We start from the raw sequence: 144179 nt of genomic DNA, 5'->3' as shown, positions 1-144179 counted from the left end.
GTCTGCCCACAGATTGAGAAACTGCTGGTGTGGTTAAATGATAGCTAATGTAGCTAAAACTACAGGGGGGAGTTAGGGGACTGATAATCCTGCTGCACAAAGAGCAGGTAGGGTTATTCCATCCCCTGCACAGGAAGTTAGAGGCCGACAGTCTACTAGAGGCAGAGTTGTAGATGCTAAGTAGAATCAAACCTTTACTAGATTACATGTTTGCTAAAGCACTGTACATCATAAACAAATGCCATGTGTTCACTTAGAAAATGCGCTTTTCGCCTTATTTCATCAGTTGTTTTGCACTTCAGTGCTGATGATCTTCTATGTCCATTTTTTAGCCATGTTCTGTCTCCATGCCCTTGCTATAACGACTTCATGCCGTTGCTCAGGGCAGCTTCCTGATTGAAACAATGATGCATCATGAACTTTGGCATGGCCATTTATAGCCTCCACCCAGTGCTCGTGGGACATGGTTAAACGTAGGAGGGAAATCAGGACACGGGGACTATGCAATGTCACCAAAAAGCAAGGCAGTGACTCAACAAAGACCTCCATGTCAGGATCACCAAAAATATTTTAATGAAAGTTGTAGTTTTAAAAAGATTATATGAGAATTTAGTGACAATGTTTAGATCTTTTTTACCTCTTAGAAGATGGAAGTGGTATAGCTGTAAGAGTACATTTACAAATGCAAATCAAAAGCAGTCATATGGACGATTTAAAATCAGAAGCTTTCTTTACCAAAATCTCTCTCTATATTTGTCTGTATTGACGTTTTGCTTTTAAACTGTCTGCATCAACTCTTTTCACTAAGTACAAAGTCAATAGACAGGTATAAGAGATCAAAAAAGGTAGGGAAGGGGAATAACATTAAGGCACTCACATTGGCCCACATCCGAAATATTGATTCAAAAGAAGAAAAGTTGTACTACACTGGGTAGCGACATGGCGGACTTTAGAGGGCAATCACAGGGACATTTATCGTTATAAAAATAGAGTTTAATTACAAAATTATACATATACAAATAAATTTCATATTAATAAAAATGTTATCAAAAGAGAACATAGATACATATTTGAGCAATAGAACGTCTCGCCGACGCGTTTCGCCTTACGGCTTCTTCTGGACGAGTTGTATGGTTTTATAACACGGAAGTATTGCTACTTGTATGTGTCAATTGGGTTGGTGGTCATCCGCATCCATCACAAATCATTGGAGTAGTACCAAAAATAAGTACGTGAGCCGGGTAGGAGGAGGAAGAAAAGATCTCCTGATGGTATGGGGAGCCACAATAGTAGTAGGTTCTCAAAATTAGTGTAAAAAAGGCAACAACCGGGACCAGCAAGGCAGAAGACAGGTGGGAAGGACCTGGAGGGAAAATAGATTCCGTCGCTAGGTAACCACACTGCACTGTCCACAATAAAGGGCAGATCAAAGGATTTAGAAACCTTGCCACCTAAGAAGTAGTATGTGTCCCGGGGAGGTGGAGCACAGGCTGCTACCTCCCCGGGACACATACTACTTCTTAGGTGGCAAGGTTTCTAAATCCTTTGATCTGCCCTTTATTGTGGACAGTGCAGTGTGGTTACCTAGCGACGGAATCTATTTTCCCTCCAGGTCTTTCCCACCTGTCTTCTGCCTTGCTGGTCCCGGTTGTTGCCTTTTTTACACTAATTTTGAGAACCTACTACTATTGTGGCTCCCCATACCATCAGGAGATCTTTTCTTCCTCCTCCTACCCGGCTCACGTACTTATTTTTGGTACTACTCCAATGATTTGTGATGGATGCGGATGACCACCAACCCAATTGACACATACAAGTAGCAATACTTCCGTGTTATAAAACCATACAACTCGTCCAGAAGAAGCCGTATGGCGAAACGCGTCGGCGAGACGTTCTATTGCTCAAATATGTATCTATGTTCTCTTTTGATAACATTTTTATTAATATGAAATTTATTTGTATATGTATAATTTTGTAATTAAACTCTATTTTTATAACGATAAATGTCCCTGTGATTGCCCTCTAAAGTCCGCCATGTCGCTACCCAGTGTAGTACAACTTTTCTTCTTTTGAACAGGTATAAGAGAATATCCAACAATCAGTGTTGCAATTTGGACTTTTTTCTGATCAATTAGAAAAGAGGAAACAACTTGCTTCTATCTTTCCTTTGTGTTTGTTGAAGAAGAATGCACCCAAAACATCTTCCCTAAGCCCAAGCTTTGTAAAGCAAACCCCTTTTACGTTCCATAGAATAAACCAGTTGCGGAGCATTAAAAGCTACCTATTGATTTGTGCTTGGACTGAAAGCCTTGCTGTGATGTAAATGAAAATGTGTCAAGAGTCAATATTGATTTTTTTTTCAAACATGACTGGCCCATGGGAAATACCGCTGACCATTGTACCAGTGCTTGTCAGTGAATGAAATAAGACTTTTTCCACGAGGCTACACATGTCCAGACATGGACTTTTCCTCCACGATATTTTTCCTTCATCCTCTACTGAGAAAGTATGTAGCATAAGTAATTACTGTCAGAGATGAAGAGACAGTGGCTAACATCTGTCTTTGCAAGCCTTTACATGAGCCTTTATTGTGGGCTAGGTTTCTAAATATTGTTAAGTATGCATGCTGTTTTTATTTTCTTAGACAGTATTTTATTTTAGTTTTTAAGCAGTTAAATACAAATAGGTTTGTGTCCACTTTACTCATCTGGTCTCGGCAAGGGATCGCCTAATCCATTTTAAATTTATACATAGGATATTCTACGCTCCAGCAAAACTAGCTAAAATTTACCCAGGGGTATCGGCAGAGTGCTGGCGCTGTTCCTTCTTTCCGTCCACTTTTGGTCATGTGTTTTGGCATTGCCCGGTGGTTAGGGATTATTGGACCACTATTCTTGAGTGTATAATAGATGTCACCTCTTTACCTGTGCCCATGATGGTAGCGGTCTACCTGCTTGGGTTGGTGGAGGGCCTGGCGCCTACTAGGACACAACGTACATTGCTAAATTTGTTGTTGTATTATGCCCGTAAGGTATTAATCTTATATTGGAAAAAGCCCACCACACCTTCTATCCCCTACTGGAAGGGATTGGTTAATAAAATATTGCCGCTCTATAGAGCTACATATTTGAACAGGGGTTGTTCCAAGAAATTTGGGAAAGTTTGGCAGATTTGGCTAAATAGCCCTACCAACGTTGCTCATAGGGAAATGACAATTAGGATATGACTGCCTGAGTGGGGTGGTGGTTGGTGGGGTGAACTGTGCTAGTTTTATCTCTAACCTGTTGAATAATATCCTTGCTTGATGTCATTCAAACCTTCGGACCTTAGGTCCTCATTAGCTTGGGGTGCTCTCCCCTGGATGGACACGCTGTGATTGCCTATGATTTTATATGGGAACTGCTCTTATGTCTCTGGTTAAACTACTATTATGTAAACATCTTATTCTTTATTCCTGAGGGACACATAGCACTTGATGCTGTGAAAGTACTTCCTGGGATGAGGGTGGAGGGTGGATTTGTGTTTTTCTGGAGAAGGTTTTTGTTTCTGTACTGAGCCCTGCGTGGTGGAAACTTTGTTTTTTTCTTGTTATTCTTGCAAAATAGTAATAAAAAGAAAATTCTTAAAGAAAAAAATACAATCGCTACCACTAAGGGGCACACACAGCCACAAGACTACATCTCACAGTCTCCTCGGAAACAGATAAAAGTACCACAATACATTGATCTGTCTAGCTGAGTTTGTTCAGTTTCTAGGGGCTCTCAAGCTTCAGGAATGGTAACTGCCTACATATCTCACAAGGCAATTAAAAACCTGCCTGTCCACCTTGAAATCACTGCACAGGACCAATGTTGGTCTGTGTTGGCCATTATGACACCAGTGTACACACACTGTAAGGATAATTATCCAATTCTATATAGAAAAAGAGTAAAAATTGCCTATTGGCATGTGTGCAATTACAAGTGTCACTCGTAAGTGCTTGTTATTGCTCTATAATCTCAACACAGCCCAGTAATTACAGTGGGACATTTTTCAACACTTGCTTTTATCAGGCTTTATACAGCAAACTTAAGGCAGATCACCATTAATAAACACGGGATATTGAAGAAACTGAAAGGTTGATGCCTATTTAAATACATTATTTTAAATAATGTAATCAATAATATTCCATTCTATAAACACTTTGGGCCAGATTCACAAAAGAGATACAACGGCGTATCTCCTGATACACCGTCGTATCTCTGAGAGTATCTATGCGGCTGATTCATAGAATCAGTTACGCATAGATAGCCCTAAGATCCGACAGGTGTAATTGACTTACACCGTCGGATCTTAGGATGCAATACTTCGGCCGCCGCTGAGTGGAGTTTGTGTCGTTTTCCAGCGTCGGGTATGCAAATTAGCTTTTACGGTGATCCACGAAGGTACGCGCGTTCATTACGTCGTTGCTAGTCGGTTTTTCCCCTCGCAAAGTTAGGCCTGCTTTTTCATGGCTAAACTTTAGACGAGCCATGTTAAAGTATGGCCGTCGTTCCCGGGTCGAATTTCAATTTTTTTTTTTTTTGCGTAAGACGTCCGGGAATATGAAAGTACATTACGCACGTCGCCATTCAAAACATTACGACGGGCGACATCATTTTGCGCAATGCACGGCGGGAAATTTCAAATCCTAAGATCCGACAGTGTAAAACAATTACACCTTTTGGATCTTAGGGATATCTATGCGTAACTGATTCTATGAATCAGTCGCATAGATAGAAACAGAGATACGACGGCGTATCAGGAGATACGCCGCCGTATCTCTTTTGTGAATCTGGCCCATTCAGTTTAAGAATTAATAAATATATTTTATTAAATATTATAATTGTATCTGGCTAATTACAGTATAAAACAGAGACACACTGCCATCTGTAAGCCTTTTAGCTTCCATATGATCACATGTCTGGGATCCACTCAGATTGATTCTTTATCATTACTGGGATTCAAAATAGAGCTTGACAGCTAGCAGACACACATATTGTTGATATAAAATTGACATATCACCTTGTATATGGCACCTCCCCATCAGGGATACTGACTATAAACAACCATGATAAACACTACCTACTAGATTAAAAAAAAGGTTTACCTTTAGATACATTTTAATCTACAGATTATGGGCAGGGGAGATTCATGTATAAGGCATAAATGATCAAAAACTGTGTATAATGATTTTGAAATGAGCAAGCTGAGTACTCTATCAACCAAATAAGAAAAGTGTGTGGATATATTTTTACACCTTAATACAATTTCTGTTGCTGGCTGTATACTACAAGAATTTCACAGATAAACTTGTGATAGCTGGCATGTGTGTTGAGAAATGAAAGATGATTACAGTTAAGCAGTGACAAAGCACGTAAATTTGCTACTATGCTGGGAAATGCTGCATAAAATTAGCTTTCAGGGAGAGATAAATAGCTGGTCTTGGAACTTGAGATCGCAGGGATGCTGGGTACTGTTTGTAGAAATTTTTGATATATTTGCCATAATTATGTTTTGTCCAAATGCCCCATCTCAGCAAATAAATAATTGCACAGCCAGTGCCAGAATAGAAATGCATTGTATTTAAAGAAAATCTGTATTCTGTTAATCCTTTATAAGAAAGCAATTATAGTGATGTGTATATATAAAATGTAATGTTTTTTCTAATTTTGGGGACAAGGTCTATTTAAGGTTCTTGCACACGATGGAGGCTATATTAAACTTGCAATATAAAGCAGCAGTCCTTCCATCTGCCTTGCCTTAGAGGAAAATGCATTAGGAGACGTCATTAATATTTAAATGTACTTGTACTGTTTCCTAATTGCATTTTCCTGAACAAAATGTCCACATTTACTAAAGAGAATCTTTCAAACAAGCCAGAAAAAGAATGGTCCACATAGAAGAAAAAAATTGACTATGTACTGTAAAATACCAATGCTAGCTGCCATGGACAAATTACATTTACATAAATTCATTTACCTTATTTAAAAAAAAATTGGTCTTTTGAATGTAATTAAGAGAATGGAATGCTGGGCAATGACAGGATTGTACAAGAGCATTGGGAGGCTCAAGCACCTTATAAAATTGTTTACCTAAGTATTAGGAACATGAGAGGCTAGAGTATTAAAAAAAAGTTACATTTTCAAATTTTAAGTAACTTATCTATGTGCACAATCAGGGAAATCAAGATAAATAGTGACATAAGCCTATAAATGAGTGTTGCAAATCTTCAGTACAGAGGGAACCTACTAACTCACAAACATAGGCATGAGCACGGGGTGTCGGATGTGCCACATCCCAGGCCTTTTTTGCTGTCAGAATGTGTGAGAACTCTTTTTTAGCACCTCTGCCAATGGACACTGATAGCTGCTAATGGGACTTTTTATCATTTGGATGATATCGCTCCACCACCTACTGTCAGGGATGATGTAGCATGTGAACTGCAGAGGCAGCATTGGATAATTCCTGACTGCTTACTGCACCATAGGTGGTTGCAGTTTTGATAGGAGTTAGTAGTTACCCACCATCCAATGCTCATGTTGCCAGAAAACAGAGCCTTGGATGTACCCTTATTCATTGCCTAACTCCTCTCTGAGCGGCAGCAGTCGTGTGAAAACTTGCTCTCTCCTTGAGTTCATGTCTGACTTACACATCTCCAGTACAAATGGGCAGAGGAGGAAGAGATCATTACAGTGCAACCTTGATCACTTCTTCCTGTCCAGCACACACCAGTGCTCACCCAAGCCAGAATGAAGATCTGAGATGACAGATGGCTGGCTGACTTTACATGTGAGTATTGACCTTCTTTGCCTATTACACTGTACAATGCTGTTCTGTAAACCTGCCCTACACTTTGCAGGGAAGGTTTACTGAAAGAGAAAGTAACTTTTTTGAATAGGTTAGGAATTACTGGGACTTCTGAGGTGCTACAATATTCCACATTCACATTATAGTTTATAAAATCATATTTGTTTAATAAGATTTAATGTGTATGACTATGTGGAATACATCTATGTAGCACCATAGAAGTCCCAGTAATTCCTAACCTATCAAAAGTCTTAACAAAAAGATGCAAGGAATGTGATTGCATCTCAACTTCAGTAAAGGAAAAAAAGTACATCCTTGAGCAGTGTGTGTGGGGGGGGAGGGGGGGAAGCCTCTTTTAACTGATTCCAATCTCTCTTTCTTCATCCAAACTCTTGACATCATCACATACCATACAGGGATATTAACCCGATATAGTATGATGGGGAGGCTGGAGTGTGGCTGTAGCCAGAAAAAAAGCCTGGTACACACCAGTAGTTATTTTTTTTTTCCGTTCAACCCAGCGGGCTGAACGAAAAAAAACTGGCAGCTGGTACACATCAGTATTTTTTTTTTTCATTCAACCCAGCAGGCTGAACAAAAAAAATAACAGTTTAGGAGGAGGAGCCGCTGTACTAACAATCCGAAAAGAGAGCGATCTCCCCTACTGATCTAATGTGTTCTGACGGAGGGACGGCCCCCTCCCCTAGCCAGAACACTCCGGTCAGCGCTCTCAGCCAGTGGCGCACTAATCGGGAGCCGATCGTCATGCCCCTTCGATAGTTTGTTGCACCGACTCCAGTACACACAGGCCGAATGTCAGCCAGTTTCTATTGAACCAGCCAATGCCCTCCGACATTTGGTCCTTGTGTACTAGACTTAACTTATATAGAACCTGAAGGGGACAAGTCACAGTAGTGGAGGGAGCCTGCTGGAGCAAGAAAAAACATAAAGCTGGGTGCACACAGATTGAGATTTGTCCAGTTCAGGGATCATCTGAATTTCAGTTTGTGTGTACCCCTTCCTGTTAGAGAGAAGTCGATCATTAGATCAGCTTCTCTTGGACAGGACTGCTGGAAACCTTGTTCAATTAGTGTCTTGTAGCCAATTAACTGCAGCACTAATCACAATCAGTGTATTCTGACCATGGAGAATCCCGGCTGTCAGAATACAATGTCCCAGCAGGAGGGATTTCTCTATCCACATCACTTGCTTAGGTGCAAGAACCTGTCAGCTAGCAATCTGAGCAAAATAACCTGTGCACATGAACCAACTTAAAGGATAGTTTCACCTTTTAGAACATGTTACATGTTACACCAGTATACAGGTTGTACATTTTTTTAGTTGCCCCCTCTCTTCCTCTGCACCCCCACACACACAGCTGCCTAATTAATTCATAGGAATCTGTGAATGTATAAACTACAAGTCTAGTCCACCACTGCAGCAAACAGACTTGTAGTTTAAAAGAACAGCAGCACACTGATCAGCACACCTGTAGTTCATTTACACTGCCTACAGGTCTGCAATGACAGCCATACAGAGGCATGGGCACAGAGCTGTAGGCAGTGTCTGCAGGAGCCTGACACTTCACCCACAATCTGCTGATCATGGGTGCAATACTTTGCAGGCTCCTGTTTTAAAAAATAATAAATGCACATTTTTCACAGGCAAAAATATGTGCATTTATTATTTTCTTAATGAAAAGGTGAACCTATCCTTTAGGTATATTAGGTATATGGTTTAGGTTTTATATTTTATCTCTCTCCCCCTAGACTAAATGAGCATTAAACCCATGCAGTATGGGGGCTGATTTTTTTTTTTTAAATATGAACAAGAATGTCAGAGAAGACTCTTGGGTCAGGCAGAAACATAAATGGGCGGTATATATGTGAGTGTTTGTGTGTGTGTATGCCGTATATAGCCCTCGATTTCCACTCGCCTTCTCGCATTTTGCAAATGGAAAATGATGGCTGGCGAGCGTGGGCTGTCTGGGAGTGGGGAGTGAGCACCGCCGACAGGCGGGGTTAAATGGGAGTCGTTCTCTCACCGATCACCGAGGGTAAGAGAGAGGAGAGCAGGCGGCCAGTTCATCAAAGCGGGGAACATTGCTGTAGCAGCTTTCATTTGCATTGTCGTGTGTTCCTGCTGCTCGCCGCCACATACAGCCCCACCTCCTGGCCCGAGTACTTTGATAGACAGATCACTAGTCCAATGCCAAGACGTGTGACGTATATCAAAGTACCCGAGTCAGGAGGCTGGGCTGTATGTGATGGCGGAACACACAGCAATTCAAATGAAAGCTGTTACAACGATGTTCCCCGCTCTGATGATCCAGCCAGCTGCATTGTTGGACACAGGTAGGCTGCATTAATGGGCACAAGTAGGCTGCATTGTTGGACACAGGTAGGCTGCATTGTGGACACAGGTAGGCTATTTTTGGAACTTAAATCTGCATAAAACATATAAGTGTCATTTCATGAGATAATTTATGAGGGTGTGTTTAGGGGCGTGTTTAGGGTCAGAAATAGGGGCAGGGTAGGGTAGGGGTTGGGTGGGGCAACTGGTAGTAAGTAACCCTTAAGGCCTGGCTAGTAGCTTAGGAATTGAAATTTTGAGCTCTGCAATATATATATATATATATATATATATATATATATATATATATATATATATATACACACACATATACAGTGCCTTGAACAAGTATTCATACCCCTTGAAATTTTCCACAGTTTGTCATGTTTCAATAAAAAATGTAAATGCATTTTATTGGGATTTTATGTGATAGACCAACACAAAGTGGCAAATAATTGTGAAGTGGAAGGAAAATTATGAATGGTTTTCAATTTTTTTTACAAATAAATATCTGAAAAGTGTGGCAAGCATTTGTATTTAGCCCCCTTTACTCTGATACCCCTAACTAAAATCAAGTCGAACCAATTGCCTTCAGAAGATCCTAATTAGAACCTAGAGTCCACCTGGGTGTAATTTAATCTCGGTATAAATACAGCTGTTGTGTGAAGCCCTCAGAGGTTTGTTAGAGAACCTTAGTGAACAAAAAGCTTCATGTAGGCCTAGGAACACAACAGACAGGCCAGGAATAAGGCTGCAGAGATGTTTAAAGCAGGGTTAGGTTATAAAAAAATATCCCAAGCTTTGAATATCTCATGGAGCACTGTTCAATCCATAATCCGAAAATGGAAAGCGTATGGCACAACTGAAAACCTACCAAGACATGGCTGTACCCCTAAACTGACAGGCCAGGCAAGGAGAGCATTAATCAGAGAAGCAGCCAAGAGGCCTATGGAAATTCTGGAAGAGCTGCAGAGGTCCACTGCAGGTGGAAAAATATGTCCACAGGACAACAATTAGTTATGCATGCCAAAAATCTGGCCTTTACGAAAGAGTGGCAAAAAGAAAACCATTGTTTAAAGAAAGCCATAAGAAGTCCCATTTGTAGTTTGCGAGAAGCCATGTGAGGACACAGCAAACATGTGGAAGAAGATGCTCTGGTCAGATGAGACCAATATTTTAGGCCTAAAAGCAAAACAGTATGTGTGACAGAAAACTAACACTGCACATCACCCCAAACACACCATCCTCACCGTGAAACATGCTTTTCTTTAGCAGGGACAAGGAAGCTGGTCAGAGTTTATGGGAAGATGGATGGAGCCAAATACAGGGCAATCTTAGAAGAAAACCTGTAATGTCTCGTACACACGATTGGAATTTCCGATAGAAAAAGTCAGACATTTGGTTGGACAAAGGTCCGATCATGTGTACAGGGCATTAGAGTCTGCAAAAGACTTGAGACTAGGACATGGTTCACTTTCCAGCAGGACCACAACCCTAAACATACAGGCAGAGCTACAATGGAATGGTTTGGATCAAAGCATATTCATGTGTTAGAATGGCCCAGTCAAAGTCCAAATCCAATTGAGAATCTGTGGCAAGACTTGAAAATTGCTGTTCACAGACACTCTCCATCCAATCTGAGAGAGCTTGAGATATTTTGCAAAGAAGAATGGGCAAAATATCACTCTATAGATGTGCAAAGCTAGTAGAGACATACCCGAAAAGACTTGCAGCTGTAATTGCAGCGGGAAAAAAAATTAAAACGATTTATCATTTTCCTTTCACTTCACAGTTTTGTGTCACTTTGTGCTGGTCTATCACGTAAATTCCCAATAAAATACATTTACGTTTTTTTGTTCAAGGGATATGTGGCAAATGTTGGAACTGGTGTTCCTACCTCTTGCTGGAGCACCAAATTTATGTTTGTGGTCTAGCTATGAAAAGCAGTTTAGGAATGCAGCAATTGAAGATACACATGTTGTGAAAAATTCCCTAATGGATATTGTCAGGTAGCTCAGTGATCAGATTTAAAGAAGTCATTCATAGCTTAACCACTTTCTTACTGGGCACTTAAACCCCCCTCCTGCACAGACAAATATTCAGCTTTCAGTGCTGTCATACAACACTGTACCCACTGATCACCTCTACGGTTTTTATTCTATAAAAAAAAAAAGACAGAATAAAAAAATAAAAAAAAATAAACGTTTTAGATTCATTGATGTACGCTGATGAGGCTGCACTGGTGGGCACTGATGGGCACCGATGAGCTGCATTGACGGGCACCGATAAGGCGGCACTGATAGGTGGCACTGGTGGGCACTGATAGGTGGCACTGGTGGGCACTGAGAGGTGGCACTGATGGGTGGAACTAAAGGGCATTTATAGGTGGCACTGGTGGGCACTGAGAAGTGTCACTAATAGGTGGCACTGATAGCTGGCACTGATGGGCACTGATAAGTGGCAGTGATAGGCACTGATGGGTGGCAGTAATGGGCACTGATCAGCACTTGTAGGTGATACTGATAGGCAGCGCTGCTAGGTGGCACTGATAAGGCACTGATTGGCACCACTGGTGGGCATTGATAGGTGGCACTCGTGGACATTGATAGGTGGCACTGATTTATGGCACTGTTATGCACTGGTGGGCACTGATTTGTGGCACTGTGGACACTGGCAGGTGGCACTGGTGAGAACAGACGAGATAGCTGTGCATCTTCCTCTTCGGGACCGATGTCCCTTGCACAGAAGCCAGTGATTGTCTTTTTTTCTCCTTGCGCTGTCAGCGCGAGAAAAAAAAAAAGATTACTGATCTTCTGTTTACATTGGCTGTCATTGGCTGATGGCTGATCGCGTGGTAAGGGGCCCCGGCAGAGTAGGTCCGCAATGTAATTTCAATTATTTTAATATTACTACATGTGCAGTTTTTCTCATTTAAATACCTGAGGACTTTGCCATGTAATGTCCAAGGCTCTGTCCCTGTCTACCAACGGTTCCTGCATTGTAACTCTGTCAAACTTCCAGTGAAGACCACAAGTTGCCATTTTAACTCAAATTGCAAGTAAGATGACTGGAGGCAAACATAGAAAGAGTTGAGGGAACAAGAGGTGGGGGGGGGGCGGGGGCCGGCGGTGAACACAGACAGGGGACGGGATGGTCTCAATAGTGCAATACTTATTCTGCCTATGAATGTTTCTAGCTGTGCCAGAACAGTGCTGGTCAGGTCTGTGCACATGTTTGCATCTATACAGTGCTGGTTGAGTTTTTGCACACATTTCTGGTTGCATCAGTAATGTACTCATTATGCAGTGTACCCTTCCTCACCTGACTTTGGGGGCGACTCGGCAAGGCAATCTCAAGACAACTTCAGAGGCGACCTGCAAAATGACTTCTGTATTGAGGTCAATGCAAGTCGCCCCCAAAGTCATACAAGAACGGTTCCATTGAACAGAGCGGAGCGCGGCTTGTCAGATGGCTGAGTTGCCTGACGAGTCGCCCCTGTGTGAAATGGCTCTAGATAAATGAACCCTTAGAATTCAGTGTAAATAAAAAAACACAGAGTTGAAAACATACAGTATATCCAAGCAGTTAACAGTCAAACCAACAATAAAATTAAAACCCCAAAAATTACAAAATGTGAAGTTATCAACTGTATCTACAGTATACATCCAATCAAACATTGATAGTAAAAAAAATCAACACAGTGCTATTCTTCCAATCTTTAAAGTGCTCCCTACGCCATGCACTTACCAAAAGTGCATGCCTATCTTGTGAAAGACTAGCCAAACACAGTTTGTACTGTATAAATCCAAGGTGTTCACATTTGTCCTTTAAATTACTGCCCTTTCAAATTCCACTTCTCCACTCCACAGGTGGACATAAAATACCAAAAAAGACTCTAATAGTGTGCAACTGTTCATATAATTTTATTTAGATATAATAAAATGTACTCACATTAAATTATGTTTTACCAAGCAAGTAAAAAAAACAAGCGACCGCAGCAGAGCACTCTTTCAGCAGCAGGATGGCCATTAGCCGCTCACCCCCTCCACCATTCTTCCCACAGTCACAGCTAAGCAGACACAATTCATTGCAATAGACAACATCAGACTCTGCCCCCTACGTGTTTCATCCACATTGACATTCTCAGGGAGTATAGGGAAAGTCAATGTGGATGAAACATAGGCTCACATTGTCTATTGCACTAGATTGTGTCTGCTTGGCTGTGAGTGCAGAAAGAATGATAGAGGGGTTGTGCGTCTGACAGCCGGCTGATCGCTCCACCCCACTGCCAAAACAGTGCTCTACTGCAGTTTCATACTATTGGAGTCTTTTTTGGTATTTTATGTCTATTGGGGGGGGGGGGGGCGGAGGAAGGAATGTGGAAAGAGCAGTAATTTTAAAGGACAAGTGTAAACACAACACAGGTAGGGTGGTTGTCTTGGAAATGTTAAAATGATAGGTTTGCTTTATGTAGCAAGAACCCATGTGATAATCTTTGTTAATTGACCGTTAAATGGAGAATTCTAATATATGGAAAATGCTTCGCTAAATTGTCTGATTTACTAGGATTGATTTCCTCAAGGCATAAATAGGTAGATTCAGAAAGAGTTAGGCCGGCTTATCAGTAGATAAGCCGACCTAACTCAGAATCTACGCCGTCGTATGTTTAAGCGTATGCTCAAACAGAAATACACTTAAACATATCTAAGATAGGCCGGCTTTCGGCGCCCTATCTTAGATTGTAATTTTTTGGATGGCCGCTAGGTGGCGCTTCCATTGCGGCCGGCGTAGATTATGTAAATGAGCTTGTATGCCGATTCACGAACGTACGCCCGGCCGCCGCAGTCGAATTACGTCGTTACCGTAAGGCCTTAGGCGGCCTAAAGTTATTCCACCTATGAGGTGGAATAACAATGTTAAAGTATGGCCGCCGTTCCCGCCGCGAGGTTCAAATTTTTTACGTTGTTTGCGTAAGTCGTTCGCGAATCGGGAGTTACGTCGTTTACATCCACGTCGAAATCAATAGGCCCTTATGGCATACTTAGCCGCAATGCGCACTGGGAAATGTAGGCGCCCGGCGCATGCGCAGTAGCCAAAAAACGTCAAAAACGTGAGGTCAAGCCTCATTACCGTTAAACACGCCCCCCTCCAACCCATTTGAATTAGGCGCCCTTATGCCCGCCCGCTTTAGGCTACGCAGATTAGCAGGCAAGTATGTTGAGAATCATTACTAGCCTAGCTAATTTACGGCGGTGTAGCCTAAACACACTAAGCTACGCCACCGTAACATTACACCTTCGTACCTGAATCTACCTAATAATGTTTACTTGCTCGATGCAGCTGTGTTTATTTCAAACATACAATCAAGTAAATATATATATATATATATATATATATATATATATATATATATATATATATATATATATATATATATTTTTTTTTTTTTTTATTCTCCTGCACAAGATTGGGTACTTGAAGTGAGTGCATGTATACAGGGCCAAGTAAAGGTTTTGGAAAATCAACCCACAATATCAGCTGTGAACAGCTTTAAAATGGCAAAAAGTTAAACATTTCTGTTTGAGAGAGAGACGTGTCATTTGATGAATGCTTCAAAATCTGCCACATAAGGACCTAAAAATGTTTTCATCTTTATTTTAATCTCAGAATGCCAATTTTATGTTTTCAGAGGTTTAAAACTGGTGAAACGGTATCTGCCATATTATAGTACGTATCAGTCGGTCTCCTGAGTTTGGATGCATACATTTTCAGCTGTGTTTTCAGCACATTTTATTTGTGTGGTTATTGAGCATGAAATTATATATCGGACACACTATTGAATTGGCTGTGTCAGAACGGAAATATAATATATTCACGCAAAAGACTTATTAGTGACAGGAATGATAGAATCAATACTGACATAAAGCCTGAAAAGATGATGAGTGTTTTGTCAAAGAGAAGTGGCATGAACTAGAATCTAGTTTTGCACAATGTAGACTTTTCTTCTTCTGACGCTCTATTACTCTAACTGCAAACATTTTTTCATCATAAATAACACAACGTTGTGTATTTTGTTCACAAGCATTAAAGCCAGGCAGTCAGCTTTAGTCATTGTCTTGTTTTGTTTTTGATTTCCAATTATTGGTTTCATTAGACAAATACATAATTTTAATAAATCCATGAAGGACCTTTACTTACAACAGAATATAGCATAGCTTAATGTTCATTAAAATGTGCTAATATATCAAGAATGTAATTGTGAAAGAACATTTCACGTCTTTTTAATGACCATAATATTTTATATAACACTGCTGTGTTTTACAGTGCAGGGAAACTGTTTTATAAATACTTGTTTTACTATAAGGCAGCACAGCACTACCCTAAGGGTATTGATTTGGACTCATTCAGATTCTGTATATCTTGCACTGCACCTGCGCTATAAAAATATAAAGGCTGTTGTCCCGGGAAGGTCTGTCCCTTAAATATTGAAGCAATAAGTGGAGATCTCAGCAATAGTAGCCTCCATATTTCTATCACACCAGGTTCCATTAAAGTGTACGTAAATCCCAAATTTTATTTTAAAAGAATAAGGAAGGCAATGGTTAACTCCTCTGTTAGCCACTTTTTATGTCTGTGTTTGATCATGGACATGTTTCCTTCATTTCCTGCCTCAGAGACACAGCTGGAAATAAGAAGAGGTCTCTAAAAATTGAGGCGATACCCCCTCTTAAAGTGGTCCTTCACTGAAACATATTTGAAAGTTGTTTTTTTTATGTAAGTTTGGCCCACCCCAACCCGCAACCTCCTGAAACATGTCACACGCCCAAGGAGGCTGCGGGACCAATCTGAAATTGTAGCACAATCTTGCGCATGTGCAATGAGAAGCCGGTTGTGGGCTCCCAAAGCCAAAATGGAAGCACCAGGCAGCTGGCCGGGATGAAGACAGCGCTGGACTACTTGGCTGGTGAGTGTCTGTTTCAGTCAGTAGGTGCAGTATTTGTATAACAACTGAGAAAAAAAGTGGAAAATACTCACCTTTCCATAATCTTCTTTACCTGGTGCATCTTCATGGCAGCATACAATGGAGTTGTGGCTCTGCAGCTCGCAGCATTCTCTGGAACTCTCACCATCTGGGTGGGAATCTGTATGCTGCCATGAAGATGCACCAGGAAAGAAAGATTTTTGGAAAGGTAAGTATACAATTTTAAGTTTCTCTGGCACATCATGGTAGCATACAATGGGTACTAACTAGCCAGATGGGAGGGTACAAGAAAAAAATTGCAGGGCCAAACACAGATTTTAGCTTACCTGAATGAAGAGGTAGCTGCGAAGTAGGCCATCAGAGTTAGATCTGCATCCAGTAGATGTGGTTCTCCTGCTTCACCAAAGAAAGATGGTAAATTGACATCCTGGTTAAAGTGAAAGGAAGAAGACACCTTAGGGATAAAGTGGTCTGAAGGTTTTAGGGCTACTCTTTCAGGGTAAAATGTTAGGTGAGGTTCCTCCAGTACAAAGCCTGCAGCTCTGACACCCTTTTTGCATAGGTTGTGGCAAACAGAAAGATGGTTTTCATAGCTAGATTACAAAGTGTAGCCAATTCTGTAATATAGAAATGAGGCCTTGATAAAGCTTAAAGGACCAAAGGTAGGTCCCACCTAGGGAACAATCAGTTTCCTGTGAGGTCTTAACTTTATGCAAGCCTTTATGAATTGCATCACTAAAGGGTTAACAGCCCATTGAACCCCTGTAAGTGTGGACAAGGCTTAAACTTGAACTTTTAATGTATTAGAACCTAGGCCTTTGTCCAGCCCCAGTTGTATGAACAGCAGAACCTTGGCTGGTTCTGGTGATAAAGGACTCCAGACTTTTTGCTCCATGAGATCTGCAAATTTCACCCATATTCTCTGGTGAGTTCTATAGACCTTTCTAGCTTGAAACAAGGTAGCTACTACCTGTATGGAGCATCTTTGATTTGGTACCCTCCACCTCTTACTGTAAATGACATGTCATCAAATGTAGTCTCTTGGGACTGGATGGCAAAAGTGGCCTTGAGAGAGCAGATCCAATGCCACTGACAAAGGCAATTGTGACTCAATGTTGAACTGTAATACTGCTCAATACTGGAAGTTCCTGTGGCAGTCTATGAAGTCTACCCTTCCACTGGTGGGTATGGTGTTTTCGCTAGGAATCTGCTACAATTCATACTCCAGGGAGTTTTGCTAAATCCATCTGGGGAGATCCCCCCTTTAAAGTTAACTGATTTAACTCCCCAGCTAAGGGACTACTCGTTTGGTAAGAAGGAGTGGCTCAACAAGTTTGTTAACTGATTCTGAGTTGCTGGCATACAGACTGCTTGGTCTTTTCGATGAATCGGAGGTCATTCAATTAACAGTCGCACTTCCAACACCAGGTGTATGTATGTGACTGGCATTTTGTTGTTTAGGCACATCGCAACTCGTTTTTCTCTTCTAAAAGGAGTGAATGCCAGAATGGCCTTGAACGCTGCTGTCAGTTCGAGAGCATTTAATAGTATGCTTTGTAAGCTGAACATCCCATGACCTTGAGCAGCCTTCTCCTTGAAATGTGCCGTTCAAACTTTCTGGTTGGTGCCTGATGTGACAATGTTCTATTCAGAAACAACAATTGGTCGATTAAAAAGACCCAAAGATACTCAGGCACTGATCTGCTGAGAACAGATCTTCCCTTGTGAAAGTTCCACTGAATTTTTCTGTGCATACAAAAATTCCCCCATGAACATTATTCTTTGGGTTTGGCAGATAAAACACTTGACTAGCACCAGACAGTTGACTAGCTACCCAAACTTTTGTAGATTATGTAGCAGAGCATCCCGATGCTGGCTGAACATCTCCTCTCTCACTGGCTAAAAAAAGATGCTGTCCAAGTAGTGGTGTATTCTCATCCCCCTCGCTATGGCAGACAGTAGGACCTTTGTGAATGTCCTGGTTGGAGCTGGACGGACTGAAGGGAAGGCACCAAACCTGGTAGTGGGACTGAAACGCAGAATGGAATGGGATGTGTATGTAGGGGTCTGAAAAACCTACAGACTGACAGTCACTATCAGTCAGTCTGCTAGTCTGGCTGCCACAAACCTTACCAGTCAGTCTGCTACAGTCTGCCTGCTACAGTCACTACCAGACAACCCTGCTGCCAGTAGTCCTGTTATAAAGCCACAAAGAGTCACAGACGGATGCCCAAAGTTAACATGCTGGCCCGGGGACTCAAAGACTGGTGAAGTCAGAAGCTACAGTTTTTACCAAGTGAAGCTTCATATTACAAGGAAATTAGTGCAACAGCCTTTAGTAAATCAACACCACTTATTTTAATACTGGTCAGTGGTCACTGACTCAAAATATGTATCTAGATGAATGAAAAGTCAGCAGCCCTTAAAAACAAAATTTTTATAGGCCAGTGATTGAAAGTAGTAATGTAGGTAGGTCAGCATGACAGCCAGACAAATAGCATTTTTAGGAGAAGAGATTAGCAATGCCAACCTCTATGCTTGTCTCATTACATATTTCCTAGGAAAGTAAAACGTATTTTGTGTTGTTTTTAAATCTTAATTATACTCTAGAACACATTTTATTTCTAAAGCAATATGAAACAGCATGCAAACAATGAGTTGGTATGGCACATCTTTATTATTGACAACAGCCTCAGTTTTTTTTTGTTTTTAACAGTGTGCTTCACCCAGATCCACTGACGTGAAGATCATATTTTTAAAAGATGCTGAAAGCAGCATCCTAGTTCTTTGTCATTATTGTGAAATATGCTGTACAACAGACACATCAAACATGAAGCCTACAGACTGCATGCAGCCTGTGGCAGCCTTCTGTGTAGCCCACTCAAGGTCTCCGCTGAAGGTGATGGACAGGCAAGGCTTAGATTTAGCGTTTCCCATGAAGATGGTTTGTGGGCAGGAAGATGCTAGACTAGCATCTAAACCTAAAAAGCTATTATATGGTAATACTCTTCAATATAATGGATCCCTACCCGCCGACCGTATCTGAGTGATTTTTAGATCTCAATGGGATTATTCTTTTTGAAAAACATACATACTCCCTAAGGAATTCCATTTTTTTGGGTTGTGTTTTGTTTAATGTGATTTTGTTTGTATACCGTAATTTGTCTGTATTTGTCTTAATGTCGTTTGCATATAAATAATAAAAAAATTATCTGATTAAAAAAAAAAAGTTGTGGTGGAAGCTGCAAGGGGAGAAAAAGAGCTGATTGTAAGGAAAAAGAGACTTTGCATATCTTTTTGCCAAAAAGATTTTTTCTCTTTTTCTAAAAATTGTTTTTATATTGTTTGTACTTCCTGCAGTGCAGTGTTCACTCCCTGCCCACTTCCAGCATCTGTACGATAAGCATTCATACATGGCACTTACATCATCAGTGGTTCCCACCAAAAATGAAACGGCAATGGGAAAAGCAACTACAGTATGAACCTTTCAGCACTGGAGGAAATCAGATTAGGTTGTAAATCTGCCATAATGTGCAACTATGCTGTGAGTCTTTATCTGTTTTGGCTAAGTATATTGGGCCAAATCCTCAAAAGAGATACGACGGAGTAACTGCTGTTACTCCGTCGTATCCCTGGTCCTAACTATGGAACTGATCGACAGAATCAGTTTTCCATAGTTAGGGAGAAGATCCAGCATGTGTAATTGAATTACAATGCCGGATCTTAGGATGCAGTACCGCATCCGCCGCTGGGGGCATTTCGTGTCGAAATGCCGCCTCGGGTATGCAAATTAGCACTTACGGAGATCCACAAAGCTTTTCAGCTTCGTTTTTTCTCCGTAAGTTTTAGTTTGCATATGCAAAATTAGGGCTGCTTTTACAAGGTGTAAAGTTAGTACACCATGTAAAAGCAGACCCTTCTGTCTAGCGACGCGTTTTTTTTTCGAATTTGAATTATTTTTTTGCGCCGTATCTTTTTTTTTTCCCGACGCAACTTTATTGACCCGTCGCAATCCACAAAGCCAGGCGTAACATAATTTCGCGCTATGCACGTCGGGAAAATGATGTCACGAGCATGCGCAGTACGGCCGGCGCGGGAGCGCGCCTCATTTAAATGGGAATCGCCCCCATGAAATGAGGAACGCCTTGCGCCGGCGGAATTTAAGTTACACGGCCAGAAATTTCTAGGTAAGTGCTTTGTGGATCGGGCACTTAGGTAGAAATTTTAAGGCAGTGTAACTTAAATTAGAATTTCGCCGTTACGCCGGGTCTTTGTGGATTTGGCCCATAGACATTCACCTGAGGGCAACTACAATGTTGATGTACATTGTACTGTATGGCTGAATTTTTCGTCATAGTCCATTATTGTTATATTGTCGTTGCTATAAACGTAATATCAACTTGTAGCAGACTTGTTTAACAACCTATTGGGTATTAGCAGATTACTTTTTAAATAAGCTGACCTGTAGTACCACATTTCAATTTCCATGTGAGCATGAGGTGCAATTTCAGATTAGTACAGCTAAAGCAACAAGAAGCAATGATACACTTGGCTGTTACTTATAAATAATCAGTAACCATAATAAAATGCCAGCATTCAGTGGGACATACTCGCTATTTTCCTTAAAGGGTCATACCACCAAAAAGTAATATTTTAGTTATAGAGTCTAATGTCCTGAGTCAGTTTCTGGATTCTTGTACATCTTGGATGCTCCAACAGCAAGATGTTCCTGAATTAGCAATAGTCCTGTCAGCCACCACTCCTATAGGCTTAAATGTAATCAATACAAATAAAGCTGCTAGCGTGAAACACCTCTCATAAATTTGTGCCAAATTAAATGAATAAACCAAACGCGGCGCTGACAAACTTAGTAGTGAACACACCACTAAAAAAAGGAGTGCTCCCCCAAGGTAATGGACGCTCACCTCAGAGCGTGCGACCTTGCAGCTAAGCTTGGTCTATGCACGCTTGTGAACCACACCTGGGTTATATTGGGCAATCTTGGGATCCAGGTCTCCTTAGTATATGTTCCAGATCATAGAAGATAGAAAAAAACTTGGATGGTGCAAGTAAGGTTTTTAAAGGTTTATTATATAAAGAAATCCCCTGCAGGGGTACTCACACAGCGTGGGTGCAGAAGTGCACCACTGTAAAACAGGCCTGTAATGATGTACAGAGATCGGGGATATGGTAAAGTCCTCCTTGGCCTCACACAGACTCTCCTGCCGTCCTGTCCCCTCCCCTACGCGTCTCGATACACGGGGTGTTGTATCTTCTTAAGGGGGATGTTCCTGCCTTAGTTCTTGACTCTGTTCCACACGTTTAGTAAATTGTCTTCTTCATACAAACTTCAGAAGAGATGAGTACTCTTATAATGGCCACATCTGCTGTCCAGGTCCAAGACCTAAAGTTAAATATTACTTTATGGTGGACTGAGTTTAAAAGAATGTGTGGGAAAGGGACTCTATTTGTTGTGGGGTCAGAAGCAGGTAGGGTATATTTATGTTACAGATCCTTTTGTGGATCTTCTGGTACATAATGATCTAGGAAACATGTCTTAAGCCTTGTATACACGATCGGATATCTGATGGAATCTAATCCGATTGATTTTTTCGTCGGAAGTCCGATGAAGCTGACTTTCATCAGGCTTGCCTACACACTATCGGTCAAAAATCCGACCGCGTCTAAACGTAAAACACTACGACGTGCTGAGAAAAATGAAGTTCAATGCTTCCAAGCATGCGTCGACTTGATTTTGAGCGTGCGTGGATTTTTGACCGATGGACTATCACACAGACGATCGTTTTTTTCTATCGGTTTTTTATCCATAGGAAAATTTTAAAATGTTCTATTTTTTTTCACCGATGGAAAACAAACCGGTCCGGTCCATTTTCATCAGACAAACCGATCGTGTGTACAGGGCTTTAGATGTTAGCATTTTATCACAAGGGTTGAATGAATGAATGAATGAATGAATAAATAAGATAACGCTGGCATATCTGCATTTGTGTCCTAAATTGATGTCCTAATGGTAACCACAGTGGACAACATTGAAAATTCTACTCATAAGCACTTTTTTTCCCACAATGTGTCATTTTAATAGATCATTGTACATTTCTGTTTTGTGAGGTAATTTTGTTAAATTCCATTTTTAGTTATGTACAGAGATTGCTTGATGATACAAGCACTTTGATTGACTGATATGAGGAAAATATCTACATGTTCATTAGTTAGCCTTTGAACCCTAAAAGCAGATTTCTTTCATTTCCATCAGTTATTTAATACTATAATAATGCAGAAATGACATAAAGAGACACTTTGGAAATATTTTACTGTATGAACAACAAGAGGGGTCTCAGACAGCTATTTGTCATTTCATGTACAGGGTCTGTGAGTACTTTGCCACGCCATCTGCCAAGATTTTTGGCCTAAGTGTATGTGGCCTTCTTTCAGACTGACATAATCTCTTTTCAATTGATCAGAGCTCTAATGCTCAAGTGCATCATTTATCATCTTTCTGTCAGATGTTACCCTCTTGAACAGTTGTTGCACTATGCCTCATCTCCATTAATTCTAAAGTATTTGGAACAGTACTGAGATACTCCCTGAGTGGGAACTGTGACAGTGCTGATTTTAACGGCTCTTGGGCATAGCGTGGCTGAACTTTGTGATATTTTGTGTAGATAAGTGGCAGGCAATGTAAAATGCAGAGATTAAAAGCTGAACTCCAGCCAGTTAAAACAATACAATTTCATGTATTTTATATATTCAATTAAAAATCGTTAAATGTAATTTTACAGAGAGTAAGTACATGATTTTATCCTGATACCAGCCTCTTTTAATCCCATGTACAGACGCGCTCACATTTTTATTGCAGAACTAAACTCATAAAATAAAGCAAAAATACTGGAAGGTAGAGTTTCTGGGTAAAAAAAAAATATATATATATATATATATATCTTTTTCATCTTTTCCCTAGCAGTCCATCGAGTCTGCCCATTTTTTGTTGTTGTTTTTCTTTAGTTTTTTTCATTAACGTTATTGTCTGACCATAGAGCTATGTTTGTCCCAAGCAAGTTTGAAGCCATTTACTGTTGCCTGTCTCACTACCTCTGCTGGAAGTTTATTCCAAGCATCAACTATCCTTTCAGTAAAATAATTGTAGCGCTACCCCCGAAGGAGCCGTTGATTTGTTGTTGGGATCGGCGTATTAAGTTACCTTAGTGCTGTCTAGGGGTGCAGTTGGAGAACTTTGCGGTATCAGGCCTGGATAAGAACCAAGCAATCCTGCTCTCAGTAGTACCAAATTACAGTTCGTCGCCACTCTAGCCAGAGTGGGTGAAGTGCCCCCGGACAGACTCCTGTCAAAAGCCTGGCAGCCGAAGTGTCACTTTAGATTGCTGGGAGGAACAGATCTCTCTCTCACAGACCTGGCTCTAGGGCCTCTGCCACAGGCCTATTACTTCATAGTTGCCAACATTTGAAAACATTTTCCAGGGACACTTTGCAGCACAGCTATTAAGCTCCCGAACCAAGTCGCGAACATGCCGCCGCGCTCGCGACCAATGGCTCCGCATCTTAAAGGGGACATACCTGGACGCCCATGTGCGCAGCCGTGCCATTCTGTCGCCGTACATAGTCTTGTGGCGGTTGGCACAGCATTGCCTGTGCCCAATACAGCCTGGCCTGCCTGTGCCCAATACAGCCTCACCTGTGCAGAGGAAGAGGCAAGCCGGCCGAAGCAGCAGAGAGCGAGATTGCCCGCTGTAATAGCTTTCATTTGAATTTCCCGTCTTCCCGGGGCTCATCGTCACATAGCCCCACCTCTTAGCCCAACGCCTTTGATGATGTCACATGTCCGACACTGGACCGGCGTTCTGTCGATCAATGGTGCCGGACCAAGAGGTGGAGCTATGTGACATGAGCCCCGGGAACACTGGAAGTTCTAATGAAAGCTATTACAGCGGGCAATTCCGCTCTCTGCTGACAGCTGGCCTCTTCCTCTCCTCTCTCTTCCCCTGGCTGGGAGACCATGCCGGCGATGCTCTTATCCTCACCGGGCGGCCCAGGGGCGGACTGACAACTCATGGGGCCCCCGGGCAATAGAAGACCATGGGGCCCCCGGGCAATAGAAGACCATGGGGCACACAGTAGGGCACATCAGGGAGTACACAGCACATCACAGGGCATGGGGCAGAGCACTGGGATCCTCCAGACACAGCACAGTGTCTCTCAGGGCAGCCGTGGGGGGACACGGTGGGTGGAGGACACTGTGGGGGGGTGTAAGGCACAGGGGGACACTGTGGGGGGTGTAAGGCACAGGGGGACACTGTGGGGGGTGTAAGGCATAGGGGGACACTGTGGGGGGTGTAAGGCATAGGGGGACACTGTGGGGGGGTGGAGGACACAGGGGGACACTGTGAGGGGTGTAAGGCACAGGGGGACGGTGTGGGGGGTGTAAGGCACAGGGGGACACTGTGGGGGGTGTAAGGCATAGGGGGACACTGTGGGGGGTGTAAGGCATAGGGGGACACTGTGGGGGGGTGGAGGACACAGGGGGACACTGTGAGGGGTGTAAGGCACAGGGGGACGGTGTGGGGGGTGTAAGGCACAGGGGGACACTGTGGGGGGTGTAAGGCATAGGGGGACACTGTGGGGGGGTGGAGGACACAGGGGGACACTGTGAGGGGTGTAAGGCACAAGGGGACATGGTGGGTGGAGGAGGACATAGGGGGATACTGTGTGGGGGGTGCGAGGCACAGGGGGATACTGTGTGGGGGGTGTAAGGCACAGGGGGACGGTGTGGGGGGTGCGAGGCACAGGGGGACAGTGTGGGGGGTGCGAGGCACAGGGGGACAGTGTGGGGGGTGCGAGGCACAGGGGGACGGTGTGGGGGGTGTAAGGCACAGGGGGACGGTGTGGGGGGTGTAAGGCACAGGGCGACGGTGTGGGGGGTGTAAGGCACAGGGGGACGGTGTGGGGGGTGTAAGGCACAGGGCGACGGTGTGGGGGGTGTAAGGCACAGGGGGACGGTGTGGGGGGTGTAAGGCACAGGGGGATAGTGTGGGGGGTGTAAGGCACAGGGGGACGGTGTGGGGGGTGTAAGGCACAGGGGGATAGTGTGGGGGTGTAAGGCACAGGGGGACGGTGTGGGGGTGTAAGGCACAGGGGGATAGTGTGGGGGTGTAAGGCACAGGGGGACGGTGTGGGGGTGAGAAAGAGAGAGAGAGGGGGTGAGTGAAATTGACCCCCTAGCCTGGCCTGCGGTCCTTCCTGTCCCAGCCCCTGTCTGTAGTGGGTAGGTGTGTGATGCACCTACCTCCCGCCCATCCTCGTCGCCTGGGCACTCGGCCAGACCGTCTTTCTTCTTGATGACAGGCTGTCACAGCTGGGACTGGGAGCCGACGTGGAGGTGGTGTACATGCTCTGGGAGGTGCCGGGGATGCCGCGCTTACTGCTGCTCAGCCTCAGGTCAGGGTGGCGATTCTCCCACTCCCTCTCGTTTCTGTTTCTTCAAGTCAGCCTCACACTTGACTCGGAGCTCAGCTGTGTTGGACCCCAGCCTCCCAGGAGCAGTAGCGCGGAGGAGGAAGTAAAATCCTTCATGTGCCTGGCTTTCAACGCTGATTGGGGGTTGCAGCCGTGACGTCACTGGTTGCTACACGCCAAGCGGCACAGGCGTTAGCAACCAGGGCAGGGGAAGACTAGCCAGCAGCGCAGCTCCACCGACCTCGTCCCACCATCGCGGCTCGGGACTGCAGTCAGATTTTCGGGGGGAACCTTCAGGGGCGGACTGAGCTGACCGCCCCCCCACCGGGCCCCTGATCCTCACTCAGCGCCGCGGACGGATCGTGGACAGCTGCGGCGGCCAATGTTGTTTCGGTCTGCGTTCCTTCCCCACTAGCCGGGACAAGTCCCGGCAGGCTAAATTGGCCGGGACTAGGTCCTATTTGACGGGACTGTCCCTTTAAAAACGGGACAGTTGGCAAGTATGTTACTTGAATGAGCTAAACGGACGAATTGAGCGAATCCTCCCAGTAGGTTTTCTAGCATAGGTCACCGGATGAGAGCAAAGCGTACCTGTCAGCATTCCGGTCACCAGATCCCTGATTGGTTGGTTCAAGCCCTGTTGGACAACCTGCCTCCGGGTTCTCCTCAAGCCTACCCCGCAATTGAACGGAATCCAGCCTGGGATCCTTTCAATAGAACTGGGGACCCAGTAAGTCACTGGGGCCCCTCTCGGCAACATAGAGCTCCGCGTAGCATTTGACCCCAGCCTGGAAGGCCATCGACGGGGTCCGTTGGATGCGCGCACCCTAAAGGTGGATGCCGCACCTGGAACCTGGAACCCGTGGGAAGAACCAATAAAGATGGCGTCTGCCACAGATATACTCTCCCCCAGCATGCCCCGCAAGGGAAAACTCCTCTAATTGGCTGATGGGGAAAATTGCTCCGCCAGAACCCTTCTAGCGCCACCTGTTGCCCAGGGGTGGAAACAACACCCCTGGAGCGCAGGTTGACCTACAGGACATTTCTGGAATGACAGCAGCCCAAATTTGACAAATTGTGAATGGGAGCAAGAATAACTCTGCCATTCCCCACTAACTTTAGCGTAGTGCCCATACTGGAAGTAAGGGGGCGCTACATAATACTTTTTAAGATTATTTTTGAACTTTCCCCTAGTAGTGTAAGGTCATGTGCCTGTGTTCTTGATTTTGGTTTCATATTGAAAAAACTGCCCTCCTGAACCTTATCCCCCCCCCTTGATGTATTTAAAGGTTTCAATTATGTCTCCCCTTTACCTTCTTTCCTCCAGGCCAGTGGTCTCCAAACTGTGGCCCGGGGGCCAGATTTGGCCCTTTGCTTGCCTTTATTCAGCCCTTGGGCCAGTGTTCCTCTCAATGATACAATACACTATTCCTTACACTGATACTAATGATGGTGCATAATTCCTCACACTGATACCAATAATGGGGCATTATTCTTCCTACTGACATAAATTATGGGACACTATCCCTCCCACTGACACCAACAATAGGGTACTATTTTTTCCACTGACACCGATTGGGCATTATTCCACCAACTGACACCAACGTCCGGCCCCCCTAATGTCTGAAGGACAGTAAACTGGCCCTTTGTTTTGAAAGTTTCGAGACCCTTGCTCCAGACTGTACATATTAAGTTCCTGAAGTCGCTCTTGATATGTTTTATCCCCCCAAACCTTTGACCATTTTTGTTACCCATCTCTGGACTCAATATCAATATCTTTTTGTAAGTGAGGTCTACAGAACTGGACACAATATTCTAAATGAGGTCGCACTAAAGATCTATATAGGGGAATCAGAACCTCCTTCCTCCTGCTGGTGACCCCCTAGTCATGCATCCTAGAATTCTATTTGCTTTTCCCACTGCCTGGTCACACTGTTTGCTCATTTTGCATTCATCTAAAATAAGTACCCCCAAATATTTTTCCTCTGTAGTGCTGGCTAACACTTTATCCTCAATGTTGTACTCTCTTGGGGGATTATTTTTCCCTAGGTGAATTATTTTACATTTAAAAACATTAAGCTGCAGTTTCCACTGATTTGACCAATCTTCCAGCAATGCCAAATCATGTTCCATGTTAGACACCTCCAGGGATATCAGCCCTATAACACACCTTTGTATCATCAGCAAAAATACATACCTTGCCCAACAAACCTTTAGTCATATCACTTACATATCAGAGGCATAACTAGAACCTTCAGGGCCCCGGTGCAAGAAACCATAAAGGGCCAGTGGCAGTGGCGGTGAGGAGGGTGGGATCAGTAGTAGTGGTGGGGCCATCCTCACCCACCACCACCTCTGCCTCTTACTTATCCCATCCCCCCACCACCACCGCAGATCTCATCCCTATCCCATGGGGGGGGATAGGGATGAGATCTATAGTGAGGGGTCAGTAAGAGGCAGAGGTTGGGATCAGTTGCACTGACAATTTGTCAGTTAGTTAGTTAGTCAGTCAATTCCTTCCCCTTCATCATTATTCCTGTGCCTCCATGGATGCTCCTGTTTCATGGAGGAATGACACAGAAGCTGGTCAGAGCTGATCAGAGCTCTTGCACACTACTGTCATCAACAGTTTGAACAAAAGGAGAAAGCAAAGTGACTAGCTTTTCAGTGTGTTTTTTTTTTCAGTATCCATTCACAGGCTGGTGGTTTTTGAACCACCTTCCACCCTGCATTGCTTAACGGAGAAGTAGAGCCAAAACGTTTTTGGCTCTACTTCTCTTATGGATCACAGGAGTGCAGTTCGTTCTGCACTCCTGTGACCCATTTTAAACCCCGCTGTTGGCTGACATTACAGTTTAGGCTCTGAAAAGATCCTGACCATATACTGTAGGCTCCACCCAGATGCATGGACTGGCAAATGGCTCAGCCTCTCAGTAAGACGCTGATAGCCAGATACTGCTGCCTTCTCCATAGTACAGCACTCCAGTGAGCGATGGAGGGTCAGAACAGAGAGCCAGTGACTGACAGTTACCAGCTCTCTGCAGCCTAAAGGCCAAGAGCTGAATGTCCAGTGGTATTTGATCACTCAGTTCTTGGTCTTAGAGCCGGCAGGGGAATAATGCTGCATCTATCTGGGTGAGTATAATTTTTTATTTTATGAATCCTGAACTTCATTTTAAAGCAGAATTAAACCCAGCTATAGTTTAAGGTCAAGGAAGCTGCCATCGTGGCCTCTGTTTGATCCTCATTTGCCATAGTGCTGCACATGGGATCAGTTAAGACACTAGCCATTTGATGGCTTGACAATTCAGTTGAAGGCAAAAGCAAATGTGGCATGCCTTGAATTTAACTGTTTTGGGAAACTTAAATTGAAACTTAAATTGATGGATTTACTTCCATTTTAACTGCAGTAGAAAAAAAATATGTTACCAACTGTGTTATCTGGTGCAAGACGGAATAAACACAGTAACGAAGATATTATTTTTTCTTTTTAAGATCAGTTATTTACCCACTTTAAAACCGCACGCCATCATATGACATCCAAAAAGGGGATCTGTTATCCCGGGTGGACGTCATATGACGACCTGTACTTTGTGTGGGGATATCTGAATGATGCCTGCACCTAGAGGCATCATTCAGATATTATTTTCTTCTGGCGGCGATCCTGCGCACCGTAAGAACAATCATAGCGGTGGTTCCACTGCTTGATCGTTCTTATAGGCAGCGGGAGGGGACATCCCCCCTCTCTTTGCCATCCGGTGCTTCTCCAGGCTCTCCTGTCCCATCGGAGGCCCGGAGAGATGATCGCCGTCCGCCGGATGTGCAGCATAGAGATGACTGGTGACCAGATGGTCACCAGTCATCTCTATGACTGTCGGAGGCCCAGGCGTGTGCGTTAGAGCATGTGCAACAATTCTAGCACTAGTCCTCCTCTGTAACTCTAAACTGGTAAACCTGTAAAATTTTTAAAGCGTCGCCTATTGAGATTTTTAAGTAACAACGTTTGGCGCCATTCCATGAGTGTGCGCAATTTTAAAGCATGACATGTTAGGTATCTATTTACTTGGCGTAACATCATCTTTCATATTTTACAAAAAAATTGGGCTAACTTTACTGTTTTGTTATTTTTTAATTCATGAATTTACAAAAAAAAGGCGTTCGAAAAATTATTGCACAAATACCGTGCAAGATAAAAAGTTGCAATGACTGCCATTTTATTCTCTAGGGTGTCTGCTAAAAACATATATATAATGTTTGGGGGTTCTGAGTAATTTTCTAGCAAAAGAATGATGATTTGTACATGTAGGAGAGAAGTGCCAGAATAGTCCCGGTATGGAGGTGGGTTTTAAAGCCCTGTATTGAAGTGGTTAAAGTGTATGTATTAACAGGTTAAAAACAATACATAACAGGAAAGGTTGTGTTATAAAACTGCTGCTATTCCTCCCTTAAATACTTAAACCTAAACCCAGCAGCCAGCTCACAATATTATGTAACAAAGGGGAAAGGTTGTTGCGCTAAAATAAAAAATCTAAACGGTAAAATTGAGGAAAAATTAATTATGGAGCCAGTAACCCAAATCAATGCGTGACTAGAAAGAGGATAAATTCAGTCCTAATGCATCCACAAAAATAAAGTTCATATAGGAGTAGCAAATGTTGAGGAGCAAATGAAAAACACCTTGAACCAGTAAGAATTGGAGGCTTACCGAATGGCAAGCAGTGTGTGCTTGCGGCTGCAAACCCCAGCCAGGGCCTTTAAAATGATCCTCGCAGGGGAAGGTGGAAAAAGAAGAGGATTCCTGAAGTCGTGTGTGGGCTCATTGACGTCACCACCGGAAGAGTCTTCCCTCCCAATATTATGTGGTTCACACATATAAAGATAAAATATACTGTATATATGAATAAGTGCAGCACTACTCCTATGATCATATACAAAGCAAAAAATTACTTTGTTAAGTAGACAAAACAATTAAGCTTTAAACCATACTGTGACTCTTGCATGGATACACTTTTCAACTTTTGGAAAAATCACTTTGCTACCAACAGCCTATTACTTACCATGAAGAAAATGGGAATCAAATCCCATAGTGTATGTGCATCCATTAGCCAGCCAAACTGGGAATAAGATTGCATCTGGTCCTAGCAAATCACTCTTCCTACAAGTTGGCTGTTGGCAACCCTGGTCTTCGGTGAAACATCTGTGAATCTTTATTTTCATTTGTTCCTCAACTGATTTGTTTGCCTGTATAAAAATCATTGTATGTTTAGCTCTGGGTTAGAGCCATGAGGTATTAGATAGCTGTAACAATCCATGAAAGAAAATGATTAGCTATTTATATTATAGTGAAGTTATGGTAGAGCACTGCACTACACTGTACTGCACTGCACTGTATCATCTATGTTAAATCAGAACTTCAGCTAAAATCATAATCTTAATTTCATGTCCAAAATAATTGTCCTACATTAGTCTACATGTACAGAAATGTTCCATGTGTGCAGTTCAACACTCTTCCCACTGTTCCCCTCTGACATTATGGCAATAGTATTCACTTATCTTACGGGTGCCTCAAATAGCTTCAAAGATTCCAAATACTCAATCATTTCTCTTTCACCAGCCTGTGGTTCAACAATGAAGAAATGTCAGCACATTGGTGGCATAATTCCTGTCCTCTGTCCTCCTGCAAGCATGTTTACAGTGTAAGACAGAGTAATGTCAAAGACTTTCGTCCGGTTCAGGAATTCACTTAGTGGATGGCCCCGTCAGCCCCCTCCTGCTCAACATCCCTCGATAGAAAACTTGAAGAAGCCAAGTGGAAAATTGTTAACCAAAAAGCGGCTGTATGTAACCAGATACAGATAAAGCTGCTTTTCCAGTATTCTGACAGCCCCTGGAGCTGACTGTGAGAATACAATAGCACCAGGGGAAGATTCCATAAGCGTGCGCAAGGGGTGTGCCAGGTGTGCCTAATCCTGGGGTTGACAACTTGTCAATGGTGGGCAGGTGATGGGTAAACCACAATCCTCCCTTGCCGACCCTCAGAACCTAGACAAGAGAGGTGGCGGGGGTGGAATTTAGTGGAACCGATCTGTATTTTCCTCCTGGAGCAGCTAAAAGTAGGTTTCTCCTCCTCTCCCTTTTTGTCAACATTCAGCTGCCACAGGAGGAAAATATAGGGGATCGGTACTAATATATGGCACCCCTCCTTTCCATGTACCATTTCCTTCTGTTGCCTGGGTCCCCAATGTGCTACCTTTATCCCCCTTCCCACCATTGTTTTAGAATGGAGAGCGGGGAAGAGGCCGGTAAATATGTGAAATGCATGTGTGTTAGAGGTTTGGGGTGCACACCCTAATGCAATAGGATGCGCACACCTATGGAAGATTAATACATCTGTGATCTATAGCATGGATGGAGAAATCTGTATTTGTGCATGGCTAGCCTTAGACCCTGTACACACGGTCGGACCGAACCGATGAGAATGAACCGAAGTTCAGTTTCATCGGACCAAACCGACCGTGTGTATAGGCCATCGGTCTGTTTTCCTTCAGTCCAAAATTTTAAAACATGCTTCAAAACCGAACCGATGGACCGCTGCCCCATCAGACCAAACCGATGGTTAGTACAGAAAAGCATCGGTTCAAAACCCGCGCATGCTCAGAATCAAGTCGACGCATGCTTGGAAGTATTGAACTTCGTTTTATTCAGCACGTTGTGTGTTTGACGTCACTGCGTTCTGACCCGATCGGATTTTGGACTGACGCTGTGTACACATATCAGGCCGTACGGCCACTTCAGAGGTGAACCGATGAAAACGGTCCGACGGACCATTCACATCGGTTTGGTCCGACCGTGTGTACAAGGCCTTAGGTTAGGACCAGTCTAAATGAAAGGCAAATCAACACAACACAGATTGTTCATTGCTATGTTAGGCATGTTCTAACATGGATTACTGTAAAGCAAAGGTCTGCACAAGCCCTTCATGATTTATAATGTAAACCTAAATTGCTTAACAAGTTCTTTCACAATAGTTACTTGGATTTTAATTTTAGAAAGCCACTGATATCTCTTCGTGGATTTCCAAAAAACCTGACTTGAAAAATGTTTTGTGCTCATTTTATTAATTTTTTCATCTGTACAGTATATGGACCATCTAGGATTTGTGGATGCTTTATATTTTCTGTCAATGTTGATGGCCTTCAATGTTCAATGGCCCTTGCCACGTTCAATGATACCTGTAGTGTGGGGAGACAAAAGGTATCATATGAAGGAAAGAAGTAAAGGACAAGTAGAAAGAATACAATATGCAAGCCATATTAACAACAGGAAAATAAAGGATTCCGGTTACCATGAGATAGCTTTAGACTAAAATAGACCAGTAAACATTCTGCATGGGTCTAGCTGACGCTTAGCTAGGGCTGACTTTTATAAATATTCAAGTTAGGTAGGAAAAACAAAACCTTGTAATCAGCTACTGCAGCTGTAATGGCTCTCATTTCTGTGCAATTTACCACATGCTCGAAATAAATGAAAATTATTCTGCAAATATTGTGCCAGAGGATGCCTGCGACATATGATAAATATTTTATACACAGACTCAAAAGAAGGATGTGCTCTACCACATGGTATTTGGGGAGATTTGCTTGGAGTAAATCTTAGAGCATTCCCTATGCTAATGTAATGAATAAGATTAGCACAGATATATCAATGAGACTGTATTTAAATGTGAATTTTTGGATTCATTGTCTGCATATGGCACACTATCTCTATGAAACACAATCTGTTCTGGCTATGTATGTTTATAGATCAAGTATGTAGCTGATGGCATAATTATAGATATTCATATTTTTTTTTCTAGTATTCCAGACAATAATAACTTGTCACATTCACAGTCCTAAAATGGAATCCAAACCAAACTTTTTTTCATTGTCGATAGATTGGGGAAGGGTTAGGACATTTGACAATATTTTAATCACTGCCTGTGTGTCTGCTGCTTAGATTTCCCTTTACTTATCATCCCTAGAATCACCAATTTTCAGTAAGTGAGGAAAACTGTCTCAAACCAGGACACAGAAACAAACAGGAGGACTAAGATTGGCACAGAGAAAAAGTAATGTGCCAATTTCCATATGCACACCTATTTAGCCTATTTTGTGCCAAATAATAGTCACATGACAATTCGTTAATTTGTTGCATGATAGTGATTTGCTGTTGATCCATACACATCGGAGGGGAATACATTTCTGGTGTAAATTGGCACATTTTCTATGCACCAAATAACAATGTTATAAGACAAGTCATATGGGGGAATAAGCAAAGGGAAATAACTGTGGTGGTGTAAATATTGGCACATTTTCCATTTGCAAAACAATATTAGACAGGTTTTATGTGGTGTTTTAGCAGCTATGCCAAAGCATGTTAAAAGTGCTATGCAACTGTTTCTATGGATGTTGCGCGCCAAAATATTCCAGTACTTGTGCCAGTGTACTCATTTTTTATTATTATTATTATACAGAATTTATACAGCGTCATCATTTTGTTCAGCGCTGGGGGAAGACAGTACAATTACAATAAATTGAAGACATTTCTACAATGGTGGAAATACTCTAGTACACATTACTTCAGTTTTTGCATCAAAAAGTTGGGGTATGATCGCCCCCTAGTGTTAACTCCTTGACATTTATACAGTAATCAATGGCTATTTATAGCACTGATTGCTGTATAAGTGTCAGTGGTCCCAAAAGTGTCCGATCTGTCTGCCGCAATGTCACAGTCCTGATAAAAATATGTAGGAGAATACATATTGGCCTAAACTGAGTAAATAACTTTTTTTTTTTTTAAACAACATAGGGATATTTATTATAGCAACATTTTTTTTCAAAATTGTTACTCTATTTATTTTTGCTTATAGTGCAAAAAATTTAAAACCACATAGGTGATCATATACCCCCCAAAAAAAGCTCTATTTGTGTAAAAATTTTTTATCAAAAGTTCATTTGGGTACAGTGTTGCATGACCGCGTTAAGTTACAGCACTGAAAGCTGAAAATTGGCCTGGGCAGGAAGGGGGTAAAAGTCCCCGGTTTTGAAGTGGTAAAGGAATTGGAAATCTAAGATTTAAGCCTCAACAATGGTGGAGAATTGTGGAATCTTCTTTCTGCTCTTCCTTTCGCTCCTGGCGACCCCCGTAGGGGGGGCACCATCGCTCCTATACAGGCATGATGTTTGGATCCTACTGGGCTACATTACTTTCTGTTTTCTGATTTTACTTCTCCTTTTGCCTCATCTTCCTGAGGAAGCAGATAGCGAAACACGCCAAGAATACAGTCACTGCCTATGTATACCACGTATAGAATGGACTCTTATAAGGAGCACTGTTTACGTTGTGATTAAGTGTGTATAAGCAGAGGTTATAAGTATACCCACATTTAGAAGTGGCGGCTGAGAGGCAAGATTTGTTTTTAAATATATGTAATTCATGTCTTTTTAAATTCTGAACAAATGAAAGTTACAATATACCAGTTTTAAAATATTGCCTTTTTAAAAGATCTTAAAGCGGAGTTCCACCCAAAAATTGAACTTTCGATTTTACGAACCCTCCCCCCCTTCGGTGTCACATTTGGCACCTTTTAGGGGGGAGGGGGTGCAGATACCTGTATAAAACAGGTATTTGCACCACTTCCGGGTATTGACTCCTGTGGGAGTCACACCCCTACGCATCACCCCCACCCGTTGTCTTCTGGGAAACACACTGTTCCCAGGAGAGAGCGGGACCAGTGATGGCGCACCACACTACTCGCAAATGCGCAGTAGGAAACCGGGCAGCGAAGCCGCAATGCTTCACTTCCTGATTCCCTAAACGAGCATGGAGGTGGCAGCATCCGAGAGATGCGCGATTGCTCGTCCTCGTCTGCCGACATCGTAGGCCCGCTGGACAGGTAAGTGTCCATTTTTTAAAAGTCAGCAGCTGCAGTATTTGCTGCTGGCTTTAAAAAAAAAAAAAAATTAGGTGGACCTTCGCTTTAAATAAATGTATGCATTTGTAATAAAGCATACAGTATGTATATATTTTGAATCTATGATTTTTGACACACAATTTTGCACGTTAAAAGTCCCATCCTATTTCAGTGTTTGAGTGTACAAAAATCTAAAATATATATATTAATATATACAGTATATATATTGTATGTATATTTATTTTTATACCGTATATATTCAAAGGAATCTGTAGTATTAGAAATATAGATGTTGACATTGCTGTTCTCCTTCTGAAAATGTTAGTTGCCTGGATGACTTTGTCTTTACCACTTAACCTTTTGGCCTAGAACAAGTCAGCTGACCAGGATAGTCAGTTTGAGGTTAGTGCTCCCAATCCATACTTGTTAAGGGTCAAATAAATCAGCCTGACGGCCAGGAAAATAGCATTTTTAGAAGAAAATATCACAAATGTCAGCTTCAATTCAGACTACAGATGTCATTGAATTTTCGATGGTACAGAAAAGAATTACTTTATATGAAATCCAAATTCTACTTCAGATTTGTTAAGACATTGTCCATGGAATAGATACAAATTTGGATTAAAGTTGTCATTTATGCTTTGGAATGCATTATAAATTGCAATTTTGTCTATTTAATAACAACAAAGGCCTAGTGATTTATGTTTTGTTTTAGTGTCTGGTAAATATGCTAGCCAACCCTTGGGAATCTTTCAGTAAACACTGCTGAATTTAATTAGTAATTCAGTTTTAGGTAATATTTTTTTAAGTTTCATGGAAGTTGGAATTGTGATTAGGAATATCCAAATGTTCTATCGGTAGCTATGTGGGACACTATGGATTTGAAGTGACTGTACATAAAGTAAATACTGTAAAAGTGGTTGACTAGTGACATCTGCTGGTAACTTTTGTAAACTGCTTTTCAATAAACTCTTCTGAAGACATTTTATATACAGTATTGATAAATGCTAAAACTGTCTGTGAATTTTTTTGAGAAATACAGAGGCATTTTAAAGACATTTATGCTATATTTGTTGATGCTGAAAAACATTGATTATTTTACCAGTAACTGAAGGCACTACTGGTGTACAAATATTGGTGCAAATGAAAAACAACTCAATCAACATTGACTATTTTTAATCCTTATGCTGCTAGCATTAGTAAATACCATAGATAGGAAAGTGTATCATACTTACTTGTTTTAAATGTTTTACATTTCTTCAGTTACTTCCTGTTTTTCAGGCCTAGGCAAATAACATCATACATCCCAGAAGTCTGCAGGAGGGGATGAGGGTATTCTTAGCAAAGCACACCCACCTGCCTGCATGCCTTAACTAAGGGCAGATGGATTTTCAGGAAGTGAATACTACATTAATCATTTGCCCTTACTCAAAGCCATGGCCACAAATGCTAGTGGGGAACTTTTCAATGTGATTTCTCAGCCAAATAAAGCATGGAGACATGGATGGGGAGGTGGGGTGGTTGGAGTTTGCATTGCATATAAAAAATTAATGAATGAAATTGGGTTGTGGTGTTCAGATGAAGTGTAGTTCCACTTTAAGGCTGAACTCCATCTTGGCAACCAGTGGACCAAAAAGAGTGGAAGCACATCTGCTGCCATCTTGTTGACTGGCTGGTCTGGATTCAGGGAACCTACTCCTCCCCCACAGCCATGGAGCAGTATCACATAGTGGGGGGAAGGGGGGTGAAAGTTTGGCCACTGCTATCTCTTGTAGACATTTGTTCTCCAACTTATTACTGTGAACATGCATAGGCTTGCATACACATATGCAAATAAAATAAAAAAAATAAACACCTTCAAGATTTAAAGCAGGGGTTCACCCTATGAAAAATTTCTAACACTACATCCAGCCCAGTTCTGCAAATAAAATTACACTGACCTTTTTTTTTTTTTCGTCGTACATAGCGTTTATCCTTAGAATTCACCGCGGCTTCCGGGTAGGGAATCCCGCGGGAGTGGGCATTCCTATTGACATGCCAATTGATTGACATGCTAAACGAGGGCGCACACAGCGCATCACGACTTCCCGAAAGAAGCTCGGGTCGGCTCGGCGCCTGCGCACTGGCGCCGAATAGAGCCGAGCCGACCCGAAAAAAAAAAAAAGGTCAGTGTAATTTTATTTGCAGAACTGGGCTGGATGTAGTGTTAGAAATTTTTTATAGGGTGAACCTCCGCTTTAAGCAATGTAGTGTATACATTTTTTTTAATGTGGACCAGACAGGGACAGCCAAAGGGATAGATGTGGCCGGGGGGGCGTAAAATGCCCAGGTCTGAGTTAAAGTATTTACAGCAATACCTGCACAGTTTAGCAGATATTTACTCAGTACAGCACTATCACGTTTTTCTTATTTATTCTTATGTAACTATTATGAGATACAACATTCCTTTCACTTGCATCACATCTATGTTTCAAGCTAGGCATGTGTACTTAATATCCCGATAATTGTAAGGTTCCTATTGTAAGGAAACAGTGGCTGCCGTGGAAACAACCATGTGAAAAATCATAATAGGCTTGAAAGACATATATACATACTGTACATTTGCACTAATTAAGGATTATTACATTAATTAAACAGTGTGTGACTTTTCTTAAAAAAATACATACAATGAAGAATTGAGAGAAAGGTAGCTAAGTGGTTAGCAGTGATGCCTTGGTATATTTTTCTTAATTGCATTAGGGGAGGCAAACAAACACATGTCAAAATCATAAGTGATAAACAATATCATTTTATTTTTGTATAGATAGAAATCCAGCTGCCTTCTTTCTCTTTCCTTTCATTTTTAAATGTAATATACTATAAGTAAATAATACATGTACAGTATATTCTTGGTTAGAATGCCCATCTGTTTTTTTTTTCTTTTGGGGGGGGGGGGGGGTTATTTTGTTTCATAATATATTGTTAGAATCCTCTTTTAGGCAGCTTTCATCAGAATAAGTTTTCATTCTATTCCTGTTTCAGTGACTATTGTAAGTGCTGGTTCACACTACAGCGACTTTGGATCCGACTTGTCAGACCTCAAGTCTCCCCAAGTCGCTTGACATCAGAAATCCCATGTTAGTCAATGAGAGCCATCTTAGAGTACACTACTGAAGTCGCTCCGACTTCAGAAACGTTTCCTGTACTACTTCAAGGCAACTTGTACCCATAGATTTCAATGGAAGTTGCCTCCAAAGTCGGATCTCCATCTTTACTTAGCCACAGCCAAAGTCGCCTGTCTTGGAGGCAACTTTAAGTCGCGTTGTAAGTTGCTCCAAGTCGAGTTGACGTTGCCTTGCAAAGTCGCGCTGTAAATCGGGTTGCCCCTGTGTGAACTGGCACTAAAGGTTTGTGTTTACCTTAAAATGTTACTAAACCCAGTAATATAAAAATAGATACTCTCTGCCCCACAGTGCCAACAGCTTATAAATCTTATTTTTACATTAAAATATTGCCACTTCATACCTTTTTGGCTGTACAGTTTCTTCAGTGCTTAGAGTTCAGGTAGGAGGAGTTTTCACTGCAGCCTATATACACGCCCACATGTGCGATTTCAATATCATGTAACCTGGCTATCTCTGAGAACAAGTAAATGTTCTCTTCAGCATAAAAGACACAACTGAGCATGTGCAGGAGGGGTGGGATCTGTGTTAGACAGTGCAGGAGGGGTGGGATCTGTGCATACAGGATAAAAAAAACTTTTTACACAATGCAGAGGATTAACCCCTTAACCCCCTTGGCGGTATTCCCGAGTCTGGCTCGGCGTGGAATTTCAGAACCAAAAGCGGTAACCCCGAGCCAGACTCAGGATCGCCTTGCAGCATCCACAGGCAGGGAATTACTTATCTTGTCCCTGGATCCTGCGATGCCTCTCCGCTGTGTGATCGAGCATTGTCCTTGCTCGATTCACACAGTGCCTGTGTGCCGCTGAGCTCCGTTCCCTGCGACGTTATGACACACGGGGGCGGAGATCGGTGCCAAATTCAAAAAAGTAAATAAACACATTACATACAGTATACTGTAATATTATAGATTACAGTACTGTATGTAAAAAATACACACCCCCTTTGTCCCTAGTGGTCTGCCCAGTGTCCTGCATGCACTTTTATATAATAAATACAGTTCTTTCTGCCTGGAAACTGGAGATTGTCCATAGCAACCAAAAAGTGTCCCTTTATGTCAATTATTATATATTATAATTTATGATTTTGTTTTTCAAATTTTATTATACCTGGGATGTCTACTAGACTCTTGTTTGGACAGATTTAAGTGAGTTATTTCTAAAAATTGCAGGCCTACAATGTAAAACGCCAAATTTCCATGCAAAATAATGGTACCACTTTCAGCACCTAAAATCTGAAATAATTATACCACCAGGGAGGTTAAGTTCCACAGTGAGTATAACAATAATGCTATGCTGCATGTACAGACTGATTTTACTGTTGTGGGTTTAGTAACTTTAATTTTCTTTAAAAATGGTTACCAAGACAATAATAGTGGGTGCATTTATCCACCCACTCTATTCAAAACAATAAAAAATGTCTATGAGTGCTTACAGATGTCACAATGTCAAACTTATATTTAAAAATGTTTAAAAAGTAGACATTGTATAGCTATAAAACATTTAAAAAGTGTATTAGGCTCCATTCACACCTAAGCATACTGCAGCGACACCTGTTGCATCGCATTTTTATAGCTACCGTATTTTGTGTGTTTTTATTTCACGTTTTTTGGAGTGGCACCATTCAATTTGAATGGGTTTACCTTTGCTCCAAAAACGCTCCAACGAAAATCATGTACCAAATTTTGCCGCAGAGCCAGGTGCATTTGGCGCTGTGGTTTTTGCTGGGATTTTAGATGCTGGCCTTTTATGGCAAAACGGCACCATGTTTGGGATGCCATTAAGAAATAATAGAATCGGAAACCTGTCCTGTGTATTGCTGCAATTCTGGAATTGCGGGCAGAAACACGCGATTACGCCCGCAATTCCAGTATGCTTAGATATGTATGGAGCCTTATAGCATAGCATGTAATATTATAGTATTTGTTATAGTGTGCAAATATTATTTAATATTTTTCACAATTTATAACTAAAATGACACAACTTAATTATTAAAAGATTTGATTTATTTTTCCAGAAGCATCATGATCGTGTTTGCATTTTTTTTTTCAAGTGGATCTTAATCACTTGTAGCTAAAGATTGATTGACTGCCTGTTAATAAACATTAGCTTGTACATTGCCACTTGCTGATGAGTGGTTTGTGTGTGTTGCTCTCCACAGACAGAAGACGTCCTGAAGATTGATGGAGGGCCATGCTATTCAAACAGCAGGCGTTGCTGAGACAGAAGCTCTTTGTGCTAGGCAGTCTTGCTGTTGGAAGTCTCCTTTATCTAGTTGCCAGAGTTGGGAGTTTGGATAGGTGAGTACCATTTAGCCAGATTCTTATTTAGAATTGGGAAAATCATAGCATTTACAGTATGTTATTTGTCTAACAGGTATGTTCATTGAAAATCATATTAACATCTCTAATGTTTTTACATGGAAAATTAAAATGCTGTATTAGAAACATGTTATATTGAAAATCTTAGCATTTTTTTTTTTTTTTATGGTTCTCTTTCTATAGTTGCATCAATGTGTATTGTGAAATGCAAACCTTTTTCCTGATTCATCAAGAATAACCTAAATGATATGTATGATACAAATTGAATATGTGGAAAGAGTTTCTGTGTTACTACTTTAATTTGTTAAATTGGCCAAGATATATTTTACCTTGTCTACAGATAGTCAGGCTGATATGTTTTCACTTTCTAGGATTTATATTTGTCTATCCATATTATAAATATGATTTATCATACTATTCCCAATCCTGTGTATGAACAATTCATGCTCAGGGCTTCAATCCAAAAACTGTATTACCTAGTTGATAAAATTCTCCAATGGTGGGTTTTAATATGCCATACTAATATGTTATATCCTAAATTTGATTGTTGTTCTCAGTAGTGCTAATCACTAAAACAAGGCTGAGATTATTTACCAAAATTCAAGAAGAGAAAGCAATAACCAAAGTAGAGTTGTTGCACACAATGTCCAATCAGGTGTGATATTGTGTTCCCTCAGAAAATCAACTATGATATTAAATTTGGAGTCATGGACAACAACATGACTTGCTTTTCTGGGAGTTTTTTATTCTACTTTTTTTAAAAGGCTGTGCGCGTTTTTATTTTTCTAAACCAAAGACTATACAGACTATTTTTTTGTACTACCATACTTTAGCATTAATATTTGAACACTAAAACATGCTGAGAACACATTGTGTAGGTGTTTGATTCTGTTATGTCATAAATTCCAAGAGATGGTTTGTAACAAATGTGTTAAAGGCCAACTCAAGTCTCACACATTTTTTATTCTCTTTATAGTCGTGTAAGCTGGTATGTTATAATTTCTGACTGATGTTGGCTAGAAAATCCCGAAAAATACCTGTATTTCTCTCAGTGAAAATTCTGCTTCCTGCTGTCCCCTCCTGGTCTCTCCTGTTCCTGTTAGCAGAGCTGAGTAACAGTAACACCCCTTAGCATAGTACCAAAGAGTCCTTACACAGAATAGTTTCACAGATAAGGGGAGAAGGTGTGTTTCACCAGCTGTGTATGAATGTTTAAGAGCGATGACACAAAGAGACAGAAGGGGGCACACTGATGGGGAAATATGTGAGTGGGGCACGCTGATGGGCATATATTAAGTTAAGGAGGCATGCTGATGGGCACATATTATGTAAAGGGGCACTCTGATGGGAATACCTTATGTGATAGGGACACCTGCTATAAGGGGGAACTCTGATGGGATCACCTGATGTAAGGTGTGCCACCTTACATCAGGTGTTCCCATCAGAGTGTCCCCTGTGGTGGGTACATATTATGTTAAGTGGCACTCTGATGGGAGCACCTGATGTAAGGTGGCACTCTGATGGGGACACTTGATGTAAGTGGTCACCCTGACAGGAATACCTGATGTAAGGGGGTACTCTGATAGTGGCAACTGATTTATGGGGGTAGTCTGATGGGGGCACCCAATGTAATGAATTACTCTGGTAGGGGGAAATGATGTAAGGGGGTACACTATTGAGGACATTTACATTTACAGAGTATTTCCAGAGTTTGTGGAGGAAACAGTAAAAAAAAAAGTGCCAGAAAGTGTGGCTTGCACCAAAAAGGAGAAAAGAAGATGCGTACAATCTTTCATAGCACGGACTTGTGATTTGGACCTCGGCCGGAAACATTTTTTAGTTACTGGACCTCCTTGAATTTTAATTCACTACCCCTGCTCTATACCAAATGTCCCAACTGCCCACCACTGATATAAAATATACACAATTTTAAAGATATATAAATAAACAGTACAGTATATAAATATATTTAAAAAAAAGTATATTTAAAGGACTGATTTTGTCCTATGTGTACCTTAAAATAAATGTTTCTTTCAATTTCTCTGTGTTGGTATTGTAATGTAGATATGACACCCTGTACTACAAGTTCACCTGCACCTGAACCTTATCTGATAAAAATATATAATGTGGGTACTAGTATAGTTTTATGCAATTATCTGCAGAAGGACTGAGGATAATTACAGCACTGACAGAGTAATACAATTCACAAATTAGAGAAATTATGCTTGCCAAGATATCATTAAAATATACACCATTTTTTTGCTTGCTGTTTCTGCCAGTTTGAAATATAATTAGTCCTGCTTATCTTTATTTCATTACAGGCTACCACCGATTTGTCCAATTGAAGGTCGATTCAGTCCACAAAGTCCGGATGCGGATACTCTCCGTGCTATGCAGTATAAAAGAGGACTCTTACATGAATTTCGTAAAGGCAATGCAACTAAAGAACAAATTCTCCTCCACAATTTGGTCCAGCAGGTACCAAAGGCAATTATCATTGGTGTGAGAAAAGGGGGAACTAGAGCCTTACTTGAGATGCTCAATCTCCATCCTTCAGTTGTCAAGGCCTCTCAAGAAATACATTATTTTGATAATGATGAGAACTACGCCAAGGGTATTGAATGGTACAGAAAAAAGATGCCCTTCTCTCACCCACACCAAATTACTATTGAAAAAAGTCCTGCATACTTCATCACAGATGAGGTTCCAGAAAGGATTTATAAGATGAACTCTTCCATTAAGTTACTAATTATTGTTAGGGAACCAACGACAAGAGCCATTTCTGACTACACACAGGTGTTGGAGGGAAAAGAGAGGAAGAACAAGACTTATTATAAGTTTGAAAAAATGGCCATGGATCCCAACACCTGTGAAGTGAACACAAAGTACAAAGCAGTGAGGACCAGTATCTACACAAAGCATTTAGAGAGGTGGTTGAAGTATTTTCCCATTGAACAGTTTCACATTGTTGATGGGGATCGACTGATCACAGAACCGTTGCCAGAACTACAGCTGGTGGAAAAGTTTCTTAATCTTCCACCCAGGATAAGTCAATACAACCTGTATTTTAATGCTACCAGGGGATTTTACTGCTTGCGTTTTAACATTGTCTTTAATAAGTGCCTGGCAGGTAGCAAGGGACGCATACATCCTGAGGTAGACCCCTCAGTTATTACCAAATTGCACAAATTCTTTCATCCTTTCAATCAGAAGTTTTTCCAGATCACTGGTAGGACATTTAACTGGCCCTAATTACTACTGTCTACAACACTATGTGTTGCACAATGCTTTCAGTAAAGTCTATAATAGGACAATTATGCACTTTTCATTGACACGTTTATTAGAATATATGTTGTTTATTTCTTGAATAAATGTAATTTATGTACGTGACCAAATATTTAAAAGGGATCAGTTTCTACTGTGAAGTGATAAAATAAGTACCCTTCCCAAAGTTTTAGCTAAAATCCCTATAACTATTATAAGGGGGAGACATTTCAATATAAAGCTTATTAAAGCAGAACTGTCAGGTTGAAAATAAAAGGATATATTGTTGAAAACAATAAAACTGTTCTACAACATAAAAACAATGTATTTCCAAACTCAGCACTGTCCTCTGTTGGCAGCACACGTTACAATTGCTACTGGCAAATATGACATACTGTAGTATTAGTTCATTACTACCACATGGATGCATCAGCTGACTTGCACACTTTCTGACTTTCTTAGCTGCTTTGCATAAGGCAGTTACTGGCTCTAAATTTATGGTCAGGAGAGGCAGATCCCATCAGGTGACATATTCCTGGATGTCTATGACTGTGATGTCGGGGAAAAAAAGACCAGTCCAGAGCAGGGCTCAAGTCCTGCGGGAACGCGTGGGAACGGAGTTCCTGCACTTTTTTCACAGCAGGAACTCAGTTCCCTTTGCAGGACTAGAGCAGCCGAGAGCAGCCGAGCCGCCCGAGCCAATCCTTCACTAAGCGGCGATGCCCAGCTCGAGTCACTGTCAGGGGCAGGCGAACCTTAGTAATCCTTTATGTTACTGCCCGCTTCCTGTATATGGATTCATCAGGTAGTGTGCGGGTATTCTGTCACTTCCTCGATGCCGCAATGTCTTTTGGGAGCTTTTGTCATTGTTCCCAGGAGACATTGCGGAGGTCTGCCGCGAGTTATCACGGGATTTGAGTGGAGTGGATCTTGGGTGGGAGTTCCTACACTTTTTCCCCCAGGACTTGACCCCTGGTCCAGAGGATATCAAGAAACAGGTTACTTTTTTTTTAGCGGATCAATAAAACTAGGCTATGTTTATAGTTTTCAAACAGTGGTCTTTAAATTGTTGGCGCTCTCTGGTTATCCATCCTATTCAACTAAGGGCAATGATGTCATTGGTAGCACATAATAGCATAGGTTGGAATGTCTCGCTGTTTGCGCAGTTGTCCCCAGTCCCCTAAGACTAAATACAACAGAAGGGAGGATTCTTTCTGCTACTGCAAGGTTGCATTCAGATAAGCTTCATAAGGGACCCTTGAAACATCTTTTCAAAACATTCAAGCAGCCAACCCTTCGCCCTTACTCTAAAAGGGTGTACTCCGTATGCACTTCCACATCTTTTGGGCTTACCTCTCATTCCAAACATAGGCTGTGTTTAAAGATTTTAGATAGTGGTATTTGAATCACTGGTACTCTCTAGTCATATATCCTATTCAGCTGAGGGCAGTGATGTTACTGGTGGCACATGGTAGCATGGACCACGCCTCTACAATTAAATACAACAGTAGGAAGGTTCCATTTTTTATGCACCTCTACATACATTGGGCTTTCCTTTCACACTACACTGACCAAAAAGTTGCATAAACAACAGTAGCCAAGTGAAACATTTAAAATGGGTACTTTTCTGCATACGACTCCCATGTGAACATAAACTAAGTAGCAGCGAGCTCTGTTCACTAATCAAAGAGTGAAGAGTAGATGGTAATGGAGTGATTGTGTGTAAGCATGTGACTTAAAAATGGAACATAGTGGTCTGAAGTGGAATGGAATAGGAGAAATTAACGTAGGTGGGCAGAGTATAAAATAAATCAGATGAACAGAGAGAGTGAAGGACTTTATGGAGTAGAGAAAGCTGTGCAGACAGGATGATGCCACTTTGTAGTGAGAAGAGTTAGAAAAGGGCCGGAAATAGGAAGCTACATCTGGATTTAGGTCCCAATTTTTATAGGGTAAAAGTGAATACTGACATATGTGGTCCAAGGCAACTGTTATTTAATTTAAAGTGGATCTTGGACCATAGTAATTTAAATCAACTGCTTTATGCAAAATAGCTACTCATAACCAATCAAAAATATGCATATAAAGGCTAATTGTTTGGTATTTGTATCAGCATATCTTACAAAACACATTATAGCAAATTTCATGTTGCAGGCCAATTTAGACTAAAGGTTGGTAACCAAAGGCTGTTAGTGTCATTCAATAGGAGCTTTATTAGCTGGACTCCTATATGTAGTCTCCTCAGAACTGCAAATTCCTTTAAAAAAAATAAAAATATTCCAGATATTTTAAAGAAATATTTGTTTCTCTGTAAATTGTGTCTAAAGAACACAACAATCTATTATATTGCAGCTTACCAGTCATCAGATGTAGAGGATGCACTCGTTTTCATTTATTCAGGCTAGGAACATTTTCAGAAAGCACAGAAAATACCTGTTACTCTATAGCGAAATACTGCACCCCAATCAGTTTCTGTGAGTTTAACTCACAGCACAAACATTTTTTTCTTGTGTAAACTACTAGTCCCCTTCGATCCATAAAGGAATGGATATGAACAAATGCAGATATGTTTGAAGTCCAGCCTGTGTGAAAACCATGGCTGCCCTCATACATTAAATAGAGAAAAAAAGCTTAAAGGGGTTGTAAAGGTTTGTTTTTTTTATTTTCTAAATAGGTTCCTTTAAGTTAGTGCATTGTTGGTTCACTTACCTTTTCCTTCGATTTTTTCCTTGTCTGAATTTCTCACTTCCTGTTTCTCCTCAGTAAGCTTGCCCCCATCATCCATGGGGGTTAGTCAGCCAGAACAGCTTACTAAGGAGGAACAGGAAGTGAGAAATTCAGACCAAAAAAAAAAAAACATTTAGAAGGGAAATCGAAAGAAAAGGTAAGTGAACCAACAATCCACTAGCTTAAAGGAACCTATTTAGAAAATAAAAAACAAACCTTTACAACCTCTTTAAACACAAACAGGCAGGAAGTGTGTAATTCACATGATTACCAGGTGAAAATAAGGCCTACAAAAAGCTTGAAGAAAGAAAAGTAATGTAGCCACTACATGTTATGGTCAGGTAAGCCACAATATATATTACATTTTGAGGTATAGATATGCTTAAAAAACAGAGAGAACAGTAATATTGGAGCTGCTATTGTTGATATGTTTTTTAAAGTGCAAGTTCCAAAGTTGACATGTCCTTTCCTGCCCTACCTCTTGAGTTTGATCTGAAAGATGTACTGCAGAATGGAAGTTCAGACATTTCAGACTTCAGTGGCTGCCTGATTGTTTCAGGTCCTTACTCAATAATTAGAGAATCAGGATCAGGATGAAAATTTGCAGTTTTTAGAACAAGTAAGCACGTACAGTTACCATATTTCTATTCTCCTGGGTTCACTTTTAACTATTGTGCATTTTCTGTAAATATACACTTTGAGTTATGACTGTATTATTTAACTGAAAGCAAGTTTTTGACATGGCTCAAATTTTTTATTTGCCTGCTGTTTTTTTGTTTTAATATTTTATTTTATTTACATATTTTAATCTGCTCCATCTAGTGGCCATCTTTATATCAGGGAATGTTGTTAACATCCTGACTATCTTTTACCTAAGAGCAGACGCCATTAAATATCTACTACTGTGTTTATACTTGTATTAGCCATGCAAGCTTCCTATGTGCCCCTCTCTGATTTTACATCACTTTGTTACTGAGACTTGGTTTTCTCTGACTTCATGGCAAGGCAAGCCACCCCCCTTACTGCCTCAGGGCCCAATAAGGGCACCCTCCCTGCACAGTACAAAATTGGTTGTTATTATGGCTAGGCAATGAGGTCATGGAATGTCAGGTTATGCAAAGAGTAGTAATTATGCAACAAGCAGAAAATCATAGCTGCTATAATTTTCAATGTTGTGTGCAGTAACCATACATTTGGTTGGCTGCTATGAATTTCTGCACTCTAAACATAATGATCTTATTAAACACTTGAGCCCCCAGTGCTGTTTTAACTGGGCTAGCAATTAATTGTCATAGCACAATTTGGTACCTGGTCTAGATTGAGCAACCAATGCTAGAAATACCAGACAACAGTGACCTGTAAGGCCCCGTACACACGACCAAACATGTATGCTGAAACTGGTCCGCGGACCAGTTTCAGCATACATGTTCGGTCGTGTGTAGGCGCGAGCGGGCCGAATTCCAGCAAACATTTGCCCGCCGGGCCTTTTCCCAGCAGACAAATATTCCTGGACGTGTTTTAAAACCGTCCGCTGGAATCCTGCCCGCTCGGACATGTACGGTCGTCAGTACAGACCTACCGTACATGTCCGAGCGCCCGCCGTCCCTCGCATGCGTCGAATGACTTCGACGCATGCGTGGAAGCCTTTAAATGGCAGGCCCGCCCACGTCATCGCCGCGTCATTGTCGCGGCGACGACGCGGACACGCCCCGCGTATTGTTTACGCGCGGACTTCTGTACGATGGTTAGTACAACCATCGTACAGAAGCCCTCTGGCAGGCATGTACGTGAAAACGGTCCGACGGACCGGTTTCATCGTACATGTTTGCCCGTGTGTACCGGGCCTTAGAGATTCTCAGTAAGAGTGCTCCATAGCAGCACAGTACAATGCCTTCACATGATCTTTAAATATCAAGTGTTGTGATATCATAGCACTTCAGTCCAGAAATCATCTATACCTAGGGCAGAACTGGATTCAACTTTGCCATGATTCGCCTTGCAGCAACATATCAATGGAATGGTTATTTATTGCTGGTTTATTACAATGAGCACTCGGTCAACATTTAATGGGGGCTGGATCAGCTGTCTCAAAGAAAAAAGTGTAGAAAATGAATTTAAAAAGATAGGAAACTAAATAAATCAATCACAAAAAGAAAAAAGAAAAACATTTATTCTCTTATTTTAATCCCAAGGTCCCAACAGTTAGGCCTCGTACACACGACCGAGGAACTCGACGGGTGAAACACATTGTTTTCATCGTCGAGTTCCATGTTAGGCTGTCGAGGAACTCGACAAGGCAAGTTTCTCCATTCCCGTCGAGGAAAAACAAGGCATGCTCTCTTTTTGGCTCGACGGGATCCTTGACAGTTTTCTCTTAGAAAAATGTACACGCAACCGGTTTCCTCGGCAAAAAAAAAATCCCAGCAAGTTTCTTGCTGGTTTTTGCCGAGAAACTCGGTCGTGTGTACGAGGCCTTACATTGAAGGCTCTGAAAGTAATTTGTGTTTATTACTGGAGCATTAAATGCTCACGTGATTGCAACGTCATTCGGAATTGTGCAAAATTGTGAACATTTGTCTGTTAATTTGCATCTGCACAAACTCGACTTGTTCTTATTTAATGCTATAATAAAGCTGAACTCCAGGTAATCAGCCAAATAAACAATGAAATACATATAAAGGAACTTTTTTATCTGAGAAAAGGATTTTTATTTCTGCATATCCAGTTCCAATATTTACGCATCTCTGCCACACCACACAGTCTTTCTGCCAAGGGAGAAGATATAAGTTTGCTCTGATGTCTGATGCATTTAGTAGTTCTTACCCCTATATATTGTCTCATCTTAGCCACTAACTAAACTTATGTCAGTTCCTAAACCCCTAATGGGTTTCCAAAAAAACAAACACGTAACTCTTATACGCTGCATGCATTCTATCAGCTATCAACCTTTTCACCCAGCAGAATGCTCCTAAAGCAGAGAGAGACAGAAAGGATGAGTGAGCCTTGAGCATCAGTCAGCTCAGACATATAAGACCCTGTGGACAGCTAATTGGTAAGGTCTGTTTACCAGATAAGATGTGGATCTAGGATCTAGGACTAGATGCTTTATCCAACCCAAGGCCCTACAAAGCCTCCAGGCTTTTGGAACCAGATCAGAACTTATTAGCTGAGAAAATAAGCAACAAGTTATAAGGTATGGAACTGCAGTATTTCCAAAATGAAAAAGAAAAACACTCTGGTACTTAAGGGGGGTAAGGGGGAGCAAGGGCTCTGTGACTCAAGTGTTTATACTTCCCTAAATTAATTTCCATCCAAGTGCTCTTCTCTTTCTTAATCATATTATACCTACTAGCTTATTTTGAAGAGCAGTAATAACGTTTATTCTGGTAGAAGATGATTTTTAAAGCCATAAAGACAAGCAATAAAGCACAATTGAATGTTTCTCTTAGGTAATCGAAAGAGTCCCAAAACACTAGGAAGTAGTATGTACCCTAAGTAAACATATGTCCACCACCTCCATATTTACACACTCTCCAGATAAGTCCGCATTTCGACTACCCGTACATGGGTTTTAATTGAATGACTTAACCTTATCTTCATTTGTTCAGAATAAATTACATCCCATCATCTATATTTAGGTGTTTTTTTAAACATTCAGACCAGCATACAATTTTACAAAATTCCTTATATTTCTATGCACCTGCATTTTGCTAGGTATTTTACTGGCTTCTATTCACTGGAGCATAGACCTTCACATGAGTAAGTGGTTTCACAAGTTTATGTAAAGAATCCTTCCCCAGGGTCGCATACTGACCTTTCCTTTACCCACTCACTAATCCATAAAGCTATTGGAAGCAAAGAAAGGCAACCCTGGGTAAATTCTGAGTTTATTTAGTCTGAGTTTACATGGGACTAAAATCTCCTCACGACTGGTCCAGCACCTTCTCATGGAGTGGGTTACTTCAAAATACCTGGAAGTATCAAGTATTTTCTTTTCTCCAAATAGCAGAATGGAAATGTGCAAATGACGGGTGATTTTGTGCTGCTAAGGAAAAGGTATTAGCAGCCCAATAGCCCTTGTGTTAGGCTGGAAACACACCTATTTTGGTGCTCTTTTGCAATGGGTTTTTGTTTAAAATCAATCTAAGTGCATTGAAATGCATGTCAAATTGCACCAATATGCATTGCCCTGTGTTCAAATATACATTGCGATGTAGTTTATAGTGTACATCAGTGCAAGTTGACGTGCATCAGGAGTTACATCTGGTATCAACATTCTTCCTGATGCTTTTCTATTGATTTCAATGGAAAACACATCAGGCAACAATTCAAAGCTATGTTTCCAGGCCTTAGATTTACCAAACTCAAAAGGCAGCAGGTTATTCTTCTTCTGTGGCTGTGCTGATCCAGGTGGAAACAAGGATTGGATATTGTACCCATACATATTAGCCCTTAAAACCAGAATAATAACTAATGTGCATTGCATTCTTATAACTGAAAGATTCCTGTGTATACAAGACAGTGTTTCACATAGTGATCTGGGTTTCTGCCTACAGAACCTACACTAAACGCATAATTGTCCCCTCAAAACACATTATTTCTATTTAAATATACCATGAGATATTAAGCAACTTTGCATATATAACCTCTCAATTCTGCCTTTTTTCCCTTTGCTTTGAGAGCTACCAGTTATCAGAGCCAGGCCAGTGTAAACATTATTGTATTTATACTCAGCTTGTTCGCATCTGCATTATAACTGCAAATAAGAACTGTGAAAAGGGTTTCTGCTCCACATACGATAGAATTTGTATGCTGCGTTTTACTCTTTTAGTTAGGCCCCTTTCACATTGAGGAGTTTTTCAGGCGGTAAAGCGCTAAAAATAGCGCTGCTATCCCGCCTGAAAAACTCCTGCCCAGCTACCTCAATGTGAAAGCCGAAGGGCTTTCACACTGAGGCGATGCGCTGGCGGGAGACAAAAAAATCTCCTGTCAGCAGCATCTTTGGAGCGGTGAGAGGAGCGGCATGTATACCGCTCCTTCACCGCTCCTTCCCATTGAAAACAATGGGAACCGCGGCAATACCGCCCGCAATGCGCCTCTATAGAGGCGCATTGCGGGCGATATTAACTCTTTATCGGCCGCTAGCGGGGGTTAATACCGCACCGCTAGCGGCTGATACCCGCGGCAATTCCGGCGGTATAGCGCCACTATTTTTAGCGGCGTTATACCGCCACCGCAGCTCCCGCCCCAGTCTGAAAGGGGCCTTAATGGAGATCCCAGCCTTCTGCATGAGTTTAGTTATGTTCTGCCTTTTTCATTTGATTCCAGACAGTCAATTATGGAAAATAGAATGCACATCTAGAGGGAGTTCTGATGCCTTCCATGTTCCTAGTCCTAGTCTGGAGATATGTTCTTTACACTGTAGCTAAACTCAACAGTTTGTGATCTCCAGCAATTACATGAGTGCAGGATAGTAATAAACATTCTGGTTTCAAACACTGTGGACATTGATTCAAAGCAGCTTGTGGTCTGGATGTCTTCTTCTGTTGGCACAGACAAACTTAAATGAGATTTACACTTTTTTGAATAAAAAAAAGTAAATGAATAAATGCACCTATTTGGCGGAAAGCAAATGTGCATTTATTATTTTTTTGCATTTGAGCCTGCAAAGCGTTGCACCCACAATCAGTGAATCACAGGTGCAATGTTCTGGCTCCTGAAAAACGATTTCTCCAGCCCTTGCTAGAGAAGGAGTCTTCAGCTAAAGAGCTGGAGGAAGTATCAATGGACATTTCCATACTTGTGCTCCATTAAGAACAACAAGTCTCTCTACTGTGGTGGCAGTATTTTCATTCACACCTTTCAGTAAAAATTTTACAAAATGCTGCAGAAATTAGAACCCCACAAACCTGTAAAGGAAAGGGGGGTTGGGAGACTGTGCATGCTGATCATGGTTCACGTTACACTGTAAATATGGGTGTAAAATGAAACATGGTTAGAATGATGGAGTTATCTTTTATGAAAAACAGGTTGTTATTAAAGCACAGACAGCAAGGTAAATTTTTGTTTTTTGCAAAGTTGGTTGGTATTTCTGGGTATTTTAAAATACAGCAAAACCATAAACTGCTTATACGCCCCGAGATCAGTTAACCTGAGTTTTTCCTTTTGTGGCAATGGGCAGTCTGAAGTCAGGCAGAAGTCCAAGCAAGTGGTGGTCTCTTTTATAGTGCAGGGGTTGTTAGAAAGGTTAAATTAACATATCTAGTAATATAGACCTTTGCAGGAGGTTCTAACTGTTGCCTAGTGCCTACACCACTGGGCAGATATCAGGGGGAGTGCAGTGTGCTGAAGTTGGCCAACCATGATTTGAATGTCCATGTCTTTCAAATGGTCTTGCAAATGTAATGCATACAGCAAATTCTACTCCAACATCATGGGCATTTATCATCTGTATGAATAAAGCCAAACGGAGCCACATGTGCACTGACTGAGCCAACAAACATCTTTATTCCTGAGTTCCCAATATTCAAAGAGATAATTAGTGGATAGAAATGTTGCTGGCAGCTCATCCAAGTTCTGAATTCTAGCAGATAATGTCTAACACGAGCCTTTCCTGCAGATGATCTGCATGCGTTTGGGCACCTTATAATAAAAATCTTAAATATTTCCAGTGAAGAGATAATACTATTTTCATATTAATCAAACAGTGCGTGTGTCTTTTCCTGTTCCAAAGTTCCTGTGGTGAATTTGCACTAGTAGTTCATAGAACAAGTATCTGTCACTCGTAGCATGTTGACTATATCAGAAGACATACTGTATCATTCCCCTCAACACGTGTTTGTCTACTGGAAGAATATGATGTATATATTGTAAATTTTATTGTACATATCGGTTTCACATTAAGTAATTATATTTTGTAAAACTAAGTATGACTCTTTAAATTATTGTGAAAAGTTTTATTGTGGCTATTTAAAATGGAATGAATTAAATCACTACATGTAGATTTCTTTGCATTTGTCTTTCCTTTATGGACACTGCTAAAAAATAAACAAGGGAAAAATACTGTCATCTTTTAATGAGTTGAATGGCCTTTTTTGCATAAGAGTGAAGAAAAATTAACAATAGATAATGAGTGGCAAACAATTGATATGGTTTAGTAAAAGCATACCCAGATACTGGGCACTGCACCAATCCTCTGCCTTCTGGTATTCACAGGCCATTCAGGTGCTGGTTCCTTGCAGCTAGTCTCTGCTACAACAAGGAATATTGAAAAATAAGAGTCACATACTCAGTTCTAAATTCATCTTGGTGCCTTATGCCCCATACACACGATTGAAATTTCCGATGGAAAAAGTCTGATGGACTTCTTCCATCAGATTTTCCAATCGTGTGTCGCCCCATCTGAGTTTTTCATCGGAAATTCAGATGAATTCCATCAGACTTTAGATATAGAACATGTTCTATATTTTTCCGATGGAATTCCGTCGGAATTCCGATGTGATTTGGCTGGGTAAAAGCCCGATCGTGTGTACACTTTTAGGCCGGCTATATACAGAGTGCATTTCCTTCAGGAAAATAAATTTGCACGATTCCCCTACCAACAAAGACAGTGTTGACAGGGGAATCCCTCCCATTGAGCCATAGTGTTATGGTATGGTTTCTCATAGGTGTACCTTGTCTTAAAGCAGAACTAAACCCCCCTATCCTTTACAGATATCTGCTGCCATCTTAGTCTTAGTGCTGTACAGGTGATAATACACCAGTCATTTATTGTCTTGAGAGATTGGTTTTAGAGCTAACATAACCATGGTTAAGTATATTTCACTGTGCATCAACTAAACTATTCCTAGAAGCTTTGCTCACACCAACTGGGTGTAGCACACCCTTCACACACACAAAACACCTACAAATGTGCAGCACTCCCCCTAACTGAAAAAAAAAAAAAAAAAAAAAAAAAATATATATATATATATATATATATATATATATATATATATATATATATATATATATATAATATAAATAATATATATGAGAGAAAAAGTTCAAGAGTTGCTGCACTTAAAATGGTTTTATTTTTCCAAATATTCTCGTAAAGGTTACATACCAAAGAAGTATACAAAATATTCAGACATGGATGTCCGTTTCGGGCTTACATGCTACCGCCCTTCTTCAGATCAAGTCAGAACAGATCTGAAGAAGGGCGGTAGCATGTAAGCCCGAAACGGACATCCATGTCTGAATATTTTGTATACTTCTTTGGTATGTAACCTTTACGAGAATATTTGGAAAAATAAAACCATTTTAAGTGCAGCAACTCTTGAACGTGACAACACGGAAGAAATGACACTTTGCTACAATGTAAAGTAGTGAGTGTACAGCTTGTATAACAGTGTAAATTTGCTGTCCCCTCAAAATAACTTAACACACAGCCATTAATGTCTACAACAAAAGTGAGTACACCCATAAGTGAAAATGTCCAAATTGGGCTCAAAGTGTCAATATTTTGTGTGGCCACCATTATTTTCCAGCACTGCCTTAACCCTCTTGGGCATTGAGTTCACCAGAGCTTCACAGGTTGTCACTGGAGTCCTCTTCCACTCCTCCATGACGACATCACAGAGCTGGTGGATGTTAGAGACCTTGCGCTCCTCCACCTACCGTTCGATGATGCCCCACAGATGCTCAATAGGCTTTAGGTCTGGAGACATGCTTGGCCAGTCCATCACCTTTACCCTCAGCTTCTTTAGCAAGGCAGTGGTCGTCTTGGAGGTGTGGTTTGGGGTTGTTATCATGTTGGAATACTGCCCTGCGGCCCAGTTTCCGTAGGGAGGGGATTATGTTCTGCTTCAGTATGTCACATTACATTTTGGCATTCATGGTTCCCTCAATGAACATGCAGCTCGAGACCATTACACTCCCACCACCACTTGACTGTCCTCAAGACACACTTGTCTTTGTACTCCTCACCTTGCAGCCACACACGCTTGACACCATCTGAACAAAATAAGTTCATCTTGGTCTTATAAGACCAGAGGACATGGTTCCAGTAATCCATGACCTTAGTCAACTTGTTTTTAGCAAAACTGCTTGTGGGCTTTCTTGTGCATAAACATTAGAAGAGGCTTCCTTCTAGGACGACAGCCATGCAGACCAATTTGATGTAGTGTGCGGCGTATGGTCTGAGCACTGACAGGCTGACGCCTTCAACCTCTGCAGCAATGCTGGCAGCACTCATACTCTATTTCCCAAAGACAACCTCTGTATATAACGCTGAGCACATGCAGTCAACTTCTTTGGTCGACCATGGTGGGGCCTGTTCTGAGTGGAACCTGTCCTCTTAAACTGCTGTATGGTCTTGGCCACCATGCTGCAGCTCAGTTTCAGAGTTTTGGCAATCTTATTATAGCCTAGGCCATCTTTATGTAGAGCAACAATTCTTTTTTTCAGATCCTCAGAGAGTTCTTTGCCATGAGGTGCCATATTGAACATCCAGTGACCAGTATGAGAGAGTGAGAGCAATAGCATCAAATGTAACACACCTGCTCCCCATTCACACCTGAGACCTTGTAACACTAACGAGGCACATGACACCGGGGAGGGAAAATGGCTATATGGGCCCAATTTGGACATTTTCACTTATATAGATATATATATATATATATATATATATATATATATATATATATATATATATATATATATATATATATATACACAAACAGAATCTCACAAAATTCTGGACAAAATGCACCGCACCCACAGCGCAGTAGTGTCCTGTAGGATTTAAAAGGAAAAAAATGTTCTTGCATTTGTCTTGCAAAGTAATAAACGCAGGGAAAATGTATCAGTGTGAAAAGGGCATGATAGGGCAATGATAAAATTATAAATAAACTTGTGTCCATGTGCATAAATCAAAATAGTGAATACTCCAGAGGTGACACTCAATTCATTCTCTTCTCAGCAAACCACCATCTTGTTAATCCATCACTTGTACCCGTGTGCTGACAAATTAGATGCTTACCCTCAAAGGTGGACCTCTTAAACTTCAGGAGGTCTTAGGCCTTGTACACACCACTAGGTTTTTTTTTTTTTTTGTTCAACCTGACAGCTCAGGTCGGATCCGCTGTACTAACAGAACACTCTGGTCCACGCTCCCAGCCATTGACTGAAAGCGCTGTTTGGGAGACAGTCGGCAGACCTTTTTCGGTCATGAGCCTTCAACAGAAACCAGCCGTTCAGACCTGCTGCCATACACACAGTCCGAATGTTCAATAGAAACTGACTGATGCTGGCTGACATTCTGCCCGTGTTTACTAGGCTTAAAGTGACAGTAAACGATCACCTTGTGAACAATCTATTCCGTTTAAAATAAAAATTAAAGATCACAGAATATTGCACTACATTAAGCAGGTAGAGTATAGGCATGAAAATAATCAGTGGCAATCACAGTTGTACAGTACTATGCAAAAGTATTTAGGCAGGTGTGAATATAAATGCTGTAAAAAGTAAGAACGCTTTCAAAAATATATATTTTAATTGTTTATTTGCAAAGTGAGCAAACAGAAGAAAAACCCAAAGCAAATCAATATTTGGTGTGACCACCCTTTGGCTTCGAAACAGCATCAATTCTTCCAGATACACACAGTTTTTGAAGGAACTCTGAAGGTAGGTTGTTCCAAACATCATGGAGAACAGATCTTCTGTGGATGTAGGCTGCCTCAAATCCTTCTGTCTCTTCATGTAATCCCAGACATACTCAATGATGTCGAGATCAGGGTTCTGTGGGAGCCAAACCATCACTTGCTCTGGTCTTATGCCACTAGCTCTGCAGAGTGGTGTATGTGCTGGACACCATCAGACAGAAGATCAATCTGCCATTGCTCACTACCCAAGGAACCCCTAGCAACCTATAGAAGAGTCCAGGTTTAGAAAGGCTGTTATATATGCATCCAAATTATTATTATTATTCAGGATTTATATAGTGCCAACCGATTGCGCAGTGCTTTACAATATAGACAGTACGATTACAATACAGTTCAATACAGAAGGAATAGGAGGGCCATGCTCATGGAGCTTACAGTGTAAAGGAAGGAGTTACAAAAGGTAATAGCTGCAAGGGATAATCTGATGGAGGTCAAAGTACAGTTTTAAGCCCTTCGCACCTAAGTGTAAAACAAATCGTAAAATAATAAGTTTATCTTTTATAACGTGTTACATGTTACACCCATATTCAGGGTATAACATGTAACATGTTACAAATCCACCGGCCCCCGCACCTTCCCGTATCACTCATTCATAGAGTTCTGTGAATTGAAAACAACAAGATCTGTCAGCCTTTGCAGCTGTCGACTTGTAGTTCCCAATGAACTACCATGGTGGTGTTGAGCGTTGTTGTAGTCCATTGATGCTTCCTGTTAATGTGTAACTGCTTGGCCATATGATGTACGGCAGCTTACACGCTAGCCTGCAAGAGCCCTGCATAGCACCCACGATTTGCAGATTTACCTGGAAAAAGATGTGCATTTATAAAAATAAAAAAAAGGTGAACTTATCCTTTAAAGCCTAAGCTCAATTTTTGCAACTTTGACATACGTTCGTAAAACCGTACATATTATCACAACTACTTTGTGCATTGAGGTGGATTATCAGGACAAATTGGGCTTTTATTTGGTAGTAAATAGCTATGGGTATCTCCTGATTTTTTTTACTATTATTATCAAAGGAAAACTGGCCCACAATAGTAAAAAAAAAAAAAAAAAAAAACATTTTTTTAAATTTAGCTATATATTTTTTTAACCCACCACCAAAGAACAACCCAAAATACATTTTTCTGCTCTTGGCAATCACAGCAATACCATATATGTGTATGTTAGTTGTTGTTTGTACCCGTAGTACAGCCCAGAAACAAAAGTGCGCATTTTGCTTTTTGTATCCTACCCAAACACACTGACACAAATACTGATCCTGGCCTTGACCCAAACATTGACCCTGGCACTGACCTAGATTAAACCTTGATCTAGTTTTTTTTTATTATTAGGCTTCATTTCCACTGACGTTTTTACAGCCACTTTTCTGAGCGTTTTTTACAGCTTAAAAACGCCTGTCCATGTTATTCTATGGCATCATGCCCACATAGGCGTTTTTGAGCTGCAAATGGCATAGGCGTTTTTGAGCTGTAAAAAAAACGCAGAACCAGGGCGTTCTGAAGCTCCAGAGTAGAGCTGTAAAAATGGCAGACGTTAATTTTTTTTTTTTTTTTTTTTTACAAAATAAACATGGACAGGCGTTTGTAAGCTGTAAAAAAGGCTAACAACAGTGGCTGTAAAAACGCCAGTGGAAATGAAGCCTTATTATTATTTTTTTTTACACACACTTTATTTTTTCTCTCTCTACAAGGACAGAGAAGGATACAATGCATCCCTCTCATCAATTCACAGAGACACAAAACACAGGGGCTGGCTTCACAGTGACTGATCACTGTGATAGCCAATCAGAGGCTATCACAGTGATCAGGTAACCTGAAATCTGACATTCCGGGTCCCAATCATTAGAACGGGACCCGGGGCTCTCGGTGAAACCCCGGTTTCTGTGCTTGGAGCGCGCCGTATGGTGTGCACTACCAGCACCAAAGAAGATATGCACATGTGCAGCCCTTAGGAAAAAAATAGCCCATTCCAGTGGGGCTGCATATTTGTGTTACGTCGGTGCTAAGAGGTTGAGGTAGAGGTGGGGTAGGCTTTCTTGAGCTTTCAAAGACTGCCTATAGGTGGAAAGCGTAGGAGCTGACCAGCTATACTGGTAGGGTTGCAACCTGTTCGGGATTCACCCGGACAGTTCGGGTTTGGACTCATGCGTCCGGGTTTCAGACTGTCTGAGACCCGTACACATTATTCAGACTGGACTAAGTCTCCCCCTTCTCTCTTCTGCCTCTAAGTAAGTATGCTAAGGTAAATCAGGGTTCTCAGAGCACTCATTACATCAGAGCTCCCCTTTACACCAGAGACCACAGTGCTCCACTTACATCAGAGTCCTCGCCATACACCTGCGCATCCCTTACATCAGAGTCCTCAGAGTTCTCCCTTACATCAGAGTCCCCCCTTACAATAAAAGGGAACTCTGCGGACTCAGATGTAAAGGGGGAACTCTGCGGACTCAGATGTAAAGGGGGAACTCTGCGGACTCAGATGTAAAGGGGGAACTCTGCGCACTCAGATGTAAAGGGGGAACTCTGCGCACTCAGATGTAAAGGGGGAACTCTGCGCACTCAGATGTAAAGGAGGAACTCTGCCCACTCAGATGTAAAGGGGGAACTCTGCCCACTCAGATGTAAAGGGGGAACTCTGCGCACTCAGATGTAAAGGAGGAACTCTGCGCACTCAGATGGCTTGTGTGATTAACTCCATATGATTAGAGATTTTATTTAATAGCAACATCTATGCATAGTTTATGCATACTATGAAAAAAAAATGCGACTCTGAAGTGTTCGGGTTTGGCTTGAAGAAAAGGTGGCAACCCTACATACTGGGATAGATATGGAGTTCCTAGGAGAGGTTTTGGAGAAGCCCTGGAGGCGAGCGTGGGAGGAGGTAACAAGGGAGCTAGAGAGCAAGATGTCCTGGAAGGAGTGAGGAGGAGGATTTGGGCGGAATCTGCAGGTGAGGGTGGTGTTGTAGCTGGGGATGGCTTTGTATGTTGTGGTTAGTATATTTGATTTTATACATTGGGCTGGTGGAAGTCAGTGAAGAGATTGGCAGAGAGGGGCAGCAGCCATAGATTGATTAATAAGGTACATAAGTCTAGCAGCAGCATTCCTGATAGACCGAAGGAGGTAAAGCCTGTGGAAAGTTAGTGAGCAGTGAGTTGCAGTAGTCAAGGCAGGAAATAACCAAGGGGTGAATAGATTGTTTTGTGGAGCCATTAGGCAAATTCTGGAAATTTGGGCAAAAAAGCCAGTGAGTGGATGTAGGCTCCAAAGGAGAGGTGAGAGCTAGCACCCCGGGGTGCGTAGAGGGACCATTAATTGTGCTATTGATCTGAAAGGTAAAAACAGACGGGGGGGAGGGCAGGGGCAAAGAAATGCAAAGATTTTCAGTGCCCCTAGTGTATCAATACACAAATTACATGAATGCATGCAATAAAACAATATCAAAAAGATAATCGATCACAGGCCGAGTTCAAAGCCAGCAAGAATTGTTATTTATATCTTCGGCATACAGACACATTGGACACAAACAGCATTGACATATTTTTGAAATGTGCTTATTCATAAGGCTATACAAACTAACCTGCTGCTAATGTCTCTATAATAAAATGCTAAATTAACTCCATCATCAAAGACCGAGATTAAATATTAGGGGTGCAAAAAAACGATTTAAAAACATTGTAAAAAGTAACAGCAAATGTATGTTCTACTTTATCCGTATAGTCCCCATTTGTTATAAAAAACATTAAACCTCTATTAAATATAAAGTTGTTAGAAATGATAATATAGCGGTTTCTACTTCACAAAAGCAATGAAAGACAACGAGGACATCTAGTGGCTTCAAACCATGATTACACATAATGTGGCTGATTTACTAAAGTAGTTGATCATGTTCATACAATTGTGTGAATATTCAACTCAATTATCCAATTATGTGCAGATGAATAGCTAAACAGGGATTTTATTTTCACATGATTGGTTAATTTAGGTGAACTGTCACACAATTGATTATGTGAACATTATAACTTGTTTAGTAAATGTAGTAATGTAATTACAACTCGGCAGGGAGAGAATGCTTAGCCTAAAAATAAGTCATAAAAATGATAGACTTCCCAATTTAAATTTAGGCCATCTAGCTGGCAAGTTTTTAAGATCCAATAAATAGACTTCTCTCCTTGAAGAGTTTCAAAAACACATTGCGATCTCGTGTGGATGAAAAAAACGTTCTCAGTCATCTGTATCGAAAAGGACTCCACTTTGTAGGTGTTATAATCCCTGTTAATTTTCTATTCCCAATGTCCCTTGAATGATTACACATTACCAGTGATAGGGGTTCTTACAATGACCAGCTTTTATTTATTTATGTAAAAACGTTATTATTGAATTTGTTAGTGTATCTAAATCTGCTAGTGCATCTAACCCTCCCCCTAGCCCCAGACTGACAATGCTGCTGTCCAAAGGTGTTCCTGTACTCCTTTACCCTGATGTACCAAAGGTGTTCCTGCACTCTAATACATGAGGTGTGTTACTGGTCAGATCACCAGGGGAAAACAGAGGGGAAAAATAAATTGAATGCAGCCAACCACATTTAAAGGGTTTGTTAACCCATAAGTCTAATCTGTCCCCTTCTAAAATGTAAAAAAATCTCCCTGAACCTGGCACTTCCTGTATCCACTCTCTATACTGACCACGGAAAACAGGGCTGCTCAGCCCTGACCACCGTGGTCAGAGTAAATCCCTACATCATACGCTGCTGCCCCCTTTGCTCTCCCCTCTCCCCCCTCACCCCCTCCTTCCTGCCTGTCATCTCCCTCTCTGTGTCTGTCTCCGGCCCCGCCCCCCCCCCCGCTGATATTCTTGAAAAGAAAAAAGTACAATTGTTACTGCCAGCCCTTCTATTAGAGGCTGGCATAGCACAGTAAGTAGTTTTCAAAAATTAGCATTCTAAATACCAAATTTTAGCTTTCTTGAGGCCAGTCACGTGACTCGCGGCCGCTTTACAGCTGAGACAGAGCTTCTGCGGAGGAGACGAGCTGCCACGTGATCTCAGTGGCTGATGTCAGAGGGAGATCATGGCTCCTCCTGCAGAAGACATCCATCAGAGCTGTAAAGCGGCCCCGAGTCATGTTTAAATTCGGTATTTAGAATGCTCGTTTTCGAAAACTCTTAGATTTTCTGCAGATTTTTGTCTTCAGATTTACCAAAACCATATAATAGGAGGTCAAACCTTAAAGGGGTTGTAAAGGTAAAAATGTTTCCCCTAAATAGCTTCCTTTACCTTAGTGCAGTCCTCCTTCACTTACCTCATCCTTCGATTTTGTTTTTAAATGTCCTTATTTCTTCTGAGAAATGGAAGGATGAGGTAGATGAAGGAGGACTGCACTAAAGTAAATGAAGCTATTTAGGGGATTTTTTTTACCTTTACAACCCCTTTAAGAGTTAAATTTTAATGCAACCAGGCAGCATGCGTGTGGGAGCCACCAGTCACAGCATGACCTCCTTTATAAACGGCACGATCACCGTTTCTTTTTTTTTTTTTTTTTTTTTTCCACTTCAGACTAACCACAGCAAGAGACCTGCTCATGATTTTATTCATAATTCTGTCTCTCTCCCGGTTTTGCATCATTTGTGGTTTCGTACATGTTTTTATAAATGTTATTCTGCTTTTTGTATCTTTATTTCTCTTTTTTTTTTAAGTACCATTATCTTTCCCCATCTACATGGGACTTAGACGTTTAACACAGAGACAGAAATATCCGATAAACTTTTCATCTCTGGAAAAATACAAAGTATAAACTCCCCCCCACCCCCACCTCCCCCCACCCCCCCGACCATCTCACGACTCCACCAAATGCTCCATTCCCCCTAGTCCAACTATTTTCCTGCTCCTAATCCTCTTTCATATTTGTTGCGAAACTCCTAGATTTTTTAAATTCTAACCAAGATGCCCAAATACCATTACCCTCCTGCTTATTTTTATCTGTACCAAATTTTAATTTCTCCCTCCTATGGGTATCCTCGACCATGTCGATCCACTCCCACATTTGGGGACTTTCCGGCTCCCTCCATTTCAGCGGAATCAGGCGTTTCGCTGCATTCAACAAGTGAGGGATCAGTGAAGCTTTATACTCTTTGAGTGGCACCTCCCCCCCATGGAAAAGGACCACCCATGGGTTGTCTTCTACTTCTTTTTTTGTTATGGTTTTTATCAGGGTAAGGATTTTTTTCCAATAGATTTTTATCTTTGGGCAGTTCCACCACAGATGCGCCATTGTTCCCCTATACCCACATCCTCTCCAGCAATCCTCTGACTCTCCTTCTCTAAATTTGCCAGTTTTCTCTGGAGTAGCGTACCAACCCGTCAGGCATTTATAGTTCATTTCCGCGGTTCTTACATCAACCGCCGAGGTATGAGTTAGATTTAGGATTCTTCCTATAGTTGTTTTTCCCCTGGGGACATTTAAGTCTCTTTCCCATTTTTGAATGTAGTTTAACGTATCCGACTCATCCATTTTTTGCAGATATTTATATATTTTAGAAATGTTCCCTTTTGAGCTTTCGATGCTACACAATTGTTCTAATATGGTGTACTCCTCCCGTGACCGTATAGGGTGTATAAGACGCTTAACGAATGATGACAACTGCAAGTACCTCCACTCGTCAAGCGTCCTGAAATCATTTTTGTGTTTAATTTCGTGAAATGTCATAATTTTGCCTTGTAGTATTATGTCTTTTAACTGAATTCTATTTCTTAACCAATTACCACCTACTTCCCTTGTCCCTGGTGCAAAATATTCGTTTTCTTTTAGATCTATAAAGGGTGAGTTGAATTTTGTTTTTAATTGTTTGTGTAGTCTATCCCATATCCTCAAAGCATTATGTGTTATTGCATGTGCTAACGTGTGTGTATAGATCTAAATTGTGGTGGGTTCCAAATCAATCTTCCTAACTGTGCCCGAGCTAGTGAACATTCAATACTTATCCATCTTTTATCCTGTGACTCTTTAGCCCATTCTATAACCCTTGAGAGAACCGAAGCGTTGTAGTACAATCTGACATCTGGTACCGCTAAACCCCCCTTGTCCTTGGCCCGTTTTAAGGTTTGAGCCGAGATCCTATGTTTTTTGTTGTTCCAAATGTAATTCATGATAAGGGAATTGAGTATTTTAACGTATGTTGGGGGGAGATAAATTGGGACCATTTGAAATTTGTATATGATTTTGGGAACTAAGATCATTTTTGCAACACTAATCCTTCCAAACCACGAGATTGGTCTATTATAGATATTTTTTATTTCCTTTTTTATTTCATCCAGCAGTGGGATATAGTTTATTCTATAAATTTTTTTTAGAGTATTCGCCAATTTAATTCCCAAATAATTTATCTCTTTCTGCCAGGAGAAGCTATATTTTTTCCTCAAGTATTGTTCTTCCTCTTTGTTAATATTGATGTTCAGGATCTCCGTCTTTGCTGTATTCATTTTAAAATTAGAGACCTCACCATATTGTCTTAAGGTAGCTATTAAGTTTGGGAGGGAAACTCTCGGGCTGCTTATAAAAAACAGTACATCATCGGCAAAAGCCGACAGTTTATGCTCCTCTTCTCCTACTTCCACTCCATAGATTTCTTGATTTTGTCGGACCATCGCCAATAGTGGTTCTAACGTTAATACAAAGAGAAGGGGGGACAGGGGACATCCCTGCCTAGTCCCATTTCTCATCTCAAAAGGTGCTGATAGGGATCCGTTAATTTTTATCCTAGCCCATGGGCGATGGTAAAGAGCTTTGATCCACCTTATCATCCTTGGGCCTAGTCCTATAGCTTCTAATGTTTGTATAAGGAACCCCCAGTCTACTCTGTCAAATGCTTTCTCCGCATCTACAGACAGGAGCAGACCGGGGGTCCCGCTTTCCCTCAGCTGTTGGATAAGGAGAAGTGCCCTGACCCCGTTATCTTTACCCTCCCTTCCAGGGATAAATCCAACCTGGTCTGGGTGGACCATGTCAGTCATCACTCCCTTCATTCGTGTAGCCAATATTTTCGCATACAATTTAGTATCCGCATTTAGGAGTGAGATAGGTCGAAAACCTGAGCAAATCGTATTGTCCTTCCCCTCTTTTTTTATAACCGTTATCGTTGCTGTTAGCGCCTCTCTGCTCATCTCATATTCTAACCCCAGACCATTGAAGTATTGACACATTCTGGGTACTAGGATATTACTAAACTTTTGTATATATGCAGTCGTAAAGCCGTCTGGCCCCGGACTTTTTCCTTTAGGGGAATTTTTTAGGGCCTCCCTGATCTCCTGCTCAGTTATGCATTCCTCCATTTTTAATCTTTCGTGCTCTTCTATCTTCGGTAAACTAGCTTGCTTTAATACTTCCCGTATATTATCATTTTTTTCCCCCAAGTCCCTGATTTTATGTTGAACACCATATAGATCTCTATAATAACTTCTAAAGGAGTCTGCTATTTTATTTGTCGCATATACAAGATCCCCATTCTCAGCCCTAATTTTTTCGATGAAGTTCCTAGTCTTCTTTTTTTTTACCATTCTGGCCAGGTTTTTGCTAGGTTTATTTCCCCAAACATATCTTGCTCTTGCTGTTCTATCTATGAATTTCTTGGTTTCTTGTTCAACGAGCGCTCTATACTCATCTCTTACTATAATTAACTCTTGAAGTGTTTCCCTCTGCCCCTGTGATTTATGTTCCTGTTCTAGCCTGTGTATTTCCTCCCTTAAAATTTTAAGTTTACTCGTTCTTATTTTGTTTTTCTTTGCCCCTTCTCTAATGAAAGTTCCTCTTATGAAGGCTTTGTGGGCGTCCCAGAGTAAGGCTTTTGAAATATCTTCCTTATCGTTCTCCTGGAAATAGAGTTCCAGCTCTTTTCGCACTTTCTCGGCTACCTCCTCGTCCTCCAACAGGCCTTCATCCAGTCTCCACTCAGGGGGACTGGCTTTTTGTATGGCTATTCTTATTTTCATGGTTAGGGGGGCATGGTCGGAGATCGTCATGATCTCACAACTTGTCTCCACCACACTCTCCAGTAGTCTGTGGCTCACGAGGATGTAGTCGATCCTCGAGTACGTCCCATGTACTGAGGAAAAAAACGTATAATCACGGATTTTGGGGTTGCAAATTCGCCATACATCCACCATTTGATTCTGCATCATTTGTTTTTTAAGTGACGCGAGGTGCTCCCGTTTATCTCCCAGGACATGGGACGTACTATCTAGGCTTGGGTTCATACAGAAATTAAAATCGCCCATCATCACAACCTGTCCTTCTTCAAACTCAAACAATTTTCTAAATATCTTGCTGATATATTTGACTGGGTTAGCGTTAGGGGCGTAGACATTCGCCAAAGTGAAATCTTCCCCTCCCAGTTTTATTTTCAGGAATAGATACCTGCCCTCGGGGTCAGTCTGCCTATCTACAAGAGTAAAACCTATTCCTTCTGCAAAACCTATTGCTACCCCACGGGATCGTGATGACACTGTGTCCCCATAGTACCATACAGGATAGTCAGGTGAGTATAGCTTAATATTTGACTCTAGGGTGATATGAGTCTCTTGGAGATATACTATATCCGCTTTATACTGCTTTAGTTCACCTAGTATTTTGTGTCTCTTGATATACGAATTTAATCCTCTTACATTGTAAGAGAGAAACTTGATTTCCGTCATTTATAGAAATATCTCTCGCCCTCCCTTTTTATTTTTTTATTTTTTCTAAAGAGTTCAGAGAATTTTTCTGTGGAGTCGTTTAGATGGTCCCCCTCCCTTTTTCCCCCCTCCCCCCCCTCCCCCACCCAGTGCCCCAAACCCCCCTCCCGCCCTCCCCAACCCCGGCCCACACTTGGCCTGGGAGCCTCTGATGGGGGATTTCTCGCCCTCATCCTTGACTCCTCAATCATGGTGATGCTCAGGGCACTCCCCTGACTCCCCCAGACCCCCTCCCTACCTCAAACCCTAATCTCGTGTCGTGCAGTGCCCAACTAATCTACCCATTCTGGGAGTTCTGGTATCGTTAAGTCCATTTTGGAGCAAAAATCATACAGTTCCTCCGGGTGCCTTAAACGTGCTGTTTTACCCCCTTTAATGCCTATGAGGCACGCCGGAAATCCCCATTGGTACTTTATGTTTTGTGCCCTCATAAGCTCCAAAAGGGGTTTCAAATGTCTTCTCCTGGCCAACGTTTCTTTAGACAGATCAGAGAAAACTTGTAGCTCAGTGTCTCTATATCTCAAGGGGGGTTTTCCCCTGAGGCTTCCCCAGATTTCTGCTTTATCCGCATAATTTCTAAAACGTACAATCACATCCCTTGGACCGTATCTTCCTATCTGTTGGGGGTTTCCCACCCGATGCACTCTCTCAATCTTAAGTGGCTTAGATTCTACTGATCTTACTAGCAGGGGGTTAAATAGCAAGTTCGTAATGTCTCTGAGATCTTCGTCTTTTTCTTCTACCACCCCTCTAATTCTAAGATTCTGTCGTCTATTACGGTTCTCCTGGTCCTCAATCCTATATGCCGCCAGTCTCTGATTTTCAGTCAGGGCTTTTACTTGCTTTTTCAGGGAGTTGATTTCCTGGTCCTGCTCTTCTATTCTCCTTTCCGTCTCGACCACTCGTTCACGGAGCCCTCCTAGGTCTACTCTTACCTTGTTAATTTCTGTCTTGATGATGTTTTCCATGGCATTTTCCATCCTCAACAGCATTGCATTCATCTCTGCCTTCGTGGGGGGATGTGTATCTTGGGCTAGCTCCCCTACATTATATTGCTCTTGCTCACTTTCAAGTGTCGTTTCACCTCTAGAGCTCTCGGCGCTACCTGTTCCTGCACCCTTTTTTGTATCAATCTTCTTTTTTTCAGATTTTTTTGCGAGACCTGGGCTTTTGCTATCCCCTTCTTGAGTCATGTATTGTTGTATGGAGCTATTCCCTGAGTTGTTCTTAATTGGTTTTGTAGTACCTCCTCTCGTTGATCTATTCATTTTATTGGTGGGTCTGATTCTCTTCCCCAGTTTGAGACAGAAAAAAAAAAAAAAAAAAAAAGGGGCCGCGGGGGGGGGGGGGGGGGTCAACCCGTTGTTCCGAGTGATCCTGTCCTCTTTCCCCTTTCCCTTTCCTCTCCTCTTCCCTCCTCCAGCACTCGGATTAAAGACCCATTTACTTCTTTTGAATTAAGTTGTTCTAGTACAGCCTGGTTGTCTTTTTACTGGGGAGTACCTACAGTGTTTTACCAAGGATATTTCCTGTATTGCGTCGGCCCAGTTTATCATATGTATTCCTGATCACCGTTTCTAAAGTGCGCCTTTATTTACTTAGTAAGAGTTTATTTAGGAGTTTATTTACTAAAGCTGGAGAGTGCAAAATCACTTTTGCATAGAAACCAATCAGCTTCCAGGTTTTATTGGCAAAGCTTAAAGCGGGAGTTCACCCGAAAAAATTTTTTAACATTAGATTTAGGCTAATTATGCGAAGCAGAATCGGGTGTTTATTTTAAAATAAATTCAGTACTTACCGTTTTAGAGATAGATGTTCTCCGTGGCTTCCGGGTATGATCTTCGGGACTGGGCGTTCCTATTTGATTGACAGCCTTCCGACGGTCGCATACAGTGCGTCACCAGTTGCCGAAAGAAGCCGAACGTCGGTGCGGCTCTATACGGCGCCTGCGCACCGACGTTCGGCTACTTTCGGGAGCTCGTGACGCGCTGTATGCAACCGTCAGAAGGCTGTCAATCAAGTAGGAACGCCCAGTGCCGCAGCCCATACCCGGAAGCGGCAGAGAACATCTATCTCTAAAACGGTAAGTACTGCATTGATTTTAAAATAAACACCCGATTCTGCTTTGCATAATTAGCCTCAATCTAATGTTAAAAAAAATTTTTTTGGGTGAACCTCCACTTTAATTGAACAAGTTGAAGTTATAAACTGATTGGTTTCTATGCAGAAGTGAGCCTGATTTTACACTCTCCAGCTTTAACCCCTTGCCACCGAGCGTACGCACATATGCTGCCTCGGCTTTCGGGGGTTATACCGGGATGATGCCCGCAGCTGCAGGCATCATCCTGGTACCGTTGTTTAGAGCGGGCGATTGACTATCCAGGCATAACAACCGATGTGGCTATCCCGCCGCCTCCGCCGCTTTTACTGGGCCTCCCGTCCCACAGGGAGACCCGATCCACGATGCGCCACCTCTGACGGCTAGCCACAGACTGGAACAAAGTCGTAAATGGCTTTATCCCTCCATAAAGAGTACCTGTGACCACCTATTACTGTCACAAGGGATGTTTACATTCCTTGTGACAGCAATAAAAGTGATTAAAATTTGTATTTATTTTTTAAAAACACAATTTAATATTATTAAAATAGTCGCGCCCGCATATGTAAACGGTGTTCAAATCACACATGTGAGGTATCGCGGGGATCATCAGAGCGAGAGCAATAATTCTAGCACTGGACCTCCTCTGTAACTCTAACCTGGTAACCGTAAAAAAAAAAATTAAAGCGTCGCCAATGGAGATTTTTAGGTACCGTCGTTTGTCGCCATTCCATGAGTGCGTGCAATTATAAAGCGTGACATGTTTGGTATCTATTTACTCAGCGTAAAATCATCTTTCACATTATACAAAAAAATTGGGTTAACTTTACTTTTTCATTTTTATTTGATTCACGAAAGTGTATTTTTCCCAAAAAGTTGCGTTTAAAAACACTGCTGCACAAATACAGTGTGACATAAAATATTGCAACAATCGCCATTTTATTCTCTAGATTCTCTGCTAAAATATATATATATATATATATATATATATATATATATATATATATATATATGTGTTTTTTTTTCCATATCCTTATATTATGATTAGATTGTATTTAGTTATTTCTTTGATTCTATCTCCCTTGCAATTTTGATGCTTACCGTGAAAAGGGTTCTATCTAATTATTTAAATTTTTGCCCATACGTTTTCCCATGATTAAAATGGCCGCGGTAGCATGAGAAGACATCCAGTCTTCAAGATGGCCGCGGATCCATTTCCGCTTAGTAGTATATATAAAGAAATATGTTTTAGACTATCAGAAGCCTCTGATGAAGTCACGTGTCGTGACGTAACGCGTAAGGAACGATAGCTAGACGTGACCGGAAGTGACGCGGAACCCCGTCCGACTGGAAGTGTTTGTACTTGCCGTTTTTGATATTTATGCTTGTAAGCATTTTTAGCCTCTAATAAACCCCTTCTCTGTTTGATATACTTCACGATGGAAGTCTCCATTTTTTTGTTTTCTTTTTGTTAACATCCACATTCCATGGCGAGTCTCCATATTTCTGAAGTCCAGGATCCTTAGTACAGCTGACAGGACGTCGCAGTCTCCATTCATTTGGTTTGAGGATTTTTCAGGCGATATTCCCACAAGAGGGAGGTAAGCGCTCTGTGAGCCCATCATTTGTGAAGACACATCTATATTGCCATTTAACCACCTTCATCTGACATCTGTTTTTTGGATGGGACTTTGCATTGGGAGTTTCTTTCAGCTTTACACATTTGTGTGTTTTGTCACATATAGTGGCTTTATTGTTTGACATAGTATTTTAATTGGTGTCAATCTTATTTAGTGTTTTGGAATCAATTCACATTTCTTATTTGATTTTCACATGGATTTATTTATTTTTGTTTGCATAAATTAAATCAGTGTTTAACTGTCATCCACTGTTTAGTGCATTGATTGCGCTCATCATCTTTTACTTATTTTATATATATATATATATATATATATATATATATATATATATATATATATAATTTTGGGGGTTCTAAGTAATTTTCTAGCAAAAAATATGAGTTTTAACTTGTAAACACCAAATGTCAGAAATAGGCTTAGTCATGAAAGGGTTAATAAATAAACCCCATTCGGGAAACGTCAGAGTGAGAGCAATTATGGGAAGATGGATGGAGCCAAATACAGGGCAATCTTAGAAAAAAAACTGTTAGAGTCTGCAAAAGGTTTGAGACTGGGGCAGAGGTTCACCTTCCAGCAGGAAAATGACCCTAAACATACAGCCAGAGCTACAATGGAATGGTTTAGATCAAAGCATATTCATGTGTTAGAATGGCCCAGTCAAAGTCCAGACCTAAACCCAATTGAAAATCTGTGGAAAGACTTGAAAATTGCTGTTCACAGATGTTCTCCATCCAATCTGACAGAGCTTGAGCTATTTTGCAAATAAGAATGGGCAAAAATGTCACTCTCTAGATGTGCAAAGCTGGTAGAGACATCCCCAAAAAGACTTGCAGCTGTAATTGCAGCAAAAGGTGGTTCTACAAAGTATTGACTCGGGGGGGCTGGATACAAATGCACACCACACTTTTCACTTATTTGTAAAAAAAAAAAAATTGAAAACCATTTATCATTTTCCTTCCACTTATGCATCATTTTGTGTTAGTCTATCCCATTAAATCCCAATAAAATACATTTACGTTTTTGGTTGTAACATGACAAAATGTGGAAATTTTCAAGGGGTGTGAATACTTTGTCAAAGCACTGTATACACTTCATGCTATAGCAGCTAGGAGTTCATATAAATACCCATGCTGCTGCTGATGTAAGCCTTCTGTCCATGGCAGTAAATAGCCACTTGCCACACATTGCAGATTGTCACTTGCCACAACGTCACCTGCCACACGTAGCGGATTGTCACTTGCCACGTCACCTGTCACACATTGCGGATTGTCCCTTGCCACAACGTCACCTGCCACACATTGCAGACTGTCACTTGCCGCAACGTCACCTGACAGAAAAGAGGGGGGTCTGACAGAGAGTAGGGGGGTCTGACAGAGAAGAGGGGGGGTCTGACAGACAAGAGAGGGGTCTGACAGAGAAGAGGGGGGTCTGACATAGAGGAGGGGGTCCGACAGAGAGGAGGAGGGTCTGACAGAGAAGAGGGGTGACTGACAGAGAGGAGGGGGGTCTGACAGAGAGGAAGGGGGGGCAGCTGACAGAGCAGATGAGCGAGACGGACCTCAGGCGACAGTGACACACAGCACGAGTTAGGACTCCGGGAGCATGCAGGGCTGGCGCGATTACCCACAGACACAGTCCAACCCTGCATCCACATGTGTCCAGCTCCTCCAGGCGAATCATAGAGCCTCATGTCCGCTGTCCATCCCGCACATGACCTGCTCGGCCACTCACAGGACACCCGCTGCTGCCCATTGCTGAGCTCGGCTCAAACACAGAGCACACCGATGTTTAGACAGCAGTGTGAACATTGATAGCAGGCACAGGATGATTGTCCACCCCTCTAGCCAGAGATCCGGCTTCCACAGGACGGGTATGTGTGCCCAGGTGTGTGTACATAAGCAGTGGAGCGGCCGGGCTGGCTGGCAGGCGGCAATTTGCCGCCCCCCTGAAAGTACGGCCTGGGACCGAGGTACCATCGAGTCCCATGGTAGGGCCAGCCCTGGATACAGGTGATATCATTACCCAAATATTGCAAAGCCTATATTTGGGAAATTACTTATACAGGGGCTGGTGGAACCCGATAGACTCCACAAGGTCTACTTGGCTTTGCACGGCAGTGGGTAGATTCTAAGCCTCTAATGGACTGAATAGTACCCACTGCTATGTACTGTCAATTAAAAGTAAAATAAACTAACTTGGTAAAAACTCCTTGGCCATACACTGGTCAGTGTGAAAAGGCCAGAGGTTAGGGTAGGGGGAAAAGGGTGAGTGCACTAAAGCCTGGTAATAATATTTTTTTTCTCCTTCAACCTAGCGGGCTCTTTGGTAACTATATGATATGCGGCCCTCGGACCTCAGCAGTCTGTACTGGGAACATTGATTAGGGTAATAGCATTGATCTCTACTAGCAGAGATCAGAGAATGTAACAAATTCCCAGTTTTATTTTGTCTTCTATATCAAACCCCAAAATTAAAAACATACGAGGTGTGTCTAAAAAGTTCAGTGAATGGTATCAGAAAACAAACAAAACAGGAGATAAACAAATTACCTTCATTGGCCTTCAAAATAATGTCCATCCTTCACAACACACTTTCATAAACGTTAATAAAGCTTCTGGAAACTGGCAGAAAAGGCCTCTTTAGGAATTGATCGCAGAACCGCTGTCACACATTCTGGGATTGCCCCCATAACGTGCATCTTTAATGACGCTCTTCAGGCAGGGAAACAGAAAGAAGTCCACAGGTGGTCGATCATGTCTGGGGTTTTGCTGGTCGATAGCCGACCCAAACTTAGCTCGACCTCAGTCATTTCCTTCCCATCGCGAAAGCATTTAAACCAGTCGTATACATATTTCTGCTCATGGCTTCCTTCCTATACACTTGCACCATTATTTCATGCGTCTCTGTCACTGTTTTCCCCATTTTGTAGCAGAACTTGATGTTTACTAGTTGCTCCATTGCACTGTTACCCTACCTCTCACACTGACTACATTCCACTGCCCACACCAGGTTTACCCTGAAGGTCACTTGCTGACCAGCCGCCATTGTTATATTGCGGCAAGGTGGCTCGGCTGCGTGAATCAACATACCATTACGGCAGTTTGTGCACTAGCTTCAGTGGGCATGCGCCGACTGGCCAGCGGGGAAGCCAATCAGCGGGTCTAGCGGACTCAATGTTTGCTGGCCGCCCACGATCATTACCCGCAGAGACAAAACGGGGATCTGTCGAAGTAAACAAGGCAGATCTCCATTCTGACAGGGGATTACAGATCCTGGCTTTTTTGCTATACAGCCCATTCCCCATACAGTTAGTAAACACACTGGGGGGGAGGACCCCTCATTTGCCCCCGATAACCCCTTCCCTGCCAGTGTCATTAATACAATGTCAGTTGATATTTTTTGCACTGACCACTGTAATAATGTCACTGGTTCCCAAAGTGTCAAAAAGGTCAGTTAGGTGTCCGATCTGTCCGCCGAAAAGTTGCAGTTCCGCTAAAAATAACCGATCAACGCCATTACTAGTAAAAAAATAAAAATTCCATAAAACTATTTTGTAGATGCTATAACTTTTGCCAAAACCAATCAACATGAGCTTATTGGGGGTTTATTTTACCAAATATATGTTTTGTTTTTTTTGTTTTTCAAAATTGAGGGTCTTTTTTTGATTATAGCGCAAAAAATAAAAAACACTGAGGTGATTTAAATACCATCAAAAGAAAGCTCTATTTATGGGAAAAAAAAGACATCCATTTTATTTGGGTACAACCGCGCAATTTTAAGCTAAAGTAACGCAATGCCGTATCTCAAAAATGGCCTGGTTATTAAGGAGGTAAAACCTTCCGGGGCTGAAGTGGTTAAGATATCGGACCATTCATCAAACTTTTTAGACACACCTCGTAGCATGTCCACACTGTCTGACCCTCATTTTCTCTATTAGGTCTGCAGTTTCTTACAGTCCTCCAACGCATTACATATATAAATCCAGGGATGGACTGGCCATTGGAACTACAGGGAGTTTCCCTGTGGGCCGATGACTTAGTGGGCCGGCTTCAGTGACAGCGGCCTGGGAGTTTCTCACTTCTGCCTAATCTTGTCCCATGGGGGGGGGGCAAACTGATTGTTTGGCCCAGGTGAAATAATGTCTAGCTTCCCCACTGGTTCTGCCTAAAAGAGTACCAGCCGTTCTACTCTAATCTAATAAAGTCGAACGGCTAGTGAAGGTGGAGTGGGGCTTGGGTGACCGGCAGGGAAGAAGAAGAAGAAAAAGAAGAAAAAGAAAGAAGAAGGAAGAAGAAAAAGAAAGAAGAAGGAAGAAGAAAAAGAAAGAAGAAGGAAGAAGAAAAAGAAAGAAGAAGGAAGAAGAAAAAGAAAGAAGAAGGAAGAAGAAAAAGAAAGAAGAAGGAAGAAGAAAAAGAAAGAAGAAGGAAGAAGAAGAAGGAAGAAGAAGAAGAAGAAGAAGAAGAAGAAGGAAGAAGAAGGAAGAAGAAGGAAGAAGAAGAAGAAGAAGAAGAAGGAGGAGGAGGAGGAGGAGGAGGAGGAGGAGAAGAAGAAGAAGGAAGAAGAAGAAGAAGAAGAAGAAGGAGGAGGAGGAGGAGGAGGAGGAGGAGGAGGAGGAGGAGGAGGAGAAGAAGAAGAAGAAGAAGGAAGAAGAAGGAAGAAGAAGAAGGAAGAAGAAGGAGGAGGAGGAGGAGGAGGAGGAGAAGAAGAAGAAGAAGAAGAAGAAGAAGAAGGAAGAAGAAGGAGGAGGAGGAGGAGAAGAAGAAGAAGGAAGAAGAAGGAGGAGGAGGAGGAGGAGGAGGAGGAGAAGAAGAAGAAGGAAGAAGAAGAAGAAGGAAGAAGAAGAAGGAAGAAGAAGAAGGAGGAGGAGGAGGAGGAAGAAGAAGAAGAAGAAGAAGAAGGAGGAAGAAGAAGAAGAAGAAGAAGGAGGAGGAGGAGGAGGAGGAAGAAGAAGAAGAAGAAGGAGAAAGAAGAAGAAGAAGAAGAAGAAGAAGAAGAAAAAGAGGAAGAAGAAGAAGAAGAAGGAAGAAGAAGAAGAAGGAGGAGGAGGAGGAGGAGGAGGAGGAGGAGGAGGAGAAGAAGAAGAAGGAAGAAGAAGAAGGAGGAGGAGGAGGAGGAGGAGGAGGAGGAGGAGAAGAAGAAGAAGAAGAAGAAGGAAGAAGAAGGAAGAAGAAGAAGGAGGAGGAGGAGGAGGAGGAGGAGGAGGAGGAGGAGGAGGAGGAGGAGGAGGAGAAGAAGAAGAAGAAGGAAGAAGAAGAAGGAGGAGGAGGAGGAGGAGGAGGAGGAGAAGAAGAAGGAAGAAGAAGAAGGAAGAAGAAGAAGAAGAAGGAGGAGGAGGAGGAGGAGGAGGAGAAGAAGAAGAAGAAGAAGAAGGAGGAAGAAGAAGGAAGAAGAAGAAAGAAGAAGAAGAAGAAGGAAGAGGAGGAGGAGGAGGAGGAGGAGGAGGAGGAGGAGGAGAAGGAGAAGAAGAAGAAGAAGAAGAAGCTGTCCCAGCTCTTTTCTTCAAGTTTGCATTGCCTGCACCCTTGGTTCGGATTTAAGGAGATTGGCTCTCTAGTTCTTTTGAGCGGTTATTTATTTTCTCTACTGACATAGTGTGCTTGCACTATGCCAGCCTCTAATAGAGGAGCTGGCATGGTCTTGTATATAAGAGTTAACAAACACTTTAAGTTTAGAGTATAACATACAACTATTTTTAAAGTTGAAAAACGATCAGGCGGGTTAACTTTGGGCTCTGGCTCCTGCCTTTCTGGAGGTGCATTTAAACGCAAATACAGTTCCTGGACTTGGCGTGTCAGTTTGCAAATTTCCTCAGCAAATAAGCGTCCCTGTTCACAGAAATGTTATATTTGTTTTATTGTTAAAGGCTTGTGATAATGTCCCGTCTACCCCAACGCAGGTGGTCAGAAACTATAGCTGGCTACAGTTTTTTTCACCTATAGCAGCCCCCTTTCCCATAAGGCAAACAGGCCTACCAGTACTTGGTTGCCCCGAGGACTTATATACAATGCTATAGTACCTGGCCACCACAACAGTGCAGGCTCAAACGAAGCAAAGCAAACAGGTACTTGCGGTACAGGTAGTGTGGTTCTATGACAGTCCAGGTAAAAAGGCAGGCTGAGTTCAGGGAATAGTCCAAAACCCGGTCCAAGATCATACACAGGGAAATCCAATCTAGCAGAGCAGGGGGGGCGGCTTAATCAGGAATAACACACGTATCACTCTCCATCACTAGCATCCAAGTGAGGGTTTAGCTGGTTTATAACAGGTTTGAGTTTCCACCCAGAGACTGACCACATCAATCACCCTACAGGTGGACAAAGACAGGGAGAATGCCATAGCCAAAATCTGGATGGGTCACTATGGCATATGGAAGGCAGGAAGGATCACTATGGCATGTGGAAGGCAGGAAGGATCCCTATGACCCATGGAAGGCAGGAAGGATCCCTATGACCCATGGAAGGCAGGAATGATCATTATGGTATATAGAAGGCAGGAAGGATAACTATGGCACATGGAAGGCAGGAAGCATCACTATGGTACATGGAAGGCAGGAAGGATCACTATGGTACATGGAAGGCAGGAAGGATCACTATGGCACATGGAAGACAGAAAGAATCACCATGGCACATGAAGGGCAGGAAGAATCACTGTGGTATATGGAAGGCAGGAAGGATCACTATGGCACATGGAAGGCAGGAACGATCACTATGACAATCGCACCAGTAGCGTACTTGACAGTTTTGACAGAATACCGGCAGCGTATACACTACAGTACACGATGAGTTGGCTGTTTCACAGAGCACCAGCAGTGTATACACTATGGTACCATAGTTGCCAACATTGTAAAAAAAATTATAGGGACACTTTTTTGCATGTGGGTGGAGCCTTGTTATAATTAGGAGGTGGGTTTGGCTTAAAGGGCATGGTTTTACTGGGATTAGAGTCTGAGATAAACGAGGGAGAGATGGAGGGACATCAGACCCAGAACCTACACAATAGAAATATGTGTATTCCATGAAGTTTAACAAACAGCAGATAAAGATACTCCAAACACCTGGTGTTAGCGCTTCAATCATCCCAGCACCATGGTTGTTATGGTGTCAGGATGATTAAAGTACATTATTTCTATTATTACATTGTAATATAAAATAAAATTGTTCAACTAACCATAATGCAGAATCAGTGGCAGCCCGTTTCCAGCGGAGTCCCTCCTTACATCAGATGTCCCCAGCGGAGTCCGCCCATACATCAGGTGTCCCCAGCGGAGTCCGCCCATACATCAGGTGTCCCCAGGGGAGTCCCTCCTTACATCAGATGTCCCCAGCGGAGTCCGTCCATACATCAGGTGTCCCCAGCAGAGTCCCTCCTTACATCAGATGTCCCCAGCGGAGTCTGTCCATACATCAGGTGTCCCCAGCAGAGTCCCTTCTTACATCAGATGTCCCCAGCGGAGTCCGCCCATACATCAGGTGTCCCCAGCGGAGTCCCTCCTTACATCAGATGTCCCCAGCGGAGTCTGTCCATACTTCAGATGTCCCCAGCGGAGTCCCTCCTTACATCAGATGTCCCCAGCGGAGTCCCTCCTTACATCAGATGTCCCCAGCGGAGTCTGTCCATACTTCAGATGTCCCCAGCGGAGTCCCTCCTTACATCAGATGTCCCCAGCGGAGTCCCTCCTTACATCAGATGTCCCCAGCGGAGTCCGTCCATACATCAGGTGTCCCCAGCGGAGTCAGTCCATACATCAGATGTCCCCAGCAGAGTCCGTCCATACATCAGGTGTCCCCAGCGGAGTCAGTCCATACATCAGATGTCCCCAGCAGAGTCCGTCCATACATCAGGTGCCCCCAGCGGAGTCCGTCCATACATCAGGTGTCCCCAGCGGAGTCCCTCCTTACATCAGATGTCCCCAACGGAGTCCGTCCATACATCAGGTGTCCCCAGCGGAGTCCGTTCATACATCAGGTGTCCCCAGCGGAGTCCCTCCTTACATCAGATGTCCCCAGCGGAGTCCGTCCATACATCAGATGTCCTCAGCGCAGTCCATCCATACATCAGATGTCCCCAGCGGAGTCCCTCCTTACATCAGATGTCCCCAGCGGAGTCCGTCCATACATCAGATGTCCTCAGCGGAGTCCATCCATACATCAGATGTCCCCAGCGGAGTCTGTCCATACATCAGGTGTCACCAGCGGAGTCCCTCCTTACATCAGATGTCCCCAGCGGAGTCCGTCCATACATCAGGTGTCCCCAGCGGAGTCCCTCCTTACATCAGATGTCCCCAGCGGAGTCCGTCCATACATCAGATAAACCCAGCGGAGTCCGTCCATACATCAGATGTCCCCAGCGGAGTCTGTCCATACATCAGGTGTCCCCAGCAGAGTCCCTCCTTACATCAGATGTCCCCAGCGGAGTCCGTCCATACATCAGGTGTCCCCAGCGGAGTCCCTCTATACATCAGATGTCCCCAGCGGAGTCCGTCCATACATCAGGTGTCCCCAGCGGAGTCCCTCCTTACATCAGGTGTCCCCAGCAGAGTCTCTTCATACATCTGGTGTCCCCAGCGGAGTCCCTCCATACATCAGATGTCCCCAGCGGAGTCCGTCCATACATCAGGTGTCCCCAGCCGAGCCCCTCCTTACATCAGGTGTCCTCAGCGGAGCCCCTCCATACAGCAGGTGTGCCCAGCGGAGCCCCTTTTTACATCAGGTGTCCCCAGTGGAGTCCCTCCTTACATCAGGTGTCCCCAGCGGATTCTCTCCATACATCTGGTGTCCCCAATGGAGTCCCTCCTTACACCAGGTGCTCCCAGCGGAGTCCCTCCATACATCAGGTGTCCCCAGCGAAGCCCCTCCTTACATCAGGTGTCCTCAGCGGAGCCCCTCCATACAGCAGGTGTGCCCAGCGGAGCCCCTTTTTACATCAGGTGTCCCCAGCGGAGCACCTCCTTACATCAAGTGTCCCCAGCGGCGCCCCTCCCTACATCAGGTGTCCCCAGCGGAGCACCTCCTTACATCAGGTGTCCCCAGCGGAGCCCCTCCATACATCATGTGTACCCAGCGGAGTCCCTCCTTACATCACGTGTCCCCAGTGGAGCCCCTCCATACATCATGTGTCCCCAGCGGAGTCCCTCCTTACATCAGGTGTCCCCAGCGGAGCCCCTCCTTACATCAGGTGTCCCCAGCGGAGTCCCTTCATACATCAGGTGTCCACAGCGGAGTCCCTCCATACATCAGATGTCCCCAGCGGAGTCCCTCCTTACATCAGGTGTCCACAGCGGAGTCCCTCCATACATCACGTGTACCCAGCGGAGTCCCTCCTTACATCACATGTCCCCAGTGGAGCCCCTCCATACATCATGTGTCCCCAGCGGAGCCCCTCCATACATCATGTGTCCCCAGTGGAGCCCCTCCTTACATCAGGTGTCCCCAGCGGAGTCCCTTCATACATCAGGTGTCCCCAGCGGAGTCCCTTCATACATCAGGTGCCCCCAGGGCAGTCCCTCCATACATCAGGTGTCCCCAGCGGAGTCCCTTCATACATCAGGTGTCCCTCCATACATCAGGTGTCCCCAGCGGAGTCCCTTCATACATCAGGTGTCCCCAGCGGAGTCCCTCCATACATCAGGTGTCCCCAGCGGAGTCCCTCCTTACATCAGGTGTCCTCAGCGCAGTCCCTCCATACATCAGGTGTCCGTAGCGGAGTCACTATGGTACATGACGAGTTGGCTATTTTCACAGAACTCCAGCAGTGTATACACTATGGTACACGATGGGTTGGCTGTTTTGACAGAACACCGGCTAAGAAGTAAAAAAAGTTGATGCCACCTTGGAAGCAGCCATATTGTTGGTAAGTAGCGGGTGGACTAACAATGTCCACTCATTATATTGTGTACTGTAGTGTAGTGTATATGATGCCAGTCTTCTGTGAAAACAGCCAAGTCGTTGAAATCTGCAATCACTGCTGCTGGACAGTCACTGGAAGTAAAGTAATTGGAGATTTTGACGAGTTGGCACTTTTGACAGAACACTGGGACACAAAGGTGGCTCCATGAGGGAGGAGCCACCTAAAAAGCAGGAGTACAGACAAAAGCAAGGATTGCAATGTACAGCAAAGACAGTAAAAGCACACAACATAGTAACGGCTGAGCTCTGCAGTACTGACTGCTTTCTACATTTATAGCTTTAATAAAACTTTCACACAGCTGTAACCTGTAAGCAGTCCAGCCAACTTTTTCTAGGAATATGTATAATGGTGGCACGTCCTCCCTCACACACCACAGCTGAGCTCTCACACTGCACAGCAACACATGACCACAACCTCTCATGTGGGCGGTCCCGGCACCTCAGCAAGCCAATAGGAAGCTCGGGCTGTACCATCCACTCTGTATCTGGGGGGACGTTCATTAGAAATGCCCCAATAGCCAGGCACTTATTGCTCGCTGGCACGGAGCTCTTCCTGACACGCCCCCCGTACCAGGTCCGCTTGGTTTCTCCCAGGCGGCTGCGCGCACATTGCCTGCCCTAATGTGGCTGATGTTTTGAGGCGGGTCTATGTAAAAATTCCCCGCCCTCCCCGTGGCATGTTAGCATTAACCCCGCCTCTTACGGACGGGCAGCTCTGCAGCAAGGCGCTGAACTCCGCCCACTCGATCTTCAGCACCGCCCGCTCAGCCTCACCTGGCCCCTCCCACCTCTGTCTGCACCGTGTCTGTGTATGTCTATGCGCGTCCCCGGCCGAGCGGGAAATTTCCATTGATCACCGAATAACGGGCTGCGGTGGGCGTGCATAGTCGGTGCCGGGGGAATCCGGTGTGTCCCGAGTGCTGCGAGGTCTCTGTGTGAGCGGCATCTCTATGGCGTACAGTCAGGGGGGCGGCAAGAAGAAGGTCTGCTACTACTATGATGGTAAGGGGGGAGCAGAGGAGGGAGGAGGGGGTCCAGGGTCTCTGGTCCGGGCTTTGTCTGCTACAGGTGACAGGGAGGCCAGGCCCCAACTGCAAGGAACATGGCCGGCCCCCCTCCTTCCTCCCAGGCTCCACAATGTGTCTGTCAAAAGTTTTCCTCTGAGGGGGACATCATGGCCTGTGCTGGGGGCGCACTGACAGCTTCCTCCATCATGGCCAGGCCAGGAGGCATGCCCAGCATCACCTATTGTGTACCCAAACATCAGCACCAGGGACATGACTTCAGTCTCAGGTGTCCCTTGTGATGCCCTCTTCTAAGGGGATAATCCAACTCATCAAGAGAAGTAGGTCCACTCAACTATGACTGGAGCCATCCCTCATCCATCCATAGACCCTACAGTGCTTCTATGACCGGAGCCATCCCTCATCCATTCATAGACCTCCCAGTACTTCTATGAATGGAGGGAAAAGAAGATTGTGGCAGCAGATGTTGGTGAAGGGATTCATCCGAAGAGGAAGACAGATGTAAAGTGGTTAAAGCCACTGTGGCATGCCATCAAACGCAGCCACTGTGCCCTTTGTCACCACTGTGCCCAGTATAGTGCCCATTGATGCCACTGTGCCCAGTATAATGCCCATTGATGCCACTGTGCCCAGTATAATGCCCACTGTGCCCAGTATAATGCTTACCTTTCTGCGGGTCAGCCATCCTCCTTCCACGTCCCTCGATGACGCTTCAGCCAATCAGGTTAGCTCGCCGTCTGGCCATCTAAATAGTCGGCGGCAGCGGCCGGCAACAATAACATAGATTCATGCAATGCATGAATCTATGTTATTTCAGTGGCGGTGCGAGAGCTAGAGGGGGTGGCGCTCCAGCGCCCTCTATAGACGCACCGCCACTGATGTAGGTTTAGGAGATATTTCTTGCCCCAACAGGTAAGCCTTAATCTAGGCTTACCTGTAGGTGCAAGTTGTCTGGTTGGGTTTACAACCACTTTAACATGGCTACATATGAGATTATGGAGAACAAACATAGCCCCCCTCCAATAGAAAGTCAGATCACGGAAGCAAAAAACTAATTGGAGCAGCTGCTTACTCACAGGAGAGCCAGAGCTGTGGGGTCATGTGACCGCTGTGGGATCATGTGACCGCGCCAGGTTCAAATTGGGTAAGTATACAGATCTTTGGAAATGCATTACTAACAAGCCCTTATAATGGATCTTGCTGAGAGAAGTGTCAGATGGGGCACAAGTCATATTTCATAGTATCCTAGTAGGTAAGGTTGAATAAAGATACTAGTCCACCCAGTTCAACCTGTGTAGGTGTGTCAATGTCCATAATCGTTTCCCGTATCCCTGTATATTTAAGAGGACTGTAGGAGTACACTTTTTGGAGTTGATTTGTAGTTGGTGTGATATACCAGGACTTCTTAGCTCAATGGTAGTGCCAACACAGTGAGTTTTCCACCCCAGTTACAGTTTTCAGGGCTTTCCTGCCCATTTTTATTTAAAAGAAAGTCAAAATTCATGCAGGAATGCCTTCCTGCGCAGGGGGTGGGGGCCCGGTGCCATCACCATCACTATGAAACAAAACATTCAGCCTCCTGGCTCTCTTTTGAAGCATGAGGGCCACTTAAGTGACTTGGTAACCGCTCACGGGCCACAATCAATGAGCGGGTGGGTGGCAGGTTCATGTCTGCTCTGCATATCTAGAGTGGATACGGACACAGCCCACTATACTCGCTGTACTCTGCATCTGCGGACCAGTTTGAAAGCAGTCCAGTAACCACTTCAGAACAGATATGCCCATATACAGGCATACCCCACTTTTAAGTACACAACGGGACCAGAGCATGTATGTAAAACGAAAATGTACTTAAAGTGAAACATTACCTTTTTCACTTATAGGGTATAGTGGGGGGTCAGGGGGTGTAGTGGGGGTGTTGGGAGCTGTAGTTGAGGTCTCAGGGGCTGTAGTGGGGGTGTCAGGGGCACACTGGAACAGGGCGGGCTATGCTCTCTGAGCTTCAGCTCCTTCTACTGCGGCTGCAAAATGTCTGTACAGTGCTTGTAAGGCACTTTACATACACTCACGGGTATGTCCTTACTCGCGAGTGTATGTAAAGTGAGTGTACTTAAAGCGGGGTATGCCTGTACACATTGGGGGTGATTTACTAAAGCCGGAGCACTCAGAATCTGGCGCAGCTGTGCATGGTAGCCAATCAGCTTCTAACTTTAGCTGGTTCAGTTAGGGTTTGGCAATAAAACCTGGAAGCTGATTGGTTTCTATGCAGAAGTGAGCCTGATTTTGCACTCTCCAGCTTTAGTAAGTAAACCCCATTGTGATTTTAGTAATAAACTTAGCTTTAATAACGCTGGGCCAGATTCTCGTAGTTTTCCTGCGGCCGTAGCGTAAGCCATTTACACTACGCCGCCGCAACTTACTGGAGCAAGTGCCATATTCCTCAAGCACTTGCTCCGTAGTTTCCGGCGGCGTAGTGTAAAAGGCTCGGCGTATCCCCGCGTAATTCAAAGGGGGCGGCTTATATGTAAATTAAGCGCGCCCCCGTGCCGATCAAACTGCGCATGGGCCGGGCTAAAAATAGCCCAGTGCGCATGCTCCAGTTCTCACCGGAAAACGTCAATGACGCCGACGTGTGCGTCATTGACGTAAAGTCGTATTCAAGAACGACATATGAAAACGACGTACCCGACGGGAAAAGACGACGCGGACCCGGACTGGCGTAAGGTTACCCCTCATATAGCAGGGGTAACCTTGCGCTTACGCAAACTACGTAAGCGACGGTTACGCAACACGATTTCGTTCGGGAATCGGCGTATCAGGCTCATTTGCATAAACAAATGAGACCTGAACGTAAACGCCACCTAGCGGCCGGCGGCGAATTACATTTAAGATCCGACAGTGTAAGTGACTTACACCTGTCGGATCTACAGCGTATCTATGCGAAAATGATTCTAGGAATCACTCGCATAGATATGTGGGTCAAAAAACAGAGATACGACAGAGTTTCCTGAGATACACCGTCGTAACTCTTCTGAGAATATGGCCCAGTATTCTATTCCATTCCATCCCAGAGCTGGAGGTCGCGGGCCACATCAGAGGGCTCCGCGGGCCACATGTGGCCACTGGTTGGGCACCCTGCTTTAAAGTCTTCCTGAACATTGGTACCTCTTTTTTGTCCTCCTGACCATGAAACTCAGCCCAGTGTTTAGGCACAGACTCTGAACCTCAGCTCTGTGTCTTCCTTACAGCATCCTAGCTCAGAGTCCCCCCTCATGGACTCTCTCACAGGCTTGGATCTTGGCCTGTCCCAACCTGGACACCATGATGCACAACAGCCCCTCTCGCGTCTCCTTTCACACACTGACCTCCTCAAGCGGTTGGCTCTCTGAGCTCTACCTCTCATATGAAATCAGCACACCTGTGCCCTTATTGTGCTTGCTTTTTTTAGAAAACTTGGCATAAACCACCATTTTGCACAGTGGTACTGGAGCGGTGCGCTTACAGGATGTTGGGAAAAGTCCTGCAAGCAGCAACTTTAGAGTGGTGTGTACACCGCTCTTTCACTGCCCCTGCCCATTAAAATGAATGCACTTTGGCAGCGGCGCATTTGACCCTTTCTTCGGCCACTAGCAGGGGATAAAAGCGACTAAAACTAGCGGGGCATGCTGTGAATGTGAAAGGGGTCTTGGGCAGGCCAAAAAAAGAGATTGAACTGACTCTGAAAAGTAAAAAAATCTAAAGTCTTTCAGAGGGATGCAGCATCTGCTAAGATATTGGGGAGAGATCACAGAACCATCAAATGTTTTGTTGCAAATAGTGAACAGGGTCACAAAAAACGCGTTGCGTACTTGCGTATACAATTCTGGTATCACCCACAAGGCTCTTGGATCAGGGAGGAGGGCTGGTGGGGATGACGGCAGAAGGGCAAGAGCTCAGGCATGCTGGGAGAAGATTAGTAGTTTCGGAGGCTCCCCCCCCCCCCCCCTTCGCAGCCTAGAATTTGGTGCCCATGCACTACACAAGCATGGAGCTCAGGAGAAGACAGGGGCGGCAACACTGGGAGGTGTAAGCGAGCTACCTGACGACGGGTTGCCAGCCCCTGGCCTACAGTTACAACGGTTGCTCCTCATTAAAATACTGCATCAGCCGCTGTATGTATTGGCATCTTCATGCTGTAATTGTTTCATAATGTATTACTTGCTCTATTGCAGTGGATTTGCACAGAGTGGCCCCAGTCCTCCTCTTCTCTGGTCCCTCTTAACTGCTCCTGTCACGCTTTGAATGACAATTGCGCGGTCGTGTGACGTGGCTCCAAAACAAAATTGACGTCCTTTTTTTTCCCACAAATAGAGCTTTCTTTTGGTGGTATTTGATCACCTCTGCGGTTTTCATTTTTTGCGCTATAAACAAAAATAGAGCGACAATTTTGAAAAAAAAAAACAAAACATTTTTTTACTTTTTGCTATAATAAATATCCAATTAAAAAATAATTTTTTTCTCCGTTTTAGTCCGATACGTATTCTTCTACATATTTTTGGTAAAAATAAAAATCCCAATAAGAGTATAGTGATTGGTTTGCGCAAACGTTATAGCGTCTACAAAATAGGGGATAGAATTATGACTTTTTTTTTTTTTTTACTAGTAATGGCGGCGATCTGCGATTTTTGTCAGGACTGCGATATTGTGGCGGACACTTTTGACACATTTTTGGGACCATTCACATTTATACAGCGAACAATGATATAAATATGCACTGATTACTGTATAAATGTGACTGGCAGGGAAGGGGTTAACACTAGGGGGGCGAGGAAGGGGTTAATGTATTCCCTAATTAGTGATTCTTACTGTGGGGGGAGGGGGGTGACTGGGGGAGGTGACCGATTGTTGTCCCTATGTACAAGGGACACACCATTAGTCTCCTATGCCTGACAGGACGTGGAGCTCTGTGTTTACACACAGAGCTCCATGTCCCGGTCTCCGTGAACGCCGATCGAGGGTACCTGGCGGACATCGCGGTCACCAGGCACGTGCATCGGCAACTGACTGACGCGGCGGGCGTGTGCGCCCCCCAGTGGCCTGGAGGCCGTATAAAGACGGCCTCCCGGCAATTGAGAGCCGCATTGAGGTCGTAAAAACCCACCGTGCGGGCAGGAAGTTTTTAAACCACAATTTTACTTGTGGTGCATTTTTCATAGGTCATGTGACTCAAAAACCACATAAATGTAACACCGGTACATTATTGATGCGCCCTTGCTGCGATTTCAATGGGGAGGTTTGGTTTTTTATGCGTTTTTTATTAACGGGCCAAAGATGCAGCAAGCAAGATTTTTAACATCACAATGGAAGCACAAAAGACCAGTGTGAAGACATGCATAGAATTGAAAGGGATTTATTTTCCTTGAGACTTTCTTGCGCTAAAGATGCCGATAATGGCCGACAAATTCATATTCATTTAAGTTCATGATAATTAAAAAGTTGAATATAATGAAATTATATAATAAAAAAGTAAATGTTTTCGATTTCAGCCAAATGCATCCTGAATGAGTTTCAGCACCAAAATTTTCATTCGGTGCACCTCTAATTTTAAAGAGCCAATAGACTGATTTGTAAAGAGAGACTAAAAAAAAACATGCTTGTTACTAGAACTGTGTGCAAAAAAAAAAAAAAATCGTAGCAGGTTGCATTACTTTTGATCCCACTTACTGGCTACAGCATGGGTAGGCAACCTTTGAGAGATGGAGATCTAACTTGAACAACATTGAAGTGATCAAAGATTGCTTCCCCTTCTTTTTTTTTTTTTTTAAGACATTTCCTAGCAAGCCCCACCCAGTTAAAAGTAAAGACCGCATGAAGAAAACCTTGAAAAATTGTCTAAAACTAGTGACCGGGTCTATTTTTCAGACTTGGTGTTTACAAGTTAAAAGAACTTTTTTTTGCTAGAAAATGACTTTTTTTTTTCAAACGCCCTAGAGAATAAAATGGCAGTTCTTGCAATACTTTGCCACACCGTATTTGTGCAGTGGTCTTAAGAGTACAATTTTTTGGGGAAAAAAATACTTTTTTATATATATATATATATATATATATATATATATATATATATATATATATATATATATATATATATATATATATATATATATTATATATTATATATATTATATATTATATATATTGTGAAAGATAATGTTACGCCAAGTAAATTGATACCCAACATGTCACGCTTCAAAATTGCACCCGCTCGTGGAATGGTGACAAACTTTTACCCTTAAAAATCTCTATAGGCGAAGTTTAAACATTTCTACCGGTTACCAGTTTTGAGTTGCAGAGAAGGTCTAGTGCTAGAATTATTGCACTCGCTGTAACGATCGTGGCGATAACGCACGTGTGGTTTGAACACAGTTTTCATATGCGGGCGCGACTTGCGTATACAATTCTGGTATCACCCACAAGGCTCTTGGATCAGGGAGGAGGGCTGGTGGGGATGACGGCAGAAGGGCAAGAGCTCAGGCATGCTGGGAGAAGATTAGTAGTTTCGGAGGCTCCCCCCCCCCCCCCCTTCGCAGCCTAGAATTTGGTGCCCATGCACTACACAAGCATGGAGCTCAGGAGAAGACAGGGGCGGCAACACTGGGAGGTGTAAGCGAGCTACCTGACGACGGGTTGCCAGCCCCTGGCCTACAGTTACAACGGTTGCTCCTCATTAAAATACTGCATCAGCCGCTGTATGTATTGGCATCTTCATGCTGTAATTGTTTCATAATGTATTACTTGCTCTATTGCAGTGGATTTGCACAGAGTGGCCCCAGTCCTCCTCTTCTCTGGTCCCTCTTAACTGCTCCTGGCCCCTCCCTCCTGTTGAGTGCCCCCACAGCAAGCAGCTTGCTATGGGGGCACCTGAGCCGAGCTGCAGCTCTGTGTTTCCATCCAGACACGGAGCTGCGGTTTGGCCCTCATCCCTCTCTCTCCTGATTGGCTCTTGCGGCTGTCAAAGTCAGTTAGCCAATGGCACCACTGCCATGTCTCACCCAATCAGGAAGGAGAGTCTCGGATGGCCGAGGCACTTGTGGACAGAGGGGGCTCGAGTAAGTATTGGGGGTGCTGGGGTGGCTGGTGCACACAGAAGGCTTTTTATCTAAAGATAAAAAACCTTCTGCCTTTAACACTGTGCACTACATATATAGCAGTGGGCTTGAGCTCTTTTATGTAACGTCTTCCATACAGCAACTTCTTCTTATATCGAGGCTTTGCCAGCTGCTATTTGTCCTGTCAAAGCTTTGAACAATTGCACTGAACTGTAGTAATCCTCTCCTGCTGATGCAAGAAACATTGTAGATAAAAACAATGACGGCTCAGTCCCCTTCAAAGTAGGCACCTTGGAACCTCACACTGTTCTCTCAGCATCTCTTCCACCGTTCAAAAGATTCTGCAAAGTCCTTTGTTGGAATCGCTGTCGGCTGCCTTGTCGTATTTTCCTGAATCTCATCAACGGTCTGAAATCTCTTCCCTTCCAAAGGTGATTTTAGCTTTGTAAAAAGACAGAAATCGCTGGGTGCCAAATCTGGGCTGTAGAGAGGCTGAGCCACCTTGGTGATTTGATGTTTCCCTAATAACTCTGCACGAGACGTGTTGCATGGGCAATCGCATTGTTGTGATGAAGCTGCCAATCGCCAGTTGCCCATAACGTCTGTTTTTCATCGTATTGCATCTCTCAACTGTCAAAGAACAATGTGGTAGTACTTTTTATTCTCTTAATTGTTTGGCCTGGAGGAGCGTACGCATGATGGGCAACACCTTCTCAATCAAAAATCAGTTAACATGGGCTTGGTCTTGCTGTGACTTTGCCATACCTTCTTCAGGTGTGGAGACCCAGTCGACTTCCATTGTGGCGACTGAGCCTTTGTTTCTGGATTATAGCCATAGACCCACGATACATCTCCGGTTATGACCTTGAGGAAATCTGGTTCATTGGTAGCGGTTTGAAGCAAGTCATTAGCAACTTGCGCATCATGCTTGTTCTGCTCTGGTCGCAGAAGACGAATTTTGCCACGACACCTTTCATGACAAGACACAGTTTTTGTAATCCCCATATCTGCTTCTAGTTCTCGTCGGCTGCCAATCTTTTTTGTTTTCAGCCCATACACATTTACCATTCTCGGGTGTTCTGCTAGCTACAGGCCTTCCAGAATGTGGATCACTTTCAACAGATTCTCTAGCATCTTTGAAACGTTTGTGCCACAATTTTATTTGTGCCGCACTCATTGCATCGTCCCCGAAAGCCTTCCGAATTATCCAAATAGAGGAATGTTCAAGCTCAACGCAAAATTTGAAGCGGATTAGGTGCTCCGCCATTTTGACTGTGGCAGTCACACAGTACACATGCTCACTTGGAGTCTAGCATCCTCACTGGCTAGTGCAGTGAATTTGTCATTGTTCACACTTGTGCATTACTTTCCTTGGCTGCCAGGTTACATCTGTGTTTCACAAACCGTTTTTGTTATACAGTATTTTCTGGATATAGTGTGTGTTTAATGTATATAATGAAACCAGGCTTTCCTCCTAGCTCCCCCCCCCCCCCCCTTTACTTTCTTTTGAATTTTTATTGTACCCTGCTAGCTTTGAACTTGGAGCAAAATGGACATTTTGTAAATCGCTGTGCTTTAAAGCGAAGTTCCACCCTAAAATGGAACTTCCGCTTTAAGTGTAGGTGACCCCCTGACATGCCACATTTGGCGTGTCATTTTTTTGGGGGAGGAGTGGGCACCCTGTTTTTAGATGCACCCAACTCCCACTAACTCCCTGGTGCCAGTGTGCGCCCGGCTGTGAAGCCACAGCCAGGCGCGCACAGTAACCATGCCGGTGTATTAACGTTCTTGTTCCATCTGGGAAGTTCCACAACTGACTGCGCAGACTCCGGGCATGCGCAGTAACAGGCTACGGAAATAGCCGAACGCAACAGCTGATCATCAGCTGTTAAGAGGAACAAATACCATAGCTGGAACAAGCTCGGCAGATCACCGGCCCCGCGAAAGATGGGGAGAGGAGCGGGGCTCCGTGTGCCTGCATCACTGGACCGTGGGACAGGTGAGCGTCTGATTATTAAGTCAGCAGCTAAACTCTTTGTAGCTGTTGACTTTTAAATGGGTGGAACTCCGCTTTAAGAGTGCTTTCACACTCGCAACACCCGGACGTCGGCTGTAAAGTGCCGCTATTTTTAGCGGCACTTTACCATCGTTTTTGCTGCGCTTTTCGGCCACTAGCGGGGTGATTTTAACCCCCACTAGCGGTCGAAAAAGGGTTAAAACCACCCGCAAAGCGCCGATGCCGCAGCGCTTTGACGGCGCTGCCCATTGATTTCAAGGAGCAGAGTTCACCACTCCTAAAGCGCTGCAAAGAAGCTGCTGCCAGCACTTTTCTTGACACTCTGCCAGCGCAGTGCCCCAGTGTGAAAGCACTCGGGCTTTCACACTGGGATTGCAGATGAGGCTTTTTTCAGGCGCTATTTTTAGCACTAAAGCACCTGAAAAATGGCTCCAGTGTGAAAGGGGTTTTAATAACCATAGGTAATTTTTTTCATGTGAACCAGTAAACACAGCCTCAAGTTTTCACAGGCATATATTAAAGCGGAAGTAAACCCTGCCATTTTTTTTTTTTTTTTAAATCCTGCAAAGTAAAGGCATAATGTGCTAGTATGCATCACATACTATCACGTTATAAAAATACTTACCTTAGCCCGAAGCCCTGCATCGCCACGCTGTGAGCTCTGATGGACGCTTCCATCTTCCTTCCAGGTTTGAGTCCTTCGGCTGTCTGGCCACACTGCAATGACGTCATGGGCTGCAGCATGGAGCTCTGAAGGGATGGTATGGGTATACCATCCCTTCCGATTGCAAGTGCAGGTGACATCACCGGCTGCATAAAGTGTGAATATCTCCTAAATTGTGAAGGTTTAGGAGACATTCATAGTACCTACCTCATCATAGGCTTACCTGTAGGTACAAGCCTACAGAACCTTCAAGCCTGGTACTCACAGGGGGCAGATATGGACAGCAGCATTGGCAGTCAGTTTGGGGGTGTTAGAATTACTAGCAGATTTAAATATAGCAACAAATTAAAATCGACCTGAAGCTAATTTGTAAGCAGTAACTGTAAACAGATTTTTTTTATTTTGGGATAAAGTTTTTACATTAATCCCTGTAACTGCAAGAGGACTTCTGTTAAAAAGCAGACTTACTGGTTGGATCACCAGATGGATATAGAAGAGGGAGCCTAAAGTAAACTAATATAACAATCGCATCTAACATTTTGTATGCTGCAATGTAATGTTTGCTTTTGGGTTTACTACTGCTTTAATTCTGTACTAGCGGCTCATTCAAGATCACTATATATATATATATATATATATATATATTCTCTATTTATTTATAATATCTCTATCTCTATTTATTTATAATATCTCTATCTCTATTTATTTATAATATCTCTCTAGATCTGCAGATCAGAGACTTGGGCTACTTTCACACTGAAGCGCTGGCGCTAAAACACCGCTATTTTTAGCAGCGTTTTACCGTTTTGTCAGCCGCTAGCGGACGAAAAAGGGTTAAAAACGCCTCCTTGCAGAGTTTTGCGGCCGGGTTGGAGGCGCTACCCATTTTTTTGAATGGACAGGGGCGCTTTAGGAGTGGTATTTTTACCGTGCCTCAAAGATGCGTCTGCCAGGACTTTTTTCAGCGTCCTGTCAGTGCAAACGCTCCAGTGTGTAAACCCTCGGGCTTTCATGCTGGATAGAAAGGAGCGTCTCTTTCCGGGCGCATTGCAGGCTCTATTTTTAGCGCAATAGCGCCTGCAAAGCACCTCAGTGTGATGGCAGCCTAAGATGGCCGCTTCCTTGTCTGTAGAGATAGGAAGGTTTAGTTCCACTCTGAGATTTTGCTTCAAATAATCTTAAAATTTGGAAGGGAAAATTGTGTAGGGAGGTAATTGCTGGCTTTTTACAGTCCCTCCTTTTTAAAGCAACGCCGGAAACAATTACCAGTAAAAAAAAAAGCTGAGACCCTATCGACAGAATATTCATTTTAACCACTTTCTTCACATAAGGTTATATGTGCATTATTCAGTTATTTATGTCATTTTACCTGTAAAGACCTCCTTTGTGTAGACATCCAAAAGGCCTGAGACTTGCTAAACGCGTCTGATGTTCACTGTCCCAGCAGTCTCACTGAAGTGACACGCTCTATATAGTATTTTCCTTTTGTTTCTCATTGACTTGCTACATAGGGTGTGTGGGTAAGTGGAGGAGCTGTGCCAGCACTGAAAGTAGTTTAGACAATCTGAGAAGAGAAGGCAATCTCAGAAGTGAGAGGCCTGAGGTTATGCTTAAAGATTTAACTCTTTTTTTGGGGGGGATTAGTCAATTGTTCTAGCAAGTTCAGATTCACATTGAAATTGAATAAAAGCTTATTTATTGAAAAGGAAAAACACTGCAAATAAGCATTTCTGTGCTTTTTCCTTGTTTTATGTTGGTGACTAGGTCTATGTAAAGGCCACTCTGCAATAAAAAGAATAATGCTAACCTGTCAGACCGCCATGCTCTGCCTTCTTTAAGAGGTAAGATTGCTGAAAATGTTCAGCATCTGACACATTTCTGGTAGTAGAATGTCTGATGCCATCTGTGCGCCATGGCTTCTTCTACTGGTCCTTATGTAAAGATGGGGGCTGCTGGGAGATTACACAACGCGCAATGAAGGAATCCCTCTTCAAGGGAGTAAAAATCTGTAGCAATACATTTTATTTATTTTGTGTGTGTGTATGTATGTATGTATGTATGTATGTATGTATGTATGTGTGTGTATATATATATATATATATATATATATATATATATATATATATATATATATATATATATATATATATATATATATATATATATATATATAGTGTGTGTATATATAATATAATTAATATAATATAATTAATATAATATAATATAAAAAAAAAAAAAAATTATATTATGTTTGTTACCCAACGAATGGTGCTTTCAACCTATTACGTGTCCTAGTATGAGCACAGTGCAAGTTCACGTGACATTTCACCAACTTTTAGTGAATTAAAAACCAAGCTGCTTTTAACGACACACTTTTATTGAGGTTAGCAAAGTTCCTTATTGCCATGCTGTCCATGTAGTAAAAGGATGAATAACTTTATTGGAATCTAGTGGCTGTGTCTGTGTGCCAAGTGAAAACTTATTTCTTTGTCTCCTTTCATTTTGTTCTGCTTGTGGGATTGGTGGGGCCCTGAAAGGGTAGGTTTTTAGATTGTACAATGCAAGTGTTGGTCACAGCAGAGGATATCTGTACTTGGATAGTTTTTGTGTGTTTATTTCTATGTGCTGTAATAGCTTTGCTGATATTTTGTCATATATTGTAAATTACAGCTGCACGCAATTGCATAAACTAAACTTGGCGGTCTGGAAACCTTTTTTTGATTTCCAGACTACCAGATATCTGCCAACTGTAAGGAAATATGTACTTGAAGGAATATGTAGGCTGTCATTACTGACCTTTTTGTTTCCTAAAATGTTGGTTGCCTGGCTGTCATACTGATCCAAAGGTGCAAGTCGCCTAAGTATGCAGCTCAGCAGTTCTGGCTCCTTTTACCTTTGTATATTGGGGTTATTGAATGAAAATTCAAGGATGCCTAGTCCAGGGCTCGACAAATCCCAAGCGACTAGACATTTCACCCTGGCGCCTGGGCTTTGGTCAGTGACAGGTGCCTCTGCTACAGAGAGGGTTGCGGGGTCTTGGCCAGCAACGTGATTAGCTGTGGCAGCGGGGATGGAGCAGGAAGAGAGCAGCTGACACGGCGGTAGGAACGAGTGGCCAGCAGAGTAAAGTCGAGTTGGGTATCCTCGGCGGCCTGTCATTCCCACTGCTGCTGTCGCCCTGCCCCAGGGTATTGCAGGAAGCAGGTCAAGTACATCGGGATCCGGAGTCAGTGGTTTCCCAGCACCAGAGCGCCCTGCTCCTCAGGCTGAATGAGAGGGGCTGAGCACAGGAAAAGAGGTTCTCAGTGGCGTTGCCAGGCAGGGGTGCGGGCCGCACCGGGTGACACCCACCAGAGGGGTAACACCTGTGGCAGCGGCACCGCTTGCTAACACTGCACGCCGCACAATCCTCACCCCTACACAGCAGAGCGGACCGAAGCCGCCTCCCTCTCCTCTGTTTACGGAGTCGGAGGGAGTTTGAGGGACACATTGCGCTTTGCCTATCCCGCGCTGTTCTGAGGTCTAAGATTTTTATATGTAATCCAAATAGACATGTGCTTGGGGGGCACTATGGGAGGGATGAGGGGGGTCTGCACTGATGGAGGGGCATGGTCTGCACTGGAGGGGGGTCTACATTGAGGGGGTTTACACTGATGGGGGGGGGGGGGGTGAAATGGCAGGGGGTCTACACTGATAGATGGGGGTCTGTACTTAGTGGGGGGGATCTATACTACGGGAGCGGGGTCTGTACTTGGTTATGGGGGATCTATACTGCGGGAGGGGGGTCTGTATTTAGTGAGAGGGTTCTATACTGCGGGAGCAGGGTCTGTACTTAGGGAGGGGGGTCTATAATGAGAGAGGGGGTCTGTAGCTAGTGGAGGGGGGACTATAGTTGGTGGAGGGGGGTGATACCAACCCTAGTGACGACACTGGGGCTCATCACTGAGTCATACCAAAAAAAAAAAAATGGCACCTAACTTTTAGCTGGCTCCTAGATTCAAAGCAAATTTGTCAAGCCTTGGCCTAGTCACTCAAAATTTCTTTCAGTTGAGGCCCCAATCTCAAGTTTGTGTGTAATGACTCAGTGTAGTCACTGTATGCATATCAAGAACTAAGAAATGTACTTTGTATAGCTTTCTGTAAATCTATACGGTGAACTTGTACAGGACCCCCCCAGTCCCGCTGACCTGGAGCGTAGCGATCTCCCGTTCTCAGCCCTGCTGTAGCCGCATCACAGGTCCGGGGCTTAGAAATCCCCTCGGCTTAATCGCCAAAACTTACCCCGTCAGGAGGTACGTTTGGTCAGCACCGACCAATTAGAATGCTCCTAATCAGAACCTGTGTAGCCCGTTCTGTCAGTAGGGAAGAAGAGTGAAAGCCAAGGGTATTTCTAAGCCCATCAGGTATTCCCATCATACCTGCATATGTCCAGTAGCCTGGCAGGCATGGGCAAGAGATGTGAGAAGGGAGGGTCTGCAGGGGGCGGGCGGGAGCTGGCAGAAGGAACTCAAGCATCAGGGGGCGGGAGCTAATTTTCAAAACTTAAAGCGGTGGTTCCCCCTTAAAAACAACTTTTTTTTATTCCACTGCCCCCCCACATTCCATCACGATTAAGGCTATTATTATTTTTTTCCTGCTGTACATACCTTAGTACAGCATCTTCACCCGTGCATCCGGGTTGCGAGTCCCGCGGGAGTGGGCGTTCCTCGCATGCTGTTGATTGACGTTTTGCCCAAAAACGAGCTCTCCCCCCGTCGCGTAAGCCGCGTCACGATTGGCGAAAGGAGCCGAACGGCGATGCGCAGTATAGCGCCGACTCGCCGTTCGGCTTCTTTCGCCAACCGTGACGCGGCTTACGCGACACGGGGGAGCTCGTTTTTGGGCAAAACGTCAATCGACAGCATGTGAGGAACGCCCACTCCCGCGGGACTCGCAACCCGGATGCACGGGTGAAGATGCTGTATCAAGGTATGTACAGCAGGAAAAAAATAATAAGAGCCTTAATCGTGATGGAATGTGGGGGGGCAGTGGAATAAAAAAAAGTTGTTTTTAAGGGGGAACCACCGCTTTAATGGGGTTGATTTGCTAAAACTGGAGAATGCAAAATCTGGTGCAGCTCTACATGGTAGCCAATCGGCTTGTTCAATTAAGCTTTTGACAAAAAAAAATGATTGGTTTCTATGCAGAGCTGCACCAGATTAAAAATCCAGTTTTAGTCAATCAACCCCAATATTGAATTTCTTTCTTCTAACTTTTTCTCAACAAGTAACCTGGTGAAGTTGCCCACTTTCTCCTTCCTTTATCTTTTGGTGCTGACTTATGAAACCAGACCAAGGCAATGGGTTTTCTTTAATGCCTACTGTACTCATTCACCACCTACAAACCCTAGGACCAAAAAAAAAAAAACTGCAAGACAAAGCCCTAATGAGCTAGTATGCATAGCATACTAGCTCATTATGAATTGCTTACCCAAGATCTAAGCCCCCGCAGCCATCCACGTAAACCGCTCTGGCGGCCGACATCGCTTCCGGAGTTATCGCGGGCTCCGGCACTGCGATTGGCCGGAGCCGCCTAAACCGTTCAGGTTTAGGTGATATCCTGAGTAGCTACAGGTAAGCCTTATTATAGGCTTACCTGTAGCAAAAAGTGTGTAAGGGTTTACAAGCACGTTAACGGACTCTGAGGTAGTCACGTTTAAATGGACTTGCATCTATTTACATCTGCCTGTATTGCGCTTCTGATCAGGTCCACGTGGAAAACAGATAGGCAGACTTGATTCAAACCCTGTGTGAAAGGGGCCATGAACTGTTATAGGGCTGACGACAAATCCCTGAAGTTGTAGCTTATATAATAATATGCTTAATGCATCCTATAATGTCCATCATCTTGTTTTCAAAGATGTCCAATTATATACAATGAATCTAACCAAACTTCTCTTGAGGGCTTGTTTGGGCAAGTTGCAGTAAGGTGCGTTTTTAAATGAAGCAAAAATGCAGTACAAATATGCAGAAAATGTGAATGTATTCCAATGAGTCTAGTTTATGCAATTGTAGCACTTTAATGTGCGTTTAACCACTTGCAGACCGCCTCCTGTGTATATATACATCGGCAGAATGGCACATTTGCGCAAAGCAACGTACAGGTACGTTGCTTTGAATTTGCCGATGTGCAGGAGCATGTGCGCCCCTGCCGCAAGCTCTGTGACTGTGCCCGCGGGACCTGCGGAGTCCCTGTCCGTCCGGTGTCACACGATCGTGTCATGGAGCTGCAGAACGGGAAGCTGCCGGTTCTGCCTTGTGATAGGCAGAACCGGCAGTGACTGATCTGCTTCCTGTCATCGGGATCAGTGTCGTGTCACTGGTAGCCCAGCCCCCACGGAGTTAGAATCGCTCCTTAAAACACACTTAACCCTTTCCTGGCCCCCTAGTGGTTAACCCCTTCTCTGCCAGTGTCATTTACACTAACAGTAATCGGTGCATTTTTCTTTAGCACTGACCGCTGTATAAATGTAGTCCCAAAATAGTGTCAAAAGTGTCTGATGTGTCCGCCATAATGTTGCAGTCACGATTAAAAATTGCTGATTGCCGCCCATTACTAGTTAAAAAAAATTATTAATAAAAATGCCATAAACTATCCTATTTTGTAGACGCTATAACATTTGTGCAAACCAATCAAATGCTTATTGTTTGTTTTTTGTTTTTTTCCCCAAAAATATGTAGAATACAGGGGGGAAAATATATATATATATATATATATATATATATATATATATATATATATATATATATATATATATATATATATATATATATATATATATATATATATATATATATATATATATATATATATATATATATATATATATATATTTTATTTTTTATTTATTTGGGGGGGATATTTATTATAGCAAAAAATAAATAATATTGAGGGGTGTGTTTGCGTTTTTTTATTTTTTGCAAAAAAAAAAGAGGTGATCAAATACCACCAAAAGAAAGCTCTATTTGTGGGGGGGGGGGGGACGACGTGAATTTTGTTTAGGAGCCATGTCGCAATTGTCAGTTAAAGTGACGCAGTGCCGAATCGCAAAAAAGTGAGCCGGTCATTTAGCAGCCAAATCCTTCTGGGCTGAAGTGGTTAAAAGAAGTACAGTAAGTTTAATTTGTATGCACTGGAATACAGTGAAAATGAAGTTTTGATGAATATATCATCAAATATAAATGATTGATGAATATATGCAAACCTAAATGCAAGTTGCTAAAGAAAATAAATCTCAGGTTGCTCGGGGTTCCTCTCAGATAAGTTCCCATTGGTCTTTTTAGCTCTCTATAAGAGGGTAATTCTTCCCAATGATCATTAGTGTAAGGACCATTCTTCCCACTGACCATCACATTACTGTATCCTGAGTTGTCATTTTTAGCAGGGGTTCCCCGAGGTTGGAAAGTTATTTCCGGGGTTCCTCTGTGTTTGAAAATGTTGAGAAAAGCTGATCTACACAATTGTAACCAGAGAATCAGGTTACGTGATAGAATAGATACAGTGTCATTTGGAAAGTATCTCACCTAAAATGAAACTTCAGTTGCAAGGTATGCTGTTTTTCCATGTAGCTGGGTGCATGGAAAGAGAGGCAGTGAGCCAATTACACTGGCAAGAAAAAACATTTCCAGGTGAATTGCCATGTACAGAATATTGCAAGGAAGCAACATTTTAGAGCCCTACTCCAGGATAAAATATGAACCCTTTCTAATCCCATCCTGCATGGTTTTTGTTTTCCTTACCTGGTGAAACAAATTCTACTTGCCGAAAGTCCACCGCTCGGCTCTTTTGCTGATGTCATTTTGGGGGACAGCTAACCTAGCGCTGGGGTTGAGCCCAGGCCGGCCTGCTCCCACCAGTCACTTTTGTGCTGGACCCTGGGAGGGCCCCAACCACTGGACAGTCCAAAAGAAAGTGTCCCTGTCACGTAGGCAATAATGTGAACACATGAAGTACCCCTGAAAGTAAAAATAAAAATAGAGAGCAGACTTGGTACTGGAGTGTCGAATGAATAGGTAAGTAGAGCATGCCAACCAACATTTTAAGGCTGCAAATTAAAGCCAGGCTGAGTGCGGTGCAAAGGTATTTCAATGTAAACAATTATACATAGAATATCCCTTTTTTTTTTTTAAGTTGAGTTTTCTTTAGGTGTACTTAGCCTGGAATAATGAAAAAAGTCCCTAGAGGGGTCTGCCTATTTCCTGCCCTGTGGCTCCCAAAGTTCTCTGTTTCCAGTTAGCTTGCTCTCCTTCCTCCCTTGATCCTCCATTGTTTCAGCACTGTGATAGATGGCTTCCCTGATCAATAATTAGTGGTGCAACGGATCGTCGCCGATCCGTGATCCGAACGGGCGAGGCGATCCGCGGAGCGCTCTGCTGCCTCAGCCATAGGAAAGGCTTCGGCCTAGCTCCGGAGTGGCAGCCATCTTGGTCCACCCGGTGGCGGCGGCCTAAGTGAGCACTGAGCAATAGCATGCAATATATGGTGGCTGTGGTGGGGAGTCTGACGAATGGGGGTGTTGATGGGGGATTCTGATGTGTACATTTATGATAATTTTTTGGATCAGCAAAAAAAAAAAAAAAAAATCGGATTCGAGGATCGATCCGATCCATGAGTTTTCTGATCCGTTGCACCCCTACCAATAAGTCACTGTCTAGTGGTAATCTATAGACCAGGGGTATGCAATTAGCGGACCTCCAGCTGTTGCAGAACTACAAGTCCCATGAGGCATAGCAAGACTCTGACAGCCACAAGCATGACACCCAGAGGCATGATGGGACTTGTAGTTTTGAAACAGCTGGAGGTCCACTAATTGCATATCCCTGCTATAGACCATGATCTTGTAGTAATTTTACTGTCTCAGTTCAGATTCTTCTTAATACCCAACTTCACAAAAAATATTATTTAGAATAGATGGGGGGGATGGTCCTCTCACTTCCTGTTCTATAGAACATCTGACACCTGGTAAGGATGGGACAACGTGAGGGGTTGTTGTAGGCAGTCTGATAAAGTACAAAGGTTATACTGAATCTTTAATCCCATAAGGTTCTTACTATGCTTTTATACACGCATAACAATTGCATATTAATGACTTTTTTAAATGTTAACCAACCTAAATGCTGTGATATCTCTGATTACCATCCGAATGTTTGTCTACCCCATCACTTATGTTATTACATTAAACCAAATAAACTTCTTTTCAGGTGACATTGGGAACTACTACTATGGACAAGGACACCCTATGAAGCCTCATAGGATACGAATGACCCACAACTTACTTTTGAACTATGGACTCTACAGAAAGATGGAAATATATGTGAGTTTTTCTACATTTTATTAAACATGTTTTTTTCTGTTTTCATTATTTGTTGTAAACTCTTCAGCTTCTAGGTTTCCCTCTCCCCTGATCACTTGTACACTGGTAACAGAGATGTCCATGACCTCCATAGGCAGTGTCGGGATGACAAGTGGTGGGAGATCAGCCAACTTCCTCTTGCTGATCTCCCCTCTGCTATAAAATTAAAAAAAAATTAAAAGAATAAAATAAAAAAAGGCCAAACGATGTTTTAAAAGCAGCCCACTCCAACGCATGTGCACATGTGAACTGAAATATGAGGCGTGCTCTCGTACATAAACCATGATTGGGAAACACATTCTGGGTATATCGCTGTACACAAGTAAGGGTTCATTCATGCACACTGGCTCGAAAAAATGCTAGTAATCTTGTCAGAAAAAAAAAAACACTAATTCTGAGTGTTTTTGTACTAGCAATTTCATGCGTGTGTTTTTTTTTTTGTTGTTTTTTTTTTTTTGCAAAAAGAAAGCTCTGAAAAAATGCAAAACGCAATGTGTTTTTTTTTTTTCTTTTCTTTCCTGCCTCTGAACACTGAGCTTAAAAGATGCTTTTAAAATGTCCTAATGTGCATGAACACATAGTGGTTGATTTACTAAAGGCAAATATACTGTGCACTGCAAGTGTGGTTGTGCTAGATCTGAGGGGAAGCTCTGCTAATATCTATCATCCAATCACGTGCAAGCAAAAATTATGATTTTTTTTTTCTTGCATGTTCCCCTCAGATCTATAGCAACTACACTTGCAGCACACAGACTATTTGCCTTTTAGTAAATCAACATCACAATATAACATTGAGTTGCTTCTACAGGCAAAACACTAAACTCTTCTAGAAGCAGCGTTTTTTCAAGCCGGCGTGCATGGAGCCTTAAGCCTTTCACACGGGGTGGATCCGTTCAGTGGACTCCGCTAACTCAGTGGGGGGTCGCTCTGTTCCCCGCTGAGCAGGCCAGTTACAGGTTGGTCTCTACTCACTGTGCAGAGAAGGACCTGTCAGAGTCCCTCTGTTCTCTGAGAAGATTGGGTGAAAATGGACAGCATGTCCATTTATTTTATCCAATTCGACCTACTGGATGGATGGCGAACGTATCGCCATCTGTCTGTTTTCAGCGGATCTTGACCGATAGGATGGCAGTCTGGTGTCAGCGGACACATATCCGCTAAAATCCGTCTGCCCATACAAGTCAATGGGTGGCCGGCTAGGATCCGCCTGAAAAACTCGCAGGTGGATCTTTGCAGGCCGGTCGTGTGAAAGGGGCCTTAGAGTTATAATTCTAGAGCCATCATTTACAGGTGGCTCTAAACTTGTAAACGTTAAAGGCTTTTAAAGCATTGCCTATCGACAATTTGGATATAATACTTTTTACAGGCGAACACAATTTTGAGGCGTGGAATATTTATTCTCTATTTGCTTGACACCATCTCATACATTTAAAAAAAATATCAGTGATTATATTATGTCTGTTTGCACTACAACTGATTTTCTTGTAGATTTTTTTTTTTTTATATTTTTTTTTTTCTGAAAACATATAGGTTTGTTAAACCGTAATGCAAATATGTGACATGGGGAAAAAAATGCGTTCCCCTGCTTTCAGTAAATGTTTAATATTTGGATGTTTAAAGGAGAAGTATAGCCAAAGCTTGTTTGGCTGTACTTCTCCTATGGATTACAGGAGTGCAATCCGTTTTGCACCCCTGTGACCCGTTTTCAGCAGAGTGTGCTGAAGTCCTCTCTCCGCTGACGTCACCAATGTCGGTCCAGGCACCGCATCATCCTGGCCAAGGAGTCTGGATCCACCAGGTGCCTGGACTGACACCCTGCTCAGCCTCTTAGCGAGCCACTAAGAGCGTGAGATGTCCGTCCTCCACAGCTCAGTGCTCTGAGGAGGGGAAGAGCAGAGAGCGGTGACCGACAGTCAGCAGCTCTCTGCTCACGGAGCTCTGAAAGCCCAGCAATCGGCAGTGTTTGAATGCTCGGCTCTCAGTGTAGAGGCGTCAGGACAGATGCAGCATCAGACTGATGTTGCATCCACCTAGGTAAGTATAAAACTGCAAAAATAAATAAATCTCTTAAGTATAATTTCATGAAAGAGCATTTTGGTATATGTGCACAAAATTAAATTGGTTGGGAAAGGGTTAGATAGGTACATTTTCAGCAGTATGCATAGCAGGCACCTCCACGTAACAATTTATATCTACAACTTTCTTTTGAAATGCTATGGTATACAGATGTCTTCATCTCCTGTAATTGAAAGCCTTGCCCTGCCCTCTCCCGCTGCTCTCTATTTATCAGGGAGGCGGAAGGGGCCCATATACCTACGTAAGTTCTTTACAGTTCAGTCTCACTGAATGCAGCTTTTACTTGGGGAGAGCGGGGGCTGATGCATGTTACAAAAGGTGACCTTATCCTTTAAAGCGGAGCTCCGCTGAAAAAAATATATTAAAAGCCAGCAGCTACAAATACTGCAGCTGCTGACTTTTAATATAAGGGCACTTACCTGTCTGTCCAGCGCCGTCCGCAGCAGAGGACAAGCGATTGCTCGTCACTCTGCTGCCCCCCCAGCCATCCTCGGTGAGGGAACCAGGAAGTGAAGCGCCCCGGCTTTACTGCCCGGTTCCCTATGGCGCAAGTCACGCTACACCTGCCGATTGGTTCCCGCTGTGTACTGGGAGCCGAGTGTTCCCAGAACACAACGGGGGGGGGGGGTGACATCGTGCCTGCAGTCTGCCCGAGACTGTGTGGCCGGCAGTGGGTGCAAATACCTGTCTTTAGACAGGTATCTGCACCCCCCTCCCCCCTGAAAGGTGTCAAATGTGACACTGGAGGGGGGGAGGGTTCCAATCAGCGGGACTTCCACTTTAGGGTGGAGAACCGCTTTAAGCAAAACTCTAGCCAAAACCTTTTTGGATAAGGTAGTAAGTGCTGATTTTTTTTGCCGGCTGTGTTCCATTGGGTAGATTTCACCTCACGTCTTGCAGACGCCACAGGAACTGAGAGGAAATCTTCCCCCACATTTGACAATCATCCAGCTGTCCTCCTTTGAAGATTATGCTTTTTTTTTTCTATAGCAGCTCTAAAATCTTCTCATGGCTGTCTTAGAAAAAATGGTACTTTGCTCAGTGGAGGCACAAATTGCAACAACACCCAGATATTTTTACTCTTGTCCATTATATCCAAATCTTTAAAAAAAATAATCCTGGTCTAGGTCAGAATTCAATGAGCCAAAGAAAAAAAAAAAAAAAGTTTTTTATTTTTAATGTTATTTATTATTTTTTTTTTGGGCAAATGTGCAAAGGGGGAGGAGGCCGGAGAGAGTACCTTCCTACAATTCTAAAAGTCCCACTTTAAGTTTATTTTGCTGTGCCTCTGTCAAGTGTGGAGATCAATAAAGTAAATCAACCTGAGAGGTACCCCCCCCCCCCCCCACTACTGTATCCAAAACTTAGCATTTTGGTTGGAGTTCTGGGATAAGCTCTTTTCATGGAAGAATCTAGAGCAATAAATTGCTGATACATTTTTTATTTTACTCCTGAAGTGAAATAATTTATTTTATACAAAGTGTGAATGTTTAATGCGTTTTGTTTATTTTTTCTAAAGCGCCCTCACAAGGCCACAGCAGAAGAGATGACCAAGTATCACAGTGATGAATACATCAAGTTTCTTCGATCGATAAGACCAGACAATATGTCTGAATACAGCAAACAAATGCAAAGATGTGAGTTTACATTTTTTATGATGCAGAGTAAAAAGGCATACTGAAGACCCACTATAGCAAAAAATATTGTGGTTACTGTGCGAGGCTAATACCCTGTAGTATTGGTAGTATTCGACTTGATTACCTTTTCTTCCCACATGCTTTAAAGGGGTTGTAAAGGTTTGTTTTTTATTTTCTAAATTGGTTCCTTTAAGCTAGTGCATTGTTGGGTCACTTACCTTTTCCTTCGATTTCCCTTCTAAATGTTTTTTTTTTCTTTGTCTGAATTTCTCACTTCCTGTTCCTCCTCAGTAAGCTTGCCCCCATCATCCATTTGGGTTAGTCAGCCAGAACAGCTTACTGAGGAGGAACAGGAAGTGAGAAATTCAGACAAAGAAAACAAAGAATACAAACATTTAGAAGGGAAATGGAAGGAAAGGGTAAGTGAACCAACAATGTACTAACTTAAAGCGGTAGTTCACCCTCCTTTCCATCATTAGACCATTAAATTCGGCATCGTAGCGCGAGCTACGGTATGCCGGTCTTAAATTTTTAATCCCCGTACTCACTGTGCTATCGATGATTGAAGAATCCGACTCCCGCGGGGAATGGGCGTGCCTATGGAGAGGGAGGATGATTGACGGCCGGCTCTGGCACGTCACGCTCCCCGAAGACAGCCGGAGTAGGTCTCGGCTATTCACAGCGCCTGCGCACAGGCTATGCGCAGGCGCCGTGAATAGCCAAGCCTATTTCGGCTATTTCCGGAGAAGCGTGACGTGCCAGGGCCGGCCGTCAATCACCTTCTCTCACCATAGGAACGCCCATTCCCCGGAATCTTCAATCATCCATAGCACAGTGAGTACGGGCATAAAAAATGTAAGACCGGCATACCGTAGCTCGCGCTACGATGCCGAATTTAATGGTCTAATAAAAAAAAACTTTTTTTTTTTTTTTTTTTTTAACAGGGTGAACCCCCGCTTTAAAGGAACCTATTTAGAAAATAAAAAACAAACCTTTACAACCCCTTTAAGCCAAAACAATTTTACTCGTTTTGGATAGAGTGGGGGAAAATCAGAGCTACTGTTGGCTGCAAAATCCTATCTGGGGCTCCGTTGGAGAGATTTACCATGACGTCTGTCCTGCTTTTACCAGACAGGAAGTGTGAGAAAATCTGTAATGGGGACACAAACTAAAATCTGGCAGGGGTTAACTTTTAGCCTCCTTCTACTCTTCTGTACCTGTTACACTGTCCTGCTTTTTAAATCATTAGCAGGACAGGAAGACTACTTTTTTTTTTAAATGGAGATCCAGATCGCATTAAAAAAATGTCTGGGGTCCTAATTCTTCCCTACTTTATCCAAAATAAGAAAGGGGGGAAAACATTTTTTTGGGGCTGGACATATGCATTTTTTTGCACATTTTGCATGTTGACTAAGCTGTCAGCATTTAGATACAAGGGTTAAAAAAAAAAAAATTGAATCTCTCGGGGGTTGTTCTAATTGGTCTATTTTATTCACGTTTACATTTTTTATTTATTTTAACTAGAGGGGCCTCCCCCAAAACACTTTCCCCGACTTAGTTGGGGTAGGTGGTACACTTTTGGAGGTGGGTCAGCCATTCCCCCATGACCTTTCACCTCTGGGGGAACCCGCCTTTTGACCTCTGACCTCTGGGAGAGGTCCCTGTTCTAATTCCTGAGTCCTAGCCGTATCCTTCAATGGGAAACCCTAAGCCCTGACCCTAAACCCTGCAGTAACACTTTATTTAAAAACGTGTTGGCTGAAGTTTGGCTTTAATTTTGTCTTTTACTAAAAGTTCATCTAAAACGACTTGTCCACATACGTACATCAAGCCTGTCCACAGAGTGAGAACCCTGTTACAGGAATTGCGATAAACCGATATACTGGGTTGGATCAACAGGTAATACAACTATATTACAGAGGGGACTGCAGCATTTATTTGTCATTTTGCCCATAGTTCCACTTCAAAGTAGAAAAATTATTATTATACATGATTTATATAGGGCGCTTCTAAACTGCCAGTAAAACACTGAGCGTTTTTGAAGAGCTTTTCAGGTGCCCTTTGAAGAGCTTTCCATTCATTTCAAAGAAGAGGGGCATTTTTTTTGACACCCTGCCAGTGTACTGCCCCAGTGGGAAAGCATTCATTGATTTTAAAGTGAAAAGGTTTTTGTGAGCTTTTCAGGCACTTTCTTTAGCATGAAAGTGCCTGAAAAGCGCCTCAGTGTGAAAAGGGTCTTACTAGTGTCCTCGTTGGAAGATTTCCCCTCTTGCTTTTCTGGGGACAACATAAAATTTGGGAATTTTCTTTTACTTTCACTTTTTCAATGCTAATGATAAACGTAAACAAATTGGGTGAATCTCCCTAATAGGTGACAGCCCGTAATAAAAACTGGGGCCCTGTTCTCATACCTCTCCACTTTATACAAAAAAAAAAAATTGCTTTTAGTTAGATTTTAACACACAAAGGTAACTTGTATAAACATGGTGTGACAAACAAAACGCTGCTAATGTAACTAAGGCCCTTTTCACACTGGGGCGGGAGGTGTGGTGGCGGTATAGTGCTGTTATTTTTAGCGGCGCTATACTGTCGGAATTGCAGCGGTATTCGGCCGCTAGCGGTGCGATTTTAACCCCTGCTAGCAGCCAAAAAAGGGTTAATACCACCCATATTGCCCCTCTGCAGAGGCGCATTGCCGGCAGTATAGCCACGGTTTCTCATTGCTTTCAATAAGAATGAGTGGTGGAGGAGCGGTAAACACACTGCTCCTTTCACCGCTCCAAAGATGCTGCTAGCAGGACTTTTGGAATGGTCTTGCCAGCGCACCGCTCTAGTGTGAAAGCCTTCAATCTTTCACACAGGAGAAACAGCAGCTACTATTTAGGGTCGGTTTACAGGCGCTATTTTTAGCGCAATAGCACCTGCATACTGCACCAGTGTGAAAGGGGCCTAAGACTCGGTACACACGACCCGAAAACTGTCAGTTCAGCCACTGTGTACAGATCCCTGCCTGACAGAAGCCAGCCTCATGACGGCTTCTGACAAACCTGGCATGTCCGATCAACACTCTCAGCCAATGGCTGCAAACACTGATTAATGAGTTCTGGGGGAGGGGGGGGGGAGCAGGAGGCAGGCCGCCTGTCAGAACACAATGGCTCAGTGGGGGTGATCACTGTACTAACGTCACTTATGTTAGTACGGCGATCTGTAGTGTTTTTTCATTCAGCCTGGCAAATGTAGATTTTCAGCCCTGATAACGTCATGTCACCCATACTCTTTAGCACACACAGAAGCAAGCTAGTTCTCCAGATGAGGCTTTGCTGTAAACTTCTGTGAAGCTTGGCCACCTGTTTAGGAGGGCAATTGCTGCCAAACATTCCTCCTGCATTACTACAAAAAGGATGCATTAGAGCGATGTCGGATGTGCTCTATAGAGGACTGCTGGTTCCCAAGAAGTTCTGAGCTGTGTTCACAGCAGGTCACCTTTTGTTCATGTCCTGTAATAAATAACCATTTTTTGACTAATAGGCATTCTGTCAAGTGTGAACCCTTGGTTCTGTTATAGTGATGAATTTTCTAGTCCTGGGCAACAGCTTTGTGACAAAGAATAGCGCCTATTGCTGCCAAAAGTAAGAAAATGTAGCACGGTATCTAAATTGCATTTCATAAATAAAGTGATACATGTTTCTCTTGCTTCTGTTTAGTCAACGTTGGTGAGGACTGTCCGGTGTTTGATGGCCTTTTTGAGTTCTGCCAGCTTTCCACTGGAGGCTCTGTGGGTAAGGTTCTTTTGATTTTCTATGAATTACTATTTCTAGGAATTTTAAATATATGTAGATTTTTGAAAATCGCAGAGTGACTGTTAGAAAAACTACAGAAAATAGCTCAAACTTTCATCATATAGTCCATAAAGCTCATTGGTCTCTAAAAGCATCAGTCACAGATCTTGCTGCTCCTCTCATTGATCTGGGCAATCAAGCAGAAGGAAGAGAAGAAACAACTGACAAAGGTGCAGGAAAATGGTTAAAAGTTGAAGAATTTATTACAAACTAAAATAATATGACACTCCCACAAGGTTGGTAGTCTTCGCATAGGTGGACTGATTCTGGAGATTAATAATCTTATGCAGAACACGAAAGAAAATGCCGCTCCAGGTGAGATCAGTATGAATATAATGGCGATGATAAGTCCAGTGCTGCCAGAAAACACAGGATAAAAGAAAAGAGGATGACCGCATTCGAGGGTAGAAACTTTTTATTGCAACTGCATAAAACCATTTTTCAACAAGCAGGGAAGGCGTTAACACATTTCACACAACATGCACATACTCCTAACTCTACATATAATAATACTATAACTCTATAAATCTTATGCAAGTGTGATATTTTAGTTTGTAATAAATTCTTCAAGTTTTGACACATTTCCTGCGCGCCGTAAGTAGTGTACTGCCCAAAGAAAATAAACCCTTCTGCTATGCCACCACTGCTCATGTAAAGGGTGCTGGCCCTGTATGCATCAGAAGATATGTAGTGAAAAAAGACTGACTGGCCACAGTCCAATGAAATCACATTTTATAAAAGTGTTACGAAACCCAGTAATATGAAAACAGTTAATCAGCCCCCCACACACACACACACACACACACACACACACACACACACACACACACACACACACACATATACACACACATATACACACACACACACACACACACACACACACACAGTGCCCACAGCTTATAAATCTTCTTCCTCTTCCGTTCATGGACGGAAACAACAGCAATTGACCTTAGGGGCATTATCCTTCCTTTTTAGGAGATTGACTAAACTGCCACCTTTTGGGCTGATCTCTGCCTGGGTTAGCTGGCCTTCCCAAGATAAACCGTGCAAGAAGGGGAGGATCTGAGCATACAGGATAAAACGGCCTTTTTACACAATGCAGAGGATTAACCCCTTAAGTTCCACAGTGAATATAACAAGCATGCTATGCTGCATATACAGACAGATTTTAGTGTTGTGGGTTTAGTAACACTTTAATCATTATATGTAAATAACAGTCCATACAGCAAAAATGAGGATAAACAAATACAGCACAGCTAACGCATTTCACACCTCTCCTGGTGCTTAATCCATAGCTGAAATGATGAATGAAAACACAGGTGTGTAGATATACATACATATTTCCATGGCTCCAAAGACATGCTGGTAGGTAAATTGGATCTCGTCCAAATTGGCCCAGTATATATGTGTGTATGACTGTGTGTCCCTAGCGTGTCATGATCCTACGGGGTAAAAATGACCGCACCAGCCAAGCAGATACTGGTTGGAAAAAGCGCCCAGAGGCGATTCAGTTCGCATGCGTTGCGCTATACAAGTCATTCATTCATTTAAATAGATAATTAGTGAGAAATTCAGTGCGCTACTGTGAGTAAACGAATGTGATAATATAGCAGTGATAAAAAGATCTGTAAAATAAATCTGAGGCCGCTATATCTAGGAGTGTTCACATAACACAAAATAAAAATAGATGAATAAACAAATGATAAGCGCTTCAAATACGTGATCTAATTCACAGTGGAAGGTAATACCAGTGATGAGTGCACAAACACAATAAGAGGTTAAATGTGATAAATAACCAATAAATATTTTCAAAACAATCACAAATAATGTGAACCTGAGAAGGTGCAAATAGTGCAATGAGATGTCCTTCAATATTGAATGCAAACAACAATTGGTGCAAATAGTGGTTCAAAGAATTGAAAAATATATATAAAAGAAAAAATGAGTGGATGATAATAAGATCAGAGTGAGACAGTCTATATAAGATGGATCAAATGAAATCAATTTCTGAATCTCTTCTCTTCTCTCTCAAGTGGTGAGAAAATATCCTCATAAGTAATGTAGTTCCCTTACCTGCAGGGTACTATATATGAGCATATAGTGTAGACTCCACGACTTGATGGTCCTGCTCCTCCGAGTATGGATGACTCCTCCTGCTCCAGCTGATGGGTCTCTCCAAGCTGCAGGGTACTATATATGAGTATATCGTGTAAACTCCACGGCGTGATGGTCCTGCTCCTTCGAGTGTGGATGACACCTCCTGCTCCAGCTGATGGGTCTCTCCAAGCTCCGTGGTCCGGAGTAAGCAGTGAGATGAGTGAGGAAAGAAAAAAGTGCCTCCAATAGTGCAGTAGGTTTGGACTCAATCCGGTTTATTAGTAAAAAATTAGGAGGAGTCATCCATACTCGGAGGAGCAGGACCATCAAGTCGTGGAGTCTACACTATATGCTCATATATAGTACCCTGCAGGTAAGGGAACTACATTACTTATGAGGATATTTTCTCACCACTTGAGAGAGAAGAGAAGAGATTCAGAAATTGATTTCATTTGATCCATCTTATATAGACTGTCTCACTCTGATCTTATTATCATCCACTCATTTTTTCTTTTATATATATTTTTCAATTCTTTGAACCACTATTTGCACCAATTGTTGTTTGCATTCAATATTGAAGGACATCTCATTGCACTATTTGCACCTTCTCAGGTTCACATTATTTGTGATTGTTTTGAAAATATTTATTGGTTATTTATCACATTTAACCTCTTATTGTGTTTGTGCACTCATCACTGGTATTACCTTCCACTGTGAATTAGATCACGTATTTGAAGCGCTTATCATTTGTTTATTCATTCATTTAAATAGCTCCGATGCATGGGTTACCTTGATTCCAAGATTGAATGTATCCGAGCTATTTAAATATATCTATGTATATACACCTGTGTTTTAGTTCATAATTGTATCTATGATTAAGCACCGGTAGAGGTGTGAAACACGTTGGCTGTGCTGTATTTCTTATCCTCCATTATTGCTGTATGGACTGCCATGTACATATATTGATTAATAAGTGATTTCATTGGAGTGCGGCCATCCAGACTTTTTTCACTACTTTTCCTGTGCCCTTGTCTGTCTCTACTTGTGCTATAGAATGAGTGTGTCTTCAGTAGTTTGCACATAACATCACAAACCAAAATCTTTTTCTGTAATTGTACTAAATGTAACACTTCTATTTTCAGCTGGTGCTGTAAAACTGAACAGACAGCAAACTGACATGGCAGTAAACTGGGCAGGAGGACTTCATCATGCAAAGAAATCTGAAGCATCTGGGTTTTGTTATGTGAATGACATTGTACTTGCCATCCTTGAACTCTTAAAGTAAGTGTCTATGCATATTTGTCCTTAAAAAAAAAAAAAGTCCTGATCTGTTAGCTTGTCCAGTGGCAGTAGCTCTAAGCATCAACTCCAGAGGGTCAGTATGGCAGCTAGGCAACCAGTATTTTCCTTAGGAGAAACAGCATCCTCCAACTTTTTATCAGATCAGTGTACTGTTGCTTCTCCACCCCCAGCTCTTTAAGCCCCTTAGGGCTGATGTACACAGGGCAGCTGAAAACCCTTTCTGAATGCTGGAAACTGATGGTGAAAATCATTCATTTTACAGCTTTTACATACCAAGTTTATGCCAGTTTAGCAGCAGGCATGTCCATTTAATGTTGGAAGCATTTTTTTAAAGGAGACCCTCCCAAATGCCGGCAATGCATGAAAAACAAGTAAATTATTAACTATTTCAGCCGTTCTGTGAGAAGAAAAAGCAGCAGCAGTGTGCTTGTAGATGGGGGGTCTTTTTTTTTTTTTTTTTGTGTGTGTGTGTTTTCACTATGGATCCTAACATAAGCATGTGTGAGAAAATGCTCCTGGTGTTGCTGTGTCTGAGGCTCCAAAGATGTAGAAAATTGCGTGGGAGCACCAGAGTTTGTTGCTACTGGACTCATCCATTGATGCAGGCATCAGAATCTGGTGAAATTTTAGTTTTTTAGTTTTTTTTTTCCAACACTTTTTTATATGTTCAAAAATTATCAGAAAGGTTTTCCCCTTTTAAAAACGCTTATAAATGCCCAACTGCCTCTAAACTACTATAAACGACTGAGTGTACATGGACACATAGAGGAGCATTCGGAGGCTGCTGGGAATTTTTTTTTAGTTTAGCAGCTGTAGTGTACATGAGGAAATGCGCAGCTGAAAATGGAGATTGTGATCACTTATTAAAAAAGAATAAAAACAAGTGTGTGTATGTATATATATATATATGTGTGTGTGTGTGTGTGTGTGTGTGTGTGTGTGTATATATATATATATATATATATATATATATATATATATATATATATATATATATATATATATATATATATATATATATATATACATACACACACTGTATTGTCAAAAGTATTGGGACACCTGCCTTTACACGCACATGAACTTTAATGGCATCCCAGTCTTAGTCCGTAGCAGTCAATATTGCGTTGGCCCACCCTTTGTAGCTATAACAGCTTCAACTCTTCTGGGACGACTGTCCACAAGGTTTAGGAGTGTGTCTATGGGAATGTTTGACCATTCTTCCAGAAGCACATTTGTGAGGTCAGTATAACCCAGCTAGTCTAATATCTGTGTCCCTCAATATACTCCAATAGATGGTTTTTAGAGCAAGTACAAAAATCCTATTAGTACAATGTGTGACAAGTTTTTTTTTTTTTTTTTTTTTTTTTTTTTACCTTCAGTACAAAAATAAATATATGAAGTCTTTGTGTAAAACATTTGTTGTGCCGATGTGAAAAACTTTCACACAATCGGGGGCGAAAATTGCAGATCTTCTCTATTATGTGCATTTCCTATACTGTCATCGTCCACCTGTAGTTGCTATAATGCTTCCTCACAAATGTATTGTGGCCACTAGGTGGCGCTGTTGATTTAGGATTCGCACACAGTAGAGGAAGTACAGCAATTTTCACATTGTCATGTCCACACAGTGAACGCTATATACATAAACCCCTAAGTATTACTGTATTGTATTGGCGTATAACACTTACTTTTTTACCCTGAAAATAGAGGGTAAACTGTGCCTGCATGTTACACGCAGGGGGCTGTGGAAAGTTTTTTTCCTGAAACTTCCCTCTTAAATTTAGGGTGCGTGTTTTACACTGATAAATACGGTAGTCTGAAAATTCCTTGGTATATAATCCTAAAAACAGGGCACAACAAGTAAAAATGTGGAAATTATTTTAGTTAAGTTTTACAATCTGTGCTTATATTTGGTGTCTTGCAAACCACTATTACTGATGTCAAATCTATTTCTGTAGATACCACCAAAGAGTGTTATACATTGACATAGATATTCACCATGGTGATGGTGTTGAAGAGGCTTTCTATACCACAGATCGGGTCATGACCGTTTCATTCCATAAATATGGGGAATATTTCCCTGGCACCGGTGATCTCAGAGTAAGTAGTTTATTTTTTTTTTTTTTTTTGTCTTTTTACATTTCATAAATTAAAATGAGAATATTGTGATTTATGTTTAGTTTGCTATAGGGCAATGAACATTCCTATTGTATTGAATTAGGTCTGGTTACATAAGAGGATAGGCACTTTTCTAATTTCAAGTCATAACAGCTCTAACATAAACTTTTTAAAAGAAATTGGAAGTGCAGCATGATGGATGGAAGGACAAATTCATGCCTATTACAAGTTACCACCTTAGTTTGCTTCTGAAGGCTTCTTAAACAGTCCGTTTTATCCACTTAATAAAATCAAATATCCGATGATAGATTCTGTCTGTCACTTTCCCATGTGGGTGGGAAAGAAACCTCAGCCCTGTATGTAAGTTCCAAGTAATGACCCACACAAGGCTAACTCTTCATTGGCAGCAGACTATTCTGTCAGCATCAAAGGGAAGGTTCACTTTGATTCTGTTTTGCATGTTCATATTTTGTGCATCTTTAAAGGCTTTTCAGAAATGTTTTTCTTACACTTTTCCAGGATATTGGTGCTGGAAAAGGCAAGTATTATGCTGTCAATTTCCCAATGAGGGATGGAATTGATGATGAATCATACGGACAAATATTTAAGCCAGTAAGTATCTTTTAGATTCTGACTCTTCCTTATTTTAAAAACCGCTGCAAGATGCAAAATGATCTAACATATGTAATGCGTGAGGAAGGAGATTTGTGTGCTTTTTAGTAATTGGATCGTTTCAAAACGTTTTGGCCTGCAACAGGAAGGAAGCCTGTCTACGACTTGATACTGCTTCTGTTTCAGAAGTGACCATTTAGTGTAATAACAGTTCAGTGTAGTCTGCTACTGCTTGTTTCTAATGAGGGTATGAGGAACATTAGGGGAAGAATAAATAAATGTAGGTGGACCTTCAGCTTGGGGACTAATGCAGCTCGCAGTGACGGTAAAACAGGTGCAAATAATTTGTGGTTTTTTTTTTGTTCTCCTTTTTATTACCTAGCATGTATGCTTGTTGTTTGCTGTATATAATGAATATGATCCCAGATAATTTTACTTTTCCCTCACAGATCATTTCCAAAGTAATGGAGATGTACCAGCCCAGTGCAGTGGTTTTACAGTGTGGTGCCGATTCATTGTCTGGAGATCGCCTTGGGTGCTTCAATTTAACAGTAAAGGGTAACTAAGATTTTCAGTTGTGACCAAGTAATTTTCAGCATCTACAAGGCTTCTGGCATTGGACTGCTAAAAATTTATTTTCCACATGGTTCATAGATTGTCCAAAATAGATACAGAAAGTATACTTTGCTTTATTTACGTCTTTCTCATACTGCAAGGAGGGGGGGGGGGGGGGGTAACCAGACATCTATCTACATTTTTAAATACCTGGAATGTCTCGGTATAGGAGACAGATAAAAATAGAGAAGTGGGGGCTATAGGTAGAGACATATGCAAAGACTACAATAAAAAATATTAAAATAATTAGAAGGTTTATGCTTGCCTGCTCTGTGCAATGGTATTGCACAGAGCACCCCCCGATCCTTCTCTTCTGGGGACCCTAAATGGTGCTCTAGGCTCCTTCTTATCTCTGAGTCCCACCATAGGAATCCACTGCCTATTGTGGCACATATGCGGGCGTGGTCCCAAGCCCTGCTATGTGCGCCCCTAGACTCAAACAGCTTGGTCCTGCCCTTTGCTCACAGGATCCAGTTGATGGCAGACGCATACATCAGATAAGGGGTCAACTAATGCAGGGAAGGGGTATATCGGCTTAGCACTCTCTGGAAGACATGCACTACATTTAATAGATGGAGAGAGCAAATGGGTTTGGCTTAAACTTTGCAATAGGGACACCCAGTTCCCAACTTCTAGTATAACTAAAGTCAGCTTAGCATTTTTCTGCCTGCAACATGTTTTGCTTTTAATGGTTCTCGGCTGCATAGTTTATAAAGCAAAATGTATAATTAGACATGGATAAGGTTCAACATTTTCAGAAGCGTTTAAGAAGCAAATGTGTTTGAGATGCATTTTACTTTTAAACTTTATACAGTCAACTCTTGTTAATTACTCCACTGAGTGCAATAGGTAGACTCTTTATTCTTGAAATGACTTGTATAACTCCACTAACGCATTCTACTTTCTGCAGGTCATGCTAAGTGTGTTGAAGTTGTAAAAACTTTTAACTTGCCTCTACTCATGCTCGGTGGAGGTGGATATACTATTCGTAATGTTGCTCGCTGCTGGACATATGAGACTGCTGTTGCCCTGGATTGTGAAATCCCAAATGGTAGGTTTAGTTAATGTTATTGGCTTTTATATAAGGTGTTTTTTGTTTATGGTCAAGTTTTTTTTCTTTCCCAATATTTTAAAATGTAAAAATGTTTAAAGAGGTATTTTTAGTTTTTCCCCCAGATTTCAGAGGGGTAAGCAATATGGTATTGGCATGCACGGTAATCTAAATGACTTGGGTCACTACTTGTTTGGGATCCTGCTGCTATATTGATAGCAACCTTGCGGGAGTGCCAATGTTTATGCATGCACTTTGCATATATGGGGATACGGACATACTCTGCTGTGCATTTGTGGGGATGTGATCTTGCTGCCATATTCATAGCAGTATTATGTGCATGTGTAGGAGTCACTTAAAGCGGATGTTCCACCCCAAAAATATATTAAAAGCCAGCAGCTACAAATACGGCAGCTGCTGACTTTTAATATAAGGACACTTACCTGTCCTGGAGTCCAGCGCCGTCCGCAGCAGGGCACGAGCGATCGCTCGTCACCCTGCTGCTCCTCCCTCCATCCACAGTGAGGGAACCAGGAAGTGAAGCGCTGTGGCTTCAGTGCCCGGTTCCCTACGGCGCGAGTCGCGCCGCGCCCGCCGATTGGCTCCCGCTGTGTGCTGGGAGCCGAGTGTTCCCAGCACACAACGGGGGGGGGCGACGGGATGTGACGGAATGCCCGTCTTTTGCCCGTGAATGCCGGGCCGGAAGTGGGTGCAAATACCTGTCTTTAGACAGGTATCTGCACCCCCCTCCCCCCTGAAAGGTGTCAAATGTGACACCGGAGGGGGGGAGGGTTCCGATCAGCGGGACTCCACTTTAGGGTGGAGAACCGCTTTAAATGTCACCCTGTATTTCTAAGCTTATCCTAATGAGCTATGTAGCCCAGATCGTTTTCAGCCTGTAGCGGGAGAGCCCGCCGGATCCCTCTCACAGCTCTGCACATGCTATGTCCAGCACAGTGATACTCTTACCGCTACTTTTACAAGCTGGCAATATCTGTGTATGCAAAGGCACTACACGTTCGTTCGCAAAGTGACTATTGAGAATATATTTTTTTGTGTCCAGAGGTCAGCCTTAAGTATTATGTTGGGTATGTTTTTTGATCTTTTTAAAACTTTTGTCTTCTGTATTTGTCCCTCCTGTTTCTGGTGTCTGGAAGATTATTGTCGTTCAGCAAACAGTCAAGCAATTTATGGACAATTTGTGTTAAGATGAGTTGGGCTTGTGAACCTGCAGTCACATTTCAGCTGCCCATACACTTAGTTTTTCTTTTTTGTTCAGCCTATTGACCGAACGAAAAAAAAAGATTCCTCCATCCACACAAATGAGGGGGGTGGAGGAATTTCTGACAGCGGTACATGGGTGTATATCCCTGAAGCAAATCCACACGGAAATGCTCTTCACCCTGCCTACAGAAAATTTTACATGTAGGCATGTTGAGGCATTATATAAAAGCTATGATGGTGCAATGCAGTGGGCATGTGTCTACATAGCAGAAGTCTCCTTCCTTCCCCAGTGCCCTCTTATTGTGCGATAGTTTTACTTGCTGCTCCCATACTACCTGCCGGATAAACCTGGGTTCCAAATCGTGTTTTACAGCACACAGAAAACTTGATATTCTAGACTACTTTGGTTATGCTGCTACCTTATGGCCAAAAAAGGCAGGAATCTCCCACCAGACATAACCCCTCCCAGATCAGCCAAGCCCCATTTTTTAGCTAGTGACTTTAGGTGATGGATGTGCCTCCAACATTTCTTCTTTAAAGCACATAGTTATGATTTCTTAACTTATGCCTAAAGCCACTGATGAAATAGTTGGGCTTCGCCGTGATCGGTCACTATGGCCGAATTGCTGAGAGGAGGCTGTATATCTACCCCACATACAACAGCCTTTAAGGACTTTTGGTCAGCCATGGATCCTGCTAGTAGCGATCTCAGGTGTACATTGTATCTGGTGACCTCACTTGCCGGGTGCTGTACAGGTCAAAGGCAGTGAATTCCCTGAAGGATTAGGCCTACTGGCCCTGCACCTATGGGTTGGTGAGTGCTTCTTTTCCAGTGGAGAATGTGGAAGTCCCCCTGTCGGTCTTTCCAGTCTTCCCTGTGTGGGGCATTTGGGCATTTTTCCCATGGGAACAACATATGGCAGTGATGAAACCCAAAAAGGGACATCCAGAGTGGCACATGTTTAAGGGGATGTCATACATGTATTGGTGCCATTCCAATCAGTTTCTAGGTGCGCACAGTACAAATGTTTCTGAGGTCCTAGTCCTGCAGTGTCGCTCACACTAGAATCCACAAGTCATGAGGGATACCTGATTTAGTGCTCTTCTGCCTTCAGCCCTGAAAAGCTGCTGTTGGTACCCTTGTCCACATAGGTAAGTATGAATCAAAAAAACATACTTTTGTCTTTTATAGACACCATGGATAAGATGTTGGAAGCTCTTTTTAAGGTGTCTTTCTGATCTTGTCGTCAACAATTCAGCAACAACTTTAACTTAAAGGGGTTGTAAAGGTAAAAAAAAAAAATCCTAAATAGCTTCCTTTACCTTAGTGCAGTCCTCCTTAACTTACCTCATCTTTCCATTTTGCTTTTAAATGTCCTTTCTTCTGAGAAATCATCATTTCCTGTTCTTATGTCTGTAACTCCACACAGTAATGCAAGGCTTTCTCCCTGGTGTGGAGTGTCGTGCTCGCCCCCTCCCTTGGACTGCAGGAAAGTCGGACGCCCACTAACACACAGCTTCTTTATCTGCAACGTAGAGAGCGTCCTGACTCTCCTGCACACCCCCCTCCCCGCTTAAGGGAGGGGGCGAGCACCACACTCCACACCAGGGAGAAAGCCTCGCATTACTGTGTGGAGTTACAGACAGAAGAACTGGAAGTGAGGATTTCTCAGAAGAAATAAGGACATTTAAAATCAAAATCGAAGGGTGAGGTAAGTGAAGGAGGACTGCACTAAGGTAAAGGAAGCTATTTAGGAAAAACATTTTTTACCTTTATAACCCCTTTTAAGGTTTGAGTTTCAAAGCAGGGTTTCCCAGGCATTTGTGGTGGATGCCCTGGTGACTCATTGGGATCATTTGTCCCTAAACTACGCCATCCCTCCACTTCAGCTTCTTGTCTGTTGCGCAGAATAAAGGTGGAGGACATTCCCATAACTTGCACTGGCTTGGCCAAGAAGAACTTGGTATGCGACATAGTAGAACTCTTGGCAGATGAGCAGTAGGCTCTACCAGATCATCCAGATTTTCTGTTGCAGGATTCAATCTCCCATCGTACTATACAGTCGCTGGCTGCTACAGCATGTCCGATGCCCAAATCCAGAGGGATCGAGGTGTTTCTGAATCTACTCTCATAGCTAGAAATTCACCCTTGATGGGGGCGTTTTCTGAATCTACCTTCCTCCATAGCTAGAAATTCAACATCAAGGAGGGTAGATTGTACATGGAAAGCCCCCCCCCCCCCCCCAATGTTTTTTATCAGACAGATGTTCACGCCTCTGTTGATGGAAGTTTTGGACTTAAAGGTCTTATAGGAGATTCTGTCATGGTATTGCATTTTTGGGTATTTGGGCATGTTTGGCCTTCTTGCTGTGTTGCCCACACCTCTTGCGCAGTGCTTTGGAACATCCTAAGTAGATCTTCCCCTCTTTGTGTGTTCCATATTGCTTTTTACAAAACCGAGGCTTGGCTGAGTTGGGAGAGGTAATGCCTGGGTGGAGATTCTGTATTTGGCCAGTGTCTATTTACCTAAAGGTGACAGCAACCCAAATAGTCATGAAGCATGAAATCCTTTGTGTCCTGTGATATATTCCAAGAAAAGGGTTATACAGGTAAACCAAAAATCCCAATGTTTGGTCTAGTTATTCAGAGGGATGTTGTAAGTCAGAGTATTCAGAGTCAGGATGCTGCTCCTGCAGTTATGTCTTTCATTCATGCAGAATAAAGAATCTCACCTAGTGAACAAAAAGGTGCTGCTCAAACTATTACTTGACATCATATTTGCACTTTTACAAATATTCTTTGTTCCCTGCTTGTGTTAATTTTGCGTGTCATTTCTTTTTCTCAGAGCTACCATACAATGATTACTTTGAATATTTTGGGCCAGATTTCAAGCTTCATATTAGCCCTTCCAACATGACCAATCAAAATACACCAGAGTACATGGAGAAAATAAAGTAAGGCGTCAATCCTCACTTTTATATGTTACCATTTCAGTTAATGTTTGCTTTTAAGCTTCTTAGTGCTTGATACTATTGGACAAAAGGGCAGCCTTACTTTATTTGTATTCTTTCCAAGTGGTACTATACCTTTCTGGTTGTAAAATAACATCTGTTCTTATTCTTTAAAAACTCAAACAATTTATTAAATCAAGTAGGTAAGGTGTTTTTTTTACTACTCTTTGTCAATGTTTAGGTGATTTATTTTTTTCTCTTGTTTCTTTTCCGCACATCACTGGAACAGAAAATCTAACACTAATACAATAGTTAGCCACATGGAAAGTAAGTGAGGAAAATTCTGCCCGATCAGTTGACAGACTGCAACAAAAATCTGTCCAGCTTTTTTCACTACTGAAGGCAAAAAAATTTGGTTTGGCTGAATTTGGATATTAAAAGGTTGACATCTATAGGACTTCTGAAAATGTAGGGAGTGGAATGCTGAGACTTGTTCTAAACATAGTAGAAGACCTCTTTTGGGCTGTAATTCAAACAGTTGCAAGGACCTTTCCACTACACCTGCTATGTGAAGTATTCGACTCTGCAGACTGGACCCCACCTGCGAGTGTGTTGGAACTGTTCTCCTATGAGAAGTTCTTTGTTAAACGTTGGTCTGTACACACTGAATTGATTAGTGACCCATCTTAATGGAAAAACTACTAGACAGGTGGAGGGGTGTGCTGATCTTTCAAGGATTCTACTGGCAGGCATTTGGAATCCTCTCCTAAATCCCAGTTCCTCTCTCCAACCTATACTGGTTGTGATCCAAATCTGTCAAACCATGGCACAATGGGTAAGATTCCTTTTTAAAAAAGATCTCTCTACTGCCAAGTTGGACCGTTTCTTAATGGAGCATGTGAAGCCGATATTTGGAGCCCGACGCTTACTCCCGCTATGGTTTCAAGCTTAATCCAGACCACCCCTATTTCCCTCAGGTAGATTCCCTGTCCTTGTGGCATGAAAAGCCCTTAAAGCCCTTTTTTATTTTTTATTTGGATAGAGCAAGAAAAGGTCATAACCTTTTTATCAGAATTTTTTTCGTCATCTTCCCCATTGCAGCGCTTTTTTATTTATTTTTTCCCTTCCGACCCATAGACAAACAGCAAGTGAGAGAAAATCCATCCAAATTAAGGGAATTCTTGGGGACCCCTCAGATCACCAGAGCTAGTGTCCCCATTGGATGATTTTCCCTCTATTACTTTTCTGGGGACATCCCAATTTTGGGTTTTTCTTTTACTCTCAATGAGACTGGTATACAGGACAAATGGAGAGAATGAATCTCCTTGCACAGACAGCAATAAAAACTGATGAGGGTTCTAATCCCTTCTCACTCTATCCAAAACTAAAACTAAAAAAAAAGTTTTGCTTTTATTTATACTTTAATGGTGTATAGTATCTTTGGACACACATCCTCTGCATAGGGATCAGACCCCCTGACCCAATAAGGCAACCAGCTCTGACTGTTCTCTACATGTATAAGTACCTGGATCCTCCATTTCATTTGTGCACACCTGCTACTTCTCAGAACATTGGCAGCGGTGGTTCAGCCGAGTGCTTTTCCTGTCTTGTGGAAAACTCAGGCGACGACCTTCGGAGAGAATCATCTTTGTGGATCCCTGTAGTCAACATCTTCTTTAAAGAGGTATTCAACCCAAAAGCAAACATTTATTATGTTGCAGCTTCTCAATTCTTAGACATGGTGTCTACATTCGTTTTCTTTTTTTAGACTTTCTTTCTTCTATGTTTATCTGGTGATTTGGCCACTGTGCACCTGTTGGTGAGGTTAACCAGCTTGGCTTCTCGCTATGAAGGTCCACAGCCTGTGTACCTTAAGGTATCCTTCTCTTCAGCCTGGGCGTTCCACTCGTTTTTCAGTTTATTAAGTCGGCAGCTACAAAAAATGTAGCTGCTGACTTTTAATTAACAGACACTTACCTGTTCCACTGTCCAGCAATGTGGCCGCCCGAAGCCTCGCTCCTCTCCCTCTCCTCTCCGTGGCGCCTTCATTGCAACTGTGGATACCCGGCTCTGCAGCTTCACAGCCGGGCGTGCACTGCGCATGCACGAGTAGCGCTGCACTCTCCTAGTGGCCAGGCAATCCTCTGGGAACTGTGAAACGTCCTAGAAGATTGCCGAGATGGAGGGTAGGAGGAGTCGCCTAGCCAGCGAGAAGGAGGAAGTAGGAAAGAAAGTACCTGTCAAAACCAGGTACCTGCTCCCCCCCCCCCCCCCCCCCCCCAAAAAAAAGACATGCCAAATGTGGCATGTAGGGGGGGCGAGGAGTACTTTAAGCGCAAGTTCCACTTTTGGGTGGAACTTTGTTTAATTATGCCTTCCTAGCAGGAGCATTTGGCGTTGGGGGACCCTCCTCCTAAGGGTTTTCTCCCTCTCTCCTATTTTTATTTTTATCTCTGCCTGTTTCAGACCCTTTTTAATATGGGTCTAGTTTATGAGCACTTTAAGGCATATAAAATGGTTCTCTTGTGTGCATCCTTCAGCCCCTAGGCCATTGGGGTGGATTCTTCACATATCCAGAGGGCTTTGCTATTTGGAGAACCCACTATCGCTGGGGCTATTGTCACTCTTCATAACGGGCGGTTCCCTTCCACACAGGGGATCATGTCGTAGGCAGGTCTTTTGGTTCAGACGCTGTTGGACACCATCTAGGTCAGGGATATGCAATTAGCGGACCTCCCTCCAGGGATTTGTAGTTCTGCAACAGCTGGAGGTCCGCTAATTGCATATGCCCGATCTAGGTGCTTCCTTGCCTTCATCACTGGGAAGAAGTGGGAGTTTCCTCTGTTAGGTAGTTAGGCCTCATCCCGTTCAGAACTCAGGCTTTGGACCTTGAGGTGGCTCCTGGGCTATAGGCCATTCCTAGTTCTGTGGAACTTGGACCTGTTACTAATTGCTGCTGTGTGGCCCATTTCTCAGTTGGACTGCTTTTGGACATCCCATTAGTATCTGAAATCTTGTGTCTTAATGGAGGAAAAAGAGAAAATGTTTGTGGCTTTTTCTACTTGCAGTAAAATCCCTTTCCTGGAGTCCTTTGAGGAACCCAGATCCTGCCTCATGAACATGCTATTGGTACTGCTTACTACAAGCTGGGGCATGCTGGGTGAAGGAAGGGTTATCCTGGGGCTGATCTGAATTTTGTTTTGTTTGCCAGCATCATCAGTGCACATTAGTGAAAGAGACAACTAATATACTTAGAACATTTTATAACTAAAACTTTTTTTTTTCAAACACAATGCACTGGTGATTAAATCAGTGTTCGACAAATTCCGGGCGCCAGGTCGCCGTTGCGCCTAGAATTTTTGACCTGGCGCCCATGGCAGCAGAGCTGGGGTATCCTGAGAGCGTCGCCGCGCATCCCCCCCACAACCGCGATCGCGTCATGCCGCTAATTGAGGCCGCGGCTTTGCGGCCTATGCATCGGGCGGTATGGATAATGAAGCCGATGATACAAGCAGAGGTTGCGGGCGCTCCGCCTCCGGCCGCCTCTCGCCCCGGGGATTGGGGAATTTCTCAGAAGGGGCGGTGCCACGGCGAGTCAATGTGTATCATGTAGTCGATGATACAAGCAGAGGCTGCTGGCGCTCCGCCTCCGGCCGCCTCTCGTCCCGGGGATTGGGGAATTTTCTCTGAGGGGGCGGTGCCACGGGGAGTCACAGGAACGGAGCTGCCAATGCTGTTCGCGCTCTGTGAGAACAAGGTTAAAGGTAAGAAAAAAAAAAAAAAAGAAGACAATACTTTTAAAAACGGAACAGTTATCAGTGTTGCTAGTGTGAACTCTGTGTTACTAGTGTCAACCATAAGTGCAAAAATCCTATATAGTTATGGCATAACTATATAGGATTTTTGCACTTATGGTTCACACTAGCAAAGTTAGGGCACAGCACAGGCATGTTGATATTGTTCACTTTGCAGCCACTGTGCCCATCAATTGTCACCACTGTGCCATGCCATCAAACGTAGCCACTGTGCCATCAATAGTCACCACTGTGCCATGCCATCAATTGTCACCACTGTGCCATGCCAAACGCAGCCACTGTGCCCATCAATTGTCACCACTGTGCCATGCCATCAAACGCAGCTACTGTGCCATGCCATCAAACGCAGCTACTGTGCCATGCCATCAAACGCAGCCACTGTGCCATGCCATCAAACGCAGCCACTGTGCCATCAATTGTCACCACTGTGCAATGCCATCAAACGCAGCCACTGTGCCATCAATTGTCACCACTGTGCCATGCCATCAAACGCAGCCACTGTGCCATGCCATCAAACGTAGCCACTGTGCCATCAATTGTCACCACTGTGCCATGCCATCAAACGCAGCCACTGTGCCATGCCATCAAACGCAGCCACTGTGCCATGCCATCAAATGCAGCCACTGTGCCATGCCATCAAATGCAGCCACTGTGCCATGCCATCAAACGCAGCCACTGTGCCATGCCAAACGCAGCCACTGTGCCATCAATTGTCACCACTGTGCCATGCCATCAATTGTCACCACTGTTCCATGCCATCAAACGCAGCCACTGTGCCATGCCATCAAACACAGCCACTGTGCCATCAATTGTCGCCACTGTGCCATGCCATCAAACGCAGTCACTGTGTCATGCCATCAAATGCAGCCTCTGTGCCATGCCATCAAACGCAGCCACTGTGCAATCAATTGTCACCACTGTGCCATGCCATCAAACGCAGCCACTGTGCCATGCCATCAAACGCAGCCACTGTGCCATGCCATCAAACGCAGCCACTGTGCCATGCCATCAAACGCAGCCACTGTGCCATGCCATCAAACGCAGCCACTGTGCCATGCCAAACGCAGCCACTGTGCCATCAATTGTCACCACTGTGCCATGCCATCAATTGTCACCACTGTTCCATGCCATCAAACGCAGCCACTGTGCCATGCCATCAAACACAGCCACTGTGCCATCAATTGTCGCCACTGTGCCATGCCATAAATTTTTATATTGAAAATAAAGCTGGCTCCTAACTTTTTTAGCTGGCTCCTAGATTCCAAGCAAATTTGTCAAGCCCTGGATTAAATACCACCAAAAGAAAGCTCTATCTGTCTCAAAATTTAGTTTGGGTGCAGTGTTGTATGACCGTGCAATTGTTTTTCAAAATAGTGCTGCAATCTGAAAATTAGCCTGGTCACGAAGGGGGTGAAATTGCCCCATAGGCAAGTGGTTAAAAAAACTAAAAATAAATTGATTCTGTTTCAATTGCATCATTTGCTCAGATTAATGAACTTTATTTTGCGGCATTATAATTTTTTTTTTTTTTCAATGTTTTGCATTTTAGGCAGCGCTTATTTGAGAATCTGCGTATGCTTCCCCATGCACCGGGTGTACAGATGCAGGCTATACCAGAAGATGCCATTCAGGAGGACAGTGGAGATGAAGAAGCGGAGGACCCAGATAAGCGTATTTCTAGTGAGTAGTACTGCCAATTATAATACATAGAATGACTGTATTATGTATGTATTTGCGTTTTCAGTTGTGTAAAGAGGAACTCCGAAACAAAACATTCTGTAATGGCATATAGCTAGATATCCAAAGAATAACCTGTCATACATTGATTTGTTTTCTCTCCCCATTCTAAACTAAACATCCCTAATAAATGATTGGCTGGCCTTCCTGTAAAGTGAACAAAAATGTTTCTCATGTAACTGTGACTCTTAAATATGGGCATCCTGTGGTGCTCCTCAAATGTGTTGGTCTTAAAATCAGTATATGCGGAGCCCACTTGGATACCAGGTCCACGTCCACGTGCACATGTCATGCCTTTTTGCCGGATTTTAATTTTAACTTTTGAATGCCAGTCTCTGTCAACTGAAGTTCTGACCGCTCTGCTCAGTTTAAAAAGTCAAAGCCTCATTTACAGCCGATGCTGGGATACAAAGTAGTTAGCTTTAACACAGGTAGTAATCTAATAAGGCAAAAGCCATAATTAGCTAGTATGCACCGCATATTAGCTCATTATGAAATACTTACCTCGGAACGAGGTAGGGAACTTACCTGGTCCACGCCGAGCCGAGCGTGTCTTCCAGGGTATCGCCGCTCCAGCGCTATGATTGGCTGGAGCGGCGATGACGTCACTCCCGCGCATGCGCGCGGGAGATTTCAATCAGGCATGGGTCGGCGGGGCCGGCCCTTCAGCCGAGGATCCCCCCTGCGCCGCGGCACATTGCGAGGGGAATATCTCCTAAACCGTACAGGCTTAGGAGATATTCTTTATACCTACAGGTAAGCCTTATAGGCTTGCCTGTAGGCAAAAGTAAAAAAAGTGGGTTTACAACCACTTAAGACCTGGACCATTATGCAGGTTAAGGACCTTGCCCCTTTTTGCGATTCGGCACTGCATCACTTTAACTGACAGTCGTGCGACGTGGCTCCCAAACAAAATTGGCGTCTTTTTTTAGTTTTTTTTAACGAATAGAGCTTTTTTGTGGTATTTGATCGCCTCTGCGGTTTTTATTTTTTGCACTATAAACAAAAATAGAGCGACAATTTTGAAAAAAAAACAATATTTTTTACTTTTTGCTATAATAAATCCCCCCCCCCCCCCCAATATATAAAACAACTTTTTTTCCCTCAGTTTAGGCCGATACGTATTCTACATATTTTTGGTAAAAAAAAGCGACATAAGCGTTTATCGATTTGGTTTGTGCAAAATTTATAGCGTTTACATAATAGGGGATAGTTTTATTGCAATTTTATTAATAATTTTGTCGGCGATCAGCTTTTTTTTTTTTTTTTTTTACGTGACTGCGACATTTATGGCAGACACATCGGACAATTTTGACCCATTTTTGGGACCATTGTCATTTTTCACAGCAAAAAGTGCTATAAAAATGCACAGTTTACTGTGAAAATGACAATTGCAGTTTAGGAGTTAACCCCTACAGTGCCCCCTAGTGGTTAAGTGTGACCTCATATGTGTTTCTAACTGTAGGGGGCGGGGCTGGACGTGTGACGTCATTGATTGTCTTTCCCTATATCGGGGAACAGACGATCAATGACACTGCCACAGTGAAGAACAGGGAAGGTGTGTTTTCACTCACCTCCCCCCATTCTTCAGCTCCTGTGACTGATCGTGGGACACCGGCGGCAATCGGGTCCCGCGGTCATGGAGCTTAGGACCGGGTCGTCACCCCACGGCTGGGCTTAGAGACACGTACAGGTACGTGATTGTGCCCAGCCGTGCCATTCTGCCAACGTATATCGGCGTGGAGGGGTCCTTAAGTGGTTAATGGAGTATATCAAGCAAAATTATTTATATATATATATATATATATATATATATATATATATATATATATATATATATATATATATATATATATATATATATATATATATATATATATATATATATATATATATATTTTTATTATTATTAAAGTGGTTCTAAAAGCTCAAGATAAAAAAAAAACACCTGTGTGCGGCAGCCCCCTCTAATACTTGCCTGAGCTCCATTGCAATCCAGCAATGTCCACGAGAGACTCGGCTCTCTGGGGACTCTCCCTCATTGTTGGCTGAGATGGCTGCGAAAGCCTTTGGCAATCACAGCAAGAGAAGGGGCGGAGCCAAAACACGGCTCTGTGTGTGAATGGGAACGCACACATTGCAAGCTACTTGCTCTGAAGGCAGGAAGGAGGGGCCAGGAGCACCGGAGGGGAATCGAAGAAGAGGAGGCTCTGGGCTGCTTTGTGCAAAACCACTGCACAGAGCAGGTAAGTGTTAACATGTTAGTGATATTAAAGGCTTTTTTTTTTTTTTTAAATGACGAAGTGATACTATAGGATAAATCTGCAATTTTGTTAGAATAATTTAAAAATGCATATACCGCCTCATAGAGGAGTATGAAGAGTAATCCTCAAGCTGACTAAGAGCCTATAATGATCTTGCATCAATGTTCCAAAGAGTTCTTCGTAAGGGCTAAATATACTTTATATTATACTTTATATTTAGCCCTTGCATAGAATGTTTTGGAACATTGTGCACTGAGGCGGGATCATTATAGGCTCCTAGTCTGCTTGAGCATTACACTTAATACGCTTCTATGAGACTGTATATATGTTTTTGAATTATTCTAGCAGAGTTGCTAATTTGGCCTAAAATATTACTTAATATTCATTGTATATGAGGCATTGTGGCATCAGTATGTTAGTGTAAATTATTTTTTTTATGTGCTTTTAGCTTTGAAATGTGTTTCAATAAAATATAGGCAGCCGACTTTAATTTGCTGATTCCGAGGCTCCGATTATGGACTGGGTGTAAGATCTTGGGTCTCTTCTCTGGTATTGGTCAACTGAACTGAAATCAAGCACGGGACATTTTAGGCACCACAAAATGACCCCCCCTCCCCTTTAGTAGCAATGTTAGTTTGTACTCTTTTTGGTGGTCATAGACTGATTCATAGTATTAGGATAAGTCTTGGTGCCGGTTCACACTGGGGTAGCATGACTTGCTAAGCGACTCGGCAAGGTGATTATCTGCCCACGATTATAGGTGACTTGCAAAATGACTTTTGTATTGAAGTCGCCCCAAAGTAGTACAGAAACCTTTTTCTAAGTCAGAGTCTCTCCTATTAGAACGGTTCCATTGTACAGAATAGGACGCGACTTGTCAGGTGGCTGAGGCGTCTGACGATTCGCCCCTGTGTGAACCAGCTCTTGGCATTTGATTCCAAGTGTGCTCAATGGTGGGAAGGTATCTTTTCCAAGAACCATGGACAAATCGATAATTGCTTACCTTAGGGGCTAGTCACTGGGGCACTGGACCCGGCATGATTGTCAGACAGAAATCATGCTGATACAAGTATGCATAAATTGTGGGAAAATTGTTCATAATAATTTTTTCAACAAGCTGAAGAATGTGTAGGAAGTACCTACAACTCCCTTGATGATCAGAAGCAGCCCTATAATTACAAACCATGCCCAAATAGGGCTTTTGATTCGTAGGCAATTTATAACCATGCTTAAAGTGGAAGTAAACCCTTCAATTTCATAGTTACAAAAACAGTCAACATTCCCGGCATGCCGGAAATGCTAGCTGTCACATTTGTTTGTGCTCTCAACCAAACTGCCAAACCACCCAATGGCTGGTTTCATAACAGGTCACATGTACAGCATCATGGCATTTGCAGATTAAACAGATTAAACAGAGGTCAAGATGGCCGCTTCCTTGGCAGAAAACGATAGGAGGGTTTACTTCCACTTTAATAAACCTTATGCTTTGTATGGAAGTGGTACTTGAAATGTATGGTCTTTCCCTCGAGCATTGCGAGAAGTTACCTTTCAAACTGGTAGAAAAGAAAAACTGTTTACCTTTTGAAATAAACAAAGTCAGTATGCCAGCTTCAGTTAGAATAATCAATAATCGAGTTGACATAACCATGAAAATGTTTGACTCTTCCTAGGGGCCGATTTGACCTTTTTTCTAACTACATGAAAAATGTATTTGTGTTTTTTGGGGCCTTACTATTGTTTTTTTGTTCTGTGATTTGCGTATTCTAGTACGAGCTTCTGACAAGCGGATAGCCTGCGAAGAAGAGTTTTCAGACTCTGAGGATGAAGGTGAAGGGGGAAGACGTAATGTTGCTGATCATAAAAAGGGAAAAAAAAAAGCGAGACTTGAAGAGGATAAGAAGGAAAATGACGACAAGAAATCGGGTTAGTACATCTAGACTCAGATCATGACACAACTTTTTCATCTCTGTATTTTTTCTTCCTTTTTATGGGCTCATTCAAATGGACTTCAGCCTCTACCATGTTATGTGGTGAATTGGAACAGTTGGTGAAATACTTTAACGATAAAAAGATAAATGTAATTTTTACATCCAATAAGGGTCCTGTGAAACCCGAATTTTATTGAGGTTTCCCTGGTAGGGCTACGAGTGAGATTTCCACCTATACCGGAATGTGCTTGTAATACTCATTGAGTTGTCATTCCCTCCACACAATAAAAGCAGTTCTAGTAGGGGAATTCACTAGAGCAAGAAGACACTGTTTTAAAAGAGTGTGTACAGAATAGATTACAGAAGAGAGGGTTACCCTTTGTGGCTTATTCAGAGAGCCAAAGCCATTGTAGCTGCAATTCAGATTATGGCTCAAGTTAAAGCGGAACTTCACCTCTGACATTTAGGTTTTTGTTTTTTTGGGGGGAGGACATATATGGTACCTGGTTTTGACAGGTACCTGCTTCCACTTGGATTACCTTGACGATCTGAGAGGAAGAACACCCCCCCCCCTCTCCTCCTCCTCCTCCTCAGTCTAATGGGACATGTCACAGAACAATGTGGGACCATTCACAATGCGCAGCTTATGCATGCGCAGTGGGCACCTGGCTGGGAAGCCACAAGCTATCACAGCTGGGTGCCCACAAGATGCCAGCGCCGGGGACCAAAGATGATCCTCAAGTGAGCACAGCACTGCTGGAACCTGGTACAGGTAAGTGTCTGTCTAATAAAAGTCAGCACTTAGTTTTGTTAGCTGGTGACTTTTAATTTTCAGAAAACGGACTGGAACTCCTCTTTTTAGGAGAAATTTAATTTTTTTTTTTTTTTTTTTTTTTTTTTTTTTTCTCTGATGAACGGCTACAGAAAATTTAGGAAGATGGCTATAGATTTTCGAGTTGCAAAGCACTGACTTTGTTTCATCCTTTTTATAATAAGAAGTTGTCCCAGACCTGATTGTCAACTATAGGTTCCTATAAATGTGAAGATGGGATTGAAGAAGTTAATCTGTATAGAGTTGGAGATCTGCATAGGAATTGCTTGCCCTCGAGGTATCCTGGATACATTGGGTACAAGAATACCTTCTGTACTCAACCACCACTGGGATGTGGATCTGTTTCTTAATGATTAATAATGAAGATGTCTCCCTAACTGACAATCGGTGATACTAGTCAGCCATGTACTGCGTCGTAGCTGAGCGAAAAGTTTTGAGAATTTGGTCCATGACAATTTGGTACATGACAGACTTCTACCGCTGATTGTCAGTTAGGGAGAGATCTTTGTGGATTGCATAAATATATCTTCCCTCTCTTTACCCACAATACACTTGGGTTAAGAGCTTTATAAGAATATAGCAATTGGAAATTGGAGAAAGCAACGCAGTCATTTCTTGGTGTATTAGGATACTTGTTTACCACAGCGTTGGCCTTTATATAGTGATTAATTGGTCTTCAGGATAAAAGAATGGCACATAACTGAACTAATAGAGGGATTGCCAGCTGTTTCTGCTGCATTATGAATGAACATGCTTCAGCTCATTAGACCCAGGTTCAGCGGGGGAATATTTTTAGTACACAAAATGATGTAGTGTGTGGGAAAGCTAAAAAGCATTCCTTTTTGGTGCAACTAAAATATAAGATTAAAGAAATTGATTTATCTTGGCAAGTTGTTTTCTACAAATGAGCTCCTTATAACAATTGGTGATGGAGTTTAAAGCCCAGAGGAACCTTTGTTTTTTTCAGCTATATACATTCCATTGTAAGACATTGTATACTGTTTGTAAGCACTCGTTTATTTTTTTCGCTGGTCTGATTGGAATATCTTTTGGGCTTATGACCAGCAAGTATCAGTTTGTGAGGCTTATTGTGACTGATTGTAGGGAAGAAAAGGGTGATCTTGTGGAAGAAGCACTCTTCTTCATCTGCCTATTGTCATCTTCCGGGACCTGCTGCAACTTTCCTTCCCAACGTTGGCATGTTGGGAAATCTCTGCAGATGTGAAGTGCTTTGCTGGCCATGTTTAGCCCTTTTTATGTACTATTGTCATTTACAACTATTGCTCAGATAGGTAGTGTTGCTTGCGTAATTTAGGCCATCAATCGGTCACTGTAGCCAGGCATCAATATTGGATACATTTCTGGTTTGCTCATAAAAACTCTGAACACCCAATTAAGTATGCAGAGCTGTGTATTATTTCCTTTTGATGTGGCGTGATCAAAGAAATTGTAATGGATTAGATGAGCCACTTGCAGTTTCAGTGTACCAGCCATGTTTACTAATTAAACCTGATCTGGCCTAAAACATTAATAGAGGCAATAGTGCCGCATTGCATGCAAATAGGAGTGTTTATTGTTTTGTTTATTAAATAACAAAAAAAATAAACTGTTGCTGCAACTGTTTTTTCCCTGGAAGAGCAAGTTTATCACAACCCCTGTTATTTTAGCTAGGCAGCTAGATCTGCAGGTAAATGTGGATAAAGTTATTATGAAGTATGTGAAAATTATACTGAATTTGGTCATTGCATGTATACAGGTATGTACAGTGTTTTTTTTTTTTTGTCACAATTGTAGTCCCAACTTCTGTTCCCTTCTTAAGCCCCATACCCACGGGCAGAATGTCGGGACATTTGCCGGTATAAAAAATAGAGGATGACATTCTGTCCTTGTGTATGTCGGTCTGTCGGATGTGCATGCTGGAAAACCAGAAGCTGGTTTCAGATCAGAGCCCTCAGTCATTGACAGAGGGCGCTGATTAGAGTGTTCCGGTGGTGGGGGCTGTCCCCCTGTCAGAACACAACAGCTCGGTAGGGGAGATCGCTGGACTAACCTTGCATGGTTAGTACAGTGTCTCCGATCGGAGCTGTCGTGTTTTTTTTTTTTTTTTTTCGTGCGACCTGTGAGGAGTCCCCATCCCTGTTCATAGGTCAAGTTGCAGAAACTGATAGAACCGCAATCTCCCCTGCTGTGCCATTGTATTCTGACCGGGGAACCCGGCCGCCTCCCTGTGGTGCAAGAACACACTTATCGGCACATCATTAGACCTGCTTCTATCAGACAGGCTTCCCTAGACATTGATAAAATGTTGGCCAGTTTCTGTTGGCCTAGCCAATATTTGTCTCATTTGTACCCGACCTTAGGGCCAGGAGAAGAATGGCCTTGTGGTTGTAAACCCTTACATATACCTGGTGAAGTGAGTGGCCTCTGGTGATACAGAGAGATGAAACAAATCCTCCTACATAAGTTGTACCTGTTCATCTATAGCTGTCTTTCCCCTACACCCATTCAAAGTGCATGATTTACACAGGATATCTCCGTTCTGAAAAGCAGGGAGTGGAGACCTGAATTTACATCAGTGATGAAAGCTCTGAGAGCTGATTGGAGTAAAGGGACACCCCCCCCCCCCTTCACACAGCTGAATAGAGCTGAAACTGCTGGAGGTTCCTCCCCTGTCACCATTTTTCTCTTGGTGTCAGGAAAATTCATCAGAGGTTACTCATGCTTATATCATAGTAACAAGTCAACAGGCAGAAATGACACTTGGTGCTTTAGACTGGGACAAGTACACACTGTATAGAGGGATATGCTTTGTTCATATTTCATGCCTGAGGTTTACAGCCACATAAGATTGGATTTCTCCCAAGGCTATTGTTAAAGTGCAGCCTGGGCCTGTGACTTCATAGTGACACGGATTTGAAGAGTATAAAAAAGTGTCTAAACCTCCTGTTACTACTTTAGGCACTTTTAGGGAAAGGCAGGCTCGCTTTAAGTTTACATGTACCTGGTTGACTCTGCATGAATATGTGCTTTTCTAAAAGATTCAGGAGTGCACAAGAATATACACTTGGCCAATAAAGTGAAATTGCATATTGCTCATTTTACAAACTGGGTCTTTTTGATCTATCTAGATCAGATTTGAAGAGTACCTAGTTCTTGACCTATTTTTTATTTCATTATTTATTGGAATGTCACATGTGTAGTCGGTCATTCTGCCGTCTCACTTGTGAACCATCTTTAGCTTAAAATGTCAAATAAAATGAATAGTAGTTTTTACACAGTCGTGCCTTTAACCTGGTTTTCCTACTCATCTATGTCTTGTAGCGCACACAAAACCATGAATAACACTTGTTTTTGTTCTTAGATGTGAAAGAAGAAGATAAATCTAAAGACAATACTGTGGAGAAAATGGACACTAAAGGGTAACTCTTCTCTTTTTTTTTTTTTTTTTTTTTTTAAAGCGGTGTTCCTAAACTCTGGTCCTTGGCAAATGCTAAAAAGTACATTTGTGGCCATTGGGAAGATATGACTCTAAAAGCTGTAAGTGCTTATTCATCGTGGAGGCAGAAGTTGCTCATTGCCCAAAGAAAATCAAGCTACACACTGAGATATTTTTTTTTTGTTTTTTTTGTTTTTTTTTTCTTCCATTTAGCCAGTGGGCTGAACAAAAAAAAAACTTGGATTCCTACATCAACATGAGCGATGTGAATGCAGGGACTCCTCCCCCTGTCAGAATACACTGATCAGTACTGCAGCTATTGGTTTCCAGCAGGATCGTTCAACCGCCACCTGTCTAATGGTCGGCTTCTGTTGACCATACAGGGCTACACACTGATCAAAATGTGTCTGGTTCCTACTGAATCGCATGAATTTCAATCTGTGTGCCCCCAGCAGAAGCCTCTGGCGGAACCCTGGTTGAGGCTGGGTTCACACTACTACACTACTTTCATCCTACTTTGCTCTGTGTTCAATGTTTCCCTATGAGAGCGTCTTGTAGCGTCCTACACAAGTCGGTCCGACTTTGCAAATGCTCCCTGTACTACTTTTGGTCCTACATTGATCCTACTTCAGGCCCATTGAATATCATTGAAGTCGGACCAAAGTAGTATCCTGTTCATGAAAGTAGGATGGATGTAGGACCAATGTAGGATAAATGTAGGACCAATGTAGCAGAGCAAAGTAGGATGAAAGTAGTGTAGTAGTGTGAACCCAGCCTGAGGAAGGCTGCTTTAAAATGTTGTAGAAATATATGTTTTATATCTATTTTTCTTTTTTCACTCTCATTAACAGTGTCAAGTCAGATCAGCCAAGTAATCCCTGAGCTTTCAGAAATGTCTTCAGGATGCTGTGTTCAGAGATGAAAGTAGAGTCTGCCTCATCCCTCACTTTTTCTTGACAAGAGACTTCTGATCTACCCCTGTAGCACTTGGCATGGACCGTATTTATTGTAAAACGGTATCGTTTTCCTGGCAGGTCTTATTGAGTTTTCTAATTACGGAGCAACATTTCTTATCTTTGCCTTGCTTTATGTAATAGTATTTAAGATGAATGTGTTATTATGTTTCATGTCTTAAACTGATCTATTAAAATGCCTTTTTTGCCTTTATTAGCTGCTGTTTGTTATGATTTCAGAAAATTTTAACGTTTGAGTCGCTTATAATTATGCCAGCCTTGCCACGTTCATACTGGTATTTTCAGTATTGAATACTGTGTATTTTGTGTAGGTTTTAGCAGATGCAGAGTCTTTTAAACCTAATTTTTATAAAAACACACAATTGAAACTACCACTGCATGACAAGCGGGACACATAGCCCACTTTTGACATTCATACCAATGGTACTGGACAAGTGCCTACCTCAGTTTATTCAGCTTATGTCTCGTGTCCTTATGCTCTTTAGTATTACTGCTGAGGCCTTCAAATTTTTTTTGGCATGTAACAAAGTGAATTACACATAGGATGGAAGTGCAGCTTTATCAACATGTGTGCCAGTGAATATTGTGTTTCTGTAAACTATGGTGCTTGGTTCAGAGAGAGTAATATTAAAGCCTTGTTTTTTTTGTTTGTTTGTTTTTTTAAATAACAAACATGCTATTACCTGCTCTGTGCAATGGTTTTGCACAGAGCATCATGGATCCTCCTTATCTCAGGTCCCACATCAGTGCTCCTGGCCTCTTCCCTACTGCCAAGTTGCTTGCACAAGCAGACATGCTCCCGAGCTGCGGCTGTGTCCATTTCTGACTGGCTCACTGTCTGTGATTGACAGCAGTAGGAGCCAATGGGAGCCAATGGGAGCCAATCAGGAGTGCGAGCCCCCAGAGAGACAAGGCTCTTGTGGACATCATTGGATCGAAACGGGGCTCAGGTAAGTATTAGGGCTGGGGGGCTGCTGCACACAGAAGGTTTTTACCTTCATGCATAGAATGCATGAAGGTAAAAAAAAAATTGTGCCTTTACAACCACTTCAATTATAACTATGCCTCCTTCTTCTTTTTTTTTTTTTTTTTTTTTTTTATATATATAAATCCTGGTATTATATTTGAACAATGGACCAGTTTGTCAGCTTTTCCTACCTTGGATGTGAGTTTGTTTAGACAGGACCATTTTCTTCTGTGCTTTTAAGAGAAGATACAATATACCTTTTTGTTATTCTCTAGGACTTTTTGATCCTTTTTTGTGCAAAAGGCAAAGATGAAAGTAAAGAGGAATACCCAATTTATGAATATAATCCTTTGCAGTGGCGTTTACCACAATAACATGCCTGTATCGCATGGTTATTTAGCAATTGCAGCAATACTTTGCAGCTTTTTTGTCAGAACCATTATCAAGCTTCCTGTGTTGCAAAACAGATTATCTGCAAGCCAAATATCGGAGGTTATCAGCAGCGTTTGGAAATTTTCTGATACTGTTTAAGCACTGGCTGACTTTGGTCTTGTACACCTCTAAGGTTGTAGTACAGATTTGCTTAAAGGTTTTAAAAAAAACGGGCAGATGCGATTTACCTTCAACATTTAGGCATCAAATAATGACCTGATTATTAAATGTACTAGAACTCCTAGGGATGTTATTAAGATTGCCCCATGCACATATACGACGACGGGGCTCTGAGCTAGATCACGTATGTGATCTGGCATTTCCAGGTAGGGGGCCGCGCCCACGCCCTTCACTCCCATCTGTGCTTTGATTTGATACAGCACAAGTTGGTCAGCAAGTTCTAGACCAGTGATGGCGAACCTTTTTGAGCCCGAGTGCCCAAACTCCAACACAAAACCTAATTTTTTTTTGAAGTGCCAACACTGCAATTAAACATGAATACCAAGGTTTTCGTTTAGAAAAATCAACTCGTACACTTGTCCAAACTAATTAACAGCTTTTGTTTTAAAAGAAAAACACAATAACAGAGCTTTCTATTAAACATTTTTTTTTTATTGAAAAAGATTCTCAACAACTGTACTTGTGCATGTATTTTTGGATAAGGATACATTTGCAGATCGCTGGTAAAGATGCCTTTGCTGATCGCTGGTAAGGATGCCTTTGCTAGGCATTTTCAAAGATGGCTTTGCTGGGCATTTCCAAAGATGGCTTTGCTGGGCATTTTCAAAGATGACTTTGCTGGGCATTTTCAAAGATGACTTTGCTGGCCATTTTCAAAGATGACTTTGCTGGGCATTTTCAAAGATGACTTTGCTGGGCATTTTCAAAGATGACTTTGCTGGGCATTTCCAAAGATGGCTTTGCTGGGCATTTCCAAAGATGGCTTTGCTGGGCATTTCCAAAGATGGCTTTGCTGGGCATTTCCAAAGATGGCTTTGCTGGGCATTTCCAAAGATGGCTTTGCTGGGCATTTCCAAAGATGGCTTTGCTGGGCATTTCCAAAGATGGCTTTGCTGGGCATTTCCAAAGATGGCTTTGCTGGGCATTTCCAAAGATGGCTTTGCTGGGCATTTCCAAAGATGGCTTTGCTGGGCATTTCCAAAGATGGCTTTGCTGGGCATTATTAAAGATGCCTTGGTAAGGCATCTTTAAAGATGCCATTGCTGGGCATTTTTAAAGATGCCTTGTCTGGGCATTGGTAAAGATTGGTAAAGATGCCTTGGCTGGGCATTAGATGCCTTGGCTGGGCATTGGTAAAGATGCATTTGCTTACACAAGGGATAGAGATCTACAATGCTGTAATGGGTACAGGCACAGTATACTTTGCATAGCTAAAAGACATTATTGAACATAAGCAGAGGATGAGTCTAATGATCTATTGCTGGGCATTATTAAAGATGCCTTGGCTGGGCATTGGTAAAGATGCCTTAGCTGGGCATTGGTAAAGATGCCTTGCCTGGGCATTATTAAAGATGCCATGACTGGGCATTTTTAAAGATGCCTTGGCTGGGCATTGGTAAAGATGCCTTGCCTGGGCATTATTAAAGATGCCATTGCTGGGCATTTTTAAAGATGCCTTGGCTGGGCATTGGTAAAGATGCCTTGCCTGGGCATTATTAAAGATGCCATTGCTGGGCATTTTTAAAGATGCCTTGGCTGGGCATTGGTAAAGATGCCTTGCCTGGGCATTATTAAAGATGCCATTGCTGGGCATTTTTAAAGATGCCTTGGCTGGGCATTGTTAAAGATGCCTTGCCTGGGCATTATTAAAGATGCCATTGCTGGGCATTTTTAAAGATGCCTTGGCTGGGCATTGGTAAAGATGCCTTGTCTGGGCATTATTAAAGATGCCATTGCTGGGCATTTTTAAAGATGCCTTGGCTGGGCATTGGTAAAGATGCCTTGCCTGGGCATTATTAAAGATGCCATTGCTGGGCATTTTTAAAGATGCCTTGGCTGGGCATTGGTAAAGATGCCTTGCCTGGGCATTATTAAAGATGCCATTGCTGGGCATTTTTAAAGATGCCTTGGCTGGGCATTGGTAAAGATGCCTTGCCTGGGCATTATTAAAGATGCCATTGCTGGGCATTTTTAAAGATGCCTTGGCTGGGCATTGGTAAAGATGCCTTGCCTGGGCATTATTAAAGATGCCATTGCTGGGCATTTTTAAAGATGCCTTGGCTGGGCATTGGTAAAGATGCCTTGCCTGGGCATTATTAAAGATGCCATTGCTGGGCATTTTTAAAGATGCCTTGGCTGGGCATTGGTAAAGATGCCATTGCTGGGCATTATTAAAGATGCCATTGCTGGGCATTTTTAAAGATGCCTTGGCTGGGCATTGGTAAAGATGCCTTGCCTGGGCATTATTAAAGATGCCATTGCTGGGCATTTTTAAAGATGCCTTGGCTGGGCATTGGTAAAGATGCCTTGTCTGGGCATTGGTAAAGATGCCTTGGCTGGGCATTGGTAAAGATGCCTTGCCTGGGCATTATTAAAGATGCCATTGTTGGGCATTTTTAAAGATGCCTTGGCTGGGCATTGGTAAAGATGCCTTGCCTGGGCATTATTAAAGATGCCATTGCTGGGCATTTTTAAAGATGCCTTGGCTGGGCATTGGTAAAGATGCCTTGCCTCGGCATTATTAAAGATGCCATTGCTGGGCATTTTTAAAGATGCCTTGGCTGGGCATTGGTAAAGATGCCTTGTCTGGGCATTGGTAAAGATGCCTTGGCTGGGCATTGGTAAAGATGCCTTGCCTGGGCATTATTAAAGATGCCATTGCTGGGCATTTTTAAAGATGCCTTGGCTGGGCATTGGTAAAGATGCCTTGCCTGGGCATTATTAAAGATGCCATTGCTGGGCATTTTTAAAGATGCCTTGGCTGGGCATTGGTAAAGATGCCTTGTCTGGGCATTTTTAAAGATGCCTTGGCTGGGCATTGGTAAAGATGCCTTGCCTGGGCATTATTAAAGATGCCATTGCTGGGCATTTTTAAAGATGCCTTGGCTGGGCATTGGTAAAGATGCCTTGCCTGGGCATTATTAAAGATGCCATTGCTGGGCATTTTTAAAGATGCCTTGGCTGGGCATTGGTAAAGATGCCTTGCCTGGGCATTATTAAAGATGCCATTGCTGGGCATTTTTAAAGATGCCTTGGCTGGGCATTGGTAAAGATGCCTTGTCTGGGCATTGGTAAAGATGCCTTGGCTGGGCATTGGTAAAGATGCAATGACACATTTTTGTTTTTTTCATTTTAGCCCTTTGGATTCTTCTTTGCAATTCTTGTAGATTAGAATCTACAGCAGCTTCCAGACCCAGCAGAGCAGTGGGCATTTTTAAAGATACCTTGGCTGGGCATTTTTAAAGATGCCTTGGCTGGGCATTGGTAAAGATGCCTTGCCTGGGCATTATTAAAGATGCCATTGCTGGGCATTTTTAAAGATACCTTGGCTGGGCATTTTTAAAGATACCTTGGCTGGGCATTTTTAAAGATGCCTTGGCTGGGCATTGGTAAAGATGCCTTGCCTGGGCATTATTAAAGATGCCATTGCTGGGCATTTTTAAAGATGCCTTGGCTGGGCGTTGATAAAGATTTGGGATGCTTTTGCACAATTAATGTGATTTTTGCTGTTGTATGCATGCTGATAACTTGTCAAACCTTGGCTCATACTCTGTTAGTTTGAGAGCAACACATACAGCACTCAAATCATCTGTTAGTCTATTTCTGGCATCACATTTGATATAATTCAATGCTGAAAACAGCTGCTCACAAGCATAGGATGACCCAAACAAAGTAAGGAAAGCAATCCCAAGTGTTTTCATTGCCTTAAAATTATTTGGCAGAGAATTCCACACTTTAAGTATTTCATTTTCTGAACTAGCAACTGTGCTGTCTTTGGTCATCCCTTCACACTCCATCTTTTCAAGAGTGGCACGCAGGTCAGAGAATTTATTTTTCCAGATAGAGCTTTCTTGAAATTCCAGTAGCTCCATTTCCAAATTTTCTAAATCTAACCAGTGTAAGCAGGAAAGATCAAGTTCTTCAAATTTGGCTTTATCTGGAGAAGTAAGAAAACTCAGGGTTGTTTCCATCTTACGGAACTGTACAAATCTGTTGCCAAAATTCTCCTTTGCAACTGCTATAATGCTAGAAAATTCTTTGTAGATTTCATGATGGTTTGGATTGTCTGTAAATGTTGTAGAATTTTCCAAATGCATTTTTAGATTGGGAAAATATTTCAGCTGCCCACTTTCAAGGTCTCTTTCAAAAACCTGCAGTTTTCTCTCAAATGTTCTGATATCACAAAACATTCTTTCTGCTGTTTTCCCTAAACCTTGCAGTTTTTTGTTCAGGACATTGAAGTGTATTGTAAAATCAGTAAAAAACATGAGATTGGTGAGCCAGGTCATATCAGTGAGCTGTGGATATTCCTGCCCCTTGTCATTCATAAACAGCCTAATTTCATCCAAACAGGCTACAAATCTCTCCAAGACCCGTCCTCTGCTTAGCCATCGTACATTATTGTACATAAGTAAAGTATTATACTGTGCCTGTACCTCATCAAGAAGTGCTTGAAACTGTCGAAAATTAAGAGCACGAGCCATGATGTAATTCACCATTTTTGTGACATCCTTGAGGATATCGTCTAATATTTTGCTGCTTTCCTTGGCACAAAGAGCTTCTTGATGTATAATACAATGAAATTGAATGACTGGGTGCTTTGCTTCTTTGACAAAAAACTGTATGAAACCAGATGTTACCCCCACCATGGAAGGTGCCCCGTCACTAGTAACTGAAACCACTTTTTCTGGCCTTATGTCTTGTGAGACAAAAGCCTCCATCACAGCATTGTAGATATCTATCCCTTGTGTTCTTCCAGGCAAAGACAACAGTTTCATGAGCTCCTCTCTCATGGTGTCACCAACAGCATAACGCAAAATTACTGCTAGCCTTGCATGATTATTTATGTCTGTGCTTTCATCCAAGCACATGGAGTAACAGGCTGCCTTTTGTAAGTCAGTGGTGAGCTGCTGACTAACATCACTTGCCATACGCAGGACTCTATCTTTAACAGTATTTCTGCTAAGTGGCATTTCAGAGATTCGTTGCTTAATTTTGTCCTTGTTTGGAAATTCATGAAAAAGGGAATTACTCACAGCCAACATGGCCGTTTTGATAAAATCGCCATCAGAGAGGGGCTTTCCATGTTTTGCTATGCACAGTGAAATTTCAAAGCTGGCATTTGCCAGATAATTTGTTTTAGAAAGATAGTTGCAAAAACTACGATACTGGCAGTGATATCTCTTCAATTTCCCATCAAGAAACTCTTTTCTTTCAGCTACACCAAGTTCGGCAACACTTTTGTGGTTGGTATCAAAATGACGTTTGACACTAGATGTGCGAGATACCACACTTTCACTACACAGAACACATAACGCTTTCCCATTGCGTTCAATCACTCCAAATGACTGTGTCCAGGTCTCTTGGAATGATCTTCCACTATCTGTTTTTAATTTTGCTTTTTTTGATGTACTCATTTTTGGTTGTTCATGTCTACAAAAAACACAAAATGTATAAAATAAGGATGGATGAAGCACCCAATACAAATCTATCCCTACCTACCTATACCAAAAATATTATTGCAACATTTCACAAAAAAGGTAGAACAACTCACGGTTTTGTAGACAGATATACATCGTCCAATATCCTGTGAAACAAGAAGTCGCGCTGTGCCGCTGCTGACACCGCTATGCTGGGTCTGGAAGCTGCTGTAGATTCTGAATTGCAAAGAAGAATCCCAAAGAGAGGGCTGTAATGAAAAAAAAAATATGTTTTCATTGTTGTCCATAGGGACACAGGAAACTACCATAGCCCGGGGGCCAGATGTGACCCTTAGCAACTTACGTTTCTGTAATGTAGACAGATATAAGCTCAAATCGTCCAATGTCCTGTGAAACAACAAGGCGTGCTGTGCCGCTGCTGACACCGCTCTGCTGGGTCTGAAAGCTGCTGTACATTCTACAAGATTTGCAAAGTAGAATCCCGGAGAGAGGGCTGTAATGAAAAAAAAAATATGTTTTCATTGTTGTCCATAGGGACACAGGAAACTACCGTAGCCCGGGGGCCAGATGTGACCCTTAGCAACTTACTTTTTTTAATGTAGACAGATATAAGCTCAAATCGTCCAATGTCCTGTGAAACAAGAAGTCGCGCTGTGCCGCTGCTGACACCGCTCTGCTGGGTCTGGAAGCTGCTGTAGATTCTACAAGAATTGCAAAGAAGAATCCAAAGGGCTAAAATGAAAAAAAAAAAAAAGTGTGTCATTGTTGTCCATAGGCCAGGACACAGGCCCAATAACAGCAATGATGGGGGTTATATGTTTGCAAATGACACCTATGCCCAATAACAGCAAACATATTACCTCCCTCATTGCTGTTTTTGGGCCTAGGTGTCATTTGCAAACATATTACCCCCCTCATTGCTGTTATTGGGCCTAGGTGTCATTTGCAAACATATTACCCCCCCTCATTTGCAATGAGGGGGGTAATATGTTTGCAAAGGACACCTAGACCCAATAACAGCAATGAGGGGGGTAATATGTTTGCAAATGACACCTAGGCCCAATAACAGCAAACATATTACCCCCCTCATTGCTGTTATTGGGCCTGGGTGTCATTTGCAAACATATTACCCCCCTCATTGCTTTTATTGGGCCTAGGTGTCCTTTGCAAACATATTACCCCCCTCATTGCTGTTATTGGGCCTGGGTGTCATTTGCAAACATATTACCCCCCTCATTGCTTTTATTGGGCCTAGGTGTCCTTTGCAAACATATTACCCCCCTCATTGCTGTTATTGGGCCTGGGTGTCATTT

At 42.7% G+C, this 144179-nt stretch overlaps 2 protein-coding genes across 2 annotated transcripts; both read left to right on the top strand.

Moving 5' to 3' along the window:
• Nucleotides 1-40887: 40887 nt before the first annotated feature.
• HS3ST5 (heparan sulfate-glucosamine 3-sulfotransferase 5) lies at nucleotides 40888-44474 on the top strand. The gene is made up of 2 exons (XM_040347493.1): nucleotides 40888-41063; nucleotides 43406-44474. The coding sequence occupies exons 1-2, from the start codon at nucleotides 40957-40959 to the stop codon at nucleotides 44334-44336; spliced, it is 1038 nt and encodes a 345-aa protein (XP_040203427.1). The 5' UTR covers nucleotides 40888-40956; the 3' UTR covers nucleotides 44337-44474.
• Nucleotides 44475-81916: 37442 nt separating this feature from the next.
• Nucleotides 81917-136039, top strand: HDAC2 (histone deacetylase 2). The gene is made up of 14 exons (XM_040350264.1): nucleotides 81917-82152; nucleotides 101181-101293; nucleotides 104928-105045; nucleotides 108750-108824; nucleotides 112127-112265; nucleotides 114248-114389; nucleotides 114927-115019; nucleotides 115469-115577; nucleotides 116545-116685; nucleotides 120755-120863; nucleotides 126225-126355; nucleotides 130444-130599; nucleotides 134798-134855; nucleotides 135724-136039. Exons 1-14 carry the CDS (start codon nucleotides 82101-82103, stop codon nucleotides 135752-135754), a joined length of 1467 nt encoding a protein of 488 aa, XP_040206198.1. The 5' UTR covers nucleotides 81917-82100; the 3' UTR covers nucleotides 135755-136039.
• Nucleotides 136040-144179: the final 8140 nt, after the last annotated feature.

This window comes from Rana temporaria, chromosome 4, assembly GCF_905171775.1.
Source record: "Rana temporaria chromosome 4, aRanTem1.1, whole genome shotgun sequence".
Classification (NCBI taxonomy): Eukaryota; Metazoa; Chordata; class Amphibia; order Anura; family Ranidae; genus Rana; species Rana temporaria.
Note: the sequence above shows the minus strand (reverse complement) of the source record. Positions and strands in the feature narration are given on the sequence as shown.

Excerpts from the sequence above, each read along its gene's own strand:
- HDAC2 (XM_040350264.1), top strand. The coding sequence starts at position 82,101 with ATGGCGTACAGTCAGGGGGGCGGCAAGAAGAAGGTCTGCTACTACTAT. Across the intron at positions 82,153-101,180 it reads GGTCTGCTACTACTATGATG|GTGACATTGGGAACTACTAC; the intron begins GTAAGGGGGGAG and ends ACTTCTTTTCAG. Across the intron at positions 108,825-112,126 it reads TTCCACTGGAGGCTCTGTGG|CTGGTGCTGTAAAACTGAAC; the intron begins GTAAGGTTCTTT and ends TTCTATTTTCAG.
- HS3ST5 (XM_040347493.1), top strand. The coding sequence starts at position 40,957 with ATGCTATTCAAACAGCAGGCGTTGCTGAGACAGAAGCTCTTTGTGCTA. Across the intron at positions 41,064-43,405 it reads AGAGTTGGGAGTTTGGATAG|GCTACCACCGATTTGTCCAA; the intron begins GTGAGTACCATT and ends ATTTCATTACAG.